Source organism: Mercenaria mercenaria, chromosome 19 (genome assembly GCF_021730395.1).
Source record: "Mercenaria mercenaria strain notata chromosome 19, MADL_Memer_1, whole genome shotgun sequence".
NCBI lineage: Eukaryota > Metazoa > Mollusca > Bivalvia > Venerida > Veneridae > Mercenaria > Mercenaria mercenaria.
The window spans coordinates 6713279-6856027 of NC_069379.1; the positions used below are offsets into that span (position 1 = coordinate 6713279).

General features: G+C 33.4%; 4 protein-coding genes across 5 annotated transcripts; all 4 read right to left on the minus strand.

Moving 5' to 3' along the window:
- Positions 1–8085: 8085 nt before the first annotated feature.
- LOC123542575 (mucin-like protein) lies at positions 8086–40751 on the minus strand. 2 transcript variants are annotated; one of them, XM_053531456.1, is made up of 20 exons: positions 40481–40748; positions 36664–36760; positions 36319–36400; positions 34406–34609; positions 33328–33502; positions 32158–32463; positions 29792–29956; positions 28823–28999; positions 27268–27471; positions 26258–26380; positions 25190–25321; positions 24890–25005; positions 24291–24361; positions 23866–23960; positions 13783–13926; positions 12695–12823; positions 10084–10218; positions 9542–9741; positions 8847–9241; positions 8086–8703 (listed from the first exon to the last, which is right to left on the minus strand). In XM_053531456.1, the coding sequence occupies exons 1-20, from the start codon at positions 40578–40580 to the stop codon at positions 8511–8513; spliced, it is 3243 nt and encodes a 1080-aa protein (XP_053387431.1). In that variant the 5' UTR covers positions 40581–40748; the 3' UTR covers positions 8086–8510. The 2 variants fall into 2 exon arrangements, with proteins under 2 accessions (XP_053387431.1, XP_053387432.1); XM_053531457.1 differs by lacking the exons at positions 8086–8703; positions 9542–9741 and having other exon boundaries at positions 9065–9241; positions 40481–40751.
- A 6899-nt stretch (positions 40752–47650) lies between these two features.
- LOC123542621 (delta-like protein D) lies at positions 47651–57943 on the minus strand. Its single transcript, XM_045328549.2, has 6 exons — positions 57647–57943; positions 55271–55405; positions 54815–54890; positions 54190–54251; positions 48806–48890; positions 47651–48040 (listed from the first exon to the last, which is right to left on the minus strand). Exons 1-6 carry the CDS (start codon positions 57810–57812, stop codon positions 47707–47709), a joined length of 858 nt encoding a protein of 285 aa, XP_045184484.2. The 5' UTR covers positions 57813–57943; the 3' UTR covers positions 47651–47706.
- A 2340-nt stretch (positions 57944–60283) lies between these two features.
- Positions 60284–70726, minus strand: LOC128551290 (uncharacterized). The gene is made up of 5 exons (XM_053532078.1): positions 70329–70726; positions 64530–64618; positions 64088–64173; positions 63224–63552; positions 60284–60435 (listed from the first exon to the last, which is right to left on the minus strand). Exons 1-5 carry the CDS (start codon positions 70444–70446, stop codon positions 60284–60286), a joined length of 774 nt encoding a protein of 257 aa, XP_053388053.1. The 5' UTR covers positions 70447–70726.
- LOC123543072 (uncharacterized) lies at positions 70553–110842 on the minus strand. Its single transcript, XM_053532079.1, has 29 exons — positions 110443–110842; positions 98093–98291; positions 96537–96706; positions 95667–95757; positions 94913–94994; positions 93031–93252; positions 89574–89760; positions 88910–89212; positions 88123–88290; positions 87407–87583; positions 86436–86657; positions 85946–86068; positions 84801–84932; positions 84452–84558; positions 83941–84020; positions 82856–83064; positions 81602–81733; positions 79950–80111; positions 78905–78993; positions 78386–78501; positions 77935–78098; positions 76315–76458; positions 75136–75273; positions 74444–74587; positions 73049–73186; positions 72217–72354; positions 71904–72032; positions 71229–71360; positions 70553–70557 (listed from the first exon to the last, which is right to left on the minus strand). Exons 1-29 carry the CDS (start codon positions 110540–110542, stop codon positions 70553–70555), a joined length of 4203 nt encoding a protein of 1400 aa, XP_053388054.1. The 5' UTR covers positions 110543–110842.
- Between the last annotated feature and the right edge of the window lie 31907 nt (positions 110843–142749).

Consider the following 142749-nt stretch of genomic DNA (forward strand, 5'->3'; position numbering starts at 1 on the left):
GATTGAAAGGTCATTTTAAGCATGGATTTAACCAAAAATTATATCAACAAACTATTAGATTTGCAACTAAATAATTATGCAACACATTTTTTGCGACATATCACAGACTTAAGCCGAATTCTTTTATGCAATGAGTTAATAAAATTATCTTTTAAAGAAATATAGCAGCGCTGTGTCTAAGTACTGGAATAAACTTTACGGCCGCCACATGACGTGCAATGACTATTGTTGAGATAAACAATAGACTGTACAAAATGGTTCGTTTATGCATACCTTGACCTTACTAGAGATCAACACATGATGTATAAAATTATATATTTTCATTACACGAATGAACATCGTTTTAGATTCTAGCGAGCACAAAGGTAAAAACTTAACTGCTAGCTAAAATGTTTTGTTATCTATCAATGAAGATCATTTGATTATATTTGTGTGTTTGTTTGTTTTGTGTTTTACGCCGTTTTTCAACAGTATTTCAGTCATGTAACGGCGGGCAGCTAACCTAACCAGTGTTCCTGGATTCTGCACCAGAACAAACCTGTTCTCCGCAAGTAACTGCCAACTTCCCCACATGAGTCAGAGGTGGAGATCTAATGATTTCAGAAACAATGTCGTTTATCAAATACACTCCAGGAGAACGTAAGTCAAGTCTCATCGATATCATGTGGCATGCCTCAACGATGAAGCTACGGTGTCGCTCATCTATTACTTCCAGAACTTTGCACATAAATTAGCTGTTCGTCACCAATCTATTCGTCACCATGTGCAGGCGTAGTGCTCATTTTGTCCGCACATAATGATTATTATTACATCGTGTAAATGTATTAGGAACCTGAGACATTGTAACTCGCAACCATACATGGCGCAATTGCCCTTCAGACGGATATTTTTGTCCAATTTGTAAACACATAACTGAAATATTTCTTGCATATCGTATAAAAATAAGCGTTTCATTCTGACAGATCATTTTTGTTGCATACCGTATTTTACAAATAATAACAGAAATTTAAAAGCAAATAGAAATACTTCATTTGCACGCTCATTCTTATGGTAGAGTATGTATCCACAGCGCGGGAAATTAACGTCCGTAAGACGAAGCGACGTCATGACGTTTCAATGAAGCACAATAACAAAGTTCCACTTTAGTTTTATCGTTTAAAGCGTAACGGTATATTCTTTCCGTAAAATAACATATTTTGGACCGACAAATATACTACATGTAAAAAGGACGAAGAGAAGCTCTCAAGAAACCTGATATTGTCTTAGTTCACACATACAATACCATATTAGATCAATGCAGCACAAATTGTCATTACCAGCACGAGAGCCATCGCATGGGGGTGCCAGTTGGGTTTTGAGGCACTGGTAAAATCGACGAAAATGGTGTGCAAACAATAGGTTTTCTTATTACATATCTAAAATTATTTCCATTGAGTTTCAATGGAATGCGATCGTGCATTTTTCCTTATTATAAACTTTACTATAAATAGTAACAAAAAGCCATAATCATAATCATAATGACCACAGGTAACAAGAACGTCAGCGCGTTCTGATGTTGACGTCATGTAGCAACATCATTATGGCGATTGAAAGGGTGCTGAATCAGATCGTTTGTCAAATATTGATGGCATTGTTGATAAAAAGCAATACAAATATTTTTAAGTGTTTGGTAAACATGTGAAATTAAAATACCAAGAAAAATATGACGTGAACGTATCTGATAAAAATGTCAATAAACGGCTGGTTGTGCCTTCTAGCCATAGTGGCACACCTACTTTCATAATGGTCCTCGAGATAAAGCCCTCGGGCAATTATAACACTACACGTTTCATTATGGCAAGAAAGCACAACGAAGTCGTATATTAACCTCATAGTAATGCTTCGTGAAATGATTTTTTCAACCCTAAATAATGCTTTATCTTAGAAAGTACAACTATCAAGGCATTTGATTTTTTACAGCATAATGTTATAGCCTCTTATACAAATAGTACAGAAACTGAAAAACTCCAGTAAATGCTAGTACTAATGAAAAATGCACTTTAAACTCATAAAGTCGCGCAATATTACCGCTGCAGAACAAATGCATATATCCACATGCAAAGTGAATAGCCTATAAATATTGACGTTCCAGTTTCATATCGGATGCGTGTCGTCAACTTTGTGAGTTTCTTGGATGCCGGCACGTTTTCAAGTTGTCTTTTTAACTAGGGCATTTTCAATTCCACTCGGGCTCATGAACAATATATTTATCATTGATATAATAGAAAACACACATGTAGTAATTATAAAAAGATTTTTAGATTTGCACCGAGAAAAAAGCATTCATTCTTCCTAAAGTCGCGCAATATTTCTATATTCAGCTGCAGAACGCGTGCATTACCCTAGGTATAAATCTGATAACCTACGATTACATGCTCACTTCAGGTTGCTTAGTTGCTTCCTGTACTTCGAAAGGATCTTTTTACAGACTTAATAATAATTAAGGTGTGCGCATGCAATAGTATAAGTCAACTCCACGCCATCTCGTATAATTGCTTTCATTTGGAGTATAATATTTTTTGGGGAAACCGTAAAAAAATCGTTTTAAAATACTAGTACACACTTGTAACAAAATCTGATTTTCAGTCACAGACTTGCTGGTATATTTTCCTCGAATATAAGTAATGTGCTAAGCAGCAAGACTTCAATGAGTTTCAGTAACGTTTGCCTGTGTCGAGTATAGAATTAGTAACATCATCGGTTAGAGTGACATGATATTTAACAAATATTGCTCGTTTATGATAAAGCAGTTGCAGAAATATATTTCTAAGATTAAAACTGGCATTGCCTTTAATCGATCATTGACTGTCTGTAAGTATTGCTGTTGAAAAAGTGTAGTATATTTGTTTTATTCTGGAAAATAGCAAAATGTTTCTATTTTCTGAATAACAGACGACTGTTTTTTTTTTTGGTTTTTTTTTAATATAAACGTTTCAATGAATTTATGCGAGTACATATAGAATCTGAAAATATGTTCATGTCAAGGCAAAAGTAAATATAATCAAAGTATCTGATATATATATGAAAATAATATCAGCCGTGCCATATTGAGCGATACCGTAACCAGAAGTCGCTTAGATATGTCATATGATATCTTTGAGACTGACATACGTTGGAACGTAGTTCTCCCGGAGTGAAATAGTCACGGGGAACATACGCCCCACCCGAGGATCGAACTCATGGCCCCGCGATCCGTAGACCAACGCTCCACTTACTGAGCTAAGCGGGCGGAATGTGTTCATATTGTTGAAATGTAATACTGTTAATAGTTTTTTTTATATATATTATTATATCTATCTAACCGTAATTTTATTTTTGAATTAGTTCTTAAACTGAAGAAAACACATTTACTATACTATATGATATAAAAGAGGAGTAATATCATCTACAAACATAAAAGGAAACTAGATTTGGATTCATGTGACCTTGACCTTTGCACACCTTATGTTATTTATAATTGTGGATATTTAAATGGCGTCGGTAGAAAATTGAAAGCCAATATAGGTATTATATAAGGATGAAGTTGACTTATGTGGGAGTCGCTAAAACAAGTAAATGTACTTGTAAGCTCTTTATAACAGAACAATATTCAGTATTGTTAAATAATTTGTTAATTTTAAATTAGCAGAATAGCAGCTTAGGGCAATGGGTTCATATAAACGTTCGGAGCTATTTAACTGTGTTCCTATATGAACACTCATCTAGGTTATCGGTAAATAAGATAACATTTACTTGTTTTGGTACAAAAGTTTTTTAAAAAGGTAATGTTTCTTGTTTAAAGAGGGTAGTAGACGAAAGTCCCAGCCTGTAATGGATGGAGCAACTTATTTCCAGCGGAGCCCACGGTAAGTGTGATATTTACCTTCCCAGGCTCCAGTCTAGGCCGATAGTGCTGGAAATAGTACCAATACTAAACGCTAGTCGAGATATCAGTCGCGGCCTTAAATCGAACCGGGATACCTGATACTTTTTTTATCTTTGTATAATAGAAATATTGTCATACCCATAATATTTTAAGTCCAAAAGGGGTCTTAATCCTTACTGTACTTGCTCTGCGAAGTCCGTTGACCCTTCTTGAGAAAAGTTGACCTTAACGCAAAATTTAAGCAAGAAATCTGTTATTTTCCAAAAAAAGTCCAAAAGGGGTCATAATTCTTGCAAAAAGCAGGACGAGTTATGTTTCTTGCTTTTGATGATTATCAGGTGTTGCAAGTTTTAAAGTAATAGCCTTGATAGCTAAGGAGTAAAACTGACCTAAACACAAAACTTGAACAAGAAATCTTGTATTTTCTATGTCCAAAAGGGGCAAAAAGCAGGATGAAACTATGTTGCTTGTTATACAGAGTCAGCTTTCTGTGGTTAACAAGTGTTACAAGATTTAAAGCAATAGCTTTGATAGTTTAGGAGAAGATTGACCTAAGCATAAAACTTAAATAAGAAATATGATACCTTTTAGCCCAAAAAGGGCCATAATTCTTGCAAAAAGTAGAATGGAGTTATGTTTCTTGTTGTACAGAGTTAGCTATTAACGGCGAACAAGTGTTGCAAGTTTAAAGTAATAGCTTTGACAGTTTAGGAGAAAAACTGACATAAACATAAAACTTAACCAGGCAACGCCGATGCAGACGCAGACGCCGATGACGATCATGAGATGACAATAATTTTCAAAAAATCTGATGATTATGTTCTATAACTGTTACAATGCTTAAGAAATATGTGTTAAATATGCAGACAAAGGGAATATACAACTATCAAAGATCATATTTTGTGCCATACATGATATTGATGATAACGCAAGTGTCAAGGAGCAGAGGTCTGATTTAACAAGTACATATTTACAACAAATCTATAGATTGTGAACATTTGCTGACATTTTTATAGATTTCTATATAATTGATCAATCCCTTAAGCAAGCAGGGTACCATAGAACTTTTACAAAAGCTTTGTAATGATCAACTGATGCCAGTAACGCAAGTACTATTTAGACTGAATAGAAAGTATTGTCTTTTAGTTTTTAAAGATATTGTTCAGACAACTAAATGCTATAAATGGTGATAATTGGAAAAATGAGCGAGATAGACCCATAATTTTATACACTTTACTTTCTTTTTATGGTCTTTATCGTTGTGTGCAATTCCAACAATAATGATTAGTTAAATTTAGAGTTATTCTTTGGAAAATAAATGTTATATGTAAGTTTAATAAAGGGAGTTAATTCAAAAAGTAAGCTAGATAAAGTTATTGCACTTGTACAAAGCATTTTTCTTTTATGTCCTTGATCTTTGTATGAAGTTTGAATAAATTCCATTCATCGCTTTTGGATAACATATTAATAGTATCTATAGATGACATTGTCTCAACGTAAATAGATTTAGTGCATGACATTTGACTCTAATTTCAGAGATTGTTTCTATTTGTCATGTTTTTTGTTTTCCATCAATTGTAAATGTCTAAAAATTGTTTCATTATATTTTAGGGTACAAGTAAATAATCATTGAAATAAACGCTCCACAAAAATTGCAAAATCTGAATTTCATAGCATGACCTTTTGATCCTTCTAATTTACAAAAAAAAACAAAAAAACAAAAAACAAACAAACAAAAACAAACATTGTTATATTTATTTGGAGACAGCTATCAAAAAACAAGTAAGGTTCAAGCTTCAACAAATATGTTGTCTTCGGGTATTAACATGTCGGCCCTCATAATATGATTTCTAGAGCACTATTATCACTGACTGACAGGAAGTCACGTCATTGAAGCAAACTGCATGATGACAAATAAAGACACGTTATTTCAATCCTCACCTTATGCCTTACATTTCGATAGGTTTACTTCTCAAAATAAAAAAGTAATGTATTTCTAAAAAAGAAACAGTACACTTTTCATAAAAAAAAATTAAGGAGCATAAGTTTGCTTTTAAAGCATACACTTAATTTATAATTAGCAACAATTCGTTTTAATTCAGATAAAGCTAATTTCGGGAAATCGTAGTCATAACAGATCTTATCGCACACCACTTAACATACCGAATGATGCTTGAGAATAGCGTTTATCTTAACGTCTATGTTATCTCACGCCTTTAATATATATGTAGATTTTAGACTCGATAAAGGATGAATTTAATATGTATGTACACTTAATATACATGACTGTACACTTAAAAAATGAAAAACATAACAAACTCCGCATATCCTTAGAAAGGCCGGAACATTTTCAAAAATTCTCGCTAGGTATACATATGTTTTTGACAACACAGAAAATGATGTCAGGCGACCTTCTACTTGTACCGGCTATAAAGAAAATGAAAGTTCATAGACTAAACTTGAAAATGAAAGAATAATTTGCACTGTTCTATAGTCAAGGCTCACGCGAAGTGGTCACCCGTCTAAATGTATGTGCGTAGATATCGGTTTTGGCTAGTGGGGAAAAGTAAAACTCCAGCACTTTCTTATGATTTCGAAATACTTTTGCTTTAGCACAACATACGTATGTTTTTTACAACACAGAAAATGACATCAGAAGAAGACCTTCAGTTTATACCAGAAGTAAAGAAAAAATGAAAGCATACAGGCTAAACTTGAAAATGAAAGCCGTATTTGCATGGTCTATTGTCAGGGATAACGCGCAAGGGCCAGCCCGTCCGAATGTATGCGCGTGAACTATTTTCGTTTTTCTTTGATAACGGGGAGGCAATTTTCAGCACATTTGTCAGTTTGAAATAAAAAAAAAATGTTCCTGAGCTCTTTAGCACGAAATGTTCGGTCAGGGTTGTTATATTTCGATCTTCTCAGATTGTTCAGCACGACTTTTATGTCGTGTTATTGGTACTGTTTAGTTTCTAAGCTCGAATATTTTGACCTGGGTGGTTTTAATACTCCCGCTTTTATAGCTTTGAATATTTTATAATCACCCTTTGGATATAGACTTGTAACATGTGGTCATGTTGAGTTTTGCTCAACCCGGGGCGCAGACGGAAGCATGCACTTCCACTACCGTCCGTGAACAGGCTCAATCAAACCGAGCCTGTTACATTTTCGTTTTTGTAATGTTGAGCGACCTGTGGAAGTTCCACTTTTTCTATTTCTTTTATCACAGCAGCATTGTTTGTGCCGTGTGGCGTCATTAAATGTCTCCCCGTACACATAATTAGTGCTGTTATATTTCGATCTTCTGGGATTGTTCAGTATGACTTCCATGTCGTGTTATTGGTACCATTTAGTTTCTCAGCTTGAACTTTTTGACTTGGGTGGTTTCAATACTCCCGCTTTCATAGCTTAGGTCATTCTATAATCACCGCATGGATATGATGCATGCTTTTTAATTTTGTCTTTTGGCAGTATCTGTGATATGCATGCTCCATAATCTCAGATCCCCTTTCTAAATTCCAGTGTGTTAAGTTCTGCTCATTGTTTCCTAGTTAAAAGGGGACCATACGCCGCGTTTCATGGAATTGCATGCATGTGTATCACTGAAGGTTCCATTGTGCCGCCGTATGAACACGTCTGCGGATGTCTCTTAAATTATGTTTGTACTTGTAACATGTGTTAATGCTAAGTTCTGGTCAACTCGGAGCTAGAGGGCACATACGGTAGCATGCCTTTTTACTACAGTCCATGAACAGGCTCAATCAAATAGAGCTCTGCAACTATTTCGTTTTTGTCGTGTTTGGCGAACTGTGAAGCTTCCACTTTTTTCTATTTTATTATCACAGCAGCACTGTTTGTGCTGTGTGACGGCCATAAAAAGTATGTTTTGATTATCAGATATTTGAAGGTTGTAGACCAAGACATTTCCGAAATATTTGCAAAATAAATATTAATTCTACGAAAGCGTGAAACTACCATCAGACGCCAATACATTTTGATACGCTACGGCTACGGAAAGGATATGGAGTAGCGTTCACTTTTAAGGGTTTTCCTAACCTTTAGATGGCAAGCAAGTGTTTACATGCACTCAGTGAATGCATGCTTCTGTCAAAAGGCAAACTACTTCAGACCATTGTTATACTTTTCTCATATTTATAGCACACTATACAAAGTAGTTAAAGACAAATGTTTAATTGTATATTTCTTGATTTTATCAATTTAGTTTCCGTAAATAATTTAAATATACACACATATTTGTTTATTTGATATTATATTACATAGACAAAGGCAAATGTTAATCTATAAAAATCATATTTTACACAAAAGAGCAAATGGGTGTTAACGTATATTTACACTCACACAAAAATAAAGATAAGAGTAGATTTTCCGGAAGCACAGAGCACCACAAACATAGTCAGAGAACCATGCACAGCTGCAAATAGAGCAGACGGGTTGATTTAAACATTCAACAAAAAATATATTTTATTCATATCATATTCAAAATACAAAAATGAATAACAGATACAACGATAGGGTGTTTGGGGAAAGCAAAATAAACAAAGCCCGAAACAATTGTCATTTATTGGTCTTCAGTTTAAAGCAGTCATCCGATCAATGAAGGCCGTTGATGGCAAGTCTGTACGCAACATGACGAGTAATCTTTAGAATCACAAAATGTTGCGTTACAGTAAATGTCTAGCCCTTCATCATTTGTAAGATACTCAAAATCTTGAAAAACAAATCTAGTCTCATGTGTTGACTGTGAAATAATGTGTGTGTTTCCGTCTACTTCACATCTGAAATGATAAACAAGAATGAAATATCTGAAAAACAATTAAAGAAAGAACAATTTAAATTTTGTCTAAACTATCTACACGTATCATTTTTCTTACGCAATAAAATTCCATGAATAAAAAAGAATAAAAAAACACTCGTTTACCCATTATTTATCAAAACAACATCCATGTCACTTGTCGAATTTGTATTCGGTCTAGTAAAACAAGTGTGAAGTCGCATTTTTGTATTCCAATCTGGTATGGTCGTAGATATCTTGACGTACACGTCCTCTCCTACATGGATAATTCCGGTCCCTCCATGTATAGGATGCTGAAAATTTTGATCACTAAAAAGTTCCACAGTGACATTATAATGTTGAACGTATGTTGCATGATGTGTTTCAATGCCATGATGTAAATGTGATGTCCCCGTTCCCCCTCTGATAACATCACACTCTACAGCAAAAGTCCATATATGTCGACGAATTAAATACGGTATAACAGGATCAAAGATGACATAAAATAATTTGTTGCTAAAGATGTGTGTAATGCCTGATGTCTGAAAAGAAAGGATATGGTATATAGCATTGTATTGTAATGTAAATTATCTAAAAGTATGGTTCTTGCCCAAGAGAAAACAAGAAAGCATTTGGCTGTCTTTATATTCAAATCCCTGTCGTCCAGGGCATTAAGTCTTAACATCATGGCTATCGCTCTCCTGGGTTAACAATTGATACATTTATACAAAGTATTAATCAATGTTTATTGGACATCCTTTCCAAATTAAATAGAAATTAGTTAGACATAACAAAAAGTATATTGCATGCATATGAATGCTAATATACTAGTACGCGCTCACCATTTTTGTTGTTTTACAGCTACTGATATTATAATTGAACATTAGAATGGACCCTTCTAGTATTCCGTGACATTGTGATTCCCCTAAATATATGTTATGTGGTCTGATGCCAGGGTAAATCGTCTTTAACATGTCAATATCCATACTTATATCCCATTGTGAGCTATTGCACTTTACATTAACAGAATCTTCCAACTTGCCTGTAATGACACAAAATAACACATGATACACACAGCTTTTTGTTTTTGTATATTTTATGTATGAAAATCAGCATATTTTCCGATGTTTATACTCTGCATAATTCTACTAATATCTTCCGTTCCATGCAGTGCTGGGGCAACTTATGTATAAAAGAAATTCGACCACTGTCTTACCCTGCTGATAGAAAGAGGCGACATATATCGTCGGAATACCTTGTTTTGATGTATTTCTTTCATTCCATAAGGTACAAAACAAATATATTACATACCTCAAATTCTTATTTCCAGCGACACTTGCTGTAGGATAATATTTGGACTTTTCATTCTAATTGATTAACATACCTGGTATTTTACAAGGTTCGTTTTTCGAAGCACGAAAATATCCTGGTGCACATATGCATTTGAATGCTCCAACAGTGTTTATGCATATCTCTCTGTTTCCACACACTGTATAGTTATAGTAGCATTCGTCAAAATCTGAAGCAAGAAAATAAATTGTTTTGTTAGACAGGGTTCGTTTTGTCTTCGTTTGAGTTGTTCGGTTAAAAGACCATCAAGTTTTAACAAGGTAGAAAAAGTGTTTGCTATGCTTGAAATAATTACAAAAACGAACAAAACAGTAGATATGTAAGGGTTAAGAAAACATGCAATCTTAATTCCAAAATATTTTATGTAAAATTCATTTGCTAACCCCTTGTATGTAGTTCTTTTCCCAAAAATTTTAACACTTTCCTCCCCGTGACCAAGTACCATTTTTGCAGCATAGGTATATGATAATTATTTACGAGGGGCATTTCAAAAGTAATGCAACTGGGGTGATATAAAGCGCGCGTTTGATAGATTTTAAATTATTTACGCGTCATACCCTCAAAGTAATCCCCCTTGTTACGTACACAAAGTTTCAAACGTTTAATCCAGTTCTTAAAGGCATCTTCATACTCATTTTCAGGTATACCCAGCATACACTGATAAACAGCGGACCCCAAGGCCTGTCGGGACCTATACCATCTACCAGTTAAATGTTTTTTCAATTTAGGGAACAAGAAATAGTCACACGGGGCTAGGTCTGGGGAATATGGTGCATGTGGAAAAACTCGAACCCTTTCCTTGTTCAAAAACGAGGTCACAATAGCAGACGTATGCGCAGGGGCGTTGTCATGCAACAAGGATAGGTGCTTAAAGCCAGTGGGCGACGTTTGAAACATTGTTTTTTAAGTTTCTTCAACACTTTTTCTTTATAAAATATACCAGTCACAGATTTTCTATTTGGTACAACCAGTTGCATAATATAGGGCCACGTATATCAAAGAAAATAACAAACATTGCTTTCTTAGCACTAATCAATCTTTTGGCAATTGAGGGGCGGCGACAGTTTTTGGTAGCCCATATTTTGTTGTTTATTTTTCTGGTAGGCTCGAAAAAGTAAAAACCCATGTCTTATCTCAAGTAATAATGTCAGAAAACAGCTTTCTTTGATATTTTGGAAACATTTTAAGCAGTTTAGAAAAAAACAAGGTCACTGGGTCAAATCAAAGAAAAACCTTGTGTATGCGATAGAGACTGTATTTTTGCACAGATCTTAATGAGTTTTTGTCAAAGTGTTAATGTTGATAAAGTCTTGGCCAAGTTTGAAAATAGGTTATCTGCAGTCAAAAACTGGGGCATTAGGTCAAATAAAAGAAGAACATTGTGCATGCGATAGAGGCTGTATTTTTCAATTGATGTTCAGAATGATTGCCCTGATAAAATAAAAGTCGAGTTCGAATATGGGTTATCTGGGCTCAAACACTAGGTCACTAGGTCAAATGAAAGAAAAAAGCTTGTATATGCAATAAATGGCTGCTTTTTCAATTGGTCGTCAGGAAATTAAGTCAGAATGATTTCCTTGGTAAGGTCTAGGTCAATTTTGAATTTGGGTCATCTGAGGTAAAAAAATAGGTCACGAGGTCTAATAAAAGGAAAAAGCATTGTGTATGTAATAGAGGCTGTATTTTTCAATTGATCTTCATGAAATTTGGTCAGAATAATTGCCTTGAATAAATCTAGGTCTAGTTAGAATATGGCATATCTAGTATTAAAAAGTAGGTCACTACGTTATATCAAAGAATTACTTGGTGGTTAAACTCTAGAGACCACATTTATGGTCCTTATGAAAAATTGGCAGGAATATTGGTTTCTATGAAATCATTAGGTCAAAAATGTTTACACTGTTCTCAGGTGAGCGACCTAAGACCATATTGGTTCTCTTGTTTTGCTAGACTGATTAAAGTATTGGTTGTCTAGTCACTTTTCAAAATTGCCCTCCATAATGACATTTTAACGTATAGAACAATTTCCACAATACACACTTTTCGTAGTAAGATTTACTTTTCAAGCATATCGCTAATTAAAATGTACAGGTTCATCTTCTTAATTGTTCACAATTCGCCAGTTAATAATCATGGTCATTACATGGCTGCATTTCTTATGTAATTATATTGAATTACATTACAGCAAAACCTATCAATTGTTAAGATTAACCACATGAAAGACTCAAATGCTATTGTTTAGCACTTAACACATTTGGTATAGTAGATTCCAGGAAAATAACTGTAACACGGGTACATAGCATTGTTATAGGTTTTCCGGCTAAATGACACTAGCCTTCAATTTCGCTTAATTAGACGTACAGAACTACTTTAAAAGCCATTAATTTTTCCCGTGACATCATGTGTAGGTCATTAAGTGGACTAGAACTATTGAATGTGCAAGCAAATATCAATTTTCATCATAATACCACCATTATGAAATTGAAGCCATTTTGGACTCAATGATGTCATCATCATTTGCTTATAAGGACATTACTATTTTTTTTATTGTAGAAGCCAAATTTAAATCCGATATTTTACTCAATCCAATTTTGTGTATAGAAATACAATGCCAATAAATGTGTACTCCAAGTAATTATTTTTACCTTCGCACGATTTATTAGTTTCGTTGAAGATAAATCCCTTATCACAGTCACACGTATAATCGCCAAGCATATTCCTACAATTCCCATGTCCAGAACAGTCAGTTTTGTTTTCGGCGCATTCATCAATGTCTGAAAAAGACAACATTGTTTTCTGTATTGCTCTTTCCGTGGTGATATGGTTACCTTCGGTTCAAATTCACATTATATAGAGGAATGTTGAGAAATGTGAAAAATTCCAGTTTAGTTCGTAAGATAAAAATAACAGCAATAAAAATCACAGAAATAATGTTTCGACTTTCATACTATATTTGATTTTTAAACGAACTGGAAGGAATCTCATTTTGTTCTTAAAATGTTTGATTAAACATCAACCTCATTATGATATCAGAGTAGATAAGGTTTAATATCTGTAAAGAAATATGACATAACAAAAAATAACGGTATGAGCATACACGTACAAGATAAAATCCAATTATTATCTACACAGTAGTGTTTAAATGTATAGGCGAAATGTAAACAAACAGAAACAGAATGCAAAATATTCACAGTTTTAAAATAAAACTCGAAATGATGATGAAATTTACCTAAAATATGATACATACATATGTACTGTTTATTTAATTCATATTGCACATTCATGCTGCATATACACGGTTAAGCGTACACGTGTAGTTAAACGACGACTGACATACATCTTCCCATCAGCCAATTAGAATAGTTCTGTAATCTAGACTGGAACTTCAGAAAGTGTTTTTGTGTAATGTATACAAAACTACAAACTACGCGTTGTTTCTCTAATAAGAGAAATATTGAACAAATGTGACCGGTACATAATGGAAGATTAATTACTGCTTGTTCAATACCCATACTACACATTTACCGAAATGCGCGTTTTTAGTATGAAATGCGCGATTAACATGATTAAAATTGGTTAGTATATTTCCACGTTCTTATAGTATACCTAGGGGTTGGGTATAAAATGTACAGAGGCATTTTCTTTCTGGTCAAGTGCCAGTGTGTTTAAGCGTAAATTCGATATTTTTGAAAATACTGCAAATAAAAAACAAGTTTACAGATTATATCTATACCGATGCAGAATTTTTCTGATGGATTCAATTTCCCATATCCGTCCTTGCATTTGCAAACCGTTGTGCCATTCTGTTGCTGACAGTCAGTTGTTGCTGGGTCACAGTTGCCATTTGATGTCAAATTACACAGTATATTTTCGGAATCTTAAAAAAAACAAAGAGAGAGTCTTATGTAGTGCTAGTTTTGAAAATATAGGGGAAAAATAAAGTATTAAACACATACAGTTACTTGAGGAACATTTGGGTAATTGATATGGTTTTTACCTAAAGTATTATTAAAAACTATTAAAATACACTTTATTTATTTATCGATGAAATTGATATCTGCAGAGACCAAATCAAATATTATTCGAGTCATTAAAGTTTAATCCCCTTATGTGTTTTAGTAAGTGATACTTTCAAATAATTATATTTTGTTTAACAATCTTTGTAAAGGGGTTTGGACGCAAATGTTGTCTTTCTGTGGTTTAGGCGGGAACAGTGTGTTCATCGGGTATATATGGCAGATAATGTTGACAAACCCGGGGTACTTACCAGGAGCCGTATAAAGTTATTGAACGTTTTATACGGCCCCAAGATAACTAGTTCAAGTCCTGCATAAGTCTACTTTTTCAAAGCCTTTTGTAAACAACAATACACGTCCGACCAAATATATGATAGCCAAGGCTGTAGATTTATCAATTTGTACTAACGACTGCAAAGCACAAGAACTATAAACTTTCATTGCCGAACGCCTCTGTTTAGGCCAATTTCAGTATCTTACGGGTAACTTTCAAACAATTTGGTCTTCACTTGGGTCAATCTGTACATCTTTATATTTAGAAGCCAGCAGTTCATAAAACAAAGGATGATTTATTTTATTGTGTTGTATTGTTTTACATAAAATGAAAACCTTCAAACGAAATCCTTAATAGCGAGTAAGATATGGAACAAAAAATTGCAAAGATGTTTCCCTTTGTGAAGAAAGCACCAAATTTTGCATGAAATTACTTTAAGGTATCGTAAATCCTACAAGAGGAGGAGACACGCTATATCTGCTCTGGGACTTCCTTTTAGATCATTTTTAAAACGGGAGGTAAAATTTTTTTTTAATATTATTTTTAACTTTAAATTGATATTTATCTATAAAGTAATGTTTCATATGATCCAAGCATGGATACCATATCACTAGCATAGACAAACAACCATTTGGTATTATTGACAAATATACAAAGTTTATCATAAAATACTCATATTTCTCAATATAGATACTGAAAAGGGAGGTATTCAGATTAAACTGTATGTTTAATTTCAAAACTGCGTGTGAAAAGATGTTTCTTATAAAGAAAGAATGAAAGTTGTATCTAAGAATAAAAAGTGTACAGGATTAGAAACGGACTATATATATGATTTGTTAGCTTGAATAGACACAAACATGAGGCCCCAAAGGGGACCTACCTTTTATTTATTTCAAAATAAATGTATCTTGAACAATTTCAAAAGTGTTCATTCTTTACCTTAACCAGTTATAACCCTTGACACAAAATTAATTCAATTCCATTTTATACACATTCAATATACATGTCTCAGTAATGAGGTCCTTAACGGGGAAATTGTTGAAAATCACATTTTAAGGGGAGATTAATTCAATTCAATCTGAAAAACTGAAACTGAAACTGTTTTATTTGATTAAACGCCTATTTTTACGCAAAACATATTCAATGGCGTTTTACAAATACATAAAAATACGACAAAAATTAAGATATTTAATGACATATAACATAAATGAGCATAAATGCCATTGTGAATAAACTATTTAGTAAGCATTAAAAAAGATCAGACATCAGATAAGATTAATAAAATATTAGAATATTAAAATACAGTAAGACAGCTGTTTGTTATTAAGTAAGAATAAGTGGGTTATTGCGACATGTCCAGAAGTTATTACTAACAACTGTATTTTGTATTTGTTATAGTATAGTTCATATTCGAATGTATTTACACAATAAAATCATCCAGTTCACGTTACTCCAATTTCTTAAAAATTACAGTCACAGTCTCTAAAAGAGTGCAAAGTAATTTTCAAAATAATGAGTTTTCAACTTCTTTTTGAAAACATCTATTGTGTCTGAGTTCCTTATTTCGAGAGGCAATTCATTCCAGAGTTTAGATCCAACAGTACCAAAACTTCTGTCGCTGAACGTTTTGCGCTTGTTGAAAGGAACAACGAAACACCCAGTAACGGAGTTTGAAGAACGCAAGTTTCTTGTCTGTGTTTGTTTTATGAGAAGTTCAGAAAGATATTCTGGAGAGTTTCCAACTGAACAATTATACATGTAGGTGAGCATTTTGAATGTGATTCTGGCTTTGATTGGTAGCCAATGAAGGTCATACAGCGCTTGCTTGGAACTGTCATATTTTCTTCGATTTAGGACAAGTTTTGCACACATGTTCTGAATTCGTTGCATGTTGTTTACTTCGCTTTGAGAAATACCATACAGAATGACATTACAATAATCTAAATGGGATATCACCAATGACAGGACAAGGGTTTCGGTAGCCTCTTTGGTAAGATATTTCCGGATACAAATTTTCATCCAGGAATGCACCTAGATATCGAATAAAGCTCACTGATTTCACTTCATCACCTACAATGCGTACTTTTTCAGTTGAACACTTAGAGAGCTGCTGCCTACTACCAAACATGATGAACTCGGTTTTGGAAGTGTTCATTTTAAGCTTATTTTCATTCATCCAGTTGTTGATTGTTTTAGCACATTGTTCAAGTTCTCGTATTGCCTGGGATTCTACTGTTGGAGATGATGGTTTAAAGCGTTTATTAGCAGTGTGGTCATCCGCAAAGCCGTAAACTGAAATCGACGGCGGAATAACATCAAACAGTGTCCCCGCATATGTCAAATATAGCCACGGTCCTAAGCAGCTCCCTTGTGGAACGCTACAATTTAATTGGCGTGGAAATGACATGGCTGAATTGACACTTACAAATATTCAATCGTTAAAATATCATGAAATTGAATTTAACATCAGTAAAAAAAGAAAGAAGTCATGACTCTTATTTATAAAATATCAAAAAGTAAAAAATATTCACGAGTTATGTCCACTAGGTAACATATATATCTGCATTTATTAGGGCAATAGGTTTATATAAAAAAGAGAGGCCCTGAAATGGATCTTTTTGTATGTTACATAACATTGAATTATGACATAATCATGTTTTCAAATAAAATGACTCATCCAAAGACCCATATAATAAAAGAATCTGATATTTACTCCCCTTTAATTGATATCTGAGGATTGTAATACATGTTAGTTTACTTTTCTAATAAATTTGTTTGACACGTTTATTTTTCTTATACATGAATGTGACGTGTAATTGCAATGGCATATAGTTGGATCTTTGAAGTGTACATAGTTATGAATGTCAAGTGTCATTACTGGTCAATCAAGGGTCACGATTAAGGTTTACAGACACTAGATAGAAAACTGGTGCGGAAAAGAATCATGGTAGACGTAAATAGGTGCATTCAAAGATTCATCCTTCTTTGCTCTGTAGAGCTATTTTTTCTTCCGTTTTTACATTTTTTTTCTTTTGGCTAAAATCAGATAACAGATCTATCCTTGACATATAGGAATAATTTTTACAATAATATGATAGCATGGCAGATTTATTATGTAAAGGTAGGTCATACAACTTGGGTTATCATTTTAATTTGATATTGGAGTTGGTTTCTTTGACTGAAGTACATGGCCCCCAATTTTCTTTTGATGTTCTTTTTAGCACTGACAATGTTCTTTAGGAAAGTGTAAAAATGTAAGCTACAGACATTAAAACGAAACGGGTCCTGCTCTGTGTTGTAGACATTTGGCATTTATCAATTTTATCTACAATAAAGAAGGCTAGCTATTTAGTATGTTCATACCGTAATGTATTTCCCAAAATATGGCTTCATATATAAATATTAGAAATGTGAACACGAGGTAATTTAGATGTTTTCTATTTCCATTAGGAATTAAAAGTTTATCTGGCACCATTTACTGACTTACAACTTGATACCTTTTTTTATAATATTACCATGTATTGTTCCAAAAGTTAGATTATGTGGTGCACAAACTGGTATGCGACATGGTACACAGTTGTTAGCTGCTGATGAAAAACAAAATCACAAAAGGATAATGTTACGAGCAACCAATTGCAAAGCCGATACACACTGGTATTTTCTAATGGAAAACGGTTTGCTAGTTGTTATCTGTAGCTTCATTTGTCCGTTCCAAACCGTTCTGGTACATGCTGACTAATGCCGTAGTAAGCCATGATTTTTGGCATAAAAACAAGGACAAAAATCCAACAGGAAAAGACACATCAAAGAACGTAGACTTTGACTTAAAGCTAACATTCTTGATAATGCATTATCTGGTTGCGATACTGTCTCAATACGTTTGCAAGGCATATAATATTTTTACTTATGGTTATGCTGTGCTAAAAAGATTCAAGATGCGCACATGACAACTGGAAGGATGGGTTGTTCTAATATACAATTAAATATGAAGCTAGAGAATATATTTTCTTAAGCACGTAGCCGTATTGAAAGCAAACGCCTGCGAGATGTTCACCTATGTAGCAAATATCATTGTATCAAGCAGGTTGTAGACAGGCATTTATACGAGCATACATTGCCATTGCTGATCATGTCAACAGGAAATGGTTAAGAGAACTTGGCTTCATAATTAGCTACTAAAAGGAAGAGGAAACTCCTCTATGTAAATCCAAAAATATATACGAAAGCAGATATAAATGTATAAAGTCCATTCTGTGAACTTAGGCATTTTAAAGACATGTGTGCTAGAAAGTAAAATGCTGACAAATCTATTACAGTTTTAGTTAAATAATGGAAGTGTTGTTACGCCTAAAATTAAAAGTTGTTTGTTTAGGGTAACCTGATCGTAACTTTCGTTAACACAAAATGCTTGGGACGTTACCCTAAACAAGCAATCATTCTAGGACTTATAATTGCGCTACTGAGAGGTATTACTAACACTGTATTGGACAAAAGAGCACGCTATGATTATAACCAGGATAGCCTGCAATAGTCGTTTTACCCGTGCTGAATGAGCTTCATCGGCTATATCGAGATGCAGAGTATACTCAACTCTGATCCACAAGTGCAATGTTCTGAATGATCATTTCTTTATCAGGTACATGATATCATTATATTGACCCATTTGGAACCTAAGACAGAAAAACACTATTAAGTTATTTGTCAAAAGGCTTAATGTGCAAAATAACTGCAGCTCAGTATATTTTAAAGAGACATCGTTTACAAACTTTTTTTTATAAAGGCATACCCTTAATGAACCTCAAAATGTAAAGAATGTATAAATAGTACGTTGATATAATTAAATAGTTTTCTAAAATTAATTTTGTTTACTTGAGTGATAATTATTATAATATTTACACTTAAAAATAAAGTAATCGAATAAATGAAATGTTCAAATAATTTTCCCCCTTTTAGGGCCTCATCTAAGTCATATGTAAGAGTTCTAATATATTGAATGTGTATAAATGTAACCAAATAAATATTAGGTCAACAATAGTTACTTAACCTTTTGGACATTGCTTTCAGAAATATATGATTAATATAAATAAAATATAGGTCCCTTTTTGGGGTCTCATTTTAAGCTTAATGAGGTTAGCGGACTGCGTGTCTCCTCATTGTTTGGATTCAGCATACTTCAAAATAGTTACATACAAGGTTTGGTGCTTTCTTCTTATAACCTACTCACTATTAAGGACTGTCAATATTAAAAAAGAAGTTGTTGAACATTTTGTGAGCGATGTTTTGGGAAATGCATACTAAATAAATGTAGAACGGCAACATATAATACATAATATGAAGTACAGATTGTTCTGCATGTTAACAAATATTTGTAAAATAAAGCAGTATTTTTGACAGAATTTATACACATGTAATTAAATTGAACGCTGCACTCATTTTCCTCTTCAAATGAACAATTGACATACTCTTCTAGTTAGTGTCATATACTCCGAACTGCACGTTTCAGGACTTTTATTTACACTTTGGAACATGGTGGGGGTAAGAGTGAGGTTAGGTGCACCATAAACCGGTTTAAACTCCCCAGTGGTGGTTTTGCCACTGACCGTTCCAAGGCGGTGCCCCACTGTGTTCCTATATTTGTTTGTTTTGTCCTTTGGTGTTTCATTTTCTGTGTTGTGTGCGGGGGTTGTTCGTGTGTGTCTTTGTGGGGGGGGGGGGCTGCGTGTTTTGAACGTGGCTTTCCCTGTTGGATATTCTTCCCTGTTTTTTTTGTATATTTCCTTCCGTTCTGCCATTCGCTACATGATTAAAGGTGTTTTTTTCACGCATATCAACCTGTGTAAAACAGTTGTGGTTCATCTCTCGTAACAGCGAAGTAAAAATTATTTCCCCATTGTCCGAATAGTTTAGGGATGGTACGCATGTAAGATCCTTGTATTAAGTAAGTTTTCGATATTTATATATAACTCTCACGTTAACTTATGTTTTCATTTTGAATATCAGATATTCTTGCTTATCACGGTCACATAACAGGTATATGCGTCTAGTGTTTTAAATTATTCCTGCTGCACTTTTAATGTACGAAAAAACTAGTGCCCTACCTGAACAATATTTCGTATTTAAGTTTTGAAACATTCACCAATACAATGTATGCAGTTTGAAGTAGCATTAACGGATCGCCGGAAGTTTGCACTGGAGTAGTACTTGCAGTTTTGCTGCTTTTAAGTTTTAATACCAGTAACAACATTCTTTATTTTATTACTGTTGCAACAACAAACATTAAATTAACAGAATCCATGTTACTACTGTATTCCCAATTTTGAGAGCGAATCATATGTAGCTACGTTTATTTTGGAAATAATATCTAGCATAAGCATATTTTAACATAAAAATATATAAACAATACGCAGATTATAAGGCCTACACCTGCGAAAGAATCCGAGTGAATTATCCACGCAGCGTATAACTGACTAGACTAATAATAATCGTCACCTCAACGCAACAAAGTCGTATCTTATTATAAATTTTATAATAAGATACGACTTTGTTGCGTTGAGGTAACGTAGTATTGTTTGGATAATTAAAACATAATTCTGCTGTTTATTATTTCGATCAATTGCAATAAAAATTATGTTTTTTTCTTATGTAAAAACGTAGATGGAAGAATGGGGAAGTACTAGTTCACGTCTCATTTAAGGCACTAAATATTGTAGGTGGACACGTCACAGTGCAACGTGTAATTGTGCTAAAACGCTTAAAAAGCGTAGGAGTGCGTAGAATGAGTTCGTTCTATCCTGCGTATCTAGTAATCCATACACTGTGCGTAAATTAGCTTTTATGTGTAACAAGCCTTTCATATATGAAACAGATTAAGAGTATATATAGCAGCACTCTTTACTCGTACCTGTTAAATGTAATTTTCATATTAGAATCAAACTTGATGTATTGCTTCACCAACGAATGTCAGTATGCCAGATACCTAATTACAAAATGTGCACATATTTAGTGCTCTGTTACTATACAGCATTAAAAACTTTCTTTTTCAGAAACGTGTTGGTTCTTGTTAAAAAATGTTACAGTTTCAAACTGTTGCGACATCAACCATTTCTGTCAATTCAGCATACAACGCCAACATCATATTTTTGGAACTGAATTGATATAATTATTGTGTCTAATACCTTTTTTACAGAATAAGACTTCTAGACATCAATATGTTTAGATTGTAGTTACAGTAATGTAACTGTTATGATATTACATTTGTTTTATAGTACGTAACTTATATCTTGTCGGGAACAATGTTGTCTTTTTCACCATAGTATCGCGTGCGCGGAACTAATGTGTCAAGGTTCCAATTTCAGTTGTTTCAGTTCCAGTGTGGTTTTCTCTTTTGCCCGGCATTAAAAGATAGTCTCGACTGGAGATCACATGGAGTTAATTTTGACTAGTGATTGATTAATAACTTGAAACGGGGTTAATGTCAAGGTGTTTGTCTTTCGATCCTGGGGTTGTAGGTTCAAGCTCTTCTAGGGTCGCGACAACACCTTAATCTTATTTTTTCCAGGAAGTGAACAAAAAAGTGTGACTCTTCATCACAGTTTAGGTAAAATAAATAGATATAAATGATATATGAATCTACTAAGCTAATGCTATTTTGTGAGAGATACGCCAGGAGATAACGATATAGCTTTCTATATTGAAAACCTGTCCTTGGAAGGGAAAACATTATGTCTTCAGTCAAAACTAGACAATGATTATCCCTAAACATTAGAAATAAGCAAGTCAAAACAGGAGAGCGTCCGACAAATACCAAAGTCCACCCTTGCTCGGAAACCAGACCTTAACCAGGATGGCCACCACCCTGGCGTATCGAGCGTCCACCCTCTCTACAACGCCCACCCGGCGGCACCCCAGTTTCTTCTATTGTTGCGGGACTGGACCTTGACACAGAAACTCGCCATTTTACGTTCTGCCAAGACTTTGAAGCACCCCACTCATTTGGTTTCTTGTCATACATTATGTTTATCATTTTTACCTCTCCTTTGTTCAATTATATTGATAAATTACTACTTAAATATAAATGCATGTAAAATGCATATACGCCTTACATATAAAGTTAGTGCCCGGGACACATGCGAAACTAATATCAAAATCTTTTCAGTTTCCACTTTACTATTTGGAATTTCCTACTTTTGTTTTAGTGAAAGATAATTATAAGGGAAGGCAATTCCGAGGAATTTTTTATGATTAATTTCCCTTTTATGGACAATAACTTACAACCGGTAATACAGGTAGCTGTAAACCGCTGCAACTGCCAACGGTTGTTGCAGTTAACTGCTGTAACTGCCAGCAGTTCTGGCAGTTAACTGCTGTAACTGCCAGCAGTTCTGGCAGTTAACTGCTGTAACTGCCAGCAGTTGTAGCAGTTAACTGCTGTAACTGCTCGCAGTTCTAACAGTTAACTGCTGTAACTGCTAGCAGTTGTAGCAGTTATCTGCTGTAACTGCTAGCTGCTAGCAGTTCTAGCAGTTAACTACTGCAACTGTTGCAACTGCTAACTGCTCACTTCACAACGATCAAGTTGGAGCCATTCTTTTTTCAATGATTTTTACAATATAATGTGCAAGGGAAGACAATGCTATGGGGCTCTAGTAAGAACTTTTCATGTACATAATCATAAAATTGTACGAATTCATTGTGGTCTTCACTTGTGCGTGTTAGAATTTATATCTTCCAAATAAAGAAAGTACACAATTTTACTGTGACAGAATAAGGGGGTATCACAACGTTTTAGATTTATATTTGTTTGCTCAAAGGTACTAACTTTGAATCATACTTTGAAAGCCCTCCGTTCTTGAACTCGGTGTCGTTCAGTTTTGCTATAATAGAATTCCGTTTAATACCCCAGTCACACATACGGCGCGGAAAGCTACGTCTAGCCACGGATAAAAACGTAGTAATCCGTATCTATCCGTATTGATACGTATCTAAAAGTAGTAGTCCGTATCAATTCGTACCAATCCGTAGGGCTCAGGTACGGATCGATACGGGTGACTACGTTTCTATCCGTAGCTAGACGTAGCTATTTGCGCCGTATGTGTGACTGTGGTATTAGCCAGAGCTTGGGGTGTGAGCGGTGTTGCACATTCCATTACCTATCAAACCGAGTCTGCTATTATATTGCTTTGTTACGTTCTACGCTTCCAAAGGATCTTCCACATATTCTGTTAACATTTCTATGTTTCATTAGAATCGCACGACTTCCTTTTAGTTTATGTATGAGACATGCATGTTGTGATTATATGGATGTACGTTAAAACTTTACGTGGGAATGTCTGTGGCCATATTTTTTTTTAAATCGTTTGAATATTACGGACACTCGAGTTACTTCTTACGGATGAACGAACCAACGAACACAGTAACGTACTATCTAATCAAAGGACAGTATATACAAATTACATTCACGCTTCGAGAGCAAAAGACTCAGAGATGTACAATACTGATCATATTGAGAATTCCTGTTGAACCTTACCTATATCTTTAATGTCAGTTACATTTCTCCAGTGAACAACGTAATCTGCACGAACATCATACCGACCAGCCTGAGGTCTTGTTTTATTTCCCTGGCTGAAAGGAGAGAAATGACTTTCTAGTTATGTGTTATGACTCCAAATGGAGGATGAATGGTGGTATAGATTTCAGTTCTAACTTTTTTAATTGAACACATTAATCGAGACTCAAACAACATATTGATTCACCAAATGCAACTCTCATCATTTAGTAAAAGATAAACGAATATGTTTTGAAGGTTTGACATGTATCATCAGATGTACATCTATTTAATCATGTCTTTCAATTATTGCTATATATTGTCATTTTATGAATTGTTTTATAAAACGCAGTTTTTTTCTTGACTTTTATTTCGTCTGTGTTTTCATATTGAACGCAGATACTCACTGGATTAACAAAGTCAATCGGAAAACTTCCACACCCAAAAACCCCTTCGTGTTATTAAATCCTGCTGCAATCTTTAAAAAAAAGATATCTATATCAATTACAAACAAAATACACATACACAGGTGGTCTATATTCATAACATAAGTGAAAATGCATTGAAAATGTTCAAAGCAGAAATGAAAGTCATGGTCGCAAGAGCTACGTTGTTACTGGTGGCCTTTAATACAGCTTTGAATATAGGAATATAAAAGATAAAACAAAATATCTGGACCGAGCCTGTACTAATCTCACCCGTGATGCTCCATATTCTTCAAAATTTGATACATTAGACACATGTTATCAGACATAATACACTGATACAAAAGCCTGATTGACAAACTGAACCACTACTACTTTAACTAGTGACAGCCTTCAATAATTTACGATATAAGTTTTCTAATATTTGGACAATAAACAGCCTAGGTGCTGAAAGTACACACGCCTACTGTGTCATAGTATCACAGTGTAGTTGATTCGAAAAACAGGAGCATACATGAAAACACTTATTTCTGTCTTTCCCAGTTTAATCGGTTATCAAAAATATGATCTTGAAATGTTACCTTGTCTTGGATGTCTTTTCTGTTTTGATAAGTATCAATAGTCTTGTTTATTACAGAAACATGTTCAGCGTTCACCAAGATGGTAAAAGACATATGTCCAACATATGTGTAACCCCCTACAATTATGACAAAAGACGCATGGGTGCAACAAAAGATAAGGTGAAGTAAAACACAAATAAAATGTAGATAAAAGGTCACCTAGTCATTATATAATAGTTGCCGACAACTTTATTGTGCCTTCAATGTGTGCCGCAGACTTTGTGTAACGATCGAAATGACTCAAGTTTGTATGTGTTTTACCTTCTTGTTCGCATGCATCACTTTTCTTGCTATATCCTGGCTTACAAATGCAACTAAAATTTCCTTCGATATTCAGACACACCTCATTCTCTCCTGTGCATTTTGATGGAGTTAACGTGCATTCGTCTATATCTTTATACGAGTGAAAAAGAAACAACAATAAATTAAAATTTATTCGTTTTGTGTGAATAATTTATGAAGAAATACTCTTTAAATGATTTTTTAGACAAAACGGGTACTTTTGTTCAATACAGACCATTTCAAGAGACCGTTGAAAAATGTATTTTGAATATTTTGAAAGGACAACCCGTCTACATATTAAGACTGAATAAAATTCAAACAGATAACACAGTTATGAAAAGAAATAAACAAGAAGTTTAAGTATTATATCAAGTAAGAATTAACTATTTAAAGATGTAATTTATTGAAACATATATTAGTTTCATGGTTTTAATTTCATTTAAATCTACCTGCCCACACATGATTTTTAAGATGTTCATTTGCATAAAGTTTGGCATAGAATTATATAGCATTGAAACAAAACAAAGTGATTTTAATAAACGTACTAAAAGTGATACAAAGCAAGGGGCTGATTTTTAAGATGTTCATTGGCATAGAATTATATGGCATTGAAACAAAACAAAGTGATTTTAATAAACATATTAAAAGTGATAGAAAGCAAAGGGCTGATTTTCTCCATTGTTTTAAAAGGGTTAGATTGTCTCCTCTGCACAAAATGTAGTTGTAGTTTATCGGGAAACTTGCATGTATCATATATTAATACGTTTCATACATTGATTATTTTAACGGCAATTCGATTTTTATTTTAGAGAGAAAAGAAACAAAATCGCCTTAAAGGCGTGAACGAGGCTCGAAAAAGGTAAACCTAAGCTGAAAGAGGGCAAACCTAGCACGAACCTAACGAAACCTATCAATAGCCTTATTACTTACAATAATGAAAAAAGTCGATTATAGCTAAACTTCTATGTTATTGTCTTTAAAATATAGGAAAGTGAGTTTAAAAAATATTGAATATCCATTACAAGCATTACAAAAAATAATACATACCATCACATTTATGACCATCTATATTTAACGTGAACCCTTCTTTACAAAAACATTTATATGAGCCATCCGTGTCATTGCAAATTTGTCCGCAAGGATTAGGACCAACTGTACACTCGTTTATATCTGCGTGTGAGATAATTTAAGATAGGAGAGAGATTTCAAGTTTATTAAATTTTCTAATTTGATATTCCGTTTCAAGTAAACGTTTATCTTTATCACCTTTTATTTATTTAGAAATTAACAAGGTAAAGTAGATTTGCTTTATATACATGGAGAATTGTTCCATATACATGTACAGAAAATGCATTGTAATAAAAATTTCAAATAGAAAATTAAGCTAGCAATAGTTTGTTTTTCATTCAGTCCAGAAAATAATCCGAAAAGGACATGTAGATTTCAACTATTAACTGACATCAATATTTTAAACAAATTCTGTAGGTAGTCGTTGATATAAGCTGAATATAGCTTTGGTGGGTGTCGTTTACGAAACGTTTTAAAGAATTGAATCGCGGTTTAGTAGTTTCATTTTAGGCATGACATAAATAAGAGTGCTTAAAGTGTATGGAGGCTGAAAAGAATCCATGCATGCTTTAAACACAACCATGCATTTATAACCTTACTGAAACTGTTAAACAGCTACTTATATCTTATATTAACAGTTTCGTTTTCTCTTTCTTTCTTTCAAATTGTTTCATTTATCAGATGACGCATACCTTGAAAGTTATAGAAACATTACAATTGTCAACAAGCAGTAACCATTTGAATGACAAACGTTCGTTTAACAAAATACATGCTTTGCTTTTCTTCGGCAATACTTGGTACAATACATGTATTTTATACGACATTTTGGGGCGTGCGAACACTAGTTGGGATTTTACCTTTAAAATGTCTCGCGTTTTGGGCTCTAAACATTCATTGGATTAGAGCAATAGCTCGAAGCAAATTATTCAAACTGATATTATTAGGCAAATACGTTCTTGCGTGGTAAATTTAAAAATATTATAACTCACTTTCACAAGTTTGTTTATAGGAAGCGATCAGGTTTGTTTTTCCTTCTGGACAATCTGCACACGGCCACGCTGGACTATTGCGATTGAAATATCCATTGCAATTATTCTCGTAACATGTGTAATCTTTACAAGGATCTAACTGTACTTCGCAGTATAAGCCTCCGGAGTATGCAGGACACTTGCAAGCTGCTTTCTGTATTGTCGCTATTGAAAGATAAATTATGTGCCTGTAAAAATGTCACTTTAAGAACTGAATGGGTAACAATGTATAATCATACTTTTCTCCCTACGTTAAACCTGGCAATATTGACTCACTACTTATCACATATAACAGATATCTGACCTTGTAACTATTTTAGGATCATTTTGACATAAAATCTACAGAAAAGTTGACAAAGTCAATCTTAAAACGTCACTGTTACAAAGAGACTTCATCCAGGTTTCGATGACATTCCTTAAATTGAGGATAGGATTTCCTACCATTCAACAGATGTGGTTAATATTCATTTCGGAGCTTTGTATTATACGTTGATTAGTACTTTGATTACTGCATTACATGACAATGACGTCATAGAACAAAAACAAAACACAATGAAGTGTACACAAACGTGGTTGAACTGCCAAAGATCTATGTCTTAGTCACACTTTTAATGATAAAGTAATGGTAAAGTACCTGGCGTGAAATATGCCAATTAGCAGGTTTATCGATATTTTAGTTTAAAGGGAAAATAACTACAACGGCGCACAAGGCAAAAAAAAAAATAAACAGACAAGAGTTGCGGTTCTCGTATATTTTACGCTGAAAGTTGGGGATGCACAGCTACGGATTGCGCAATTCAGTCGTACAATAAAGACGTAAAGACGTAAGACAATAAAGTCAATTTTTTACACCAAGTGTAAGTTGACATTATCGTATTTGGGAATTTCATTCGGAACTCTCTGTCGCATAGGTAGGAAAGAATTCGTCGCGTTAGTAACGTCAAATTGCCGTGGATTTCGTGGTTGTATCAATCCTCAAATCGGTCATTGAACAGAAAAAAATTCATATTCATTACATCTACAACATCTGAAATGCACGAATTCATTTTCCTAAGAAATATGCATTTTAGGCAAGACCACCGAATTTTATGCCCGCAAAATTACATGATTTCGCATTATTTTATCTTTCAGAAACTTAAAATAAAATTATTGTTTAAATACCTCTATCTTATGGCTCATTCTATGTCTATCTAATTCCGTTTCCGGTTTAGCCTGCCTACTATGATTTCACTCTGTCATAGGACAAGTTAAATTTATTATCATTTATACACTTTAAAAAGAAGAGCATTTTCAATTGATCACAAGACTATAAAAGCTGTCTTTCAACTGTTCACTACACTATATTGAATATCAACAAAACATACCCTCAGAAGAAAAGTTAAATTATGGCTGCATATGATGTTGGACTGTTTCGCAGAGCCGTTACACAACACACAGGCTGTTATGCAATTCGACTATAATAATTCTTAACCGGTATTGTGTATGTACAATATAATTGGTTAAAATAAACTCATACCTGAAGAATTGTTATTAAACGATCTAAAATCACACTGTGACGGGTTCTCACATCCGCAGTAATAAATTATAATTTGTCTTGCCGCTAAATATCCTAGCGTGTCATTCACAGTGAATGTCAAACTGCTGTCGCTGTATCTTAAATATGTGCCAACATTCCAGGTAAAACTGCCATTATCTGTATTATATAAGATAATTTAATGTTGGGGGCCTCCGTGGCCGAGTGGTTAAGGTCGCTGACTTCAAATCACTTGCCCCTCATCGATGTGGGTTCGAGCCTCACTCGGGGCGTTGAATTCTTCATGTGAGGAAGCCATCCAGCTGGCTTACGGAAGGTCGGTGGTTCTACCCAGGTGCCCGCTCGTGATGAAATAATGCACGGATGGGCACCTGGGGTCTTCCTCCACCATTAAAGCTGGAAAGTCGCCATATGACCTATCATGTGTCGGTGCGACGTTAAATCCAAAAAAAAAAAAAAAAAAAATTTAATGTTGGCACCATATATAAGTACATCTACATGTGCTTTAATTATTATTACAGATATAATGTAATATATTGCTATAACAAAATCGATTCAAAGTAACACGCTTGTTTTTAAACTATACAAACATTCGGACAGTAGCATTAAGTTAACTTCAATGTGTTTTAAAACATAAAATGCATAAGAGGATATCAGTAATGATTGCTAGCATGACACAAATAATTTTGATATAAGCTGAATGATGACACCTTATGAAACTACATCTTTATATGCTTTGCTACTTCGTTAGAACCGGTTTAAGATATCAAAGTCGATATAAAATAATATGCTTGTCTTCTAACCAGATTTAAGATCAGTTAGACAAGCATATTATTTTATATCGATGTCGAATGTCTTCGAACAGTATAAATACGTTCTCTTCATCGATCGTTACGAAAGTACATGCAAATAAGAATATTAGGAATGATAAAATTAAATTTGATTACTTACTAAATGTGTAATTTTTCACTTGTGTTATAACATTGTACGTCATTTCATCTGGATCATCAAAGTCGTCGGTTACGTACAGTTTCACGTCAAGTATCTTTAAATTGGTTCCCAAGGTTACATTCAGAAAAGTCGGGGTATTGTTTTTGAAATGTGGAGGTTTGTTATCTATTAAAAATTTTAAAAAAAAGTTAGCGATCATCTTATTTCATGAATATGGTTTTACAAAATTTAGCTGACCAAAAGGTTCGTTCTAGCGCATACTTAATATTCCTTTTAAGGCATCTGTTTTAGCATCAGGTTACAGATAAAACCATGATGAAAAAACATGTTTTGTTAGTTTAGATGTTGCATTCTTAACTATTTAGAAATATTTAAAGTTATTTATAATAATAAAATTTAGTATTCATATTATTTTCATAACTGTGCAATATACTCCACGCTATTTAGAAACATTAGATGCTAATGGAAGAGCCACTCTCTCTGTTTACATGGAGATTAGAAACTTTTATTATTTTTATTAAACTAGAAGTAAAAACATCAATGGCCTTATAACACAAGTGCTCAAACACCTTCTTGTTGTTATACATACGCTAGAAATAAACTTTCAGGCCCGTCGCCGGCTTCGAAAAAAGGATGGTCCGGCCATGGGACGCTAAAGGGGGAGGGCACGGTAAGGGAATCATCACCCTCCTAAAAGAATAATAAAAAAACTTTGACTTTGATTTGACATTTGACCTCCAACTGTGACAAAGACTTTTGAGATAGGAATATGGGGTTTGCGCATGACACGCCTTCTCATTGTGGTAAACATACCAAACATAAACAAGATTGGTCCATGCTTGTCTACACAAAATCGGAAGGACGGACAGACGGACGCACGCACGCATGCATTCCCGCACATACACCGAAAGTGGCGCCTACATCCAGCTCACCGCAAGCGAGCTCGATAAAAATGGTAAGGTGTAATGTATGGATGACATTGGAGTTGAAGAAATGATACTGAGAGACAATATCAAGAATCACAATAACATAAAGGCTGAAAACAATTTTAATCATGTTGCAGTCGGAAGCAGGATGACGTTATACATCGTAAAAATAACAAGTACACAAGATAATAACAGTATTTTCGGAGTGGGTACGGAGAGTTGGGGTGATGGGTGCGTTTGGGGTAATGCGGGAATGCACATGAGTTATTTGATACAGGTTCAACAAATGAACATTTATGTGAAATTCCCATTTTTCATGCCAGCAATTGTTTAGGTTTTCCCTATATTCATATAAAGAAAGCAGCTAGGTCATCAATATTTTAATTTAATCAACATGTCTTGAAGGATTTTGGTAGGGGGTCATATACTAAATAGTGCTGTCATTCGGACCATCGTATTTTTTACATTTTTCATAAAGCTATATAGAGAAAAGAAGCCCCGCCATGTTTTGTTAACGAAACAGAATGATTTCGAAGGAATTGTGTAGAGATTAATTAAAAGAAGACTGCTGTAAAATTATTTGAAATCGGAGGAAAATAGTCTCCCGTACAGGAAACACTAGTCCCGACTCCTGACAGCCATGTTTTATCGAAACAGAATGACTGCTGCTGTGAACTAGTTTAAAATCAGTTTCCGCTCAATAGTTTTCGAGACCTTTGACCCACGAACCTCAAAATAAACAAATGTCATCCACTGAGAATGAGCAATGTGTTTACAAGTTAGAGAATTATAGAATAAGTCATTTAGCGGGATTGAAATTGCTCACAGACGCTCGAACAGACGTGTTTGAATTTCTTAAAAATATCAAACAATATTGTAGCTGGACCTCTCTTACAAGAGCTTACTAGCTTTATACTACAAGATGCTTTAAATGTGCTTTTTTGATATTAAATCACACTGTTAAAAGGTCTGAAAACATATAGTGAAATTTGCGTCAGCTAATATAATGAAGTCATCACGTTTCAATGGCGCATTGTTGTCAGTAAGAAAATATTTTTTTGCTAAATCGCAAACTTTGAAATGAGGACTAAAGCACACTTTTAGGGCGATGTTATATATTTTTACGCAAAAGTAAACGGAAGAAGTAGAATTATGCTTGATGAAAATTGTGTTAGCCGTGAAACGTTATACAAGCCATTTGGTAAAACAAATATCAAATTAGGATTTGTATGTTATCACGTCATAGACATAGTGACCTCATGAGAAAAACAACTGTTTTGCGCAACGATAGCTTTTTAGTTCAGATTATTATTATAGTCTTCTGTCGAACGAGAGCACAGTTATTCGCTCAGATGTACTTAACAGCATACATAATAGGCGATAGGCAGATATCACTTGATATTTTGCTATTAGTAAAAAGATATGCTTTCTGTAACTCACGTTGTAGTAAATACTTGTAGTGTCTTTCCTCTGCAGCTTTCATTACAGCTTGCCCAAGAGTAACATCTTCTGTTGTTCCAATAACAACCAGACATTGGATGTTAGGCTGCATGTCCCAAGAATTTCTACACGTTTCATTGAAAAGTGTTATGTTAGCATCTGAAAAGCCTTCAAATAAACGAAGCAGATCGCCTTTCTCTGCAATATCCTGTAAGAATTTCGGCACATCATGGCGTCCGTTCCAAAATGTATAATTACCTCCAGTAATAGAATAGTTGAATTTACTTTCACTTTCTGAAACTGTCCCTGAAAATGTTCTCTCAAAAATATTTATCATACCTTTTATAATACTTCCTCATCCACAGTGACAGAAGAATAAAGAATACTAGGAACCTTATTAGATTTAAACTTGTTCAACATCTGTAACAGTTGTTTTTATTTTCTTTTTCTTTATTTTATCAGCTTAATGCTAGTACTTTCAACACATCATTAAAAACGCTCAAGTTCTAACATTCCATGACATATTTAAGGAAGTAGCAAATAAGTTCTTTTTTTTAAGATGGGATCTATTTTACCCGGCGTGATTTACAATTTGTTAAATTATGTAAAAAGTGCTAAAATACTCGGCAGCTGTCAGGGTCAATATTAAGAATTTACGCGTCTCGAATCTGTCGTGTTGTACAAAAACAAAACGAAGCCGAGAAGGTCCGATGCTTTTAAAAGCAGAGACAATCTTGCTATTGTCGTTTGTATTGAATGCACCAATGACGTAGTATACACTTAGAAAAGGCATTGCCGGTCAATAATAAAAAAGTATTGCCCGATCTCCAATAAACTGACATAGTTTAAAGTATTGACCGGTAAAATATTTCTTTTAACACAGGCTGCTTTTCTCGTACGTTTCCGAAGAGTTGTGTATAAAACGATTGTTTTTAAACGGGTGTGCTACCGGGGTTATTAACAATCGATAATATAGGCTGTGTCACAAATTTTAGCTTTGAGGGTACAAACAATTGCCGTGAAGTACTTTACCAAATTTTCAAATGACCATAAATGCATAGGCTAAATTTTTCCTAGCCCGCAACAATAGTATACAATATTGTTATTAAGCATTTTTTTAGAAAGGTTTTTAATATACTTCTGTATAAAATATTATGAAAATATGCATACATGTTTCACCAAATTCAAACATCTGTCGCTCGGTAGAATTACTTTTGACTTTGCTTCCATTTCCGGCAATAAAATATCCTTGAACCAAGTTCCCTGCTAGACCTTTTAAGTCAACTACATCCCTTCCATAAGTATCGACAGTAATACCCATAAAATTGTGTCCGCTAAAGGTTAACTGGAATATACAACTATTTTTGAAACAAATCTAGGCTATAATCAAGGCTTATAAAAGATTAAATACTTACTTCAAATAAATACAATATTCATCAAATGTATTTAAAATTAATAATTATAAATTAAGTATTCAACCAGAGCTGCATTGATAATTTCGATATCATATTGTAGCAGTTGAGTTAAAAAAAAAATCCAGTTTTAGTAATATTGTACATAGACTGTGTTTATACATGTATATAGTGTGTTCTATTTTGAACCTTCAGCATAGTACTGTTAATACGAACATACGTGATAGTTTTATGTGTACATAAATTATATGAAGAAATTGTTTATGTTTTAAATTGTGCCATTTGAAGCTAATATAACTTAAAATGCACAACAAAAATATGAAAGTTTAGAGTAGAGTTCCCGGAAGCACAGAGCTCACAAGGTCAGCTTTTACTGAGAAATATCAAGTATTCTCTCCCCTGATTATCGATTGTGTTAAAGCAATTCGCCCTGAATAGATTGTCTTTATTTTAAAGTGAAAGTATAGTTTGTAACTCTCACAAAAATAAATAGAAAGATCAGGTAGGAAGAATTAGTCGCTGTCTCCCAAAACAAAACCTCACAGTAGCGTGTGTATGTATGTGTAATCGATAGACATAAACACATACTAGACGACAAAAGCAAAACAAACACATTACGTAACACAGTTGGACACCTTCTGAAAACGGTCAGTAGTAAAACGCACTACTGGGTAGCCTAAACTTCTTAACTGTGTGTGCATTCTTATCGCAACCATGCTCAAAACTCACAAGACAGCGTTAATAAAGGTATTTCCGCGAGGCGAATCGTTCTTAAGCCATTCTAGTCAAACTGCAAAGATACGTAAGTTAGAGTAATGCCGTGCTTCATTGTTTACCTTTCTGATGCTTATTCTTTGTGTTGGCATTACAATAAAACCATATGGAGGAGTACAAACAAGTATAAATCCCCTGTTAGTTGATGGTTCTGGGTGTTTACTTCCATTAGAGTTAGTCCACAACGATCCATCATGTTGATACAGATACAATAGTCTATCTGTTCTGTTGTACACTATTGTAATTGTGTCATTCTTTAGGTTAACCTGTTAACGTAACATTCAACGTATATCAAATCTTTCTAAAGTTAATATATTTACAGTCTGAAAGAATCTTTATAACTAGTACAAATGTAGCACATCTCTCTCACAATATCGCCACAATGGTCTTCTATCGCATCACTTCTTCAAAAGTGTAAATGTATACTTGTATGCAATGTCTTTAAAACCATATAACAATTCACCTCTCAAACTATGTTAAATCTGCTTTATAAAATGTATTGACTGTCAAATGTTTCGATCTACATTTTTATTATATACCTATATGAATTCTGTAAAAAGGCGGCTTATATTTCACAATTAGATATGAACCGACAGACAAAAATTCCGTATTGTACCTTTTTAATTCCGTATTGTACCTTCTGTATTGTATGCTGCCGGACTATTTTCATTAATATGCATTAACTGACACATTGCTATAAATAGCGCACATAAAAACTTCAGTAAGCTCCATTTAATATCAATTAACATTGAAGATTTCGTTCAAGAACAAAACAAGAATCAAAACAGTAAAGGTATATAATAAAATGGTCATTATAACAGTAGTTAGATCTGGGAAATTGTATTCGGCTCTCGTGGATTTTGCCAGGTCGGACCACACTCCATACCATAATTAAACATCGCACCGCTGCATGTATCTTGAGAGAATGAAATAATTTTCTATTTTATAAGGATCACAGTACATCCTCAAATATGTTTTTTCCTATTATCTTTTGCCATTCGATAGCTACTAGGCGTTCAAATATGAATTCCATTTAAAAGGTGTAAGAGGAGGTGGGAGATGGGAGTAATTGGACAATATCTTGAGTATCAAAAATTAACCTTCGCTGTGTTGTTATTCAGTCTTCAAAATATACATAGTAATGATTATGATAGCAACAGTATACCAAGCTAAGACTACTTTGCAGCATTTTGGTCATGGAAAGCAAGACTCCTAAAGTAAGATACTGTGAAGGAAGAAGAATACTTTGAAGGGATGGCGTAAAAATTGTCTGACTGGTAATTTAGGCAGACCAGTCACCATCGTTACGTATTAATGCCATTGGCCACGTTTCATGAAATTAACACCATTTTGAATTATTCATAAAGTATTGTGATAAACCAATTAAAATGGCAAGCAAACAAGTATACTACAAGGATTACATTATGCTGTTTGTTAGTTTTGCGTTTAACGCCATTTTATCAGAAGTATTTCATTTATGTTATCGCGGGCAGTTAATGTAACCGGTGTGCTTGGATTCTGTACCGGTACAAACCTGTTCACCGCAAATACATATAGATACCAACATCCATGCAATGAATTAGAGGCGAAGGGCAAATGATTTCAGACACATTGTCGTTCATCAAATAACGAGGGAGAAGATACACCCACCCAAGGATCGAACTCGTGGCCCGGCAATCGGTAGGTTCGCGCTATCCCTATTTAACTGAGCGGGTAGGCTTACAACTGAGTATATTTATTTTTTTATACAATTGTATAAGGTTCATCACTACCCTCTATGTTGTATAAGAAATGTTACAATGCAAATTGGTCGTAATAGTGTTCTTCTGTTTCTCTATAAATGATCATTCATCGTTTATAAAAGAAGCCCTGGCTCCTTATTTGTACCTCCACTTTTAATTCATTTTGTCAAACCATTACAAGAAAAAATTAGCATTCTGATGATTTAAAAAGAATGCAACATGTGACAACTTACTGAAAGAACGAAGGCGACGAATATCGTTGCGTCTGTATTTCCTTCGATCATGAAATCAGTGCGGGCTTGAATCTGTAGTGATCTTAAATCGTACAGTGTTTAATAAGTTATAAAATGTGTATTGTAACACTGAACTGAGTTTGACTTTGAGAACAATATACAACATCTGTCTAAAAATGGTTTTTATTAAGATTTCTGTTGACAAGAACAATGCTAAACATATTGCTTAAACACAGTTCCAAGGAATGGCAAATTTCTGTCATGATATAAACTTCACAGTATAATATAAATCAAATGAAATATTATCGTCAAAAGAAGATTCTATTAAGAATAGAAGATACTTACTGATTGCTTGTTTCGAGAAAAGTGTATTCTCCATGACCGTTGAATGAATACGTATGTTGATCAACGGTAGTAATTTCTGCACCGCCCCATGAGTATGCTGAAACAAGGCTTTAACGATATATAATACACGTAATATACATTAAGGGATATAACTATATTCAGAACAGTTGACTTTTCCCATATGTGAGATCCGCTAGGATACAAGTTCGCATTATAAATTATTATATAGTAGAGAGAATTTATGCGAACTAAATCACCACCACAATATACCAGACCAATTACGGCAAAGCGCCTAGCAGTACAAACGAACACGCACATGCCACAGCAAGTCCACTAACCCAATAAGATTAGTTTCGGTGCTGCTTTATATACGAACCCGAATTGTACTACACATTCGTACTGGCTTAACATTTGCATATATTTACTCAAATCTCTAATACACGTAATATATATATATATATATCCCAATCAGTTTAAAGACTAAAATGTCAATATTGATTTGTGAGACATAAAAAAGAGATATATATTCGAATCTCTGTTTTCATGTCTCAAAAATCAATAATGACATTTTAGTCTTTTAAACTGATTGGGACCAGATATTCTATATTTTCTTCCTGAAAGTGAACCGGGTCTCGAGGATACACTGAATATATACAGATAGTATGCATTAAGGGATATAATTAAATTCCGAACAGTTGAATATCCCATACGTGACATCCGCTAGGATACAAGTTCGCATTATAAATTATTTATAGTAGACAGAATTTATACGAACTAAATCAACATCACAATATACACAAAATATACCAGATCAATACATAAATATCTGCCGACCTATGAATATCCAAAAAGTACTTTTATAACCGTTTTCGTGTGTTTCTGTTATTCTCAATATACGAAACTGACTGTAAATAACCCTGAAAATATGCCTTTTGCGTATATTAATCAGATTTAGTAATTATGCCAATATCTTTCAATGGAGTAAAATATAAAAAAAAGAAGTTTTAATGCATTTAATTGACATTCAACCAAATTGCTTATGGTGTAGACTGTATATCGCCTCACAATAATTATTTTTATCTCGCCTCCTACAGGTTTCTTGCATTTCTATTTGTTAATAAACGTCACCTGGAGACAGAATTGATTCCATATCCTGCAAGTACGTATCAGACATTAATTTTGATTAAAACAAAATGGCTGCCGTATCTCTGGCATAATTCAATCATATCAGATTATTTATTAGCTCCAGCTATAGATATCGTTTCCAAGAGTAAATTTGGATTTTTCTTGCCGTTTTCATCCTTCTACTTAATTTAGGCTCGTGAAGTTGGACAAAAGTTAGCCATAAAAGAGAAAATAGAAGAATAACAACTCTGTATGGGAGACGCGGCCGTTGAAATCTTGTCTTAAGTTACACCATAGAAAAACAAAGGAATTAACATATTTGTTACACAACAGTTTGTTGTCGGGTCATTTAATGTACGTGCAAGACAAAAGGATTTAACAGGAAACGGAATGAAAGCCGAAGCTTCAAGACATTTCTAATATCGTGAAATCTGATGATTTTCGAACGGATGGAACAGAAAGTTTTTTGGTACTTCTGATCTAAACCAGTCCATAAGCTGTACATATGAGCTTTTGTGTTTTGTGATTCATTTAAAATACAGGTCACTTTGCATTGTACGGCTTGTTTTAATCAACTATAAACAAAACAATGATGACCAAGCAAACGATTGCAGGATTCCAGTGTGCACTGTAAATACATTTATTAATTTTATAAAGCGTTTCGATTGTAGCATGGAAGTAAATGGTGGTCGGTGAGATAAAATCGTTACACTGCTTGTTGGCGACAGGATACGGGATATAAGCTGTATCGAAATCCATATCAGGTTCTCGCTTCGCAAGCAGTGTAACTAATAGTATTAAGGCATCAAATAGACTGAGTCTAAACATACGGAGAAGACGACGTACAAATCTGAATCTGTGTGATTATTTTTACTTATTTTTACTACCTTGGTTACGTTAAACAAATCATCTTTAATTATTATGGAAATAAGTAACACCAAGAGATATCCGCTTAGGTTTTCAAAGACTTGTATCTACTTTTTATTTTTTTCCGAAAGTGTGATAAAATAGTTAAAGAAATGTCGTTCAATCATCTTTACAAATAACGATTATTTATCTGATTGAAAAAAATGATATATGTCGATAAACGTTATGACATGTCTTACCAATCCAACATGTTTTCACAAGGCTATGTCGTGTTTGGCGATCTGCGGTTTTCGGACTCTTCTATTTTACAGCCAATAGTACCCCAAATGCGTATATTGTATAGCATTTTATGCAATACGCATAATATATAGAGTCATATAAATGTGCGAATATAGCGTGTTTATGTACACGGTAAGCACGTAAAATGCACGATAAATGTATACTTTCATAGAATTGCCGACTGATATACGCACAGAGGAATGATAGTTGCTACTAGGCGTATCAGTTTGGTTGGTTTATAATTTCATGTAATACTTAGTACGTCAGGATTTTACTCCCGTCCGATACAAGCATAAAAAACACAAAGCCTTTGCTTTTATACCCCTGTAGACGTTTATGTTGTTTTTGAGCAATTAAATAGTTCTGATTTCTTGATTTAGCCAGTCCTTTACTTCTGTAGCTATTACGTCAGTGATTAATTGGAGGCGTCCTTTACTTCCGTAGTTATTACGTCAGTGATTAATTGGAGGCGTCCTTTACTTCTGTAGCTATTACGTCAGTGATTAATCGGAGGCGTCCTTTACTTCTGTAGCTATTACGTCAGTGATTAATTGAAGGTGTCCTTTACGTCTGTAGCTATTACGTCAGTGATTAATCGGAGGCGTCCGTTACTTCTGTAGCTATTACTTTAGTGATGAATTGTAGGCCTCGGGAAGGATGTTATTTAAGCGGTTGGATTGTTTTTGTGCATTATATTAATTTCATGTTTATTCTTTAGTGTTTCAAAAGCCCCTCTTTGTTATCAGTTCGCTACATTTTATCATACATTACAGATACGGGCTTATCGATTGGTTGCTATATACTGACCTAGTTTTCAATGTATTTATGCACAATACGGAGCTAAGTTGTTCGTTCATTACATTGATTATCATCCGATTTCAGTAATTTCTTCTCTTGTTACATTTATTATCATTTTAATATCATTAATTTCTCCCGTTGTTACCTTCATGTCATTTTATATCAGATTACTTAATTCATCGATTCGTTGAATCGTGAGTTATTAATTGTACCCTTTTAAAAAGACTAGAATCAAAACTTGCCTTGTTTGCGTTGGAAAAAAACTGAAATTTTAACAAAAGTCTCAGTAAATAGGATTTAAAGTTATTACAAAAACAGAAAATTGTTTCGACACTATGAAGATTCTAACCGTAGTGCCCTAGACATGTTTGGATATTGACCAAAATTAAAATAAATGTGTGTTTTTGTTCAAACTGGGTTAAATTAGACTGAGAATCATGATTTAAGACTCACCTAAAAGCAGTGCTGAAGCTAACACCAGCACGTGAAGAATACCTCCTCTTATATTTACTTAGTCAAACTTAACTGGGTTACTTATTTACAGGCATCTGCACTCTAACATTGCTCTCCAATAAAAACCAAATAACGAAATGAATTCGCAACTATATTAATTGTAGTTGATATGTTTAAAACCAGCATAAGAGCATAAACTTTGTTTCGTTATTTTCCGTCACATATTTTCATGTGACCGACGATAAGCAATACATTTATAACTGACATATCAAAATATACAAAAGACAACTCTTACCAGAGGTGATTTCTGCTTCTGTGCCAACTAGTAACATATATACGAGCAGTAAAACCAGTTGCTTTATTTTGCCTCTTGCTTTCATAACAAGCTGTTCCATGCCTAAACTCCCTTGAATACTGCTTAATCTTAAGCCGATGTGAGTGCTACCTAATTATTGCATTCCGTGTCTTTAGTAATTTAACTTGTAAGGTAACACATGTAAGCCTGTTTAAATAAATATAGAACAGAACGTACTAAATTTCGATTATGACCGTTATCTTATGGTAATTCACAGTACGAGAAACTGAAATAAAATGGCTTTTAACAGATAGTGTTATTTAGGCCAAGGACTGTTTGCATTTGTAGTCTCAAGTGTAAATGTAAAGTATCATACGTAAAATCTATAAAAATCACCTTTATTACATTCTCGTTACACAACAAAGAAGACGCATTAAGAAACAACACAAGAAACGCATTAAATAGACGTTCTTTTGAGGACACGAAAGCGGTAAGATATTTGTATGTTAACATGTAAAAAGCTTGAAAAGAGTTTAAGGTCTGTAACTAAAATTCTACCATGCTTGTCTCCTGATTCAAACATAACGTAATATAATTCAATGCATTGTAAAATTCCTTTTATCACATGTTAGCTTGATCTACTGAAATATCGACACTTCTCCTTTCTCTCTATATTATACACACAGCCAGTTAAAAAAGAACGTTTTCCTATGCTTAAAATAATATACTACAAAAAGGCATGTTATATTATAGTATCATGTGAAAAATACAACCTACCGTTATGTGATTCACATTGATAAATGTGTTATAACTTCGATAATTTATAAAGACCTAAACATGGTAAATATCAACCAAGAAGTCTAGTAGGAACTTGAACTGATTTGATATTTACTTGAAATGACAGCAAAAGAAAAATAACTTGTGGAATATCAAAATAAGAACTTAAAGTAAAATCCCAAGATGCACAATTTAATGCAAGTGCTGCTTATATATTTGTTTGATAATCTATCTACTAGACAATTTTCAAAAGAAAGGTGGTGATTTAACATCATTCAAAAATATATATTGTATTATTAAGCTATATCGCGAATGGTGACAGATATAAGTACATGTATATTACCATTGAGAATATAGGTTTTCTATACAGAATACAATATAATTGAACTCAATTTTGGAAGTTCTTTTTATCATACACTTATGGTATTATCGTTTACCTGAATTTTAAACTGAGCTTCCATATTCGGACACTTGTTCATATTCATGTAGACAAAGATACATACCAAGGCTAGCAAAGTGTCAGTTAAAGAACGTACTGCATGGATATAACTAGGCATTTCTGAGCTAGTGCTGTATGCAAAACAGTATAATTGAGCCGCACCATGAGAAAACCCACATAGTGCATTTGCGCCCAGCATGGATCGAATTCAGTCTGCGTATCCGTTATTTCTTAGTTTTGACCTCTTTTTGGACAGGGTTCCCGTTTTTATCTGAGGTTTAGGACCAGAAATTATAATCTTCTCTTTATAATGCCAGAGATTGAACAAAGGTAATATACTTTATTTCTATTTCTTATGGAGTGAATCATATTTATGCTTCCGAGTCAAATCTAATGTAGATAACTTTCGCGAAAAATGGAAATAATTATAAATCGGCAGGGGGTGATAGTATTAAACTATGTAGTCTATATTTTTCTTAAAACTGCACATTTGTTGTTGCAACTTTGGCAAACATTTGTTATTTGATCATGTCTGACAATAAATTTGTAAAACGGCATTATATGATATGAAACATTCATGTATTGGTCAGAGGCCACAATTACAAAAATGTCCAGGGAACTTACCAGAAATGAGGTAAGTGTATACCGGAGAATAAAGCAATGTTTGTCCGTTTTGATTTGTTAGTCATGTTAAAAAAAACAAATGTGATTTCGTCGCCTGATTCTTATAGTGCTCTATCTCCATTTTTTGAAAAAATGAGATTTTTACATCATTTTGTTTGTCTCGCCGAGCTCTATCGTTCTGGAGCAAGAAAACGTAACATTTGACGTCATACAGAAAGATCCTGCGTAATACTTTGCTCCATGTCCTCTGTTTGAATGTAACAGTTAAGATTAAAGTACTCTATCTCCAGGACTTAAAGCACTGTAATGTTTAAAATTATTCTGACCAATCATACACATAAACTAATATCATGTGATCATCATTAGACTTTGTAAAGGAGTGTTCTATCTCCATTTAACTTAATCCAGAATTGCTCTAACTCCATTTTAACCAACAGAAAGCACAGTTACATGCATGTGATCACAACAAAATATGGCGGATAGGCATAGTTGTAGCATGTTTGAAATATACTTAGAATGCCTATCTACACGACATGCATTGGCTAGCCATAGGTGAGATTGCTTATACAGGTTATTTTATCATTTTATTGCTAATACAAACACATATCATTGTCAATTAAGCTGTAGGTAGACAATACATGCAAGATTTGCAACAAACCTTATTGATGTGTATTTCGGATAGAAACTATTTTCGTCATTCTGAAGCTGTATCTTAAGAAATACCACTGAATATAACAACAGTATTTGCAAACATGTTTCCGAGAAGCAAATTTGTGATAGTAAGTTATTGTATTAAGAGCAGTAGAAATAAAATTAAAAACAGAACATATGTTACGTTACAAAGTTACAGTAAGGGGCTAACTATTTTTTTTTTTTTGTTGATCACTTTTTTAACTATGCAAATTTTGCTGAATTTAGTATTCGTAAGACAACAAGAACTGGCAGTACAATACCCCTACTTCCAGACGCAAAAATCCTATCGTTCAACTTGCAACCCTTGACAACAGAGAAAATTGAAAATTAAATACTTAAAAAACAATGTCAAATATCAAACAAGGAATGCAATGCTGAAATTCAATTCACTAAATGAAAGTACGTACATGAAGAGAAACTGTAAGGAATATAAAAAAAAACGATTGCGTTTGTGAGAGAGAATAGATATATATGTTTCTTAGAATTGTAAGTAGTCAGTTATTACAAATGGTTGGTGTAAATCAAAATCAATGCCACAAAACTATTAAAGTATCACATGATGTAACTCTACCAAATATGAAACATGTGTGCTGTGACTGCAAATGTTTAGTTGCAAAATAAATGCTATGAATTCTTGTTATGATACTCCGCATTAAGTTGAAATGTATGCCACCAGATTTGAGAACAACATGCAGAAACTAAATGGAATATATACAATAAGATTAGTATGAAAGGTATGACCGGGACATATTATTTGCGATGTAATATCTTTGAGCCTTAATTTAATTGTGTGAAAAGTTAACAAGAGGCCTAAATGGGCCTAAGTCCTTCAACTGAACCTTAACCATCTGACTTTGCTTCTAACTAGGTTTGGTGAAAATCCTTTAACCTGTTCATTATTTTTTATTATCATTTTGCTGTCACGCACCAAAGCATAACCATCGAAAGAAATAATCTAAAGTTATTTCTTTTTCAACTCTAGTGGTCCCTAAAAGGGCCAAAGTGTCCCTATTTGAATAGATTTTATATAAGACATAACATGGTAAAAGACTTTATAATGATGCTCTGGACAAGGTTTTATGAAGACCCATTCAGGAGTTAGAGAGGAATTTAGTAAAAGGTATCTCTATTTTGCAACTCTAGCAGCCCTAAAAGAGGCCACACTAATTGAATAAATTAGTTAAAGGACCTAATAAAAGTTTGATGAAGATCCATCAAGCGGTTGAAAAGTAGTCATTTAAAGGCATTTGTAGCTTTAGGTCTAGTGGTCCCTTAGAGGGCCATGCGCTCCCCACCCCAACCCACAATTAAAAAAAATGGAGGGGGCAATATAATGATGCTACGGACCGAGAATGATGACAGTCAATTGAGTGGTTCATTAGAAGTAGTCATTAAAAATATTTTTGATTTTAGCCCTAGAATGAGCAAACAGTCTCCGTTTGAATACAATTGAGAGAGAGCCCTCTAATGATGCCACCGGCCATCTCTGATGAAGATCCATCCAGCGATTCATGACCAGAATATATTTATATTTGTAGCTCTAGTTGCCCCTAAGAGGGGCAAAGTGCCCTTAATCAAACAAATTTGAGAAAGGACCTTATACTGGTCTCTAGACCAAGTTTGGTGAATATCCATCAAATGGTTCATGAGTAGTCGTTTAAAGGTATTTCTGTTTTGAACTCTAACAGACCAAGTGCCCCTAACAGAACAATTTTGGCGAAGATTCTTATAATAATGCTACAAATCAAGTTTGAAGAAGATCCATTGTGTGGTTCATGAGATAACATCATTTAAGGGAATTTCCAATTTTAGCTATGGTAACCCCTAAAAAGGGCAAATCGTCCCCATCTGAACCAGTTTGGGAGAGGATGTTATAATGATGCTACAGACTATGTTTGATAAAGATCTATCAAGCGGTTCATGAGAAGTTCCTTAAATGTTTTTCCTATTTTCTTTGCTCTAGCTGGCAGTAGCTGCCCTTAAAGGGGGCCAAGATTAATCATTTGATCAAATCTTTCCAAAAATTCTACTGACCAGTAGTTTCAGAGGAGAAAAAAATTAAGTACAATGTTGACGCAGGAAGACGGACGATGGACGCCGTACAATCAACCTTATTTAATAGCTAAAAAAGAGATATGAATATAACATTGACTGTGTTGTGTAAAAGAGAACTGGTATGACTGACAAGTACAGTTACATGCAAAATTTGAACATAATATATAAACTGTCGTTTTGTGAAAGAATACAGTTATTACTGAGAATATTTAGATGCAAAGACAATGTCATTAGGTATTGTTATAATGCTTAGTATTATATCAACCTTAATGCCAACTGATAACAAAACACGGAAAATCTTACTCAGTGTAATGAAAAGCAAGTTGTAATTGGCAAATAGAATAGTTACGACTAAAAAAGATTTTAGATCTTTGTTCATTGCTGACAATAATGATTGCGGTTACTGAGTAATTAAACTTCAAAATCTTTCTGTTTAACATAATACTACGATATGGTTTACAAATACCCATCTGCAAATAAGTAGGACCAATGTGCCTAGTTTAATAGCCGATTAAGTCTATAGCGTAGCAGTTCAGTTAACCCTGAACAGTACGGACAGCATGGTAAAACCTTTGCAAATCAGTCCAAATCTTTTGACTTTGAACACCTGCCCCTCACCACTGTTTGAAATCTCGCTTTTTCATGAGGGGAGGCCATCCAGTTGACACGAAGAAGGTCATATACCCAGGTATCCGCGCGTGCCAACTAGAGTCCTCCTCCTCAAAGAAAATCTTGAAAGTTGCAATATGGCCTATGATATCGTGTCAGTTTGATAATACTAAAACCAAATCCAATCCTCCTTTAATTTTAAAATGAGTACAGTGGTGACTGTCATTACTGTTTAAGAGCTCTCGCACTATTTTCAATATACAAGTGTAATAAATATTATCTGGCTCTATGTCCAATTTTGTAAATTCACAGTGCTCTATCTCCCGATAGAGCAATACACCTTTAACATTTTTTTCTATTTTTGCCAAATTTGCTCTATCTCCAAAGTGAAAAATGTATAAATGCAGAAAAGTAAAAACGAAATGTATTTAAAAGCATTTACAGTCTGAAAGAACTAAGCGCAAGGAACAAGCAGATATATTTATCACCATTTTCGCCCAGAAATAAAGAAACTAGACAAGAGTTAAACTTTGGAAGCGATTTTCGCCACGTTTAAAAAATGGTAGATAGAGCATCGTTCCACTCACGCGACGATTTGTTTTCAAAAATCAATTTTTTTTCTCCATTTACAGTACTTTGTTATACATTTTGACTAAAAATTGCTTAATTTCATGGGTACTGAAAAACAATTTTTCTCAAACGAATTTGAACTTCTCCCATCATGCTAACGATTTAAACAGGGCGTCATCTCATGCACACAACAATAACTTAAATAAAGGATCACTATTCATATTTATTTCGTCCGATATTTTGATGGAACAAAGGTAGTTCTTAGAAAACATGTGATTAGATGTAAATGTTCCGATTTATGAAAGTCGCCATAATGTTATAACTGACGTTGTCTGTTACACTGATCTGTCTTATCGAATACAGAGTCAGTAACAACCCGATCACAAATGTACAAACTTCTGTACGAATACCATAATCAACCGCGGGAATGCTAATCTAAAAATAGCCAGGCTTTCCCAAAGAGAAATGTAGCTCAGTTTAAACCTTGGTAATGAATGCATGCAGTACATTATCTTATTAATCCTTTCCATATCCAGTGGGTGAATTTACCTTTATAACTCCATCAGTTATTTTCTCTAACACATTCAACATTTTGGGTTTAAGGACACTGAATAGTGTGTTACTTTCTTTACTTCTTTTACTTCTAGCAGCCGACAAAGAAAAGGATATAAAATAAAAGGAAGATCTGCGTGACGTTTACATCGATATATACACTCAGCCAATCAGCGATTGCTATCTTTCACTAATCTTATACCTAGCGCGTCATAGTTCTTTGGTTGTAACAGTCGTTGATGATTAAAGGAAAGACAGATGTCACACTAAATGTTTTATATATAGTAACAAAAATTAGTTGAGCCAAAAACTTGTTTATCAAGTTTTTCTTTTGCTTCACATAAATTTTTCCAGTTACAAAAATGGCTTTTAATTTTCGAAACAGCATTTTTCTGAAATGAAATAATTTTTCTTTATTAATCCTGACTCTTTACAATTTGATCTTGTTAATAACAATGGAAATAGCTTCGGATACAACACAATTTCATGTACTGGAAACATGATTAAAACATTATGATTAAAACTTTCTTACTTTACGATATCAAACACTGTTCCTTTTTTCAGATCTACCCGAATCAATAGTTTCAATAAAACAACATGTTTACAATTCAGCAACAAAGCAGAGTTTTAGAGTTTCCACTTCCTTTAATACCACAGTCACACATACGGCGCAAATAGCTACGTCTAGCTACGGATAGAAACGTAGTGACCCGTATCGATCCGTACCTGAGCCATACGGATTGGTACGAATTGATACGGATTACTACTTTAAGGTACGTCTCAGGTAAGTATCAATACGGATAGATACGGATCACTACATTTTTATCCGTGGCTAGACGTAGCTTTCCGCGCCGTATGTATGACTGGGGTATTATAAGATATTATAGTGTTAACAGTTACACTCTGTTCACATGTTGACATACGTCTGAATAGTGTCGTACACATGATCATCACGGATTGTTTCATATTGATGTTCGTCACGTGTTAAATGCGAAATGTTGTAATCAGTCGAATCTGCTCTTTGTCCATATCTGTAACTATTAGATTGTAAGCCCCTGCCCTTTTCCGCTTTTCTTTTATTTGTGTTTCCCCTTTGAGGGGCGCCTTTAGATCTACCAGCTTTTTGGCGTTGTGGCTGATTAGACGTTGGGATGTCTAAGACATTACTTGCATTATTAGGAATGGTTTGTCCTCCAGAGCTGGTTCTTGAAGATGAATTCTGTATTTGAGGCAAACGTTTTCTGAAAAAAATCATAAAAATATAACCCACACAGTCAAATAGAGATAGATGCATGACCAAATTGTGTTTGTTTATAAATGTAGCAGAGAGGGGAATATATTCGAAATCGTTGTACTCGCCATTTACTTTGACATTCATTTATGATAAGACTCTTAACCTTTACACTGCTAAATTTCTTAAATGGACTGGTCCTTCATTCAGTTTTAGAAGTAGTGCTTATCATTGAAAAAGGTGTCCACTGAAAATTTAATGACTGAATATCGAACACTGCAGACCAAAAAATTGAAAACTGATCTTGGTCAGCACTGGTCGTAGAATCAGTTGCTACTAGCAGACTAAAGGTTATGAAGTCTTGCGAAACCATTTCTGTCACAGGTCGAACTTTTCCAACAAAGGAATCGTGAAAAGCTGGGATGACGCTATATGACTTGAAACTGCATCGATTTGTGTTCAAACTAAATCATAACAACATTCGTCTGCCTTTATTGTATATATGTTTTGAACAGATGCATAGCAGATATTATACACCTGGAAAGATTGTGAATGACCTATTCGGATGATAACAGAATATTTAAGATTACTGAAGACATAGGAGGCAAACGTAAACACATTGGCATGTTACAAGCAAGAATGGGTTACATTCATTGCCTCGCCTTTATCGTGTCACGATTAAGTATGAAAGTAATAGGCCTCAATACAAGATCATAAAATCAACCTCTTTTTGTCCGGACATGCAAATAATATGAGTATATTTACATGACATTACCTGCACACCCCAATAATAATGAATATACAAATTACTGCTATTCCTCCTAATGTACCGCATATTATATACATTGTTGTTTTGAAATCTGTAAGAGAAAAAAGGTGATAACTAAGAACATTTCAATTTATGCGATAATGCCATTTTGAGCCGATATAAAATGTCAAATGACAGTGTTGTTTTTATAAAGAATATTTCTATGTTTGAATCTTTACCAAAAAAAAAACAAACGTAAAGTGATTCAGGTGTAGGTGTGTTGCTGCAAGATCAACGTTATTTTTACCTTTCAGAGAAAATCAACAAGTACCAAGTATACATGTAGTTCATTTATTGACATTGTAGGAAATATTTAAAAATTACCTGTTTGAGTATTTGCATGGTCTTGAAAAATTGTATAAACTTTTTACAATTATGGTGACTTTGAAAGAAATCCATGATTTTGAAAACATACAAGTTGGAATAAATGTTGGAATATATTGACTCAATGAAGTGTATTAATGTTTCCTTATAAAAATAAACTAGGTATTTTGACTCTTATAGATAGATTTCTAATCTTGAACCGCTCTCGAAACATTTAACTAGCTTTTACTTTTAAGTTTATGGTGACACCTTTAATATTTGAAATCAGTTGCGGTTCAAGTTTAATTATACCGTATAGCGGGTTAATTCTGCGGGCAAACAATTCTGCAGTTTTGTCCTAAAACAGGCCTAGTTTATTTCTGCATATTTTATTTCTTCGACCTTCGAGAAAAGCAGGAATTAATTTTGCGGTTTCCATAAATCGGAAGTAAATTCTGTGCATGGGAAATAGCATCCGCATTTATTACGTCATAATTCACGACTAAAATCCACATCGTTCTCATCAGGTATGTCTTGGTAGCATTATCTAGGCCGGAATCTAGGACAGTGAAGTTGGCGCAGCTGATTTAAATCTGATTTCTTTTCGTTACCGTGCATTATCAAATTATTATTAAAAATCAATACTGTGGTTTAGTACCCGTAATTCATTTTGAAAGACATTTTCATAAAATGTAGCACTGTTGGTATAAAAATTTACAATTTATTTACAAATATATGCAAATGCAAAATCTAGTACATAGTCCGTTCACAGTCCATTCAGTTACAACAGTTACAATACACATTAATTAGTTGTTAAACTTTTCATAAAATTTTGTGATATGCACTTGTAAAGATTACACGCCCGAAACGGTAACCATTTATTCGTGGACAATAGATTGATACAATAACCAAAGCAATTAACCAAAATCGGTACTGTGTGAATAACTTGACAGCAGACGAATAACCCGTGAGATAAAGATATCGGGTTATATTAAGCGAAATATCAAACTTTATCCTACCCTCATAAGATATAGCACAAAATCGGCCTGCTTAATAAACTTTGCTGTCAAGATATCATTTTTGCGGGAACTTTTGAAATCACATATTTTATCATTTTTTTGCATTGAAACCGTAACCATTGTATTGGAAATGTTTGAACTTAGAAAATGAGTCAAATAATAGGTTTTTATCCCGAAACAAAAAAGTTGTTCCTATTTTTCACTTTTACAGCACTTCAGCCAGAAATTTTAAAAACACTTTTTTCCCGAATTTTTCATTGAAACCGTTATCATTGTAATGGAAATGTTCTAATTAAGAAAATAAGTGGTAATATCAGAAGTTTTTATCCAGAAACAAAGAAGTTATTGCAATTTTTCAATTTTACCCACAAATTGAATTGCACTTGCAAAGGTCATATATGACGTCAAGTCTGCAAGCTTTTGCTCTTTCCAACTACTTTTTACCCAATTTTCTGAGCAGGTAGGATAAATAGAATATTAGATTACTGTCTGAAAAATTTTAATTTATCAGGCTCGTCTACGAAAAAATATAAGGCTCGGTAGAACCTCGCCTAATATATTTTCTTCGACTCATCTAATAAATTTAAATTTATCCGACAGTAACCTAATATTCTCTATTTATCTCTGCGTCAAAAAATTCTGCTGATAGTTTAAATGTGTGTAATTTATTTCTGCGTGACAGCCTCGACCCGCAAATTTAGCAGAAATAAAAACCCTCAGAATTAAACCCACTATACGGTAAACGATTTTGGCAAAAAGGAAATAAACCTATACTGATATACACCCTCGAGGTAATAAGACATCGTTCATCAGTTAAATTATATCATTAACTTAGTTGGTAATAATATGATATTGAATTTGAATCCGAAAGAAGGAATGAGCCTGCTTTACATCTTTTATTGTTTTATACCATGAAAGTTCTTGGAATTTCTTTGAAATTTATTAAATTACTTTAAAACGGACATTTTCAAATGCATTGTCAAAAAAATATCTAATACACAAATTGAAATACTATTTTTTATTTATTCACAGTTAAATTATATACAATACAGTGTAATCATGATGCTCCTTGTCTTGTTACTATTTTGTAGGGATGGGGACTTAAACATATCTTTTGCAGTTAAAAAACATTAATAAAAAAAAGTGAAGTCAGAAAAATTCATTCCGATGCCTAACAAATTAAACCGGTCATGCAAGTTTGAGAACAAGGATTTAACATCGTTTCACTTCCGTCCATAGCCCATAGAAAGCTATATGAATGGGTTCAACAGTGGAGATATTGCCTGTGCAATATATTTAATTTGTGGTTATGTTCGTAGTATCGCTATAACCCAAACCTCCTCAATTAGACTACCGTGACTGTAAGTATTTGTTTACACATTTTCTATGACCGAATTTCGTACTTTGTCATTTTTATTATTTCCTTCTCCTCTCCATCTTAATTTTTCGTTTTCGTCATGCTGAGAAAATATGTGTATGAAAATAATTGATAAAAGTCAAACTCTCCTTATATTGTAAAGAGCACATTTCAACACCTTAGTAGGCAGTTTCAAAGAAACACACGATACTTTCTTTCTACACTGACAGAAAGCTTATTACATTGAATAGTGTGTTGCTTGTAGTTCATACACGAAAAGCGTAACAGAGAAATACCTAAAACTTAGGCAAAATATTGAGATATCATTCAAATGTTTTATTCTAATATGAACATGAGTATTTCCTTTCTATATAGACTTGTCAAGGCGTCTAGTTTAAAAGGTTTCTTTAACTGTGGTCCAGTGACCTTGATCAGATATTTGACTTTTTGACACTCCATCTTAACTAGGATAATTCATTCTGAAAAGAAGAATGATCCCGGCTTTATACTGATTCCACCGAATTACAGTCGAAACTGTGGGAAGTCATCTTTTAAAACCTTGACATTCCTACAGAACTTTGGCCTTTGGCATTAGAAAACGAGGGTTATCCGCTACATATCACACTGTTCATTATGAAATCACTGAATTATTTTAACTTATATTATATTGGTCTTACTTCTTCCGTCCCCTTTTTCTATATTTTGCCTGAGTTCAAAATGTACATATTGGATATTTGAAGCAAACCGTCTATAATATTTTTTTCCGTTAGGCCAAACCAAATTAAAAAATTGTTCATCGGATTTGCCGCTTGTATATTTTCAGAAACACAATTTCTGTTTTGTTTGTTTTTGACTTGCGCTCGCCCCATTGAAAAAAATTCAAAGCAAAAGTTTTTCGTGCGCTACTTTTTACGGACGTGCATTGTACAAATGTTTATAATTCCAGTCCCAGATTGTTCTAAAAGGTCATATAATCACAAAATATACATTTCGTCTATGATATATCAGGGCACTTATATTCAGTTGTGTTAAAGTTATTAACCCTTATGCAGCTACGTCATTTTCTTCCAATGTTTATCAAATTGATTTCCTACTAAATTCGGACTTATTTCATTGAAAATTGGATCGAAACACACACTTGTATATTTGATAGCATCAGTCTGTTTACATTATTTTGGTAAGGGTAAATACATATTGTTGCATTTCTGTTTTCTGTTTTGTCCTGTCAAAATGATCAGTATTTTTATACGGAAGTGGGTGGGGTTTGGAACTACATTATGAATTGTGTTCAGACCAATTTAGAGCTTCAAAGGTTTTCAGTCCTCGAGAAGAATAATGTTAATTTTAACCAGATCTTAATTGAGAGTTGTTTCAGCTGTAATAGGAACGGGAAAATATGCAGTCGATATAGGACTTGGACCTGCGACCTTCTACCTGCAAGTTAGATGCTCTACCAAAATCGGACAATCGATATCATAGGCTAATTATATATGTTATATACACACAACTACATTCCTCCCTCCTTTGTTTTAAAGACAAACTCAGATGACTTACCCATCCATTGCTTCACCCTAGCTCTAGGATTCCAAGGCTAGTCACCATACTTATGGCACCAATGAAATAGGAGCGGGAAAATGTGCAGCCAGATAAAGGGACTTGAACCGGCGGCCTTTTGCTTGCAAGTCAGATGCTCTAACAACTGAGCTAATCGGACAACCGATATTATAGACCAATTATATACACACTGCTACACAACAAGTTTAATCTGTTAAGAAAGTTTTCGACTTTTCTCAGTGCTTGACTCTGAATTAGAGCTTTGCCAGTGAAAGGGTCATAATAGTCAATAGCTTGGAAAGTAACATATATATTGGACATTATATAAAACTTTAACCCAAAACAATCTCAGTTAAAAAGTGGCATAACTCTGTCAAGATTCAGTTCAGAGATGTGGGAATGGTTTTCTACTGGTGTAGACTTCTGCATTGTTGTATATATTTTCTAACAGCATTTATAAACACATACATTATTTGATTACACTTAACTGTATGTCAATGTTATCAAATTTCCATGAGTTCGCTTTGTTGTGCGTCTGTAGGTCAAAATGTACCCAAATCAAAATGTGCCCATTTTTTCTCAATCATTGGCGAATTATTTCTTATGTTAAAGGGCTATACATTCTTTTTGAAGGTTTTATTAGTTAATCTAGAGCCAAAACAAGACAAATATATTTTTGCTCTTCGCTCGCTCCTGCTTTTCTCATAAAAAAACAAATATCGAAATTATTTTTTCATTCGCCGCCTAAATTTTTTAAGAAAAAAAATCCGTTGAACAACTTTTCAATTTGGTGTTGCCTTACAGCTTCTTTTTGTTTTGGGCCTATTTTGTAAATGCATGGCTCTGGGGCAATTTGTGGTGCTCTGTGCTTCCGAGACATCTACCCTTATCTGTTATCTTTTATTGGCCGAAGACCGATTTTTATATAAAAAAATACAAAGATGACCTAAAAAGGTAAAGCAAATGAGGCTGATACCAGATACAACATAAGACTTCATTTATAATGAATCTACAATATATATACCTTATTTAATAAATTGGTAAAAAGGTGATGCAATAAGTTACAAAATGTCCAAGTTTGAAAAAATGTAATTTCAAAATGAATTTTAAATCCATACTTGATTCACGGTGGTCATAGTCAATTTCCTGACAGTACTTTCCCTTTCGCCCCTTTTGACATCTGAAAATTATACAACAATGTGAATGCAGATGCTTTACATATTGTGTTACTAACAGTCAAAACCATGAAGTGACTCATCAAGGGTACTTTACAGTAGAAAAATAAACAAGAATTATGATTATCGTTCATTTGATTTAAATTGAACTTGTTAATAAATATTTGAAGCAAATAATGTTTTATTTGCAGTTGGCTTACTTTTAGATTTTTAGATCTGTGACTCTCGCTGTGCTTGCTGTGTCTAATACTTACACCTTTCAAACCTTGTAATATCTGGTAAATAAGCGCATATTCGAATAAGAAGGGGTATCCGAAGTAAGCGCATACGACCTTATCATTATGCTATACGGAATTACAAGCGCACGTTATGCCCTTGCCGTTATATTGTCCCGAAAGGTATGGCTTAAGAACATTTGTATTAAAGTTCATATTGAAAAGAGGCGAATAAAAGTTGCACTAAAATTGAAATAAGCGTTTACGCTTTTTTTACCAGATTTTACATTATTTTACGTTTTAAAACCAATATTGTAATTTATCTTTTATATTATATAATATCTGTAAGAAACCTGCAGATGTAGCCATCTTCGTTGTCAAAATGCCTACATGTTGGTTTTATTAAGCACCTCGCGTGGATACACGGATCTGGAAAGAACACATTTAACCATTTTCGTCCAAGTTAATACACAGACATCCCAGTTGAAAAAGGTAATCGACCATTGTGTTAACATGACTTAGTGGTTTGACGGTCAATAGGTGTATACTATTTATAGTTAGAATTAAATAGTAAAATAGCAACGCTACGGTTCATTCTGGGTCATAATACCTTGTTTTCAATGGTTTGTATGTGTAAGCCTTCTTTCCTTGCAGTTCTAGGAATGGGCTGTGTATAATTCAAACAAAAACTATCTGTAATCTTCTTCCTTTTACACGGCTCTTTCATTAAGTTGTATCGAAATATCTCTTCAGGAAGAACAAAATGGTACCAGATAACACTTTTAAAAATGAGTATTGTGAAGTAATACCTTGACATTCTTTTTTACCAGGTGAAGTTTCTATCGCTTTCAGTCCTTTTGGGCACCAGCAATCCCATGAGCCTACGGTATTGCTACAGGCGGTTCCAAGTGGACACGCTTGATAATTAGCACACTCATCTTTATCTGTTGATATTTTGAATATAATACTTTATATTATATTTATTCAAACCGAATAAAGTGTGTTTTATTATTAATTCATTTTTTATCAAAGGATACATCTATGTAGTGTATAATGTTGGATTAATACATTAGCAACTACAAAAGCTGCAGCATAAGCTTTTGTAGTAGCTAATGTATTAATCCAACATTACTTATTTTGGATGATAGGGAAAATATGCTGGGACAAGTTTATAAAGTAAATGCATCAGTAAATATATAAACAGACATATCGAAAATACGTCACAGTGACGTGTTAAGCACAGTGCATCTAAAAATGTAAATACTCGCTTTCTATGCATACAACACATTATCTGCCTGTTTTCATTTTGTTGAACTGTCTTTCCTTACAGAGTAACATTTTTGGCGGTTTTATATCAAACGCACCGGTGACGTATTTTCGATATGTCTGTTTAGATATTTATTGATGCATTTACTTTATAAACTTGTCCCAGCATATTTTCCCTATCATCCAAAATAAGTGTTAAATAAACATAAGTAATTTCCAATCTTTCTAGTGAGTTCACAATTAAGTTCATGCACGTTTCATACCATAGGGTACAAGATACCACCATGTACCACCCATAGAAAAGGTTGTATTTATACAAAGTGTACGTAGCTCTGTCTCATGAAGTATTTATAAGATTGTGTGCAATGCCGATGAGTAATAATGGCGTAAACACATTCTTAATATTGATGTTGGCACAATCCTACAACGGTAGTTATCGACCATGGCTTATAAGGCAAGGCACTTGCATCAGATAAGTAAATTAAGCAATGCGTTCATTATGACGTAAATTTGTTTATAATTACCACGGTAACCATGGGATATGCGTTAATGCGCTTGTTACACCACAGCTCTATATTTGCAGATGGCTTTCGCAATCCGACTGATGTCAAACTGACATATATTTTACGCGAATATTCATAAACTCTTTAGGAGAATGTTAACATAAAACCATAAGATGCAAATACTTTATACGTCATTTAATTGAAATAAAGATGACTGGGAGAAACAATATGTTAGCAAACAGTATTCAGGGATTAACTGAACTTGAAACATCTAGTAATTGTTTACTTGTGAAAAACTATGTGCTTTAGATTTTCATGAATGCAAAACATGTTTTTTGGCGTAAATGATTGATAATTGATAATCTCATCAATATGTCCCACACATTTATTATATATCAATTCATCTGATTGTTGAGTAATTGAAATTATTATCTCGAAATAAAATTTTGTAATACCGATTAGAATAATTTGTATGTAGAAAGCCGACAAGCAGAGCAGGATGTAGGTAATCTACCGATTGGTCACGCCTATATGCTTCGTCCAACGGGTCCTCTTGTTTTATGACGGTCTATCATTATTTCGAGGGTGATTCACGAGCAATGATATGATATCAAACGATATCAAACTGTTATTCAACTATAAATACTTAGATTGTTTTGAAAATGAAGATCGTTTCATTTCTGACTTTACATATTTTTGTTACTTTTAAATTAGTACTTATTGTATAGTATTTGAAGTTACGAAAACTAATTTTCGAACAAATAAAATGTTTACGACCGTAGCACGTTTGACTTAAATACAAATTGAAAAAAAAATCTTAATATTGTGTCCGAATCCATTAGTTTTTATAGGGGTATCTGGTTTTATTTACTTTATCATAGGTATCAGTTATTTACATGTTCAAGTTTTATTTTTTAATTATAACACGTTACAAGTGATACATGTGATATCCGTCAAATTTTGAAATTGACAGAGTGCTTGGTCTTTATCTACCTCATTATAAAATACGTTATAATTTACATTCCAACAAGAATTCAGATGCGCGTCGGACAGCAATCAGTTATTCAGTCAATGCAAAACCAGCAGTACAAACCGAGAAAATTTGTAATGAAATGTGTTGTTGCCATCATATTGAATAAAGGAAGTTTTATTTTTTACAAAGGATTGTGTAGAGTTTGAAAGCAATTTTCTCCAAAAGTTGTCCTGTTACACATTTATGACTTTCGACACAGCTGTGACCATCAAATGTTAAACCAACAAAAGGGTGACAACAATATCTGTACTATGTTAAAAGTGTCTTTAACGGCTTAGATCTTATAAAACTACCTTTATAATTAAGATACAAGACATAATATTCTAGATTTATGCAACGCGTAAGATCTCTCTGTTCATTTCCTTTAATACAAAATGACCTACCGAAGCACTGTAAAGAATTTGTGTTCTTCTTCACGTAGCCTTTATTACAACGGCATTCTAGCTTCCCTTCGTCACTGGAGCACGTAGATGTTTTTTCATCGCAATGGTTCCTTGTGATATTGCATATTGCAGAGTCATTTAACACAAGTACCGAATTAAAGACCATACTGACTCCACCTATGTCTTCAACCTGGCAGTTATTTGTTTCTTTGCTACATTTTTGCTTTTTGTATAATTCCGCAATTGCATGTAGTTCTGTCTCATTCTTTTTTTCTGTAGTATGAATTATATATTCTGCAGAAATATCACGGTAGAGGCACGTTTTCGTCTGGAAAAAAAAGGACAAGATTAACGAATATTATGTTTGCATCTTTAACCCTAATATAAACTATGAAAATTACGGTATATTTAAGGAATTTGCCTATGTAAAAGTATGTTAATTCAAATTGTCAGAGATATTATCCAGTCTAAATTGGCGCGGCGGACCAGTCTTATTATACTAAAAACTGAAACTAAAAAGAGAAATTAGTTTTATTTATAAGAATTTTACAATATAAGGCCTCTATGAACTGAAATTGGCTCGATATTTCTTTAAGGTAATTTGACAGTAACTTAGGCCATGCCTGTTTGTTGATTTCATTTGTGTCATCCGTTTGGTTTGTTTGTTGCAACATCAAGTTCTTTCTAACTTGCATAATATTCATTTTATAAACATACTTTAGGATTGAAAATAATCAGCCTGACTAAGAACTATTATGTGTCGGCGGCGTTCTTATGAAGTTTACCTCAGTGCGAGATGAAAATCGTACAAAAAATATATGTAAATAAAATGGGATGTTTCGAACTTTAATTAGATATTTACCTTTCATGACTTCGAAGATCGTGTAGCTTGATTATTTCTATCCAGATAGAGTCATCATTCATTGTCTGTATGTAAATTTCTTGTATCTCAAAGAATATTACAATACGAGTTAAACATCTTTTAATGTCTGTTCTTAAAATATGTTTTTATAACATATATACTAAGCGGTAAAATATAATTCTTAGATTCGAGTGGGCCTTGTACTTTATCCGGAAGAAGAAGCAAGTGCGTCGAAGCTCCAGAGAGGACCGTGTACTTTATCCGGAAGAAGAAGAAGATTCAAATTAAAATATTTCTTTTTTTTTTTTTATATGTTTATGCCATATGACCTATACCTGTGTCGGTGCGATATTAAACCCAAAAGAAACAAAAACAAAATTATTGTATATGTATCTGGCTTAGATTCATTTTAATTGTTAAAATGTGATTCAAAAGGTCTATACCTTTTGGCGTAGAGCAAATTGAAAACTAGCGCCATCTACTGTTTCTCCGACCACTTTAAAATTCATTGTTGACACATACTGAAACTCACCTGTTAAAATATTACAGAAAAATATAACTAATTACTTAAATCTAAGTTGAGTTCTCTTTAGTTAGCCATTCAGATAATCGAGTGTATGAGGAATGCAATTAATTGTACACAATTCTCACATTTACATAGAGTATGTATGTATATAACCCATTATGTTTGATTCAACTAACTGTTGTTGCACCTTCATGATCAAATCAATTTACAGTTTTGTTTGTAAGTATTACAAATCACGTGACTGAACACACTGAGAACATGGTTTTTATCGGTTCGTAAAAATTTCAAAAATAAGTGTTTTAAAGAAGATTTATCCAATAATAAATAGGACTATGTGTTGGTAAATTATCTTTTCTAATGTCGGAAAACAAAAATAATGGAAAGAAAGAAGAAATATTGGATAAAAAAGCAAAAAATAAACGAGAAGCGTCGTCACCTTTGTTAGAGAACAATGACTTAGTGCGCACGGACATTTCGCATGGTGGATTACACACTCAAACACATAAGGATAATAGTAGGACAAAGAAAAGTCGATATAATAGTGGAGTGAATAGTGATACTCTATATACACAAACTGTAAGTAATCCTTTTTTTGACTGGCGTTCAGTTACAATGGCATACCAACAGCCTACATTTGGAATATTACAGCAACCCTACATACCTAACTCACCTCCACCTAATCTAACGACGGTAGGACTGCCGCCGGCGCCGGCACCACCGCCATGGGTCTCTGAGTTGATAGAAGATGTTAAATCCATAAAAGAAAAGCTGCACTCAGTAGAGAAAATTGAAAAACCTGTTAATTCCATTAGTTTAAAAATGTCTAACATGGAAACAAAAATGAAAAGTATCCAGTCTAGGATTTCTGAAACGGAGAAGTTTTGTGAATTCGTAGCCAAAGACAGTGACTCTATTAAAACCGAAATCAAGGATACAAAAAATGAAATTAAAAACGTCAAAGCAAGCTTAAAAGCTTTCAAAATAAGTCATCAGATTTGTATGAACAGCAATCTAGACTAGAAGAACAGATGACCAATCTAGAGTTACAGTCACTTAAAAACAATTTATCATTCTACGGAATTCCGGGAGGGAGCGCACCGGAGAATTGCGAAGCATTAGTCAAAGACATGTGCAAGGAGTATTTGAAAATTGAGGATGCAGACTCCTTTACTTTCGAAAAAGTTTAGCGGCTGGGGAAACGGACTGGCTCAAAAAATCGCCCCATTCTCGCGAGATTTCAGTTTAGTCATCAGCGAGAACGCGTTAGGACTGTTTCGTTCGACTTGGCAGACGACTTGAAGGCGGCAAGACGCGGAGTAGGAGCACATCTCCCGAGGACCATACGTGATGCACGAAAACCACTGTACCCAGCAATGGATGAGGCAATTAAAAATGGGAAATCTGTAAAATTCATTTGCAAAAAAACTATTCATTAACAATGAGGAGTACAAACCAGAACCTGGAAAATAGGAAGATCGTGAAGAGCAAACGTTAAAGGTTTTATTCTGGAACGTTAATGGCCTGAAAAGGAATATCGTTGACAGTGACTTTCTTTCATTTTTATCCGAGTATGACCTTGTTTTCTTGAACGAAACATGGATTTCAAAAACTGACCAGTTTATTTATGATATAGACGGTTTTTCTTGTACTCAGATTCCTGAAATAAATCTAATAATGCCAGGAAAGGAAGATATAGTGGTGGAATATCTTTTTATTATAAAAACAGTTTAAGAAAATATGTTCATGTATGTGAAAAAATCAGTACGGTTCTATTTGGATAAGATTAAGCCGCGAACTATTTTTGTTTGAGGAAGATGTTTATATATGCCATATTTATGTTGATATTGAGAAACTGCATACAAAATTTATTCGGTACATTCTGGGTGTAAAGAGGTCAACAAACATAACTGCACTTTACGGGGAGACGGGCCGAGTCCCATTATCAGTTATTCGAAAGGTCAACATGCTCAAATATTGGTTAAAATGTTATCACAAAATGATGACTCTCTTGTTAAACAGACATTTAAAATGTTAAAGCAAGATGCTGAAAATAATAGGTTATACAATGGAAATAATTGGGCGTACCAAATAAAATGTATTCTTGATGACAATGGATTTAGTTATGTTTGGGGTTATTAGTTTCATATTGATATACCATTTGACGCTATTAAAAAAAGAATTTATGATACTTATATGCAAACGTGGTATAGTGATATAAATAACTCAAGACGTCTTCAGTCCTATGCAAATTTTAAGTATGATTTCGAATTAAAAAATATTTAAAAGTGATCTCGGAACCAAAATACAGAATAGCTTTAGCCAGATTTAGAACGTCTTCGCATAATCTGTTCATAGAAACTGGTAGATATGAAAATATAAATAGGGAGGCAAGGGTCTGCAGATTTTGTAACATGAACCAAATTGAAAACGAGTATCACTTTCTGTTAGTTTGCCCTTATTACCGGGATTTAAGAATAAAAATGTTTAAACCCTATTTTTGTCATTGGCCAACTATAAAAATGTTTGAAAGTATCATATCTACTACATCAAATAAAACAATATATAATGTTGCGAAATTTATCTACTTTGCAAACCTTAAGCGCGGAAGATAATAATAAAAGTTGTAAAATCTCCAGTACTCACGAAAAAAAAAATTACCTATGTTCTCATGTAACGTTCTGTGTCACGTCTTAGCAAATCTTTTATATATATGTGTATGTATATGTGTATATATATGTATGTGTGTGTGTGTATATGCAATGCGTTCATTATGACGTAAATTTGTTTATAATTACCACGGTAACCATGGGATATGCGTTAATGCGCTTGTTACACCACAGCTCTATATTTGCAGATGGCTTTCGCAATCCGACTGATGTCAAACTGACATATATTTTACGCGAATATTCATAAACTCTTTAGGAGAATGTTAACATAAAACCATAAGATGCAAATACTTTATACGTCATTTAATTGAAATAAAGATGACTGGGAGAAACAATATGTTAGCAAACAGTATTCAGGGATTAACTGAACTTGAAACATCTAGTAATTGTTTACTTGTGAAAAACTATGTGCTTTAGATTTTCATGAATGCAAAACATGTTTTTTGGCGTAAATGATTGATAATTGATAATCTCATCAATATGTCCCACACATTTATTATATATCAATTCATCTGATTGTTGAGTAATTGAAATTATTATCTCGAAATAAAATTTTGTAATACCGATTAGAATAATTTGTATGTAGAAAGCCGACAAGCAGAGCAGGATGTAGGTAATCTACCGATTGGTCACGCCTATATGCTTCGTCCAACGGGTCCTCTTGTTTTATGACGGTCTATCAATTTTCGAGGGTGATTCACGAGCAATGATATGATATCAAACGATATCAAACTGTTATTCAACTATAAATACTTAGATTGTTTTGAAAATGAAGATCGTTTCATTTCTGACTTTACATATTTTTGTTACTTTTAAATTAGTACTTATTGTATAGTATTTGAAGTTACGAAAACTAATTTTCGAACAAATAAAATGTTTACGACCGTAGCACGTTTGACTTAAATACAAATTGAAAAAAAAATCTTAATATTGTGTCCGAATCCATTAGTTTTTATAGGGGTATCTGGTTTTATTTACTTTATCATAGGTATCAGTTATTTACATGTTCAAGTTTTATTTTTTAATTATAACACGTTACAAGTGATACATGTGATATCCGTCAAATTTTGAAATTGACAGAGTGCTTGGTCTTTATCTACCTCATTATAAAATACGTTATAATTTACATTCCAACAAGAATTCAGATGCGCGTCGGACAGCAATCAGTTATTCAGTCAATGCAAAACCAGCAGTACAAACCGAGAAAATTTGTAATGAAATGTGTTGTTGCCATCATATTGAATAAAGGAAGTTTTATTTTTTACAAAGGATTGTGTAGAGTTTGAAAGCAATTTTCTCCAAAAGTTGTCCTGTTACACATTTATGACTTTCGACACAGCTGTGACCATCAAATGTTAAACCAACAAAAGGGTGACAACAATATCTGTACTATGTTAAAAGTGTCTTTAACGGCTTAGATCTTATAAAACTACCTTTATAATTAAGATACAAGACATAATATTCTAGATTTATGCAACGCGTAAGATCTCTCTGTTCATTTCCTTTAATACAAAATGACCTACCGAAGCACTGTAAAGAATTTGTGTTCTTCTTCACGTAGCCTTTATTACAACGGCATTCTAGCTTCCCTTCGTCACTGGAGCACGTAGATGTTTTTTCATCGCAATGGTTCCTTGTGATATTGCATATTGCAGAGTCATTTAACACAAGTACCGAATTAAAGACCATACTGACTCCACCTATGTCTTCAACCTGGCAGTTATTTGTTTCTTTGCTACATTTTTGCTTTTTGTATAATTCCGCAATTGCATGTAGTTCTGTCTCATTCTTTTTTTCTGTAGTATGAATTATATATTCTGCAGAAATATCACGGGTAGAGGCACGTTTTCGTCTGGAAAAAAAAGGACAAGATTAACGAATATTATGTTTGCATCTTTAACCCTAATATAAACTATGAAAATTACGGTATATTTTAAGGAATCTGCCTATGTAAAAGTATGTTAATTCAAATTGTCAGAGATATTATCCAGTCTAAATTGGCGCGGCGGACCAGTCTTATTATACTAAAAACTGAAACTAAAAAGAGAAATTAGTTTTATTTATAAGAATTTTACAATATAAGGCCTCTATGAACTGAAATTGGCTCGATATTTCTTTAAGGTAATTTGACAGTAACTTAGGCCATGCCTGTTTGTTGATTTCATTTGTGTCATCCGTTTGGTTTGTTTGTTGCAACATCAAGTTCTTTCTAACTTGCATAATATTCATTTTATAAACATACTTTAGGATTGAAAATAATCAGCCTGACTAAGAACTATTATGTGTCGGCGGCGTTCTTATGAAGTTTACCTCAGTGCGAGATGAAAATCGTACAAAAAATATATGTAAATAAAATGGGATGTTTCGAACTTTAATTAGATATTTACCTTTCATGACTTCGAAGATCGTGTGGCTTGATTATTTCTATCCAGATAGAGTCATCATTCATTGTCTGTATGTAAATTTCTTGTATCTCAAAGAATATTACAATACGAGTTAAACATCTTTTAATGTCTGTTCTTAAAATATGTTTTTATAACATATATACTAAGCGGTAAAATATAATTCTTAGATTCGAGTGGGCCTTGTACTTTATCCGGAAGAAGAAGCAAGTGCGTCGAAGCTCCAGAGAGGACCGTGTACTTTATCCGGAAGAAGAAGAAGATTCAAATTAAAATATTTCTTTTTTTTTTATATATGTTTATGCCATATGACCTATACCTGTGTCGGTGCGATATTAAACCCAAAAGAAACAAAAACAAAATTATTGTATATGTATCTGGCTTAGATTCATTTTAATTGTTAAAATGTGATTCAAAAGGTCTATACCTTTTGGCGTAGAGCAAATTGAAAACTAGCGCCATCTACTGTTTCTCCGACCACTTTAAAATTCATTGTTGACACATACTGAAACTCACCTGTTAAAATATTACAGAAAAATATAACTAATTACTTAAATCTAAGTTGAGTTCTCTTTAGTTAGCCATTCAGATAATCGAGTGTATGAGGAATGCAATTAATTGTACACAATTCTCACATTTACATAGAGTATGTATGTATATAACCCATTATGTTTGATTCAACTAACTGTTGTTGCACCTTCATGATCAAATCAATTTACAGTTTTGTTTGTAAGTATTACAAATCACGTGACTGAACACACTGAGAACATGGTTTTTATCGGTTCGTAAAAATTTCAAAAATAAGTGTTTTAAAGAAGATTTATCCAATAATAAATAGGACTATGTGTTGGTAAATTATCTTTTCTAATGTCGGAAAACAAAAATAATGGAAAGAAAGAAGAAATATTGGATAAAAAAGCAAAAAATAAACGAGAAGCGTCGTCACCTTTGTTAGAGAACAATGACTTAGTGCGCACGGACATTTCGCATGGTGGATTACACACTCAAACACATAAGGATAATAGTAGGACAAAGAAAAGTCGATATAATAGTGGAGTGAATAGTGATACTCTATATACACAAACTGTAAGTAATCCTTTTTTTGACTGGCGTTCAGTTACAATGGCATACCAACAGCCTACATTTGGAATATTACAGCAACCCTACATACCTAACTCACCTCCACCTAATCTAACGACGGTAGGACTGCCGCCGGCGCCGGCACCACCGCCATGGGTCTCTGAGTTGATAGAAGATGTTAAATCCATAAAAGAAAAGCTGCACTCAGTAGAGAAAATTGAAAAACCTGTTAATTCCATTAGTTTAAAAATGTCTAACATGGAAACAAAAATGAAAAGTATCCAGTCTAGGATTTCTGAAACGGAGAAGTTTTGTGAATTCGTAGCCAAAGACAGTGACTCTATTAAAACCGAAATCAAGGATACAAAAAATGAAATTAAAAACGTCAAAGCAAGCTTAAAAGCTTTCAAAATAAGTCATCAGATTTGTATGAACAGCAATCTAGACTAGAAGAACAGATGACCAATCTAGAGTTACAGTCACTTAAAAACAATTTATCATTCTACGGAATTCCGGGAGGGAGCGCACCGGAGAATTGCGAAGCATTAGTCAAAGACATGTGCAAGGAGTATTTGAAAATTGAGGATGCAGACTCCTTTACTTTCGAAAAAGTTTAGCGGCTGGGGAAACGGACTGGCTCAAAAAATCGCCCCATTCTCGCGAGATTTCAGTTTAGTCATCAGCGAGAACGCGTTAGGACTGTTTCGTTCGACTTGGCAGACGACTTGAAGGCGGCAAGACGCGGAGTAGGAGCACATCTCCCGAGGACCATACGTGATGCACGAAAACCACTGTACCCAGCAATGGATGAGGCAATTAAAAATGGGAAATCTGTAAAATTCATTTGCAAAAAAACTATTCATTAACAATGAGGAGTACAAACCAGAACCTGGAAAATAGGAAGATCGTGAAGAGCAAACGTTAAAGGTTTTATTCTGGAACGTTAATGGCCTGAAAAGGAATATCGTTGACAGTGACTTTCTTTCATTTTTATCCGAGTATGACCTTGTTTTCTTGAACGAAACATGGATTTCAAAAACTGACCAGTTTATTTATGATATAGACGGTTTTTCTTGTACTCAGATTCCTGGAAATAAATCTAATAATGCCAGGAAAGGAAGATATAGTGGTGGAATATCTTTTTATTATAAAAACAGTTTAAGAAAATATGTTCATGTATGTGAAAAAATCAGTACGGTTCTATTTGGATAAGATTAAGCCGCGAACTATTTTTGTTTGAGGAAGATGTTTATATATGCCATATTTATGTTGATATTGAGAAACTGCATACAAAATTTATTCGGTACATTCTGGGTGTAAAGAGGTCAACAAACATAACTGCACTTTACGGGGAGACGGGCCGAGTCCCATTATCAGTTATTCGAAAGGTCAACATGCTCAAATATTGGTTAAAATGTTATCACAAAATGATGACTCTCTTGTTAAACAGACATTTAAAATGTTAAAGCAAGATGCTGAAAATAATAGGTTATACAGTGGAAATAATTGGGCGTACCAAATAAAATGTATTCTTGATGACAATGGATTTAGTTATGTTTGGGGTTATTAGTTTCATATTGATATACCATTTGACGCTATTAAAAAAAGAATTTATGATACTTATATGCAAACGTGGTATAGTGATATAAATAACTCAAGACGTCTTCAGTCCTATGCAAATTTTAAGTATGATTTCGAATTAAAAAATATTTAAAAGTGATCTCGGAACCAAAATACAGAATAGCTTTAGCCAGATTTAGAACGTCTTCGCATAATCTGTTCATAGAAACTGGTAGATATGAAAATATAAATAGGGAGGCAAGGGTCTGCAGATTTTGTAACATGAACCAAATTGAAAACGAGTATCACTTTCTGTTAGTTTGCCCTTATTACCGGGATTTAAGAATAAAAATGTTTAAACCCTATTTTTGTCATTGGCCAACTATAAAAATGTTTGAAAGTATCATATCTACTACATCAAATAAAACAATATATAATGTTGCGAAATTTATCTACTTTGCAAACCTTAAGCGCGGAAGATAATAATAAAAGTTGTAAAATCTCCAGTACTCACGAAAAAAAAAATTACCTATGTTCTCATGTAACGTTCTGTGTCACGTCTTAGCAAATCTTTTATATATATGTGTATGTATATGTGTATATATATGTATGTGTGTGTGTGTATATATATATATATATATATATATATATATATATATATATATATATATATATATATATATATATGTATGTAAATGTGTATATGTATGTATATGTATATGTGTGTGTGTGTGTGTGTGTGTATATATATATATATATAAAGCTAAAACTCATTTTTATAGATGTCATTTATCAGGTATTTTTTTGAAATAACTGAGTATGATTATCAATGAATATATGTAAGATATACTTTGTTTTGGAAATTCCATGTTCTCTTTGTGTTCTCTTCGACTTTGAAGCTAGAAACAGTGTAACATTGTTTAAAGCTAAATAAAATTATTGTATTGTAAAAAACATTTATACAGAAGGTAAGATCACTTTCAATTGCTAAACACTGTATGAACACATTTGAGTATGTATTTAATTTGTATTTTAATATCTGTAACAAGATTGAGGTCTGCTTAGCCCGTGTCTGGAGGGTGCTGTAGCGTTCATTTCCATTACCGAACCTACATCAATTATCGTTGTCTTATTGGCCTACGTGAGGTGTTTCAGCTGTTTTCTTTATTTAATTTAGAAAACAATATATACATAATAAATGAATTAATAAAACTGCATCTTTTTTTTTGTCTCTACAGTCTCTTTAGTTTTACAGTCGTCAAGATATCTGGTCTGAACTATTAGATAACATATATCAGTTTTGCGAATGAATACGTGCATTGATCAATACTACGGGCGCATAGACGGGTTATCATATAAATATCAAATATTCACTTCCGACAAACAGGCCATAACACACAGAAACGGGAAAAAAACTTTTAATCTACATAGGCTTAAATTTTGTGAGTTGTTTGTTGTCGACTAAAAACACGAAAGGTATCTTAGAAAAGAAATATTGAGATAATCTGAGTAGAGATAGTATCTACTTTTTTACATAATGGAAACAATTTAGAAATAATCATTATGCCTGTTGCAGATATGTAACATTTAAGACTGAATGTAATACTTAAGTCTTTATTTGATTATAATGAAGTAATTATTTAAGATGTTCTGAAACTACATAATTTTAATATAGCTGCTCTTGCAGATAGTCCTACTTATCAAGTCAAAAATAAATATCTAATCCCCAGTTATACCTGTTTTTTTTCGGGAAGAATTTATCTCATTGCAAAAATATTGTCAATACACGATTATTATGAGTTGACCAAAAAAGTTTTAAGACTAATGAAAATAAATTAGATGCACTATTTAAGCTGAAATTTAGAAATGATGCTACTTGTAACATATCGCATATCATATACGAAAACAAGAAAATTCTCTTTAACATTGACGATGAAAAATTGACTTTACAATCAAATGACTTATCATTATGATTTTACGTTTATAACTATACAGCTACTGCGTTTTACCTATTAACCTTTTTTTGTTTTAATATTCTCATTTTTGCGCTACATTGTATAATGTAAGAAGGTTGGTCAAGAACAGGTTACGAAATGACAAAACGTCTAGAGCATTTAATTATCTAACGTCGCATACGGCAAAAATGTTCGCAAGCATTTAGTGTTTAATTAATATGTACGATATACCGACTAGAGGCTAGGGTTAGTACCACCATGGTTAAAAAATATGAACATTTAAAGTACTTTTAGTTCAAATTGCTCTAACTTTGCATTGAGTCACAGCCGTTTCTAATCCCGTACCGTACATCCGTATTCGTAAAGTATTGGTTTTGTTCGGAGAAAGGCGGAAATTTACATCGTTATATGACATCAAAATACTTCAGAGACACGTTAAAATCCGCTTATTAAAAATCTGCCGTTTTATAATTCGTTATCTCTGAGTCATTTTCTCAAACACTGAAAGATTTTCGTGGCATTTGTCGATAAGCCTTAAACCTGTACTCTTCAAACTTAATGGGATGATTGGCTAAATGAAGTGGATAACACCTTTTGCTTTTAAGACCAATAAGATAAAGGTAAATGGTGCGGCAGTTGAAACGATGAAATGATTTCTTCCTATAGAAATCCAGAAAAAAGTTTCTACAATCACACTTTCAGCGAGTTTATTCCAAATATTCTTAAGTTGAGCGACCTTGGGCTATTTGATCCTCTTGTTAAATATCTCTGCAGTAAGTTGCGTCAAGGGTTTGGCTGAATATATGCCCTTGTTTGAAATAAAAATTGATTACGTATTTCGTACCAACTTGCGTTGTATAAATGTCCGCCACACACCACCTCGGTGTAATTTGATTTAAGCGAAATCTAATATCATGGTGATCTATCAATTTTCTTTTTGTTTTAGATTAGGTAGGCGTAACCAAAGATATGTACAGAGTTTGATTTAATTCTATTATGTGAAACTCGATGAAATAGCAGAAGTACCAACCTAAAATTTACAAAAATATGCAAAAATAGCCCTTGGGTCTGCTGAACAAGTATTCCTTTCTTTACAAAAAAAAATCATTTTCTTTTGATTGCTCTGAGCATGCTTCAAATAGATATATTGTTTTCCGTTAAAAAATGCTTAGATATCAAATTAATGCTGTGGGATTTTTTGTACTTTACTGAAATATATGTTAGGAGTATAGAAGTTTTGAAAAATGTTAAATATAGCATCATATCTAGGGGCAAATAAAATTGAAACAAAGTTGATGACCTAGTATTCTTTTTTTTTCATTTTTCAATACACCATGACATGATCTTTAAATACAGAACATTTCATCAAAATCTATTTTGGGGGGAAAAAGGAAACTGTAGCGAGCGTCTTTAAATGAAACTGCAGAAGGTAACCCATTTCCGAGATTGTTATGGTTATGAATATAGTTGTATTTGTTTAGTATAATAATTTTTGTCTTTGAATACTTGAAGGAACGTTGTCATCAATTGAATCAGTATATAGTGCATGTCATATTTGCTTCTTTACACTGTACGATGACTTATTGTTAAATAATATTGCAATTCTAAATCATAAGATAAAACTACATTACCAGTTATATCCCGTATTACATCTGTTTTTACGCAGGTGAGTACAAGAAATACAATCATAAAATAAAGTTCACTATTCCAGTATATCAAGTTCTTCTTTTCATTTGTTCCTCGAAGCATGACTGCCTTTTAAAAATAATAGTAATCTTGTCATGTAAGTTAATTAGAATATTGATAAGCACTTAAAATTATCCAGTCATTTTGTATCATTTGTATTTATTTTTCTCTATCCTGTTAGAACATCGAAGTTGATTATGTCTTGATATCGTTTTCCGATGTAGGTTTTTACACAAACAAACTTCAGAGCAAATAAAACAGAGAATGAAAAATGCTCTTGACATATTTGTCAATAAAGATACAAAGTTATCAGTAGCTGATAAGTGAGGAATTTAATATCAATTTTATTTTAAGTCGTACATAAGACCGCCTTTATTTAATAACATTTTTGTCAAACTACCACTTGTTATCCTCCCGAACGTTATTACTATAATATAATATAAAACATTCAAATAAACGACTATTTAAAGAGTGGATGCAGTTGCTAAATATTAACCTGTGTCATGTGTTCAAGGCCCCGTTCTTCAAACTAGATTTTTTTGTTATAGGTCATACGGCGACTTTTCAGCTTTGATGGTGGAAGAAGACCCCAGTTGCCCCTCCGTGCATTATCTCCTTATACATTTTTATCATGTCGTCATACGACTGATTCCAACTATCATTATAAACTTATAACGCACTATGTTGGTTTTCTTATGGTGCGGCTCATATATGTTGTCATATGATACTTGTAGGCTATATTTTAGATTTACAGCGAAGTTGCTTCAATATTATCCAATATTACCCATAAATTTATTTTAGTTTAAAGATTTATTTGATCATATGATTCCCCACAGTGATTATACCTGTACAAGCTATTGTAGAATCATTAATCTTTTTGGGTTCCTTGCCATCTTGACATAAACATGTCCAGGAACCATCCAGATTTTTACACGCAGAGTCAATACATGCATCTTTCCGATCACATTCATTGATATCTATAAGAAAATACACATTGTTTAAAGCCATTAAGAATGTATATCATCGTTTGCCCATTTCTATTACTGAACAGACACTTTCTTACACCAGGCTGTTTAGAGGTAACAAGGTCATGGACAGGCCAACGCATAGATATCGAATACCATTTTGTGGTTAGCTTGGTTCTGAGTTGGGTGGTGTACCACCAGTTTTCAATAATATTTCAAAACGGCAGGCAGTTAACCTATTAATTAGTTTTCCTGGAATCTGTACCAGTGCTTACGTGCTCTCCGCAAGTAACTGTCAATTTCCCTATATGAAACAGAGGTGGAGCAGGAAAGCTTTGAGATACAATGTCTTTTATTAATCGTCACGGAGAACGTATGCCGTGACCAGGGATCGACCTCAAGACCCCGCGATCCGTAGATCTGCGCTGTCCTTTTTGAGCTGTGGATGATCCGATGAATTGTTTTAATATAATTTTGTCAGTACGACGTAACAATACAATTATATAAACAAAAATGAAGAAGCATTGACTTGAAACAGAAAGCAGTCTTTCGAACCTTCGCAAGTAATTTGGTCGTTGTTTGTGTATTTTGTGAAACCAGCCGTACAATCACATGTCCAACTTCCAAAGCTGTTAGTACACTCACCACCGCAGAAAAAATGTTCGTTCTTACATTCATCGATATCTGAAATATCAACTTGCATGACTCACTTTCTGTAACATCTGGTTAATAAATGAAAATGTAAATAAAGCTTACATCTACAAAATGCCTTGCAACACTACTCTTATTTCCTGACCTAAATTACATATAACATTAATTAAGTTACATAATATCAAATTTCATCAACATGTTAACGAGAAGAAATTACCTTCACAAACTATGGCATTTGGAGTCACTTGTTTTCTAACAAAACCTGTTTCATTGCATGAGCATGTCCAGTTACCGACAGTATTACCACAGAACCCATTGACACAGCTGTAGTCTGGTGATTGACATTCGTCGATATCTTTAAGGTAAATGGTTAATTTTGTAGATACCGTAGAGTATATCTGTGCATCAATTTAAAGCTATAAATGATATAGAACTTTGAACAGTTTGCTCTACGGTGTCGTCATTATGTCTTAACGTAACATATATTATACGTAGATAACGTGAATCCAACCAACCCCCCCCCCCCCCCCCCCCCCCTCTCCACTTCCAAATTATACTCGGTCAAACTTGCTCGAGGGACAAAATCTATTAAGCGACCATTTACATAAACAGTCAATAATTTCAGTTCTGTTATGTGTTCTTCAAGACCAAATTATATTATTTTAATAGACTGATTTTACTCCTTCCATTAGGTTGTCTCTGAATGCAAGTTGTGCAGCAAAATACTTAAAACAAAACAACTTTTGGCTTTAGTTTAAGAATTGAAAATATTTATGCAAATATCACCTAGCTGGAAAAATAGATACCCGAGATATAGATCCAAAAGAAACTGTAATGAAATAATAATGTAAAAATATTATTAATAGTTTTATTGCCATAATTTTACATCTAGAATTGAAGTAAGTGGTCTGTATTTGAAATGTGTTTTTGCCCTGTTTTATTTCTTGTTGATTAAGTAATGTTTCCTTCTCTAACCGACCGAAAACTTCCATGTTAGATTTCAATATACAATGCCTTAATGTGAGCTTACATACACAGTGACAACTTACCAATGCAAGTTACATTAAATGGATCGCTATCATTCCGTCCATAACCTTCATCGCAGTCACATGTAAAACCATTCGCGTGGTTTTTGCATTTCCCATGACTAGAACATGTGTTGTTTCTAATAACGCATTCGTCCTCATCTTAGAAAAAAGAAGATATAAGTTCGTGGGTGCAATTGAGGAAAACAGTAGTCGCCGGTACACATCCAATTAACAGATTTTAAACTCATCTTTTATCGTACGGACAGTCTTATTCATCTAGTGTTGCATAAAATGTCTTGTGCATTGCATTATAAAAGTTAGGTCCATGTTCGGAGAGAAAAAGTGCGAACATTACCAAATCATAGAAAGAAAGAGTTGCTTTACGTGAAAATTAAACAGCATATAAAACATTTATATTATTCTACAGCACCATTGTCAATTTACTCATATATGTATTGAATTCTGGAAAGGGACTGCATGAAGGGGTCATAGTTAATGGACAGTTCGTATTGATGCATTTGCAACACTGTCCCAGTGCTTAAACTTTACATAACTAGGTTGGGCATCGTTTTAAACAAATGTTTACTGTTATTTCTTTACAAATGGCATTCTTTTTTAAAGGGGGAGAATTCTATTAAAATACATGTAGTAAAAGTATCCAATTCTAGGGGACAGAACAGTAAACATGTACTGGAAAGATAGGGTTGTTTGCGTTTACTTAACAATTCAGTGGTTTTGTGATATACTGCTAAACATTGGAGTTTAGGAGTATATCATCAAAACACAGAAATATTTGATAAACAAGCAAACAAACGAACAACCTGCCTGACCATGCAATGTTCGTACGATGGATGCTTAAAATATTCAGGATTAATTGTCTCCCTTTAAAATGAACGACCATTTGTAAGGAAATAAAAATAAACAATTACTGAAAACTATGTTCCCTCCAGATATGTGAAATTTCAGCAATTGGACACTATTGCAAATGCATCAAAACGAAGATATCAACATTTTTTTTTGGAAAATGGTGAGTTTTTGAAGGCGTTGAAGTGTACGAAAAGGTGTGACCCCTTTATGAAGTCATTTTCCGGAATTCAATGGATATACTAGTATACTGACAATTGTTTTGTAGAGTTATATACATTTTTCATATGCTTTCAGTTGTCATATGCATCAACCCTTTCTTTCTACGAGTTGGTGTTGTTTCGTTTGTTTTTCTAAAAATGTAAGGCTAGGCACTAAGACACTATTTCACGGAATAACTGAGATTGCAGATATTAATGAAGGTACAATGTAAGGATGATTCTCATTGAGATTCTAAAAAGATGAGTAGTGCGTGAGTATTAATCAGACTCCAAAGACAAAAAATCTTATTATTTTGACATATTTGCAAAATGATTTTTAGATATAACACACCTTCACATATGTAGAGTACATCAGTCTCTGCTACTGCCAGAGCTCCTTTCCTGCAGTTACATGTCCACCTATCGTTGATACAAGATCTATTTCCATTTCGACATTCGAAGTTTGGATATGAATTACATGCGTTAAAATGTACTTCTGTAAAAATAAAGTAACAAATGCACACAGCCTAAATATAAACTCGTGTGATCCCAGCATTTATTTTTGACAACAGTCTCAAAATTAAAAGTTTAAACAGTGCTGCTTTTAATGTACAACCCATACTAAGATATATCATATTTCATAAAGAAATAAAACAACAATGATTTAACAAGCAACACTACATCGTTGATAGGAGTATATATTGCCTCGGTAGACTAGTGGTCGAGCGCCCGTTTCAAGTGCTGGAGGTCGTGGGTTCACTCCCAGGCCGTGTTATACCAAAACATGATAAATGGTATTAGTAGCGTCTTCGTTTGGCGCTCAGCATTAAGACGATAGTTCCAGGACTGGCCATCCCGGTGTCAGTGTAATGTTACTGGATCAGGTATCCTGTCACGTGTCTACGGCGTGATATTCAATTGAGGCAACACTATAAAGGTGAACATTGTTTTCACTGCTACAAGTAGACGCCGTCGTTTATATAAATGAAAACGCAAACCCGATCACACACACACACACTGAAATAAACGAGCATATATGATTACCTGTGCAATTTAGAGTATAATCATCTACTCGAACTGGCACAAAGCTTTTTTCATTACATGTACATGACCAGTTTCCGGGATAATTATCACACCTGCCACCAAGACAATTGTATGTCGTGTTTGTACATTCATTTATATCTGAAAAAAAAAAAAACAAAACAAAGAAGATTAACATGTTATTTTACAATTCGTAGTTAGTTTTCAGAAAGGTTAATTGGAGCTCTTATCTGTCAACGTTCTTGTATTTTGACAGCCTTGAACTGAATTCAGACTTTGAATCTCTATGTTTGTTATAAGATTTCCCAAATGCTTAGTGGAAATAAAAGGTCAATTTCTTTGTTTTACATTGAATGCAAATGTGTACTTTTATTTTTGATGGAGAATTATTTCTTTAATAAGAAAGCAGTAGGGACATATGGCTATATTTTTGTGATATAAATATAAAATTGTAACATTGCATGTTTATTTTCGTGAGGTATAAATATATCAAAAGGAAATTGTAATCCAAACAAATATAATACAACTACATGTTCTTGATGGCAGTGTTTTTGTATTAGTCTCTTCTTATCTATCCATTTGTGTATAATTCATATGACAATTCTGCCACAACATGTTTTTTTGTTTTTCGTCTTCATTTTATTTCATTCTTTTTGTCTAAGTGTAATTTCCAGTGTTTACAGAAATACTAGTAGACTAAAGACAAAAAAAAAAAAAAAACAACAAGAAATTATATATTTCTTGTTTTTTTTTTGTCTTTAGTCTACTAGTATTTCTGTTATTATATGAATTTAATTTCATGCAGACACAATTACAATAGTGTTTCTTTTTAAATGTAGTCCAACACTTTCTTGAACTTTCCGCATGTTAGGGTTTGTTGCGCAGGTTACAAATAACATTTATTCTTTATCCACTTGTACATACTTTTAGTTCTGATGATGCCTAGAAATTAAACTCCTTTCATTCTACTACATACTGTTTATGCCACTAAGGATAACTTTGTTTAAAATACGTTACTTTAATTCATGTACTATGTTAATACAATGGACATAATTTTTAGATTACTATCATATAATGTTAGAAGACCAAATGTTAGACTGGCTATAATTATTATGTGAATACATAAGTGTTGTTTTCAAAACACAAAACTAAACTGTCTAGTAAAGGGCATTCAATACATACCTCGGCAGAATTTGTCTGCTTCGCTGCGTTTTTCGAATCCAGACTTACATACACAGTGCGTTGTCCCATTACGCTGTTGGCAATATGTTGTCGCTTCGTCACAATCGCCGTATGAAGTCAGATTGCAAAGAATATTTTCTGAATCTGTCAAGATTTTTAAACATTAATAACTGTTCAGATACCACGACTTCAATTTATGACAATACAACATAATATTTTATTCATTTTGACGAAATTAAAATACATCTTACAAAACATCAAATTTATGATAAATCTAACTGCCTTCATTACACATAATGAAAATATCGGCGGGTCATTCATTCAACTATGACTATTTAAGCCATATTTGTTGTTTGAGGGTCACGTGTGGTTTAAATTAACTTGTTTTAGCTGTTTACTTCAAGCTTATTAGATCTATTCACGAGTCCGCTTACTGGTAGACCCAGTACTAGTGTCATATGAGGTATGGTCATAATACCAGTGGATTTTAATCCACGACCTTCGCGTAAAAGGACCAAAAACAGTCAGAACACAAAATCAAAGCCGAATCGACAACTTATATAATTGAATGTTGCTGAATGTTAGAATTAAATCAGATTAAAACTAATTGCTTTTTTTATGAAAAAAAAAATAAACGTATGTCTCCTACCAAGGGTCATGACCCCGCTGAAAAACATTTAATCAGAATGTTACAATGATATGAGCAACTATGATTCACACTTATCACTCATGAGGCTTGGTGAAAGTCAGCCTAATTGCAAAAGGCAAGTATTGTACACGCTGTAAAATATGAAAAATCAAGAGTTATCACTCCGCTGAAGATCACAAAGAACATGCCGATAAAATGCACATTGGCACTGACCACTCCTGTAAGATTTGGTGGGAATCCACCCTATTATTCAAGAGAAGTGTCTAAAACATTATAAAATTTGATGAAAAACAAGGGCCATAACTTTGTTGAAAAACAAAAACACCGAACTGGAACATGTCGGCGATATGCACAACTAGGTTTAGCAATGATCACTTTCGTGAAGTTTGGTGTAATTACTCCCGGAGGTATCGGAGCAGTTGCTCTGACAAGGTAAATTACGACAAATCAAGGGCCATAACTCCGCGACATAATAACGACCAAGAAATAAAAGACCGAGCATTTCCAGTTTACTGTAGATTAACAGAGCGAAACTAAAAATAGCTTGCATACATTTGAAGAAGTGATTTTTGAAGTTACTTCCCTTTCATATTCTCTTAAAGTAAGTAGGTCCTTTCACTTGGATTTCTCTGTTGTTATCGCTATGTTATTTGTAACAATATGATGTAAATGAAGCTAAGATATTGATCATCATGACTATTAATTTAATAATGTCTTCATCTACATATTCGATAAACACACAAGTGTCTTAATTTTGACATTTCAGACATTAAATTATACAAATATCCAAGATATCTCACACCTTAGAACTGAGATATCTCATAGACAAAACAGCGATGAAGTCAGAGGATTCCAAATGATGGGACCAACTTACAATTTTATTATCTTGGACATAATTCAACAAGGGAGACTATTTGAAACTCACTAAAGTCCCCCATTTTATTCACAATTATTTACATAAAGAAGCTTACCATTGAATATACGAAAGTCTTTGACATAAACGTCAGACCGGTTATTTATGTGAAGGTTTCGTCTTCCGGAAAGAATTTTCATTACACTTATCAGTCTATCTGTGTCAACAATTTCGCCCAGTCTCAGAGTGAACATGATATCGTAACTTCCATGCGTATAATTGCTGAGAAAAAAAAACACGATCAAAAAGTAATTCCCAGTGAGCACGACATTGTTTTCTGTTGTTTTAAGATTTGATAGTAGCGGAAAAGGTATACGTTGTAATTGCAATATAATTTTACAAAATACAGAAACACATGGATTTTAATGGAATTCAGTTAACTTGTGTCTGTTCATTGGAGGTAATGAAGTGAGCAACACCTGCCACATCCTCCCTTAACACTCTCTTACAGTAACATCGAATTTACTCCTTGATTGGAGTGACGCTAAAAGTCAATCAAATTTATTTACGATGCGCTTTTGTCCTCTTCTATCGTCAGTACAGTTGCATGGACAAAAATGCTGCTGATATGAATGTCGTAGTTTGCTTCCTCATGGAGAGATTTATTGCCAAATGTCACACTCAGCTAAATGAAAAAACGAACATACCAGATATAAGTTGCTGATAAAAACCTATTACATGTATTATATTAAGTTAGGATGAAAGACTTGCTGGAATGATATCAAAATCATTTAACAATTATAATCACTGTCGTACATATGATCTTGTAAACCAATGATTTTTCAGAGCACTAACTTAATGTAGATTTAAACACAATAACTCTGCAGCCGTATGCGCGTATTCATTAGTTTCCACATAGTTTAGTACACATTTATTGGCCATTTTACTAACCGGGTTTTTCTCCGGCGTTTGGCCTGTTATAAGCGCACTTTTGGTGTTATAGGATTTACACCGTGGTATAGTTGCTCGGGTAACGTATTCTATCATTATTGAGAGAGCAACTCGAAAGTTATTTTTTTTTTACAAACCTGATCTTTAACAAAGGCGACTATTTCTTCTTCACTCGAAGTAGCAAACATCAAATGGAATCTGATGGTACCTATATAACTGTAATTTCCTGAAAAGTTAAATTCCTAAAACGTCAACAGTAAAATGAATTCAAACCGCTAAAGATAATGAATCATACTCTTACTGAAAGCCTGTTTAAAACGGTTCCTTTCAGTTTGATTGCCATGGATATTTGTATACTCATTAGAACAAAAAGAAAGATATAAACTTAAGGAAGACAATTCATAACTGGGTTATGGTTATTTTTCACTTCAAACACTGCATTTATCATTGTATCAGTTTCAAATTTCCTTCAGTCGAGTTAAAAAAGTTTTTTTCTAATTGTGAAAAGTAAGTACGTAGAGGGAGATAGATTATATTGAAAATAATTCTTATGCTCTAAGCTTTTTACCGTTTTATGATTCAGGATAATGTATCGTTCAAATGCTCGTAGAAGAAATACCCGGAAACATTAGAGAAATCTATTTATGTGTTACTGCTGATTTATTGTTAAAGAGACAAAGTCAAAATGAAACCTATGTATCGGTCTAGTTGTTTCTATTCCGTACGACATCGGTGTATAGCCAGTTTGTCAAACGTTTTGCCTATGTTGAATTTATACAGGCATGACGATGAAAAGATGGAAAAAGTGTTTCCAATATAGACCACACCCAGCCACTCCACTTCCATCTCAAACAAAGTTTGGTGGTGGTGGGATAGGTGTGGGTGGGGGTGGGGTAAAGATACAACTTGTATCAAGTAGGGTAAATTTGAAACATATATCAAGTGGGGGTAAAGTAAAGTTACATAACATTCTGAACAAAAATGTTATCTTTTCCACTCCAATAACAATTTACAGTTTAACGCATTGACAGAATGGTTTTAATGCAAACGGACGAAAGACAGCTGAAAGCTGAAGAAGAGTTGTCTATATTCAAACTTTAAGAAATATCTAAAGATAATATTACAACATAGCAAAAGGATATAGTATGTAGAAATAACATTGAAGATTGATAAAATTTATACCTTGACACCTGTAAACTGATACTGAATCATTACCAACACTCTGCCACAGCCTGTCTTTAGGGCATGTGCAATTCCAAGACCCAGGAACATTTACACAGGAGCCGTGCACGCAACGGTCTTCAGTTGAATTAGCTTTCACAAACAAGTCACACTCATTTATTTCTGAAACATCAATTATTACATTTTCGGTATGATTTGGGGCAATCACCATCGATAACATTAAAACACGATGAAGGATTAAGTGTTGTTAAGAGTTATAGTAACGTACCTGTATGATGTATTCAGACTGTTTGAAAAACTCGCACATTACAAGTCTAAATTCACTCAATACTTTGTTTACTGTAAGTTCTTCAGGTATTAGGCCCATAACAGAGTACCTCCCTTTTGAAGAGTATTCAATTCCTACCATAAACCTACTTTGACTGCAATTTTCAGGGGGGGGGGGGGGGGGGGGGGGGCATAGGTTCAAACCCCACTGGGACCATTTTTTTTTCCCTTTATTTTTCTTTTTTTCTAGTGAATTTTTTCTTCTTCTAATACTTGTTATTGACTCATTGTACAAAAGTGGAAAAAATTCATTTGATAAGCGATTTCTTGCTGTCAAGTGAATTTACCCCTGAAACAGAAGGGGTAGAGTTAAACATCTTTAAAAAATATTGAGTTACATGCGGTAAAAGTTCTCTATTTTGCCTTCATTCTTTAGATTACATATTGCGAATAATGTAGGTAGGTTTTACTTCTGCCCAATGGTATTTTTGAATGAAGTGAGCAAACTTCAAAAACCTTTGGATTCGACCTTAATTTTTCAATGTTGGAGTTAGAATTCTGTCTCATTAAATCCCTTTACTTGAGGTACCCCAGAAAAAAATGATATTGACTGTTTTATTTTAAGTTTTATAATGTTTACAATAGTTTGATGTTTCTTTCATAAAAAATAATGTTAAATGAATTTCTGCAAAACATTTTGGATAAAGGCCGCCACTTTGAAATCTGTCTCTACTTGAGCTTGAGGAAATACCATAAATTACACAAAATTTATAAAAAACGGCACGGTAAAAGTTTTTGAAAATTTGCAACTATGTGCGTAGCACTGACAACTGTAAGAATATACCAAGCAAATGCCATTTTTTAAACATCACTATTAGGGGCCTAATACCTTAAAAGAAGATTTTTTTGTAGTGTATCATGTTCTCTTCTTCGTAATGTTTTATACAACGTGTCAACATTAATTATAGGGCAGTATTTAATGCACATTACAAAAGTTCTCTATCAATATCTAACAATATTGAGGAGAATAGAGTGTTTTATATAATGTCAAAAAAGCTTAAGCATGTTCATTCTTTACTTTATCATGAGTTTTTATTTTATTTGAGCGGCGTTTTACAGATGGAATCAAACAAAAAATATAACAGGAAATGTAACGGACAATACAGTCTTGATACTGCTTTTGATATTATTTTCTAAGTGTCAAGAATAATTTCTAAAACCACATTTAGGTGAAATATAAGACACATTTGTAAGAAAAGCACGTTTTCACCAACAAATTCTTCGAAAATAATTACGAAACGAAATAAAACAGACAAGGAAGACATTTTATAAATACATCTATCGTTAAAAACATTGGCTCACTTACGACGAATTGTAATAGATACCTGTACAATATTTTTTGCTGTACTCCGCGTATACGTAACCCGCTAAACACTTGCATTTGTAGCCACCTTCCAGGTTTACACACTCCGTACTTAAATGGTCACAATCATGTTGTCCAGGAATGGAACAGATATCTGTAATTATAACAAACTGTGGTCAATGTCAGTATCTTACAAGATCGCGAAACAACACGCTGTAGTCAATGTCATTATATTACAATATCGCAATAAAACACATTGTAGTCAATGTCATTATATTTCAAGATCGCGATACAACACGCTGTAGTCAATGTCAATTTATTACAAGATCGTGATACAACATGCTGTAGTCGATGTCATTATATTACAAGTCCACGATACAACATGCTGTAGTCAATGTCATTATATTACAAGATCGCGATACAAAAATATATGTATCACAAAAAAATTCTCATATTACATTGATCCCAACAGAGTCATTTAATTCTATCACAGCATGTCATAATAGAACAAGGAGAACAGCTAGATATGATCTTAAGACTTCATCCGTTTGCATGATATATATATATATAGTATTTGCAGTTAACTAAACTTCACCAAAACACCCAAGATTATAAGGATGTGCTGTTATACCGTAAATATTTTCAAAAAAGTAACATTACATTTACAAATATTTTAGTCAATCAAATTGATAAAATCATTTATATGATTATTATCGTATGAAGTTAAAACAAAAAATAGTGCAACTGTTATAGTGATAATGATGTAACAATATTATGAAAAGAAACAAGAAGGAAGTTTGATACAGATTTTAATGTAGGTGATACTAAATAATTGTCAAATCATCTAGAGAACAATGAATTCGAGTATAAAAAAAATACAAGAATGTTTCCAAGCTTGAATAGTCCACTTTGTCTTATTACTTATATATTGATTTAAAGATTATTGAACGTAATATATATTTTCTATTAAAATTCTTATCAAGTGCAAAGGAACTTGCTTTTAAAACTATCGCGACTTTAGTGTCGTTTTATTTTCTAGTCCTTTGGGATCATGGAGCCCATTCCATATCTGTGTAACACAATTCCGCTTAAGGTGTAGCTATAAGGCGTTTGGCTTGATACACCTCTCACGAACAGACTCAATCAAACCAAATCAGCTATTTCTTTTGCTTGGATGCGTTGAAACGCTTCAGTTATTATAAAACCAGTTTAAAGAAACAACGTAATTCTTGAGATTTAAAATTATCGCGGCTTTAAGATCTGTAATATGTTTTACCTGTATTCACAGAGAGGTTGGCTACACTTGTCAAAAATAAGCCAGTGATTACCCCATCTGCCTCTAGAAGGCTGTCTGTGCTATCCATCGAATCTGTGTTTTCGAGAGCTTTCTGTATGGTCGTTGTGTTTGTTAGATTTTTCCAGTAAAGAATGTATTGTGCATCCAAAGTACCTTCCTCGTTTGCGCGTTTCCTTCTTGCGCTGTTTCTACATAAATACAAGTGTATTTAAAATGTTTACAAGCTTTTGAAGATTAATCTATCACGTTCAGAACGTTGTAGAATAAGTCTAAATGTTTGTATCTTTGTTCTTCTATAGACTATAAACAATATAATAAATACTAAAAGAAAAAAAAACTAAACAAAAAAACAAAAAACGTTTTAATAACAAAAATGTAATGATGAAATGTTTATTTACATGTACTTACAAATCATAAATTTTTCGATATCTATAAGCAACAAGGAAATAAAGATTAATTTTTCCACCCTAAGATGTTTGCTTGGGGACAGTGCTACTCATTTATCGACTTTCACTATATTCTTAGTTGGGAAAATTGGATTTTAATCAATGAAATCATGGAAAAAGCATGGAAGTGTATCATAATTATAATAAAACTAGGGCTGGGACGATTTCAAAATTTTGAAACCGGTTAATCATTTGTATGAAATCGGATCAAACCGGTTAATCGGTCGCCATATTTGAAATGCTGTTTTCTCTCCTGATGACCGTATAAAGATACTTCCAGCAGCTTACTTACATTAGAAAATTACGAATTTTATCGTTTGGAAGCAGTGTGATAATTAATAAGTCATATTTTGGTGTATTTTATTTTAGATATATCACGACAGGCAAATCTGAGACTACTGATTATGTTCAAGTTGATGTTTTTTAGCGGAAATATACTGCGGGTCTATGTGCAGGTCGGTCAAAGAAATGTATAAAGTACGATTCGTGATGTTTATTGTTTGAAAGCGGTTAGCGGTTTTGCAAAATTGAAACCGGTTTCACCTAGTAATCGAATCGGATCCGATTAACCGAGTAATCGTCCCAGTCCTAAATAAAACATTGTTTACATTCACTTACCCAGAAATCAATATTGTTATTGAGAGCTTGACCACCTGTACTCCTATAAAGCCTGTTGAATTTTCATATCTTTCTTGAAGCTATATACATGAAATGAAAGATATACATATATAATTGTGTTCATGACAACGGGACATAATTGTAAACGTGAAACAATTCATTCATACTAGTAATAAATTCAATATACAACCATTTCGTTCAAACACAAGCAAATATACAAGATTTACTTTCACCTCTCTTTTATGATGCACTCTGACGCAAACCATGTTGTGTAAAACAAACATTGAACAAAAATAGTTTGACAGAGTTTTTACACAATGTAGAATCTTTCTAGAAATTTTCGAAATGCGTTCTTTTCTCTCAATAACGTCTGTAGACATATATGAATTGTGTAAGTAAAATATGGATTTTACAGCGGAATAAATTGTTACTCATTTGGGACTTTATTGGAAACATTTAAACTATAAGATAAAATGTTTTGATACAAGTTCATAGGAAAAATTGTGTGTACCTTCTTCTGTATATTATTTCTATTCTCCTCAGTATCTATCATTTCTTTGTCAAATCCTTGTGTTATAACGACGGAAAATGAAATTGTGGAAACGTAAGTTTTAGCCACTGCAAAATGAGAAAACATCTGTAAAATTATGCACAGTGCTAACTATTTTAAACATTTTTATAACGATTAAAAACACAGCGGCTTCTTCACAAACAAATTGGGAAATTTATACTTTTTAAATATTACAGTTACCTAAGCTTATAGTTAAGAAAGATTAAACAAAAATTACTTTTAAATTTAAAAAGTCACGATTATACTTGTGAAAAAAGGCAAATGACTATTGTCGCGTATAAACACAAACCTATAGGTACGCATGTACTCGTTTCTTCATGACGCATAGAACCTGGTGCACAATTGCATGTATAACTTCCAATAGTGTTTACACATACTTCTGTTTGGCTACATAGGCCATTGTCGATACATTCATTTATGTCTACAAACATAGATGCACAAGTGAATTTTAGTCTAATCTTGTAACATTCAGGTGTTCAAGAAGCTATTTTTAACAATGTATAACAGAACGTTAGTCTAGTCTTGTGACATGCAGGTGTTGTTCAAGAAGCTATTTTGAATAATGTATAACAGAATGTTAGTCTAGTCTTGTAACATTCAGGTATGCAAGAAGTTTTTTAAATAATGTTATAACAAAACGTAAGTCTAGTCTTGAAAAAATCAGGTGTTCAAGTGTTCAACACGCTATTTTTGAGTGAGTGAGTGAGTTTGGTTTTACGGCGAATCGACACAAAATGGTCATATATCGCCGAGGAACAATGAAAAACAGAACGTTAGTCTAGTCTTGTAACATCCTAGTGTTCAAGAAGCTATTTTGAATAATGTATAACAGAACGTTAATCTAAACTTGTAACATTTAGGTGTTCAAGAAGTTATTTTAAATAACGTATAACAGATCGTTACTCTAGTCTTGTAACATTCAGGTGTTCAAGAAGCTATTTTGAATAATGTATAACTGAACAATAGTTTAGTTTTAAAACATTCAGGTGTTCAAGAAGCTATTTTGAATAATGTGTAACAGGTGTAACAGAAACGTTAGTATAGTCTTGTACCATTCTGGTGTTCAAGAAGCTATTTTGAATGATGTATAACAGAGCGTTTTTCTAGTCTTGAAACATTCAGGTGTTTAACGCGCTATTTTTGAACAATGAATAACAGAGCGTTAGCATAGTCTTGTGACAATCATGTATTCAAGAAGCCATTTTGAATAATGTATAACATAATGTCACTCTATTCATGTGACATTTAGGTGTTCACGAAGTAATGTTAAAATATCAGACACTGCATTGTATAAAATGTAAAGATGAATGGTTTATTAAACAAAAAAAGGACATTTAGTTAAAATTCATAAACCATAGCGATTCCAGCTAATAAAAGTAAGACGTAAAATGCTAATGTAATTTGTTTTTGAAGTAGTTAAATAATGATAGATACCACTGCAATGGGAGCCATCACTGTCAAGATCATATCCTTTCTCACACGTACACCTGTAGGAGCCGTTAGTGTTGTCACACCCCTGATGACATATGTGTTCTGTAGTGGCACATTCGTCAATATCTATACAAATGTTAACAAAATATTTCGCACCAATCAATTCAAAGTGCAGCATTTGATATTTCATTTCAAAAAAGGTCTAAATTTGATTTTTTTTTCACCAACTGCTATTCATTTGCATCATTTAAGAACTGTCAGTATATAGGTTTGTTAACCTAAATTGATACGTAATGCCGCAAAGATCTTAAACGTTTCATTTACACATAAAAATCAGAGACAAAATGATACATTTTATATTATACTTGCCAAGTTTTATCATGGTATTATTGATATTTGCGGCTATAAAGAGCAGTTTCAGTTCAGTATCCAACGACGTCCTGTGAGATCAATAAAAATCTGTATAAAAGTATAGGCAAGTGTTACAAGATACCTTCACAGTTTTGTTTGTCACCGATAAAATTTTCATGTCGCCCCTTTGGGCATGGAGAACAAGGCCATGTCTTATCCGATGGGTCCGCTTTGGGCACAGTGGCATTACAGAGCCCACTGTAACATTCAAGGGAGCTGTTCTCACAAGGGTTCGTAAACTTTTCACAGAAATCCCCTTCATAATACTTCAGGCATTCGCAGGTGGCTTTCTGTATAAGTTTTCCTGTAATGTAGGTGTGTGTAACATTGTAACGGTAGTAACAGGTTGCTATGTAGATTTAAAATGTTGTAAGTCATGTTTTCATAAGTTCGTATTGGTATTATCACATTTCAGCATTGATGTTACTACAAGTCTAAAGTGACATTTTCTTTGTACAATAGTGTTCCTATGGCAATATATCAAGGCTCATATTCATCTAGTAACAAACTTATGGAAGTACATCGTTAGGGAGGAATCAAGAACAAGTCTTTTATTTGGAAATATGTAATAAAATTTATAACAAAGACCTTTGGAAGCATGGAACGCTACCAAGCAAAATGCATAATAATTATATTTGGTAAAGTCTGTTTATAAGAGATGTAATGAAATTTGCAATACCCAAACGCCCCTCCCCCCACTCAACTGTTCCTAAAATACCCAGACATTTCATGAATACCAGCCTAGTGCTATTTATTCTGTTTGTGCTCAACAAACAAAGGATTTTAAAGATACTAAACCAATTCTATTCTTGGGGTGAAGGGTGTAGCAAATTTTAAGTGTTATATTAATGATTTCAGTCATTCGATAAACTTAGGGTAAAGGTACCTGTACAAAGTTTGTTTGCTTTGTTTCAGTTTAGTTTTAGGACACAAACAAATTACAATAAGGCGACTGGAACCTTTCTTTAAATTTTATGACTTTTTGTGTAATTTTTAAAACAACGGCTATCACAGTTACAGTAGGAAAAAGAAAGAGTTAATAAATTCATGTACCTGTAGCAATCGAATGACTGACATCAAATTTGCATTCAACAGGCTCATTGCATCCGCAGTATTGTATAGAGACCTCGCGGCTTGCTGTGGTGTTGAAACGATCCGTGGCAAGGAAAATAAAATGCGTGTCTATGTGTCGTAATCCTGTTCCGATAGTCCAGTTAAACACACCATTGTCTGAATGAATGTAACAAAAATCATCAGATATCGATTTATTTTAATATAGAAAACACCAGCCAGAATAAAGAAATATGGTTATATTGTGAGTCTTTTTTGTGTCTAAGTTATTTAAAATAACTGAGGAATACAAAATTTCTTAGAGTATTTATTTGCAAGTCTGACAAGCCAACTTACAAGACCTTAACAAACTGTTTCCGAATACATGTCTCAAAACAAAATGTGAGTAGCTGGACAATCTTTATCATTTCTCTACACTATACATAGAAACCTACATTTAAATCATTTTGTTTTTGCGGAACTTGACTACTTGTAATCAACACATTTTTGATATTTACAAACAACTCTCATTCTTTATTAAAATACAGCCTCTATGCAAATGGAAGCTGGAGTTATAGAACAAATAAGTCAGATATGGTAATACGCTGTTTGCATAAGATAGGACCATTTTGATACTGAAAACAAATAATATATTTTACGCATAAAATTGTTGCCATCCAGTACATTATCCAACTAACAAACAAAATGATGTATTTTACCGAGTGAATATTCTTCTTTTGGAAGGCCTGTTTGAATGCTGTATGTTAATGCGGTGTCTGCATCGTCACTTGCATATTCTTTCAGGTCTAACGCCCAATACAAATCTTTTTTGAAAATTACTGTAATATTTTTCGGCATTCCATCCAGGAATTTAGGAGCTTCATTGTCTGAAAAAAAGAAAAAGAAATAATTTCATGGAGTAAAATTTAAGTTTTTTAGTATTCTTAATTGTTAGATTTGTAACGAGATGTAGGATAAATTATATACCGGAAATATTGAACGACATCAGGAGCGCAATATTATTCCGCGAATGAATAAATTCGTATTTATTTCTTGGTGCGAATCTAATAATGATTTTATTACAGATACATCTACAATTATAACTGTGATATAATCATATATGTTTGCATATAACCTTGGTAAAATAAAAAATGTTGCCGTTAATGAACTTTTATGCGATGATATACATAAAGCTGATGTCACAAATTACGTCACATATCCGATAAACATTGAGCACTGATATAGAAAGTAGGGCCTATTGATGTTTGATATTCCACTGAAACCTAACGGAGTATAAAAAACGAAAGCGTAATAATAAATAGTATTTCTTGTCATACATGGAAAAACACAATCTACATTCAGTAGAACTAGAAGTATGCAATGCAAATGAAAGCAACATAATTTCTGTTACAACTGACAAACCATTAAGTGAACGTATGTAAAAGTTTTGTCAGTAAGTTATCATGTTAGTTCAGATGATACACTAAGAATTTAAAATAAACATACTCAGTATCTCCCATTTTCTTCGTGTTTCATTAACCTCGGTCATAACATCTAATCCAATACTAAAATCCTTCGTTCTTGCAATTGTAAGCAAACATTGCTTATTGGGTTCACTGTTCCAGTAATTTCTACACGTCTTATTGAACAGTGTTATATTTTCAGGCGAAAAGGTTTTAAATAGCTCCGTCAGGTTTCCTACAAGTGTCTCCAGAAATCGTGGTACAGTATGTTGTCCATTGTATACTGTATAGTTACCACCAGTTATGTTATAGAAGAAAAGACTCTCATTTTCGTTTTGAAGTGCCCCTGAAAAAAAAACTGATTGGAGTAAAAATATCCAAGCACATAATATATATCATATTAAAGAGATAAAAGACTTTATCATGCAAACTACATTCGTCTTGAAAATTCTTTGAAATTGGGTGAGCACCTTAAAAGAGATACATGTTCAAAATTGCCAAGGGGTAACAATTGTACCAACTGTAAAAATATTGTTGAAATTAAGTTATCTGTATTATAGAAATAAAAATATTTCGAAACTTTTAAACTTGGGATGTCACTTTAGGGCCCTATTACCATAACATGGTTATTTATTATGTTTATTCTTGTCAAAGAAAATAATGAAACGTGAAACTGGATAAATCAGAAAAAAACAACATGTACATACATGTTTCACTTAAATTGTATATCGCATAAGCGGTGGCATTAATGTCCACCTGTGAACCGTGTCTTCCTAAGAGGTTGCCATTTTGAAGTTTTCCGGCCAGGCCAGATATATTCATAGGTTCTATATCCGTCGTTTGAGATTTTGTAATTGTCAGTTTCATAAATTGTCCAGCAGTACTTATTTGTATCTGGAAGTAAAGATATTTCGAAAAGAAGTATTTACGCAAATATCACAGCATAAGTGTCAAATAACAGTACATTATCTATTGAGAATGCATACATTTATCGACAGTGCATTTTAGCATTTTACTTTCTATAGCAGGAACTAAAATTGCATTTTCTTATACTAGCCCCGACATTTTCTGAAACAGATGTTAGCAAAGTCCTTCCCCTTTTTTCAGATGCATATTTTATACACTGTTAAAGTCTTTCACTTTGAAACGAATGACATGTCTTTTATACAATGCCATTTTATTATGTAGCCCGTTGAAATTCGTCAAGTACAGTTATGTTGAACAACATATTATCTGAAAAGTGGTGTCATTTCAGATAGAATTATGATGCTTCATACTTGACGGTTTTGTCATCGGCGATCGAAACATTTGATAGTTTAGAATGATATATGATACATATACGTATAAATACTAAAGTCTTGTTTAATATAAAAACAAACAAGAAATATCTTTAAAAATGATGGTCGACGAATTGTAATAAGGAAAGAAGTTTATGAATTTTTCATCTAACATTCATCTTTCATCTAACATTTTTCAAATTGCAAAACTAAACACCGCACTTTAACAATTTAAATGGTTCTCTTTTAATTTTTCGCAAAGGTTTCGTAGGGTTGCAATTTTGTTTCGTTTATCCTTAGACGAATAATTACAGCAGTAGTTTGATGAAGATTCATGAAGCGGTTCATGAGAAGAGGTCATTAAACGTGTTTATATTTTTAGCTAAATTGGCCCCTATCCCCATTTGTAACAAAATAGTAGGAGACCTTACGATATTGTTACACATCGAGTTTGATAAAAATCCATTACATTTTAGTGGTTAATGCGAAGAAAGGCATATCTACTTTTAGCTATAGTGGTCCCTAATAGGGCCCAAGTTCCTATATAAATAAATTTGGAAGAGGACCTTATAATGATGCTCCAGACCAAGTATGACAAATATCCACCAAGCTGTTCATGAGACGCTGTATAAAGGCATTTCTAGTTTTAGCTCTAGCAGCCCCTAAAAGGGGTCAAATGTCCCAGCTGAACAAAGTTGGCTGCGGGCCTAATAAAGATGCTACAAATCAAGTTTGATTAGAATACATGAGAAAAAATCAATTAAAGGATTTTTTTTTATTTATTATTTTTATTTATTTCTAAAATAGGCCAACTGATCCCGCTTTAACAAATGCATATTCGCTATTCATGAATCTTTGGACAATGACATCACACCTATAAAAAAATTGTGAAGGTCAAGCAAAACATACAATTGTAATTATTTCAATATTTCTGTTTCATAAGCAAAGTGTGACCGTAGTCATATCACATAGATAAACTGTATGCAGCGTACCTTCATTTCAGTGTAATGAGATTCAGTCATTATATAGCATATATATAATAAAACAGATTTCAATTGAGTTCAATATTTGCATACCATACTAAAGAAAAATATTCACATATAATAAATCAGTTAAATAATTTATAACAAATATATCAAAGCAAACCATTTCTCATTTTAATATGCAATCTGAATAAGTCACAAAAGCAAGAAACCTTTTCATATACAGACGACAATTGTAACAAGGAAAATCTTTTAAAAAGCACTTCTCTACATAAAAGACTCTTATCACACCCTTATTCATGTGATGCGCAGACCGTATTCAGCTCTTTCTTTAATTTGATATATGTTGGTATTTGAACAGGTTTTTATCATATTTATTAAACTTACTTATCATTTTGAGATATATCAATATTCTTGCTAAATATACTGAGCCAAAGTTAGCTTTAAAACTGTGAACAGCGTCGTTTAGGACAAACGCTTTGTCTACATTTCACTCAGCGTAGCACAATCAACAGAGTGAAAGAAATTGACACTCTCGTCCAATCAGACAGGGTGTTGCATAAATCTTCCATTTTGATAAATTATCTATAATGCTTTATCAAGTAGTTTGATTTGCAAACTGAAGTCACGTGGCATAGGTAACGAAAACGAATTTAGACGGCGTTCGCCGAAAAATAAGGTACATATGGCAAAGGTGAGACTCAGCATGGCTAAATACTGTGAAACCATTTAAATTCGCTGGCATGAAATTTCGCCCAAACGTGAAAAAGGACTGTTTCGCGCGGGCTTTAATTCGCGCATTTTCAATTTTAGAAATGAAAAAAAAAAAAAAAAATAAACGCTCGGTCTTAAATTCGCGCCTCTGTCATAGCGCGAAATACGCGAAAATTCGTCCTACGCGAATAAAAATGATTTCACAGTATACAAAGTTAATGCGTCAGGTTAAAGGTCATTCATAAAATTCTCCTTGGTTTGATCTAAAGCGACCACTTCAACCTCTATTTACATATTTCTACAGAACATTACTTTTTTACATCTGCGTTTATCATAAATAGACAAAAATAGAAAAAAATGAGGGGCTGAAAAATTCCAGTCAGTGGCGGTCTGCTAACCAAAACTCTTGTCCTACTTCGGTATGCAAAACTTGCCATCGTTGGAGTATATACATGACATGGTTTCATTTCATGCAAAATGCATTTTAGCTTCGAAAATGTATGATTCAAGCACAAGATCAGATCTAAACGGCAGCGCGGAAGCGTATTTTTTGACAGAATTACTGATCCTTATTTCTTTTTAGGCCTCTCGAAAGCGCGTTGTTTTCTGGTAGTACATAACTGCAAAACGGTTTTTTGTTATCTTTTTACTTTATTTTGTTTGGCTGATATATCTCCTATATTTAGATATCAAAAAGTAATCGTGCAAAACTTTGGGTATAGAAACAAGGACTAAACTTCGTACATGCCATTTACAAACTGGATGTCAAACAAGCTACATAGCTTTTTTTAATTCATACAAATCACATTCTGTTTAATCATTTACATGGTTAATAATTCCAACTGAACGACCGTCTTCCCTAGTGTGCAAAGTTAAAACGGCACATTTTCATTCGCAATCCTAAAAGAAATATGTAAACTGTTAGTTTGATATTTATGTAGAATTTACCTGCAATAAGAACTTCATCTTTTTCAATATATAAGAGTCGATCATACCGCACCAGATATTTTTCAGTTCATGAGACATGATGCAGTCAAAGACATCCCTTAAATCATGAAATCCTACCCAGGACAAAAAATGAATGGGAAATACAAAAAAACAAATCATAACCTAGATAATTCTATTTTTCTATTTTCGTCTATAGATTTTAAACGTTGATGAATTACTTCTATAACAATTTTCAGACTTACGTTACTTGCAAAGACTCCAACACCACATCTTTGAACCAATACTATCCCTGCCCCAGCAAGTATAAAACACTTGTAATTAGGATTAGGAGGGTTACGACAAGGTTGTGGTCTGTTTATGCCGTCTCTCTTTGCATTACAATATTTCGTTCCATTCCGGTAAATAATAATATCTTCTGCAGTTTTATTATGATGGAATTCAATTTGCTCGCCCGACGGCTTATCCTGTAAAACATATACACAAAAAGTTGAACTTGCCTCAGCCGTCACCTTTATTAAGCAGCCTATTGCCTTGAGTAACCAGTAAACTTACTCTGACTTCAAAAAATGACATTTTGTTATAATCTTAGCTTGTTTGAAGAAGTCACCTGCCACAATATCTTGTTTAGCTGCTTAATACTGTTTTGGCTGTCTGTACAAAACATACAGTTGCATCTGATTGGTTGTTGACTGTTGTTAATTGCTCTAACGAAGTGTTATAAATCCTTAAATGTTCACGCACATGTATTAGAAAATTATATAGCCCCCTTTCGAGTTGTCTATAAATACAATTATATTCTTATCATTAGTATTCAGGAACGACGAGTTCAAAGTTTAAGGTGCAAGAACTAACAAAAGAAATTCAAACGAATTATTTATCAAATATTTCAATGAAAAAAAATATATCACACTTCCACATTTCGGTAAAATTAAAAAAAAATCTTCATTCATCTGTCATTTAACAAATGAGCGTCCGCAATATTAACATTTAGAATTATGCGCATTTCTGCACAGAAAATAAAACACACGACACCCTATCCTCATTTTATTGCTTCATAAAACAAAACAAAATGCGTAAAGACGGCATGGACGCATGTTTGTCTTGTACAAATGTAGTTATGCTATATAAAATGCAACCTATGATTGAGAAGAGAAATTGCTTTGAGATATATAGAAATATTAGAATAAATATCTTCATTTTGTTGGCACTATATATACGATTATTGTTCTGTTTTATCTTATTTAACATCACACTGAGAGAATCATAAGTCATAATTATGGCACATTCCAGATACTGTCTGTGGAGGAAGACTCCAGGTACCTGTCAACAAATTGTTTCAGGCACGAGCTGGCAAACAGGCAGAACCAGCGGTGAGATGACTTCCTTTAATGAAATACTTCTAAATCCCATGCTAACTCTCGAAACAACACCGTTGAACTGTAACTTATTTAATGCCAGCGACCTTTATCGCTCCGGTCTTTTTTGACACAAATATATTAATAACATTTTTAACCACTTTCTTTTTCCCGGATGCAATTTTAATGGATATTATCTAAACACAACAGGAAGGTACAAAGAACCTGAAACCAAATGTACTTCCACATTTTCGCGCCATTCACATTTTAACACAATAAACAACCGAAAAACACTCTAGAGATACTGCTATATACTGCCAACAAAAGGATTAATGAAATAGCAATTGAGCTGCACCATGAGAAAACCAACATAGTGCGTTTGCAACCAGAATGGATTCAGACCAGCCTGCGCATCCACGCAGTCTGGTCAGGATCCATGCTGTTCGCTAACCGTTTCTCTAATTGCCATAGACTTTGAAAGCGAACAGTATGGATCCTGACCAGGTTGCGCGGATGCGCAGGCTGGTCTGGATCCATGCTGGTTGCAAACGCACTATGTTAGTTTTCTAATGGCGCGGTTCAAATAATGTTTTTGTAGAAGCTTTCAAGGTAATGGAACCGTAATGACATTCAGAAAATTCTGTTAGTTTAAGTATTTTCCATTTATTTCGACATTTAATAGGTTATAATGAAAAAAGAAAATCTTTAATGTCCGAAGGATGCCGTAATGGCATCCAGTACTTCAAGAAAATTTTCAAACATGACTCACAAAAAGGGCAAACGCCGAGAATACAGTTGCGTCTTTGTTAGTGGAAGTAACGTAATCAGTCCTGGCCTGAATCTCCAAACGACTGAAATAAGCAATTTAAAGTTTGCAACATGAAAATAAACCTAAATTACTTATACATTTTTTTCTTCATTGAATAATTATAATGCATGTATATAGATCTACATTATACAGATGGTTACTATTAATTTTCATATGATTATTGTGAAAAACCCAATCACAGTTATATTACAGTTATCAGTTTCTTGCGTTTGGATGATTGAAAATCACTCTTGTAATACTTGTCTGAATCCCAGAAGCACATCTGCCATTATATACTCAGCTGTACATTTGTCAATAAACACTCACGATTACAGAACAAAAATATAATCATAAAAGATAAAGGCGTGAAAGCCCCACCTGATATTGCAGATGTAAAAAGGAAAAATATACATGTGTAAAAGTCGAATAATGTTATACAGCATTCATTTCAAGAACCACAAATCCTTTTGTAGGCATGTTCAGATCAACAAATACTGAAAACTGTCGTTATCCTTTGCAGAACCGATATAGGTTTAACACCCCAATCAGTTACGCGCTTTCTTGAATATTTCTGTGCATTTTATGTTGTATAAAAGTGCTGATTGCAGTACACTATAAAATCAGCCAATTTCGCTTATCTTTTAAATATTATCACTTCATAGCAAACTTATATGTTATACTACAAAAGGACACAGAATTCGAGTACCATTGCTACCTTGTTTTAAGAAACACGTATTCACCATGACCATTGAAATCATACTCTGCACCATCAACAGTCTGTATTGTTGGATCACCCCACGATGTTACTGTAATTATTGACGTGAAGATGATCAAACATGCTACTTACTGATGTTAGAAAGGTTGCAATTTCAATACATGTACGTGTTCGTGTACGCGTAGATAATCCAAGTATTTAAGGAATTGGATAACTTATAATCATAATATTATGCTAACAATTTTATGAAACATTTATGCGCCCGCTACAGAATAAACCATCATTTAAAACGCCAGAATGCGATTGTACTAGTATATTATACATATATATACATGCGAGTACAAGTTTTAGACAGCAATCTCTATTCATGCTTACTGTTCCTCGGAAGCTACTTAATCACAATACGGTAGACAGCGTAAATAAATTACTCTCTCTTTTACTGGGTTCCGTTTATGATAAGTGTAAAATTAAACTTTTAATCGAAAAGTTTAAATTGCATTATACAGCTAAACTTGCTCGATAGACCACATTTATCTAGAAACTACTTGCTTTAAGAGACTACTTTTGGAGTTCCTTTTCGGGTTGTGAAGAACAAATTATGCTGTATCGAGAGACCAGTTGTGTTCAGAGAAAGCTTTTTGGCCTTATCTTCGGTGCTTAGCATGCAAATTGTACTGTATTTAATAGTAGGGATTTGAAAGGTATCTTTTTATCTAAATAATGTTATATCAAAAGGCTATCTACATGTTAATTTTAACATTTCTTTTAAGAGCAAATCGACTGAAACTATTAGATCTTGCTGGTAAATCTTTTAAATTTGATTTTGAACAAAATTCACGGGGCCGCTAGGTGCGGGGAACTAGTATATACCTGTTTGAAGAGGACTATATGAACTGCAGTTGTGTGATTGGTTAATTTCATAGAACACGTGACATGTTTCTGTATTACTACAGCAGCTTCCTTTAATATACGACATATTTATTTCTTCTAACAAGAGATATCCTCCGCCTGGAACACCTAATTGTAATTCGCCAATTTCACTGAAATTGAAAAAAAAGAAATACATGCAAATCCATTGTGTCACAACTTACATCAAAGATAAATTGACTAAAGTGAGATTTTATTACAATAAACGTTAATAATTATGCTAATATATGTTGTGTAAGCTATTAATATCTAAAGGTCGTTATGACAGTCTATATGTATATAGGTAAACAATTGTCTTTAAACTTTGTGTACTGACTGAGAATCAAGTTTATAACGGAAATATGTATGAAGAATCATTAGTACCCAGGCTTGATCTTGAGTTATCTGCCCTTGAAATAAGAAAATACTAAAAACAGATCCAATTTTCAAGGGCATACAATTCAAGATCATGGCAAGAGAACTGTGTATTTTAATTTTTGTTCTGTTTCAGACTTAATTTGGAGTCAGTATACAAAATTTAAAGAAATTCGGTCAATGACAAAGACTAGGACTTTGCGGTATCATTTTGTCATGTTCATAGTTAAGGACATTTGCAGCACTCTCTATATTGACTTGGGGCAAACATTTTCATACAGAAGGAATTTCTTCTTTAAACTTATTTTTTGCTGACAGAGAAGAAAATCAAAAACAGAAATATGAAATAAAACAAACCACAGGAAGCCAGCCTTGGTCATGAATTATCTGCCCTTGAAAGTCGGATAATACTAAATATCTCCTTCCAAGGGCAGATAATTCAAGATCAAGTCTCGGTACCTATGATTTTTGATAAATATTTCTGTTGTAAACTTGTTTCCCAACTGCTCGTAGAAAATTGTTTGCACTATTTACATATAGGCAACTGTGGCATTTTCCCTTAATGTATTCCTGTATTGGTAATACAGTTATGGCAAATCATCAAAATAAAACAAAAATAGGATTGAAAATATGCACTGTTACTACAAAAAATGTAGATTATGTTCTGTAAATCATGTTCCAGAATTTCTTTTAAAGTTTGCATTTATAGAATATTAACATTTTATTTAACAATGGAGGGAACCATTATTCAAAACATAATTCATAATAACATTCTAATATATTGAGGACATGGGTTCGCTTGCAGACCGGTCATACCAAAGACGTGGAAAATAAAACTAGTAGTTTCCTTGCATTGCGCTCTGTATTAGGAGGAAAGTGCTAGGACTGGTCAGCCCGGTCACGGTAAAATGTGACTAGGTAGGGTACCGGCTCACGTGTCTATGACGTGATATTCCAGTGAGAGCACACTATAACATTGAACTTTATTGCTCACTGCTTCAAGTAGACACCGTCTTTTATATAAATGAACAACTGTTTAAAAAAGGTGCGAACACACACTAATATTATAATATTGAATTTGAATCAGCCATAATAGCTTATACACAATGCTTTCTTGGCATATTCGCTATAGATAACACACTCACTTGTAGCAGCATTTTTGTTTGACGCCATATTCAAAGAACCATTGTACATAACATCTATCTATTTTCTGGAAAGAACTGTCCAACGTCATTTGTTGTTCGGCGCATGCGCACGGAGGAGCATGTCTCTGTCTGGTTTCTATACGTTTCTTGATTTCCTTGTTCCTTGTGAACGCTTTACACACAGACAGATTGTTATCGTCTGGGGAAAAAGCAAAATAAATTATAGAGCTTAATCTACGAATAGGGTGATTGATCATGTTGTATTTATTAAAGAACATGTGAGCCGCGCCATGAGAAAACCAACACAGTGGCTTTGCGACCAGCATGGATGCAGACCAGCCTGCGCATCCACGCTTTCAAAGACTATTGCAATTAGATAAACCGTTAGCGAACAGCATGGATCCTGACCAGATTGCGTGGATATGCAGGCCGGTCTGGATCTATGCTGGTCGCAAAGCCACTATATTGGTTTTCTCGTGGCGCGGCTCGTATTATGATGGCTGATTTAGGACATTTCGTTATGTCGCGTTGGCGTGTAGAAATATTTCGTTGTTTCGACCCTGGAGGTTGCCAACGCGACAAAATCGAAGCTAACACGGTGACATAACGATACACAACGTGGCAGAACGAATCATTTATATTTCGCGTTAATGTGCGTAATATTAAAAACGATTTCGTATTGGAGTGTATTCCCGAGCGCCAAGAGGAATAAAATGTTGCGTTACCTCGCGTTAGCGCACGAGCCATACAGGATGACACAAAGAAATGTGCTATATTGCTGCGAGTACGCCAACGCAACATAACGAAACATTATATTCCGTCTTGGCGCGCGCACCAACTCACCTAAACGAAAATTTTCTTAATGGTTCGTTTCGTTATGTGTCGTTTTATGTTTTCTTTTTGCGTTGGCGCGCGCTCCAAAATGACACACAAATGTTTCAAAACTTCGTTACGTCGTGTTGGCGCGCTAGGACGGCACATCGAAATGTCCTACAAAAACCGCGCGCACTCTAACATAACAAAAAGATATGGCCTAAATCAGCCATCATACAGAAAAAAAAGAAATAACATAAATAAACAAAGTCGGTTTGAGGTAAATACATTACCTATAGTACGGAAACACATTGGTGCTGATTTAGGATGTGAACTGACTCTGCCACGTTGCACCAATTTTGTTTGTTATACACCGAAATTGATGGCTTTACTGAACTTGAAATGCTAGTTTGTGGTGTTTTTAAGAATATTATAATTGCCTACATATTTTCATTTCAATTAGGTCTCTAAGAAATCCGTTAAATAAAATCTCGACAGCAACTGATATTTGTGCAAAGCGATTTCAGGCTTATTCATTGACTTATCATAAAATAAATAGATGAAATACCGACTACAATGCATTGTATCACGACTTTATGGTGACAGCTATATGGTTAACGTTGCATAAGGTTACTCATAATTTTCACAAAAGTACAAGGATGTGACAACTTTGGTATGGAAGAATAAAACAATCATACATGAGTAATAGTGGTATTTGGAAACTGCGATTTTCTGCCACTATCAGAAGGAAATTATTACCTCGCATGGCAGTTGTCGAATTTTGTCCCTTGAACAACTCTTCCTGCTTAAGTCTTGAGGCATGCTTGGGCAGTTTTCTATTTTTTTTTTTGCACAAGACTGAAATTATTTTTTTTCCTTGTTGCATGAACTGTTTTAATACCATCGCTCGGTATATATTTTAAAATATTAAACAGCATATATACTGACAAGTTCACAAAACGATTTGCCCATAGACTTTCATGTTTTTCTCATATTTTTGTACTCACTACATGTATTGCATTTCAATGTTTCACCAGCATTCATATAAATGATGTTTTATGCGGCTTTTAACTTTTATTAGGATGAAATGGAGTTGTAGCAAAGTGCTAAAAATTGAATTTATTTGGTATAAACTTTCAAGTTGATTTTTTTTTTGGTGATAATTTTCAATGTCAGTTAATATTGATATATATTTTAGCAATCGTTACCTTACAGAAGATATTCATATTTCAGCTCAACTTTTATCAGGTACCATTAATTATGAGACAACGTATCCGCTTAAGGCATGTCGACTTTCGTCGGACTCACGCAGACGACTTTCCGAAAAAACTTGAGAATGCCGAGATCACATGGGGAGAATACACTATTTTCACATGGTAATTACGGTTCTGCCAACTTGATGGGATTATCATTATCTTCTACCCAATTTATTGATGATTTTTAAAGATAAAATACAGCTGGCGCTGTGTCTAATATTGCCTTTTAAAGACACACCCAGTGGGGTCGATATACACAAGAAATACAATATCTGTACCCACTTAATATCTTGTAGTAATTTATCACAACAGATTTAGAGTGTGCATAAGAAGCACATCAAAGGCAAATAATTTATATACAAATGTCATGGGATACAGAAATTGTAAATAAGGATCTGCAATTGATATGCTGATGTATAAGGTTGGTCACAAAATAAAGATTAGGTAATAAATAAATGACATTTTAAGTTAAGAAGAGATAAAAGCTAATTTCCGTCGTTAAGTTATCTTTGAAGAGTCGCACTTAACATTAAGTAGAGACCGTACCATAGCTCTTCGCATACTTCGATTTGTCAAAATAAAGTGGTTTTTAAAAGTGCACCGGTTACGATTAAAAAATGTAAACAACCAACTCTGTCTATGAATCTTTGGAATGAATGAATGAATGGCAGTCGATCTTAGTCATAATACTGATTGACATAGAATGCATATGATTCCGTGTGTTGCAGAGAGGTATTTAATTTGTAACTGTAATTTCCTATCAATTGAAATCCTTTCAAAACTTGTAAAATAATTGCTTATAGTTGGACAAAGCTCAACGTCTTTTCCGTTCCCCAGCTGCTACAAGGGCAAATATAAATGATTCAGTGTAAGTTATATTTCACTGGTACTACCAGTTAGTATGTTCATACTCTGAACAACACGTCAGAGAAATTTGGACAGTTTTGACCGGTTTAAACGTTTGCAGCATTAGATTATATTTTTTCTTTACAAAAATATGCCGTTAGGTAACAAAGCGAATCCGCCGATAATCCGGAGTTCACCGATTATGATGTTATTGTCACAAAATTGTTTCAGTTCGCGTAATGTAATAGGTGTACTTAAAGGTCCAATACTAAGGAAAGTGAACATTTTAATTTCTTTCAAAAAGCACTGAAACTATTTCATTTTATTGGAAAATGAAAGTTGGTATGTAGAAATTCGAAATAAATCGCAGTATATGTACAATTATTTTTCTATGAAGTATGAAGAAAGTTAAAAAGACCTGGGGGGCCATTCTGTCGATTCATTGAAATTTCAACATAATACACATACATTTCTTTGAGTTCTAAAGACCTTCTGTAAATTTTGACCTGCCAATCTTCATTATTTAGTGTCTTGCAGAAGTCTATGCACTGGCTATGAAAAAAATTGCCAACTCGCTTTCCCTTAGTAACTGCACAGCTATTAGCTACTGCTGTTATAGGGAAGTGGTAGAGTATCTGACTTAGGTGTGAGAGGTGTGAGAGGTCCTGGGTTCGAGTCCCGGTTACAGCTTAAATAGTTGCATTCTGCTACAGCATATTTTTGCTGTTTACAGACTGTTCCAGATGTTCTAAATTTTTAGCACACAGTATCATGGATCATTATTTAGAAATCCAGATCACAACTGAATGTTAACTCAAATGCACCCTTTTAGAAAATATTCACTTTATTATGTCCCTTTGATGTTTTTGCTCTCCATGTTAAAGAAGAGTTACATTTCCTTGATCACAAAATTTTCTTTTACATGAAAATATTAAATGCTCATAACTCTACGCTTCTGGTTCAAATATTGTCTATATATCTATTTTTGAGAAATATATGGACACTTGCTTCATTTCAAAGCTTTTTAACTTCAAACCTATAATTTAAAACACTAGGTACTATCTCTACATTAAGCATTTGTAGAGTGTCATACAATGATTCAATGGATCCGGATGCAATATCTCGCCTAAACGTTCCCAGGCATTTAAACTAAATTAAAGTGCATTAAATATACATTGTAACATGCGTCTTTTCCTTTGCCGATTAAATATAAATTATTCAATATAGAATTCTAATATGGCTCGATTTGACCGCCAGTTAAACAAAGAGGAACGTCAAATTATGTATATTCTGTGATAAACAACGATTTACGCCAGACAGGTAAGGCAACATACTGACGTCTATTATGACGTCAAACAACATGATGACGCCTAGTTCAGTATTAGTCGGATAAATAAAATCCAGTATATTTAATCGAAACATTTCAATTTATATGTTATAATGAAAACAACCAAGGCCTTTTGTGGTTTATCGTTTAATTTGCCACAGTTTATCGTTCAGATGCTTGAATATTTAACCACTTGAGCTAACATCCTAATGATCCAATTTCTGCGCATCTGAACTCAGAACCGTAATAAATCCGGCGACAAACCACTCGTATAAAAGAAATATATGTTTTGAATTTGGAGTTGGAGACTTAATAGTATACATATCGCAGTATCTATTTCATTGCAAAATGACTTATTTTTGTAGTTTAAATGTTTGTAAATGCATTATCTCACTGGTTAAAATATAAACTTCAGTTTCGAAATTTTCTTTGTCTTAAATTACCTTACAACAACTCTGTATATTGTTACGCTTAACTTTGATAACAGAATCAACATTTGATGCATTATATGCCCACAATACTTCCACTATTTGTGAGGCGAAACTAAAAATGAGAATATAAAAACATTGATAAGAGTAAATCCTTTGACAAAAGGAAATTAATATTCAGAATAAATGAGATTTTCTTTTTGCTGATTTGAATTAAAGTACGTTGACGTCATTTTGTTCAAGGATAAATGCTGCCCGCGCCTTGTGTCTATCACGTTCTTACCTTGCTGATCAGTCTTATTGTAACAACTGTACACAATTTCTACAATTCAAAAAAGTCACATAAAAATAAAAAAAAATAAAAGAAAATGTTTTAAAGTTTTTGTTAGCGGCGCAAAACAAACTAACCTTGTCAAAACGTAACGAAATCTGCGAAAAGATCTTTGGAAGCAAAAAGCAACATAATAGCAGGCTCGGATTGATCGAGTCTGTTCATGAGAAGTAACGAAATGTGCATCACCCCATAGCATGCTACAATTCACTGGCCTTCATGATTTCAACGGACCAGAAAATATAACGCAAGATTCTCTGTTTATACCATAAGACATTTGTTTTTGCTCGGGAAGACTTGCTTCACAATACACTACAACTGGAAACAAAGTTGATAAATAAACATTTCTGTAACGTTTATTTGCATCTGTCTTGCTTACCCATCTCCTTTACTTTAATATTGACCATTAAAGCAACATGCCTCCAGATTTGGCTAAAAAATAATCTTTCTTTCAAATTGTATTTTGGTCATATTATGAACATTAGAATATGAATTTTTGTTTCTAAAATGTTTTAAAGTTCGAAAATCAAGAAACAAATGATGACCGCGTCGAGAATGGAACCCCGTACCGCCCCGGCAATAAAAGACATTTTCTCGTCGTCGTAACAAATAGCGCTATAGCTGAAGTAGTGAATAATAACTTCGAAATATAGATATTTATAATTGAGACAGTTTACCTGGAGTAAAAGTGTGACAAACGCTTTTCGATTTTCTTCGTAAAAAGCAGTAAAAACAGCAAATTCTAATGTGTGTCCGTAACATAAAGTTTGTAAGCAATTAAGTCTTAAAGCCTTCTTAAGAAATATAGCATTTATTTTAAGATATCTAAAAATATTTTTTTTTTGTTATTGGAGGCTTTAAGACATTTATTTGTATTGCCTTAACACAACTGAGTTCAAACATATAGCTGCAACATTTCACTAAGTGAAAGAAAAAACATCATCAACAACACAACATCTTGTTAGATAATATGATCATATCATCTGACGAAATCTGAAATCGCGAAAATATGTGACGATTCGCCAAGTAATAATTCTGATTATTAAATTACAAACATCGCATTTGTCGATGTTAAGACGAGTGATAAGTAGTGATGGGCCGACAATCGGCGACAATCGAATAATCGTCGGTGTTGCATTCATGAACGCGATCGCCGACTTCACTTTTCCCTGACCGATTAATTACTTGGCACCCCAAAACGGATACTTTAGTTGTTTCTGACCTTTGTCTTTCTGGTACTTACTGTTCTTTGGTGCAATTACGCCAAGGGTAACTACTCTACGTAAAAATGGCTTCCTCCAAAGTCTCGAAAGAAATTGAGTTCATCTTTGATCACCGAGATTTTGGAAGATATATGGCTTTTACACAAAATTAAGCTGGGAAAAGCATCAATCTAAACTCTTGACAATTGTATGGCAGTATGCATAGCATGATGTTAGACTTACGCAAGCATATTATAGTCTAGTCCGATTTTGCAGATATAAGCTTATTTAAGAAGTTACAAGCATTTTGTTAGTATTTGGTCCAACATACTTTTTTAACATAATTTGGGTATGCTGAATCCAAAAATATATGTTGGCCATCTGGGAAATGCCTCTGAAAGGGTTAAAAATGGGGGCAAAAATGACCACTGTTTTTAACAAAAACTTTTCCATCAATATTACTTTATGATACAAACCTTTATCTTTAGATATGTTTCAACAAATTATTTCATGTTATTAGTATAACTGAGTAAATATTTATCAATAAAATATACCACAAGTTAAAAATGTGAACTTTACGGGGTTCAAAAAGGGGAATTTGAAGACAATTAAAAAAAAATATATCCAACATCATTTATAGAATAGAAAAATGAAAATAAGTATATGATTGAAAACTTCCGCCGGAATTTTATGTCAAAAAAGAAAATATTTTGATGAAATGGTTTTGCAGTTCTAAAATAGTCATTTAAGAAAAAATAAACAATGGGGAAGTTAAAACTTAATTAACATGACATTGTTTGTAATGAACCGAATACCGTGTAGAACGTATTTTATCCTGGTAAGATCATTCTATTTAATAATCAACTTTTTAATACCTTAGAATCATAATAATTGATGAAAATTAAGTGTGACAGTGATTAAGATTAAGGCTAATGTGAACTTAATTAGTATTAACAATCCAGGTCTCTATCACAATAACAATTTGAGTCAAATCATGTTTTTAAAGTCTTTATCTAAACTCTTTGGAGTTATTTAATGTACATTAACTCTGACAAGCACACACTCTCATGATCATTAAGGTTTTAGAGATGTCATGAATACTTCATGGAATCAGGACTTTTAGAAGTTGTTTTTACAGGTAGGCCAACTCTACATGTATATTTTATTTCTAAACTTTTTTAGAGATGCTTCGCTTTATATACTTTGTTATATTTTAAGATTTTGTGAAATTGTATTTATTTTAATTTTCAGTCTCTGTGATAAGTTCATTTATAAGAATCTGTTAAAGCTAGCTTTATATATACTATAATTGCTTGCTTGTGGATAAGAAGTAATAAATATTATTTTGTTTAATAGGTTTAATAATATTCCAAAGTAAGAATGGACAAGACTTTGCATCTCAAGAGACCATTTCAAGATAGCACAGAAAAGTGCATCATTTGTCAGGAGGCAAAATCTGACAAAGCTTTAAACTAAACAACCTCAAGGCATAACATCTCTAAAAGAGTGTGCTGAATCAAGACTTGTTTAGAGATTTTTTTCTAAATATGAAGCCATTAGCACTGGCCATTAGTAGAATTGAAAAAATAGATGAAAATGACAAAAAATGTTGAAAGTGTTATTTTGATTTTGTCCACAAAGAACTAATACATACTTTTCAGTCAAAGCTAAGTTTAATATAGAACAAACATCAGATTAAGCTGCATCCTCATCAAACTTATCATATACTCCTACTAAATTAAGAAATGTGTATGTTCTGTCAAGAAAAAAAAGAAACATGAAAAACTCTTTAACATAACTAGTCAGTGATAGTATTTTAAAGGATGCTAAACATGACGACACAATGCGATTATGACTCTCTGATGTCAACGGAGGGCAAATATCATAAAAAAACCTTTAATTCTTTTAGATACAGAGTTCGCAAAACCAAGTCAGACAACTCAAATATGGGTCTTGCCATGATCTTTCTTTTACATGAACGTGGGTATGCTGCAATGAAATCGCAAATACTGCAGCTTTCAGACAGTTGCAACAGATACCGCATACGTACTGAAGAGACTTCTTCAACAATTCTTTGTCATTCATTTAATTCTAAGAAGCCCTACAACGTAAACGGAGAAACCAGTTTTAGTTTGTAACTCCACTATTTATATATTCCGATGAAAGGAATACACTTCTTGTTCCATATGAATGTTTTGCGTCAGTGCTTAAAGATGCCCATTATAATACTACTGGTAATAGTGATGAACGGCTGACAGTACAGAAATATAATTCCAGAGACGACTTCTTGACAACTGGATACGTAGCCCTAAAATTAAGGGCTGATATGTTCTCTCTGGAAGGACATTCTGGACTGGGTGTGACTGAAAATTCTGTTCTGGAGTGTTTGTTTATGTTTCTGAATTCAACGTATGGTGGCAAAGAGCTTCTAGATGAAGAATTTGACCATAAAGATCTGAATCTGATCTGCAAACAAAATTATTAAGTGTAGCACAAGATATTGTTTATGGAGTGAGTGTTGGTAAAAAAAAATGGACCCCTAAACAGGACTTGCAAGTACATAGCACTAGATGACTAGGTTAAAACATTTAGTTAACCTATTTCATAGTGCAGGACACAGGTTGAGCTACAGTGACATACTAGTAGACACATCTTTAGCTGAAAAACAAAACCTGAAATCAATGGATTCTGAAACTGGTCATGTTTTTCCGCTGAATCTTACTTAGAATGAGATATCGAGACATTTAACACTATTGTTCAGAAGTGTATGCATATATCAGGAAGACTGGGACAGTCACATTCAGTTATAACTGTTGATCAGGCTCTTTACTTTAAGCTTGTGGATTTGAAATGGGCAGTGCCACAGAATGGGTGGATTGTAAATATCAATGAATTATTTGAAATCTGGTGTAACGTTTTGGCACTTCCAGCAAATAAAATTGACGTAGTACATTTTTATCAGAAGCCGATCATGCAATCACCTCCAGAAAAGACATTGGTTGTTGGCGTCGGCTTTTAGGATGAAGGAACTGTTGAAAACACTGTCATTAAACTTAATTTGGATGAATTAAAGGCTAAACACGAGGAAGCTGACACAAGAACCATTCTCCATGCTGTTCACATCAGTAAACGATCAAATTGTGTCACTGTTGTTGTTTCTGCCAGAGATATTGATGTATTTGCTCTTACTATGCAACTTGCAGGAAATAGATGCAACAGTATGGATGATGGCTGGAACAGTGAAAAAATGAAAATACATTCAAGTCAACACAGTGTTAAATAAATCCTCAATAAGAGTTGCGTAGAAATCTACTTGCCTTTCATGCACTCACTGGCTGTGACACAACATCAAATTTCTGTGGAATCTCTAAAGATCTGTATTTAAAGTGTTTACAGCCAGTGCAAAACTTATAGAAGGTCTTGGATATGGACAACTGTCTGATGAAGTAAAGAAAAACTATGAATATTTTATCTGCAAAGTGTATGGCCAAGATGCTGTAGTATTGACAGTGCTCAAAATGTTTGGCAGGTCCACAAGTCCTGAACACATACCCCAACCAGTGATGCTTGCTTATTTCACATTAGAAGAGCTTATTATCAAGCCTTGGTATGGAACAAATCAACTGTTCTCAATTCAGAATTGCCCGCACCTTCCGACATAGGATGAAAAGTGGCAGATGACACACTAAAGACAGTTCTTATTACCCGTGATCCAATTCCTCAAGCTTGTATTGAGTTCATTGCTTGCAAGTGTACATCTGGATGTAGGACCCTCAGATATGAATGTAAAAAGACTGGGCTCTTATGCACAGATATAGATAATGTATATGCGATAAAAGCATTACCAGCTGTATGAACTCAAGGCAGTAAATTAACATGAAATAAAGCAAATATTTCAATATATATTATTTTGAAACTATTATATGATAAACAGTTTATGGATTTAGCTTCTGTCCTTTAAAGTGATTCCAAATATGAAATTAGTGTACTGTATTCAGCAATAGTTTTGCAATTATAACCAACGTGAATTATTTGATAATCATCTTTTGGGCGAAATATGCAAGTTTGAGTGGGTTTTTAATTGCTTTTTTCTCCTAACAGAGCACACATTTGAATTAAAAGTTATTTATCTTTGAAAAAGGTGTTCTTAATTTAATCTGTTACTATGTTACACATAACTTTGATAAAAAAACCCACATATTTTTGGATAATTGTAATACTATTACATATTTATATTAGAAATATCTTAATTTGGCGGCCATTTTGTTTTCCGCCATTTTGACCTACAAAAAATCATTTGTCAGATGGCCAACATATATTTTTGAATTCAGCATACCCAAATTATACTAAAAAAGTATATGGGACCAAATACTAACAAAATGCCTGTACCTCTCACATTTATTGAAATCTGGACTAGACTATTAAGGAAAGTGTTTTAAATTTTTGATTTTGTGGGAAGAAAATCATTCACGTCGTTATTAAAAATTAATAAATCGTTAATACTTTTTTCTGCTCCATATGATTTTAATTTAAAATCACAATATATCACTGGATAAGAGTCTCTGGTGAAATTGAGACCAGTACCTGATATGAAGTTTACTATCTTCACAAATATTTTACTTTTATGCTGTTAACTTACTTCTGTTTATGAAGGGATACAATAGAAATAGGATATTTGATGTCTGTGTGATTCATTTCTTAAGTAGTGACATAAAACATACACTGTGAAGTGAACTTATAGATATGCAACTAGAGTAACCGATTATCCGATTATATCCGATTAATCGGTTGGCAAATCTAACCGATTTGCCCATCACTAGTGATAAGCAAAACTTGAAAACAAAAATGGTATATATTTGGTAACAATGTTTAGATAAATTTGTTATATCTTCACAGACTGAATATGTTAGGAAACATAAAGTAAAATAAATATTCAAACAGGTCCTTTAGGGAAGCACTTTGTAAGCTCATTTAATGACATCTTTATTGAATAAATCATTTTATATATGTTTTATTAACTTTTCGGCCAAAATCTTTCTATAAAGCTATAAACGTCAAAATGTCTTTCGTCATAACATGTAATAAAGGACGCAGCTTCTGAATAAATAGGTACATCCTATATTTTATTGTCTCATATAATAGTCCATGTAATTATATGAACAATGAAAACCTAACGAACCAACACTATCAAGGGCCCGGCGAAAAGTCTATAAGAATATGTTAACCTCAATTATTTTGGCTGTTTTAGTTTAGTTGCCACATGCAGTATGTTGAATTTAATATACAGTTATCTAAGCCGCAAAATACTTAAATCAAAATAAGTACCTCACTTTTAAGCTAGTAAAATATACTTTACCCGCAACATTTGAGGTGAAAATATTTCAACATGTTCATTTTCATAAAGTTAAGTAATTGTTTAGGATACCTTGCAAAAATTTGTGCCAATGGTCGCCTTCAAGAGTTTTGAGAGAAAGAAAAAATATTTCGACTAAAACTTCTGAGAGAATCGAATTATTAATCAACAAGAAATTAAGTATTATTGTGACTGGCAAGGCACGTTATGTACATGCGACAGTTCTGCTTTATCAAGGACATATTCAACGGCAAATTCAACAGCATTGGGTAGGTTACTCGTAATTGATCACATTGGAATAAATAAAGGAAAAACGATTTCATTAAATTTTTTTGTAAGTATATCCACACTAGGCTGGCAGTCCCCCATTTAAGACTCGACATTTCATAGCATAAAAATAAGAAAATAAAATAAATGATAAATATTGCCGTCTATTTCAAATGAGAGGCATGTTTGAAGGTAGTAGAGCATTAATGACAATCGGTAGTTTCCGTTCGTTTACGTATTCTCCGTATACGACTTCGGCATTCTCCGATTATTATGAAAACATTTTTCTGTTATGGCCGGAGGTTGCCGAAATCACATACGGAGGATACGTAATCGCACGGAAATAGACGATTGTCCTTACGTGCCTATTGCTTGAATTTCCGGTCTCTCGGGTTACAATTATTTCACATTTTTAATTCATCATCGCCTTTTATCTTCCATTGTAAATGTCATCAGATCAAAGATGTTTTAGGTTATTGTTGCAATGCATTCTCGTACACAAGTAAAACAAGAGAATATAAACTTACCAGGCCTTGAAGCTGTTGGTTGAATTAGTAAAATGTACACAACAGTTAACACAATAAACGCTTGCTGAAATATTTTCAGAGTTTTTGTGATGTTTCCCATTTTCAATGTTTTCTTGACTTTCGATACAAATCTGTTATGCTTATTATAAAATCTCCGTGCACAATTATTCGTTATTATCGTTAATTATGATAATTCACAGATATAAATGCGATTATTTAATGGAAACATATGTTCTCTTTAAGTGTCAATGATCCACGATGTTAAAACCAAGTAAAATGGTGTGAGTTATAATGTATTGTTATCAATAGTTTGTTTTGATATTTGAGCGCGACCGAAAACCGCTTGCAAGATAAAATGAGTGACACTATTTCCTCAATATCTCGCGGAAGTGCGCAGAGCGTTGACGATTTCAGTGTATCGCCTGCATATCGTCTGCTTATCAGGCAGCCGACAAGGTCGCACATCATCAATATTGTAGAATATGTTTATTTGAAAAATGTCGTCTGCCTCGTTCAACTAAAATTTTGGGAATGCGTTAAGCAAACGAAACCAAAGCCATAGATGCATGCATCGGAAAGTAGGCCGGCAACAAAAAGAAGCTGTAACGGAAAAACATGGCAGACGTCTTGCTCCAAATGTCTTACAGTCCTAAAATTGATTTAATAGAAAAAATAACCATTAGTTTTTTTTTGGTAATGGATTATGTACAAGATAAACTTGTTGAATGTCTTGCTGATAAAAGACGAAAACGATCCAGTATGTAAATTGCGGGACTGTACGAAGCGCGTCAGTGCTGAGGACCGTTCAGTATTTTACATACCGGATCGTTTGAGACTTATATCTTACATAAAACATTGTTTCAGGGAAGTACGTACATGTATAAACCATTGACATAAAACATTTATTTATTTTACCGCATATAATAACAAGTGGCGTATGATTATGACATACTCTGCAGATCCTCATGACCATTTTACGCACGTTTTTCTCATAACACACGATTGCGCTTTTCTAGCGTTTCTCGCCTTCGTAATTTTGGACATTCTTTAGCGCGATATTCTTGTGTTGTTTTATCATGTACAGAATAAGCAATGTTATTTCATTGAGTAAGCTTCGAAAAACAGTATTCACGTGTGGCGGAGCGAGGAAAGACATGTCGGAAATAAAAACTGGATTTATTTTTATTTAATGACAAGGGTAAAGTGTTTTTATTCCTTTTTATATAGCGTGTACAAGAAAACACTTTTTTTGTTTCAATTAGCAAGGACATGTCCGATACGGACAATGTTTCATTGAATCGGACTGAATAATGTCATGGGTTATTTGTTAACGTGCCTGGCAATAGACTGTTTTATGATTAATTAGCGCAGTGATAGTTTTTGCTGGGCTGTACATTAATATGCCCGAAAATCTTCAAATGTAGTGCATGAAGACTTACAGAACAGATCCTTTCACTATTTTTTGGATACACCTACTGGAACGTCCAAACCATAAATGACACTATTTTTGTTTCTGTTTCAACACGGCGCATAGCAAGGCGGAAGATAGGCACTAAGGAAACATTTGATTTGAACACCCGAAACTACTCGTATTAAAGTTATTATCAAAATGGGTGACAGTGTATGAGGCACCCCTAGGGGAAATATATCAAAGTAGTACAAACTGGAGTACTGTAAAATATATTTGATATTTTTTACTTATATCTCAGTATTTCACCCGAAAACATAAAATTTTAGAATACACACGTACGAAATTCCAAAACATTGTGACAAAACTAAGATTAATGCAAGTCCATGTGAATAAAAAACTGGGGCTTCTTATTTGCAGATGTACTTTTTTCTTTTCAAATATGAAGTCTGAAAGAATGGGGACAAATACTTCCGACGCAAGAAACGAAACCAGTTTGTTACACTTGGGGTGCTATATTTTGAAAGGAACAGGGAAGTTTTCATTTTACGGAATGTCATGAGTTTCATAAACGCATAATTTAGTAGGTTGCTGTTTCATGCGTTAAAGGCTAAGTGAAATATATTTATTAGGACATGCGGGTCCAATATCAATTTAATGCGCTTACACTGAAAGAAGAGCGTGCTTTTTTAATACAGATATTCAATACAGATGTCGCCAAGGTTTTCGACGGAAATTTAGGGTATTACAAATTGTGTGGATGAAATGTGTCAAGAGGACCTAGAACAGTGACGTTGTTGCAATAGGAATGTGTCGTTCAGGGTGTAAGACTAGGTCGACGCATGAAGAACAAGAGATGTCTCCATAGGATGACACATGCCCCGGATGGCACTTTGAATGAATAGTTATGGCCGATGTTAGAGTTTAGGACCTTTGACCTACGGACCTGGGTCATGCGCGCGACACGTCGTCTTACTGTGCCACACATTCATGTTTAGTTATTTTAAAATCCATGCATGAATGACAAAGATATGGACCGGACATGCCCATCATTGCACTATCATGAAATATGACCTTTAACGTCTAAGTGTGACCTTGACTTTTGAGCTACGGACCTGGGTCTTGCGCGCGACACGTCGTCTTACTGTGGTACACATTCATGCCCAATAATTTTAAAATCCATGCATGAATGACAAAGATATGGAATGGACATGTCCATCAACGCACTATCATGAAATATGACATTAAACGTCTAAGTGTGGTCGTGACCTTTGAGCTACAGACCTGGGTCTTGCGCGCGACACGTCGTCTTACTGTACACACATTCATGCCTAGTTACTTGAAAATCCATCCATGGATGACAAAGATATGGACCGGACACGCCCATCAATGCACTATCATGAAAAATGACATTTAACGTCTAAGTGTGACCTTGACCTTTGAGCTACGGACCTAGGTCTTGCGCGCGACACGTCGTCTTACTGTGGTACACATTCATGCCAAGTTATTTGAAAATATATCCATGGATGACAAAGATATGGACCGGACACGAAAATTGCGGACAGACCGACAGACGGACAGACGGTTCAAAAACTATATGCCTCACTTCGGGGGCATAAAAAGCACAATGGTATTTAGACCAGCTGATGATTATTTCTATTTTGATTATACAACTTGGTTTTGATATTAATTTCTTTTTAATTTTCAGTACTGTGTGATAATATTAGTCTGCTTCCTGTGGGTAACAGTAACGTATTTGTGTAGAATCCAACTATTGCTATATATTCGACTACACGAGTAAATTGAACGTGTATATTAATCGTCCAGTATCAATTAAACTGTCCAACATTAAACAAATATTGGCCTCCGCGTGGAAAATACAGTACTGCGTCCCATTGAAAGCAGTCCAATAATATGAAATAAGGCACTGCCTCAACTGGGAATCAATCCGACTTCAAATCGCCCCATAACATTTGAAAAGGACTGTCTAATAACAGCACGGAAGGACACATATTTTAATTCAATAGTAAATATCTCATTCGGTAGATCACAACACTCGGGTAGAATCGATTCCCTATTAAAATGACAGTACTGCGAGTACACAGGAGCCATGAAAGCGTATTAACAAAAACTATTGTACGAGGTCCAAGGTGTTTTATTACTTGAAATCTGACTATATTTTGATATGTTTTCTTCGTTTTGTCTTTAGCATAGCTGAATTCAGTGTTTATAAATATGTACAACTTAATAACACAACCTATGATATCCGATTGATATATTAAGTAGTAATGTAATACTGTCATTACATCGTATTGTTATTTACTGCATTATCATATCTTTAAGTAATATTTTAGAATGCATGAAAACATGCCACTTCTTTAAAGGGGCATACCCTTTAATGAGAGGAGTACATACAGAGAACATACATTATTAATTAAATTAACCTAAAATAACAAATAAATGAAATTTTACCTCAACTTTATAATACCGGTATATCGCTATCCACCCTTTTATTGTACAGCAACAGGAAGAAATATATCTAAATTTAACATTTACATTAGTAAGACCGATAATCGTTGAAAATTTTCATTTTGTAAATGCGTTGCAATATCTATCCAACGGTACCGTTGTTAGCTTGCTATATGTTCTCTTTTGACTGCTGCGCCCGGATAAGCGTAATGTATGTGTTGCGATGGGGCAAACCAAAGTGAGAGAGAGAAAAAAAAAACGAGAATTGTTGGCGAACGGTAAGATACAGCAATATGGGATCTGTGTCATTCCATGTAAAATTATATTCTCTGTAAGTAAATCAACTTTGGACGGTTTTCGGGTGCACAAAGTTATAGGGTATGTCTCTTTAAAATATATACCTGTATGTCACGTTATATGACTGGATTATTTACAAGGAGGCCGTCTTGCTTCTAAGCACTATAAAGACACCGTCGTTTATATGACTGTAAAAATGTTGATAAAAACGTTAAACCCAAGAACACGCACAAACTTTTGCCTCTATTTGAGTCCAGGTTTGTTACCTACTTTGACTCCTCTGACATTGTTGCAGCATAAATGCTAGGTTTCCGTATTGTAGCTTATTGGCAAAGGACATGTAAAACATACAAAAACAAAAATTAAAAGGGTATACAGGACAAACCAAAACAGCCATAGGGCCATGCTAAATACGAGGGGGGCCCCGTGGCCGAGTTGTTAACGCCACTGACTCGCCCCTCACCGATGTTGGTTCAAGCTTCACTTGGGGCTTTGAATTATACATGCGAAGCTATCAAGCTGGCTTACGGTATCGGTGGATTAACCCAGAGGCCCGCTCGTGATGAAATAATGCACGGAAAGGGCACCTGGGGTCTTCCTCCACTATAAAAGCTGGAAAATTGCCATATGACCTTTTTATGTCTGTGCGACGTTAAACTCAACAGAAACAAAAAAAAAAATACAAACATGAAGAAATGGTTGCTTCCTGTGTTTTTACCAAGGCTCAAGTCGAATTTACGTAGCTGTAATACAATGTATATTTAAAAAAAAAAAACATTTTGTAGGATTTCTACATTTTATTTGCTAAATGAAATATAATTTCTAACACATCTATTTAAAATATTGTACATGTAAAACTATGTCTAGCGTTATTCTATTTGCAAGTTAGAACAAACAAAGAGAGTTATGTTGACCCTGTATCACTCGTCTGTTAGATATGATGCATGCAATATATGTAAGGTATGTGCCATGTGGTTCCAGATGATTTTATCTTTACTTCTACGTATGTCTATGTGACCCGAGGGGTCATGATTTGAATAAACTTGGTAGACTACGAGATCTGACTAGTGGCCTAGATTTCGACCCCACATGGCCCAGTTTCACACATGGCCTAGGAATCATCAATATAAACATTCGTAAGAGGTTTCATGAAGACAGGGTCATAAATATGACCTCTACAGTGGTAACAATCTTTTCCGTTGATTTGAGCAGGTGACCTAGTTTTTAACTCCACATGACCCAAAATTGAAGGTGTCCTAGAAATCTTCAAGATAAACATTCTGACCAGGTTTTATGAAGATAGAATCATAAATGTGGCCGTAAGAGTGTTAACAAACTATTCTTGTAATTTGACCGGTTGACCTAGATTTTAATCCCATTTACCCAATTTCAATACTGGCCTAGAGGTTATCCAGGTAAAAATTCTGTTACAGTTAGAATCAAATCAAAGCAAAAATGAAACCTCTATTTTGCTGAAAGGGCCAAAATAGAAAGAAATGTCCCTCCCTCTCAGTAATTCTAGAACCCATGATAGCTGGCTTTCGAAAGAAATCGAGATCGGCTGTAATTTATTCTTTCCAGTAATTCCTTGACATAAAGCCCATTTTTGACATTTTTACACATGTACATCCCATTTCATTTACAACAATCAAAGTACGCAAAAATCTCTTGTATGCGTTAACAATTACAGTGGAAATGCGTGTATATAAATCAAAGAGCAATAATGTATTTTGCAAATGTTTACTTAAAATTGATAGTTTACCTTTTTCCTGAAAGATTCTCTATTTTCAGCCGTGTTAATTGTTTTGTTATTTTCTTTAACTTCTGTTTGAAGAATCGTAAAAGTAATTAAACCAGGAAACGAAGGATCAGCTGAAGCGAAAAAAACACAAAAAAAACAACATGATTATAAGTTGGAAAATTCCAGTGTATGATAAATGAAATAACATTCTAATATGCTTGTCTCTGTTAAAACACGCTTACGCTAGAAAGACGTCACGTTAACGTGCGATGACGTCAAAGTGTTTGTTGCGATCAAGAAAGAGCGCTACTATAGTTTATCAATTGTTTTAGATTAAAGGCATAATAGAATCGAAATAATTTATAGCAAAAGAGTGTTTTAATACTATTTATACACTCGGGCGGTAATACGTCGTTAAAATAATTTCACTAGGACTGCGCCTTCGTGAAATCATTACGCCCGACTTATAGCCGCTCATCGTGCATTACTAGTATTAAAACTCTTTTGCTACAATTTATTTCTTAATTAATGAGTTTTCATGTGAGTGTTATATTTAGCATAATGTAATAATGCACATGTATTAAGAAGAGCAGTGTCCTTGACCTTTCATACTGCTTTAGGTTATAAATTACATGTGAATTAAACAAAATGCGAAATAAAATGTAACAGGTCTAATATTGATTAAAATGCTCTGTTCATGGTTTTAGTCATTGTCCGACCTGATCTGTCTAGTGTTATTACATAATAGGATGATATAGATCATTCTTGTCGTATTTAGGATAATAACTCATTTGAGCTTTTAACACTATCCCCCCCCCACTAAAATTTAACTATATTTATGGATGAATGTACCAGCTTGAAGTAGGTTTATAACACACTACGCATGCACTGTTTATACAAAATGGTCCGTCTTTGGTTAAATATTTCGTTTTCTTTATTAAAACGGCTAGGATATTTTGGTATCTTAAATCATTTAAATAATATAACCTTGAATTCAGTAATCCTTTTCTGCTGATGGTTAAAATGTCCCATCATTTATATCTAATCCAATATTTTAGGACATAGCTAAAAACCATAATTTGGAAAAAGCTTTTCAAAATAGAAACATTATCATTTTCTTGTAATACACTATTATAGATATTTACGCAGTACAGTCGTTGTCGCTGTATTCGAAAAGATGCTCAAATTCATTTATTATTTTTACCTGTTTTCTTGCAAGGACCATTTATACTGTCCCTACTATACCCAGGGGCACAAGCACATTCGAAACCTCCGGCGGTATTGAAGCATTCTTCGGTATCCTTGTCGTGACATGCATTCGGATTTAAGCATTCGTTTATATCTGAAATGAATAGTAATCCGTAAAATAATCCGCGATTAATTGCAAAATCAAGTGCAAATTTGATAAAATGTAAAGTAATGTATCAGTTTGATGATCCATTTTTACGCATCCTGTCTGAACGCTTGGATAAGCGTCAACAAAAAAAAAACTCTTTTTTTTTCTTAGCCAGATTATATACAGTGAAAAACACGAGAATGTTGATTCGTGACAAATGATGCACAAGAACCGAAAGACATTTCTACGTAATGCACATCTCGGTCGCGAAATCATCGTTTCGGTAAAAGTGATGTTACATCTATATTAATCTCAGTATCAAGAACAGACCACAGGCATAGCCAATAGGGAGGTTATCTCATACTTGAGACCACAATAAGGTAGTAACTTCGAACCTTACATGCGGTGTACTTTTTACCGTTTTTTTCTTAACCTTTTCCTCCTTTAGTTCTTCCATACGAGGGTCCTGCAAAAAGTTTTGTCACTGAGTTTGGATTTCTTAAGTGTTACGTTTTATCAAAATTATTTTATAACAAACCTTCAAAGTATTCCCCCGTTACCGAAACACATTTTTGTAACCTTTTTACACAATCGCGAAATGCCAAGTGTTCTTTTGGTATCTTTTTAAGACACTGATAAATGGCGCTGCCAAGAGACCTTCTGGACTGATATTTTCAGGACAACACTTTCTGAAGCCTTGGAAATAGAAAAGTCACTGGAACTCAGGTCGGGTGATTACAATTTCCACATTTTCAGAAGCCAAATAGACTTAACAACCTAGCACTTGTGAGAGAAGGCGTAGGCGTGTATAAAATGGACTCATGACCATCCTTTGCGTATTGTAAAACTTTTTCACTCTCTACAGTACAGAGTTCTTCGTCCTGTGACTGTACGACCAGATAGACAAGGCACTTGAACGACTTGCCCACTAGAATTGAAGAAAATTGCGTACAGCGTACAGCATTTTTTACGAACTAATGGTTCCCTTGGCAAAAAGGTGGCGTTTTAGATCATTTTGCTTCCATTGCTTATTCTCAGTGGCTCCAACATGTTCACTCAGGTTCCGTCACCCATTAGCAAGTCAGCAAGTTAGAAATAACCTGACTATCAAAGCCTTTGTATGTTTCAAAAGGACCTGGGCACATTTAAGGCGTTGTTTCTTTCACTCCTCAGTTAGCGGTACCAACCTAGCACAAACCTTTTTCAGGTCCGAACGCTTTTTCAGTTTGCATATTGGTGTCTTCATCTTCACCTGATTAGCAAGGCCGTTCTATAAATCTTTACTATAGCCAAAAATACCTATAATATGTTATCAAACAATCTTGACTTGCCTTTATGGGTGTATGCATGCGGTGTGTGTGTGGAATTTGTCGGGTTGGGGGTGGAGGGGAGGGGTACAGCTGTTCTTGTCAGCGACAGTTTACACTCGGCCACGGAGACCCCGATTTGCCACTTTAGCCACGTGTCATAAGTCAGTGTAGGTCATGGAAACGAGTTAATTAATACGGCTGTGATAAAAAAGTGATATGTTATCAGTTACATTAATGAGTCACCTATACATTGCGTTTGTGAATGTTTTTCAAGTTTTGTTTTTAAAATAATTGTAATCAACAACTGTAATACTTGCATATGCAAAGTGGTTTGAAAGGATAATAAGTGTCGCTTTAGTTTGATTAGAGTTGGTCAAAATACGTAGAATATATTCGATTAAATTTAGACCAAAAAGAGTCGTTTTTTTTTAGAATACGTAACATACACGTTTTCAAAGAATAAAAAGAATAGAAAGAAAATAAAGATGAAACAAAGAAGAGTTGCAAAGAAGTGTTGCACATTTCATTACCTCTGATGAACAGACTCAATCAAACCGAGTCTGCTATTATTCTTCTTGGTTGCATTCTTTGCTTCCAAAGGATTATTTTACAGATTTTATCATATAGAACCTATAAAACACATAGTTAGCATACATAGAAGTCTGCTTATGAATTGATAAACAGCCCTGGTAGTAACCCTAAAAATATGAATCGTGGGGTTTGCTAGTTTTATCCCCGAGCGCGGAGTATATGACATTTGATCAGTGAAATGGTTTAATCTGAGAATAGTATACTTAGATATCCAATGTACTTGAGCTATGACTAGAAACTAGTAAATGACTATTAAACATACATTTTCACACCGATTAATGTTTTCAAAAAAAATGTTTACTGATCATTTAACAGTATATGAGGATATAGACTAGCCACTTGACTGATAACAACTATATTTCTATATTTTTCCCTTTTTTGACAAATTCAATTTCATAGAGACAAAAGCCAGTCTATTTTAGAGATTTTCACACAGGACTGATGTTGACATTATCATATGATATTGGACATAGGATATAGACTGGCTCAGTTCACTACATTCAATCATAAAAATGTAAAAAGATATATCATAGTATAGGAGCTAGTCTAATGAGGATATATCTAGGAAGGAAATAACAATGGTATTTTTTTGTCTCACTTCCCGAACTCGTACATCGTTTCAAAGACCGCGTTAATTATATATAAAAATAGTATGAAAGACGCACGTTTAAGTAAGTGATATATTTGTGTTATACGGCTATAAATGCAAAGAACAGAAATTCTGTAACGGAAATAAATCATGAATTAATAGGAAAATGGGCTTTCGCTTTAAGATCAAACTTACGATCCGTATTGTTCCGTTGCTGAAAGTAGTTACACTAATTATTATATAAATTCATTATATTATGCTATGTTGTAAAATCACTTCGAGTTAGTAAATGTTTAACACGTTCCCTTCTGCAAATAATTACGGTATAATAAATCATTGATGAATGAAGTTTGCAGAGTATATTGCTACACATTGATAAATAATCTAGAAGCAAGCCACATAAAATTAGATATGAAATAACTAAAAGCAAAATAAACTTGAAGAAATTTTGACTGCTACGATACGTTGTTTTTCTCTGATACCAGGATTTATTTGCATATTAATCATTTTTTAGAAACTGTAAGATAAACATATCCATATCAATATAATATATATCTCACCGTCACATGAAGAGTTATTTGCATTTAAAATGTATCCATTCATACAGGCACATGAAAACGACCCATCTGCATTTGAACAATTTTGCTGACATTTATCTTCGCCGGTGTAGTGGTCAGCACACTCGTCAATATCTGAAGAGAAAACATTATTTTTACCTAAGGTATTTCTACATATTTTGTTGGATCACAAGGACTCTTTTTATTCATATGTCAGCATCAATTATTTATTGCGGAGAAATTGCGCAAGTGTTCAGATTTGTAGAACAAAGACAATTCATTTCAATCTATAACGAACTTAAAACAGAAAAGATATGAAAAAAGAAATGACCTCTATAACATTAAGATGTTGTTCAAAATGAAAGCACATTTCTCATTTATTTGTACAAATAAGTGCAAAAATCATGACTGTCTAAGTCAAAACTGTTCTCTCAAGATTGACACTAAATATTGTTTTTATCTTACCTTTATGAGTAATAAAGAGCAAAATCTAGGGGTATAATAAATTTTGTTTTATTAGGTCAGTGACTAAATCAACTTTTGCTGGACTTATTTATTATTTACTTCATTTTTCAGAACGATGCCATCTTGTACTTTTATCAACCACTAAAGACATATTTGTGCAACGGTTAAGCTTCAGCAAATTTCATTAACAGTTTTATTAGGTATATGAGACATTTATAATTACCATAAGAAGTTTTTAAAACTGAATCGCTCAAAGAATCAGAAGCTGAGTCATCCGGAGCTTTTGCGAAGGGTATTTCGATTCCTGCACTTAATTCAATGAGTATTGCTTTTGGAAAGGAATGTTATTGAATCATATCGTTGAGGAAACGGGTACGTATTTTTTCGTTCAAATGTCGGTAAATTTAAACCAGGTCTGATGGTTTCTTGCTAAGAATAGATATCCAACTAGCAACTGATGCTCGGGTAATACTTCACTTGGTAGCAAATTCAAGTTATTTCATCATGTTTAGTAGTACATAGAAGTCGGGTACAAAACGTAAGTCATTTAGTGATTTTTAAAGGCCTTCTTCTAATCAAATGACCAAAGAAGCTTTGTAAACTGGCCACACATATCAGTGGCATACAAATTTTAAACTGTTGTTGAATCGGACCTGCCAAGTTCATGGGCTATTTTGAGTAACATGCATTTAATCAGATGGTAAGATAAATAGAACAATATGTTACTGTTTATTTTTCTACATTGACAGTCATTAAACTTCACTTCTTTTAAAAAAAGAAAATGTCGGTCTGTTTCGCAGACTTTTTCCCCCATTTTTACCTGAAATGATCTCTTTACAGTTTTGCCTACACCAACTTGAATTTCTTCAATAAGCTGATTTAGGTGCATTAAAGAGCATATTAAATTCGTTCATCATTTTGAAACTTCTCGTACTTACTATCAGTTAATCATTTTGTATCTTAGTATGCTGTATTTGTTCATACTGTGTTATTTAAGTCTCACTATAACCGATTTTAATTTTAAATTGTCATTTGTCGTAATTTTCATTTGTCTGAACACGTTCATTTTATCAATAGTAAAACGTGGTATTGACTAGAGGGCGAGGTCAAAACATACATTCAGCGAGACGTCATAATAATGACGTACACAATTTATGACTTAAAAGCAGACATAATTGCAACCGCTTTAATTGCTGGATTTGCTATTTCCTTTTATATGTACTTGATATTTTCTTTTAGGCGTATCTTTTATATCTCCTTTTAGGCGTAACTTTCGAGTTGTTGCATTCAATGTATTAAACAAGTATTGTCCTTTGTCGGTCGATATTAGTTTAAACAACTCGAAAAAGCCTTATGTTGTCCCTAATTGATATCAATAATTATTTTGATATAATTGTACTTCTTTATTTGATAAAAATATAATTGCTATCGTTTTTGTTTTGGACACTGTCAGTCTCCCGATAAGAGGAAATAATGAATTGGTATTCAGTAATATGAAAACAGCCAAAGGTACACTGCTTGTGTAATTATTCATTCTATTTTACCCTGAAACGTGAATAACATGTATATACCTTCACAAGTTTGTTTCTTTGAAGTAATTACTTGATGCCTTCCTTTTGGACATGGAGCACATGGCCAGCTATCTAAGGATCGGTAGGCCGTCGCATTGCATCTATTTTGGTAGCATGATATACTTGGACATGTGTCTTTTATTGTCTCGCAGTACAATCCGCTAGCATATTCTGGACATTTACAGGATGCCTTGTTTACTTTATCTGAAAAAAGATATTTCAAAACCTTTTAACAGCCCTGACATAGCAAAGACATCAATATTGATACCAATAGCATATTTGCCTGACTTTAAGCATAAAAAGAAAAAAAAAGGAAAATTGGCATCTCTTCTCTCATACCCTCGAGGCAAAGAATTCTAGGAATGAGATGTCGAGGTTGATCAATATAAATTGTAGAACAGTATAAACTAAATTTTTTAGAAAATAAAAATTAATTGATAAGGAACAGAAAATGACAACGCATTACCTGTAGAATTCGAATTAGGCGCTGCAAAAGAGCATTGTTCCGGTTCCTCACATCCACAGTAATTGATACTTATTTTAATTTGTGCTGTAGCATTAATACTGTCCTTAACGGTGAATGCGATATCTGTGTCCATATACCTTAAACTGGTGCCAACTGTCCAGGTAAATATACCATTCTCTGTAATTGAAAACCAACTATTGACGAAGCATATGTACAGTGTACTACCAACTGTGAACCCGCATAAGGGAGAGAAAGTTAAAAAATCGTATGTAGTCAAAAACGACAAAAATGATTATGTTTCAGGCTCGGTTTGATTGAGACTGCAGTGTAAATACATACGAGCGCCTACGCCTTTCTGCCACGGTCTTAGCAGAATTCTGTATTTACATCTGCACATACTATAAAAACAGCATGAAAATTTAATGATATCCACACATATCTTCTTACAGCGGTTGTCATAGAAACGTCATTGATGCACTAGAGAGCAATACGATTAAAAGCGTCATATGGTCCCTACAAAAAATTGACGGACCCTTAACAAAGAAAAAGTAGGCAGAACTAAACAAACAACAATTTAGAGTGGGATGCAAGGTTATTTGGCTTGCCTATCATAGAAACTGTAGACAAAATCGTTATCCAAAGGATCATCAAACAATAAACGAAATGTTCAGGCTGAAAAACTAAACAGTACCACCAACAATACATTGGTATTGTGCTGAACAATTTGAAGAGAAGAAATCAAACATAATAGCTCTGATTGGATGTACAGAGAAACATTATACGGCCTACACATGGCACAAACAACGTTGATATAGAATGTGGAATCAAATAAAGTTTAATTATCATACATTATTATGTCATTGGGCTATAAACGGCATGCAAAAATTTAAAGAAGTTCAAACACTTGTTATAATTTAATAAACTATATCATAATAATTATGATTTCATCCAATTGCAAAATTCAATAAATATATTTCATTGCATGCATAGATATATGCATATATTAAAGTTATATAAATCACTGACCATATCAAATATGGTAGTGTTTACATGTTATACCCTATCCTATATTTAGTACAAACCATGGTCATTGATGGGATGAGTATAAGCCCTTATATTATTAGTCGAACATTTCTTAGTTCAAACGACGAAATCAGCCAATACGTACATATTGAAATACTGATTGTTTATTCTATATTGGAAAAATATATTTCTATTTATAATTTACTTATTGCAGAGAAATTCTACGACATTTATGTGTTTCTGAGACGGCAGATAACTCCCTGCAAACTTTCTGTAACCGTTTCTGACCTTAATGTCTGAGTATAGACTTGTAGGCATGTTTTAAATTACAAGTAGGCTATTGGAAAAGGCTTGTAATTCGCCCTTCATGACATGACTATGGTTTGCAGTATGCACAAACGTATGGTCGGGGTATGACATGTTCAAAACTTCATACACATTTCTCGTCTGGCGCCAGTGATACAAACATGCAATCAAATGATACACATGGGTTGGGGAAATTTGTTTCTGAACAATGTTTACAGATGTATTACAGAGCTATACATGTAAAGATAATGTTATTATTACTATTATTCATTCATTAGTTAACTAAATTACATTCAGATATAACTAGCAATGCTTAATCATCACATTATGTTGACGTCACGTCGACGTGATATTTAGTCCCAAGAAATAGGGCGTTTTAATTTGAATAAATATTTAACTTAATAGCATGTTTAAAATGAAATGTCACATTAAACAACTGCCTTGATTAATCTACACACTAAGTTGGTTTTTCGTTTTGTAGAAAATTCGTCATCATATTCGCCTTAAATGAGCTCTTCCGCAAAACTAAATATCATTTTTGGTCCTGGCGTGTGTAAGCAAAATAACGTGACGACCTATCATTTAGCGCCATGCATGCACAAAAAACCCGCTTTATCATACTGATCTAATGTTTATAACAAAGGACAAATGAGAATCGAAATAATTTACAGCAAAACCGTATTTTGGTTATACGTTGATCGAAATAATTTCAGTGGGGATGCGCCCTCATGAAATTATCACGCCCAATGTATACCCCCATCTGCATAAATAGTGTTAAAACACAGCTATAAAACATTTCTTAAACATTAGTTACAAAGAAATAGATTTCTTCATTACCAATTGTGTACTCTGACTTTGGCAGTTTCGTCTGAACTTCAACATCAAGGTCTTGCTGGTTAGTATGATCATCAGTGACAAAGTCTTTTACATCAATCGACCAGTTGAAACCTTCTTTATACTGTACAGTTACATTATGTGGGAATCCGTCTGAAATTTGTGGAGCTTTGTTGTCTGAAATAGTTAAACGAACCCATGTTTGGTAAATCCAGTTTATATCATTCATTTACATATAACATTTAACTGAAAACTTCAAATGACTAGGTAGTCTGATTTGAACACGTTAGTGATGCTGTACAGGTAATTCACTTGGAAGTTGTAATTGTTAAATCTTTGTATTTTGTGGATGCAGCACAACATTAATTATCAAACTTCTTACTATTATCTAAAGTCCTTTATCTTAATCTGGTGTCTGGAGCCATAAACAAGACATAATAATCCTGATATTGTATTGTCACCCCTTTTGCATTAAGCAATTTACCAGTTCAAAAATTCAGTGTTTGTATTTTAAGATTTTATTAGTTACGCAGTATCTCCCAGTTGTGACGTGTTGCATTTTCGTTTAACATTACTGCTACTCCAAGACTGTAATTCCCTGTTCTTCCTATCGTGAGCAAACACAGTTCGTTAGGTTCATTGTTCCAGTAATTCCTGCATGTGTTGTTGAATTTCGAGATGTTTGCCTGAGTAAAGTTTTCGAACAGAGCTGTCAGATTTCCCAACAAATCTTCAAGGAATTTTGGACGAGTATGGTGTTTGTTATATGCTGTAAAATTTCCGCCTGTGTAATTATATTTGAACAGACTTTCTGATTCATTTTGTAGAGACCCTGAAACGACACAAATCTTAGAGCTGACATGCTGTCAGTTTGTTAAACATAATAGCCTTACGTTGGAACGTTTTGGTTCTATCGCGTGAATCAACACATCCCGTATGGACTCTTTCTGAGGCAAACAAATCCTCAAATGGAAAGCCGCCACTAATATCTTACAGGTACAAAATATTTCATATACATTCTGTCAACGTCGGTCTTTGGAAAGATTTGATAAACAGATGAACATGAAACTGATCTAAAAAATTCTTGTAATTTTAAACCATGAATGAATTTTTAGTACATACATGGCGTTACCATCGAAATAAATGGTATTTTCTAAGACATATTATTTTGTATGACTTTATTATATGCGCAAGAGTGTTTATATTAAGGATTAGAAGAGAAAATCGTTTGCATCCAAATAACTCAAACGTATACTAGCTTCACAAATGACAGGTCTCGTACAAGTACACAAACACTTACAAGATTCTGCAAAATGAAACAACACAGAAGCTGATGCATTTACAGCTACTCGTGACTTATTTCGCATTATGTAGAAACCGTCTTCTTGGTGTCCCGCAAGCCCAATTAAATTTTTCGTACTGACGTTTTTTGGAGACTGGGTAATCTGTATACTCATAAAATTATCAGTTCCGAAAATTATCTGAAATGATGAAACAGAATGATAAGTCTTAATTGCAATCTAGAGATAATTCAAGTTTGAAATTTAAAGAAAATATTATGGAACCTATCCTAATAAGACGATGCAGCCTATTTTATATTTACTTTGTACAAGACATTTACTCAATGATAGGGTTTTAACTGCTTTGAAACTTGCACCTACTCTTCGATCAACATTTCCTCCACGACTTCTCTTCAAAAAGGCAATGCTGTTCACATGGCTGTAAAACCCTTATGACAGTAATATGATCTTTTTAAATTCTCAGAATATCTTTATTTGTTTCGAATTTATCGTAAAATGATTGTAGCACTCATTTGTTTTGTAAACTAATTTTCTGCAGTTTTGGACCGCAGCAAGATTCAATATTTCAGTTTTGATATATTAGCCGAGTAATTGTTATTATCAATTACATTTTATAAACAAAATGTTTAAAAACTCGAGAAAAGAAAGAATTTCTTTCATGGATCAGAATTTTACATCGGGAAAACGCATATTTACTAAATATTATATAGCTATAAAATTGATATTAAGCTGTCTGAAACGTTAAAAAACCCGATGCTACCAGTTCTTGATACCTTTACTTATATAACAGTCTTGCAACACAAAGCATATATTCACGAAATACTCTGTATGGATTCGCTTGAACAAACAATAATGCGCTATTTTCCGCTAATTTGATAAAAACATATTGCGAAACAACACTGTGTCATTCACCTAATCCATTAGTTCGTAATTGTATCATTCCTTATGAAATGCGTGTAAGAGTAGCATAGTTACTGAGTATATTGTTCCACATAGTACATTTTTGATGTTATCTATTGCATTTAGTTCAGCTTATACTAATTCGAATGCTGTTGAAAAACGGCACTGAATCAAAAGCAAACAAAATCACCTCCCAGATTGTAAAATAACTTCTTACTGTGACGCACACATTTAACTTGTAAATACAGATTACGGTTGAGTAAAATCAAATCCAAAGAAAAGTTTTTTTTTGTCATATGTTTTTCTTGCAATAACATTTGCGCTCATTACATTCGTCCAAAAATGCTTTACTTCATCATTTACTCACCTGTTTTGCATAGTCACCAAAACCACATTGAGAGACAATAATCTGTCCACCGCCCGCTAGAACTTGACAGCTATATCGTATAGGCATTTCACAGGGATATAGTCTCCCATTTCCTTTTGGAGATGATGCGTTACAAGTTGCATTATATGTGCCGTTTCGGTAAAAGCGTATATCATTCGCACCTCTATCATAGTGTAGTTCTATCTGTTCGCCATTTTGTTTATCCTGTTGAAAATGAGGTTCAGCATTTAACATTACTAAACACTAATAATTATCTTATCATGAACACTTACAGTGTAAGACAATTATACAATGATGGATGTAATTTTATTTCTACTGTTACCATTCTGGGTGCAATAACCTTGCAAAGAAATCTAGAAAAGTCCCCGAAGTCAAGGAGATTCTGGTTTACTAAACGGAACCAGCTGTATATCAAACTCCAGAGTAAAAATCTGTTGAAAAATCAAGACAACCTTTAAAGGGTATTAAACTATTTTTTTATCTATGGATTAAAGTGTTCATGTTTAAAAATAATTAAGCATCAATGCGCTTATGTTCTTGTAATGTTTTTGTTTTTGTTTTCAAATTTAAGACGGTCTGTTTCTTTCAGGCGGTTGTTTCTCTTTACTTGTAAAATAATCATTTTAATTTGAAAAATAAAAATTGATTTATATACCTGTCAAGTACACGTGCTTAAAAGGTAGAATAAATGATATGTCTGGGGTAACACAGCATTAGATCATATTCCGTTATTCAAATAAATATGGGCGATAATCGTAGATTTTATATAGGTTATTTGTGGGTCTATTGATTTGTCAGGATTGTTTAGCAACAACTCAATATTCTATCACACTCAATTTCGTATGCATTAAAATGAAAGTACTTATTAATTTTTCATTCATTTCCATATTTACTCATTTGTGCATTAAAGTTCTGCCATTACCACCAACGATGCCATTGCAAAATACTATGTTGTTTATTAGTATTCCGCATGCGTTTTCAGATCTTAATAGTTCCATGCAAGACTTATAAAATTTCTATATTTTTTTGAAATATCATTCATAAGTACTTGTCCGTTTTAGTCAGTTGTTAATTTCAAAATCGTATTTAGCAACATTGTAAATGTAATGCTGTTTTTTATTTTTTCTGTTTTAAAAATTTGTTTTAATTCTTATTTTCTATTTCATTTTACCGAATATTTTTTTTCAAATATTTACACGATTTCCCCATTTCACGTCCAATCAATTAGTGATATCGCAATATTCTTATTCTACCTTCTATTTGTTAACTTTGCTATTACAGTTATGTCTTGACATAATAGCAATAATGTGGTTTTTCAAAAGTAATACCAGACTTTCTCGCAGTCATTACCTTAGAGTTGATGTGGTTTCTCCTCTGTGAATTTCAGTTTTATCCCCCATAAATGCATTAAAGATGGCTGACAGTACTCTATTTTTCCCTCCAAAAAAGCTACAGCTGTAATTTTGTGACATGACCATTTTACAGCTGTAAATTTCAACTAAATTTTTTACAGCTGTATTTTTGAGAACTACAATTGTTTAAAATTTCAACTGTATTTCTGGTAATTCTCCACTTACAGGTCTTTTACAGTTGTTATTTCAAAATACAGGTCTTTTACAGACGTTTTACAGCTGTAAAACAGGTCCTATTTTTTCATTATTAAGATATATTAAAGCCTCGTTCTGATATATATCATTTCCTAATTTGATAGACAATGGTGTACTGGTAAACTATGAAAGAAGACAAAAAAAGTATAAATAATAAAATCTAAAAGAATATCTTTAACAACATAGAACGCAAGTAAAAAGAATAATAGCAGACATAAGATGTGATTTAATGTTGAACATCACTCACCACTCCCAAGACGGCTTAAGTGGATTTCAATCATTCAACAATTAAATATTTGTTTCCAGAAATCAAAAGTGAGAATGTGAAGTTGTCTTAATCCAAGCTTAACCATTTAACTAGCAGTGGCCAAGTGGCACTTGACCTTACTCAAGAAGCATTAGGGTAATCACTATTTCTCGCCATAGAAAAAACAAAAATGGACATGAGGTAAAGTTAGATGTTTGCCAGTCGCTTCAGGTCTTCTTAATGTTTAAAACATTAAAATGTGCGGTTTATAAATTTTATGTTTATTATACTCATTATCCTTTTCCTATTTCTTATATATAAGAATTTTCGCTTTACAAAAGTACACCTAATGCAAAGAATTTTGATAAGTTGGTTTGCAATAATGAGTAAAGTAACATTTAATAACGGAAAAAAGACAATGCTGCTTTGCTGTAAGTTACTCAATAGAAAACCCGAATTTCTTTTGTTTTTTTTCGGACCTTAATACGATCATGGCGGTATTAATAGTACATGGCTGACATAAATGCAAAACTATGTAAAAATGTGTAATGAACTGTTTTATATCCTAAAGGATATTCTATAAACATGTATGATATAACTTCTCTTATTATGAAATTATACGAGCATGAATCATTGTTAATATACACTTGTTCCACCATATATATAAATTGCCTTTGTTCTTTTGTTTAAACACTTCAAAGCGTCTCTGAGAGTTTGACGTTAAAACTAAATGTTTATAAAATAATAGAACATCGTTTTAACAAAAAGTACTGAAGAAGAGAAGTGAACAAGAAGACTCACTTACAGATAATGAGAAAGCTGTAAACATAGTTGAATCATTGTTTCCTTCCACGATATACTCAGTTCTAGCTTGTATCTCAAAATTACTGAAATAATAACATAATGTTTTTTATTCTTTCCACAAATCTGCTAAGGTTTTTACGCCTTATGGCAAATACTTTTCAAATACATAATTTTTACTTTTAAAAATAAGCATATTTACCAAAAACTAATCATTTGCTAGTAACATGAAAGAAGAAAAACGGTTCATATATGGCGAAACAAAACGAAAAGACAGATTGGTGCTTTATAGCAAACGTACTTTCAATTTGCATGTAATTACAATAGGACCACAAGTTTACCATATTGACGACTACCATTAAAACTGGAATTACGCCATATGACCTATCATATGTCGGCGCGACGTTAAATCCAAAAAAAAAAAAAAAAAAAAAAAAGACTTCATATCTAGTGCGTAACGTCATTTTATTTCATATCATTGCATGAAAAAGTTAATGAACGTTGTTACTTACGATTTGGCTTACCAGAACAAATTTGTATCATTATAAAAAAAAGTAGTAACAAGAATTGATTTTCTCGTTCGTTCGCAGATTGATATTGCGAAATACTCAGTCTGCATCAAAACACGTGTATATCTATATCGATGACCAGCTAATAATCTATAAATAATCAGTGTGACATTTGTGGTGTGGCTCAATAAAATATCAAAGCAAAACTAGTTGACTCTAGAATACTAAATACTCCAGTGCAGATGCTGTTATTGTTAATACTACCCTGGTTTCACGCTTCAACACCAACTTAGAATAGTTCATTTGCCAATACGTATATTCATCATATCTGCCATTAAATGCGATATTTGATATTTGCTTTAGATTTCTCTACATACAACTATACAAAAGAAAAAGAATTAGATATGGAATGAACATGGTATTCTGATGTCACAATGCATTCACTTACGTGTTATCAGTGAGAAACACATATTCTCCGTGTCCATTGAAATCATAGCTATTTCCATGTATTGTTTCAATCCTAGGATCACCCGAAGATGTAACTGAAAATAATTTAATGGGAGACAGTTGGTACACCATGGATTCAATTACTATATTATTATTCTGCTGGTGTCATATTGCTTCACGTACTTGTTGTCAATGAGAAATACGTATTCTCCGAGTCCATTGAAATCATAGCTGTTTCCATCTATTGTTTCAATCCTAGGATCACCCGAAGATGTAACTGAAAACGATTTAATGTGAGGCAGTTTGAACAACATGGATTGAATCGATGAAAATGTAGCACGATTTTACATTAATTAAAAATATTACAAATTCATTTGATCATTTACTTCAAACAATTCATTCGTTGTTTTTTTTTGTTTGTTTGTTGTTGTTTTTTTTTTTTTGTTATTTTTAGCGTCGTTTGACAACATATCTTTTGCTCTTCAGGTAGTTCTGCACGCTTGAAACAAATATTGTTCTACCATGTTGATTTTGATAAAACATTTTTATTCCTCCTTGTATCCGAAGGAAATTTAGCTGGATTAAAAACATTTTTTTTTTGTAATTATATCGATTTGAAAATAATGGTCCCAAGCCGATGTAATATAGGCTTTCAATGGATATTCACATTTTGATGAAATTTCATGGAAAGGAAAAAGTTCTACAATGTAGATTTTAATGAAGCTTACCATACTTGTAGATCTACATTTTTTTAAAATCATGTGGTCAAATAATGTAAAGATCTGTTGGCTGTTTTGTTCTCACAATTCGCCAACTATTAATTAAAGTCCTAACGGTGATACTTATGTTATTATTATAAGAAATTTGCTTAGCGTCCGTCGTATACACTGGATGTATTACTTCCCTATAGCAGAGTTGTAAGTTTCATATTTTACTCTGACTTTATAGCCACAGATATCGAAGAACCACAGGAAGAAGGATAAGTGAAAAACTGAATATGTAATTTTAATTCCCACCGGACACTGGTATATACCTAGAAATAGATATTAAGTACTCACAAACTAATTAGCATTAATTCTTACAGCCGAACGCATTCTTTTGTGATAAAAAAATAAATTAAAATGACTTGCTTCCAGATTATTCGACAACAATTTTTTTAGATATCTGGAAATAAATTTGTTAAGAAGGCTTTAAAACTTATTTAGCGACCAACAAAATCCTGCAGAAACACAAGAGAGAATTTGTTGTTTTTACTACATTTTACGATAAAAATCGAACAACGTTTTTAACGCTTTACTCTGGGTAAGCTCTCTCGATTATATATATCTATATTTTAAGTCATAATTTACCAATTCCGCTATAGCGCTATTGGTTACGACGACGGGAAAAAGTCTTTTGTTCGATTTCTGACACGGCCATATATTTTTCTTGGTATGAAAGTTTTAAGATATTTAAGAAGCAAAAGTTCATATTCTAATGTTCATAATATGACCAAACTTCAGTTTGAAAGAAAGATCATTTTGCCGAATCTTGAGGTCAGTGCCTTAAAAAATATAAAACTCTAACCTGTTGACGGTGGAAGATATGCACTGCAATTGTCAGGCGGATTGATTTCATAGAATGATTGACATGACTGTTTATATATAGTTGAATCGTTTCCACAACAGTCTCGATGAGCTTTTTCAATGATTTCATCCATTCTCTCAAGTAGAAGATACCCAGCAGCTGAACCTTCAATTATCAGGTTACCATTATCACTAAAATTAAAGGAAGATTTGATTTACTGACAGTTCAGACAATATGAAATGCAGACCTATCAAATTATTTGTTGTGACTGTATAAGTATGTTGATACTCAATGATCTATTTTGTACTTCTTTAATATCCTGGATTGAACCTTTAATTACCGCTCATTAACATAATAAAACAAGTTATATTATTTTGCTTGGTAGTATACCGTGCTTCGAAAGGATCTTTAGTGTTTTATTTTCTAACTATTTTAGGTTTGTGCAGGTATATAGCTATATACTATCGATGGGATATAAAAATGTTTGTTATTAAGGAGCTTCATCTTTATAAACACAGTGTCCTTATTTCACACCTTATGTTTCAACCAAAACATTACCAATTTGCTGAAAATATTTTCAAATTAATAGAAATTATCGTAGCAGACATGCAAAATCTTTTATTCAGAAAACTGTACATCTATCCTGCAAATACTTTTATATACACAAATTGTTGAAATAAGTGATTTAATATGAATAAAATTTATAGATATATTTTCATATTTTCAGGGATAATTGTATGTTCTGTTTCATTTACGGATATTGATAATAAAGATAACTACTTAGTTCGTCTAAATGACATAAAAGATAACGTAAATACATGTATCCTCATATGTATGCAAGTATATGTCAATACATTATTTAAAAAATATACATATCTTTTATATAAAAATATAAGTCAATTATGTTACCTGTAGCAACACATTTGCTTTGCACCTTCTTGGAAGAACCACTGTCTGTAACAATTTTCTGTTTTCTCAAACGTATTATCCAGCATAATTTTCTGTTCAGTACAAGGGCATGGTTCTGCTACTCTGCGACCAGATGATATGAGATTCTGAATTTCCTTATCAGTTGTAAATGTTCGGCAAGAATTATGTCTTTCATCGTCTGGTAATTATAAAATACACTTTAAATTTTCAATGTTTACATTTGCGAAGTGGCAGTTAACAACAAAAAGGAATATGAATTTCTCTCTCTCTATATATATTGCTAACTGTGTCCTACTTGTCGCAAACCTGTGTTTGTATTTTCATTGTTTTAAAAGAGACGTTGTGTTCAGCCGCTCTCGAGATACTCGGTCAGACATTAGTATTCAATTTGATAAAATAATACGCTAAAAATGACATTATACGTAAAGATCATCCCTGTTTTTCCATTGGTAGACAGTAGATATCTCCGTACGCTTCAATTTAATTAAATCAACAACTTCAATAATGATATTTTCCAAGATGCACAATCCATGATAACGGAAGTGGTTTTAGTTGACGTATTGTGGATTTCAAACATTTGGATTTTGAATGTGTACCGCGCAGCGTCCTGCTGGATAGAAAATGTGCAAGGAATTAGATTATCTAGCGGATGTAGTTATGCTGAAGACTCCAAAGAACGCAATTAATATGTAACTATGACTTTATTCGTTTGAATGTATCCGATGTTTAGTTTTGCATATCATGCATCTTGTTATAAATAAATGTGCTATATTAATATCTGCTAGTACTTAAATGTTTTACTTATTCAAAATCGATTCTCATTGACCATCTCTAAAACTGCTACTTATTACCATTGATGAAGAGAGCGTAAAATGTCATGCATTAATATGTTTTACAATGTCTGTACAATGTCATGACTTCGTTAATTGTGTTTTTATGCTTCTAAGATGTGATATCTACATAACTAAAATGTTAATTGAGGCAGGCAATCAAGTTTATATAAGCAAAACTGAAGGAAAACATATATTTAAATAGGCCTTCAATAAAAAATGTTATAGTCAGTCAATTGGCGGCTTTAAAAGTTTTCAATTGATTAAGAAAGATAACAAGAGCAGTGTGCTCTAAAACAAACGATATGACATGTTTTGTTCACCCGCCATTAAAACAAAATATGACAATTGATACCAAAATGTTTAAGTAAAGTACACGTACTATACAAACATATTTATACATCGATTTGGTGACATTAATTCCTGTATCATAGTAACACGAAATGCTCATGCCAACATCAATTCAATAAAACTGTAGTGATAATCTATCTAATTATAATAAGCTAATTTTTAAGACAACTGGTTTATTGCAATGTTCATATTTATTGATAAATAATTTGAATCACAATCCATATTTATAGGGGCATGTCTCCAAATATCAGATATTCCCTAGCAATTTTTCTCTACAGTCGGTGCAAGTGACTTCCACTTGTACCATGTGACCGTGCAAAAGAATTATGATTATTATTATTTGAATTTAAATGCGCATTGGTGTGCATAGGTGGCAAAAACGTTTTTAGAAATAAGTAAACCTACATACATGTAAGATCATCATTATATTACAAAAAGAAGATTTTGATCACACAATTAGTTGTTCGAAATGCCTTGATTAAAAACAGATATGTTATTAAGCATATCGTACCAGAGAAGCCGCCTGTTTCTTAGGTATTTTCTTCAGAAAAGAACAAGCATTCCCAAGTCTAGATCAAATCACAAAACAAATATATAATATGTTTCTTACATTTGAAAATATCATATTTTCTTTCATTTAATCTATCAAAGGAATTTTTTTTTATATTTCAAATTTAAACAGCTGTTGTATATATATTGTTTTTTTCAAATTTGACTGATATCTTATATATAAATTGTTCAGAGACGCTGAAGTTGCTGTTTTAAGTAATATACGGGAAATCATGGCGTATCTATTATGCGACTAAAATGATAAACTATACAGGTCACCTTGGCACTCAAGATCAAATATAACATTGGAGTTTTTTTTTTACTTCGAGGATGTCACCTGATTAGACCAAATTATAAAGTTACTAAAGCATGTAAGATACCTTTTATGTGACTTACTTTATTGCCATTCGGTTGTCAACGTCATAAATAGTTCGCACTCGGGTTAATATACCTCGTTGAAGAGTTGTTTCGTAAATAAAATAAAAAAAAATCTGAAGCTTTAGATAAAATCTAGAATAGAATATCTTTGTAACTTTGATGGACATTTCCATTTAAAACAATGTTCATAAAGATATAGAATTTTATATTCGTAAGGTCTGGAGCAAATCAAAGATTTAAATTACAATTGGAATTAATTCACTTAAATACATTTAAGGAAAATACCTAATATATCTCTAATGTTAGTATACAGGATCTTTTTTATAGTTTGGTAATACAGTACAACCTCTCCAGAGCGGCCCGCTCTTAAGCAAAGACCTCTCCATAACAACATTATCAAACTTTCCCTAAATAGAAATATACTTCCAAATTTACCCCTCCAGAACAACAACAACCTCTACATAACAGTCAATATCTGAATCTCCAAAAGGGTATTGCTCTGCAGAGGTTGCACTGTACTTATTTCTGCCATTTATTTGCATGCTATTTATCTTATGTGTTTTATATATAACAGCCGACAGGATATGTTTGCAAAGCCAGGATTTTTGCAAACGCCGCTACCCGTTCTAAGTAACTTAGGAACTTCTGTTTTGGTTTAGGTGGTAGTTTATGGACAATGGAGCAATAAATGACCGGTTTTGTAATATTTCAATACTATTTATGTACAAAAAATTCATCATTTGGAATAAATCTGTAACCCGTCCAAAATCTTTAGTTTTTGAATTTGTATTGTCCATACTTCAACTTCGCCCAACCAAAGAAGTATAAACTACACAGAATGGCAACAGGAGATAATCTCGCGTAAGCTCGTGTCAGCGCGTTATCTTACCGAAGCGTTTGCTGACTTGGTCACAAGTGATAAAGCTGACTTGGGCACAAGTGATAAAATCAACAGACGCTTATTAAAGTATTACACTGGAGATACGGCAGCCACGTAATACATCAAGTCCAATTTTCAAACAACATCTGTTGACATCTCAGACTTCCAATCATAAATTATTATTTTTCAACTTGAAAATACTAATAACATTAAAAGCACAAATATCATTATAAACAAACGATTTGACAGAAAGTTTTTCACGACACAATTTTTTATCCTTCTGCTGTTTGTTTTATAAACCGGTATAAAGAGAATCTCATTCAGTTTCACGTGATGTTGGCAAGATTTGCTCTATATGCCTTTCAAGTTGCCGATCTATTAATTTTTATATTTCTTTGTCTTAATTAAACTTTTATTTTTTAAACTCGACTGTTAATGGTATTATCATGCAAGAAAATTGCAACATGATGTAAGTTCTTGTTTAGAAATATCAAGACAAACAATCTTTTAAAATTGATAGAAAATATCAATTTCTCATTTTCCTTTAACCTATTTTTGCCGAGATGAAGATCAATATTGCTATAAAATAGTATATTGCGTATTCATTATGAATCCCTTATCATCTGTTATAATATCACGTGCATTAGTTGCTCATTTTGAGCAAGGCAGTAGTGGATGTGCAAAGATTTACATATATTTCCCTTTGTCATACAGTGGTAATTTATTATAATACAGACTGAGGTTGATCAAATATTTGCCTTACGTAGAGTGCGCATGCGTGAAATTTTACTTTCGTTGCTGGTGTAAATCCCCCTGTTGTAAATCAGTTGGTACAAATTAACCTATAAGATATTGTAATGAAGATAACAGGGCATTTTACAAATTTCAAAATTAATGATCTGGTGTATATCCATGACAAAATAATGCACAAATATAATAAAGACCATACAGTTGTCCTAAAAAAACAACAACAAAAAAACAAAAACAAACAAAAAAAAAAACAACAACAACAACAAAAAAAATACAAGAATAAAAACCCAGCAAAGTAATGCATATGAATTAAAAAAATGATGCAGCGAAAACAATATGATGGTTAATGTAGAAAAATTTTCAGTCATGAGTTTAGGTATTGTACAAAAATTCACAATAACACCATAAGTTGATTTTGCACTCATACAAACAGGAATTTATATTGATGACAACTTAACTTGGAATAAACAGAGATCAACTGTGCATCAATGTTTCACGTAAGATAACATCGCTCAAATATGTAAATATTCTCAAAATATGTTTCAAAAGAATATTTAACTGTATATTATAAATCTTACATTGTTCCTCGGACAAATTAACAATGTCATTTCTAAATGTAATCCAACGCTTTTCCGTGCTTTTCTCAGAGCTTTTGGAGCGCGGATAGCAAATAACAAATCTGGATTAATAATAGAATGATAATAATAACTGTCCGTGTTACATACTAAGACAGTGCTCACTTCCCAATTAGCAAAACATTAAAATGGAAATACATAAAGTCAAAAGCGGCATTATGTTCATGCATTTAATCTGTATATTTTACTTTCTATGGTAATCGAGATGTCACAAATAACCATTTCCACGTGATTAAACAGCTAACAGCTTTGCAAACGTGTCAGTCAATTGAGATAAATATTAACATCCAGGATTTATACCTGCAGTTATGAATACCAAAATAAAGTGCTTAAGCGCAGAAGACAAAATTTTACGCAAATACTTCTACTTCAATTTGTATCATGAATTCCAATCAGCGGGGGTGATAACGATAATACGCAATACTCAGGAATACTTCAGTTATCATCAGGAATGTTCATACCCGCGTCGATGCAATAAAATTATAGTGATTATCTATGTCCTATGTTGACCTAAATTGTTGGACATCTGGTTTATTGTATTGTTTTGATTCATTGATATACAATTTGAATCCCTATCAATATTCTAAATCGGTACGCATTCAGATTAATGTTTTTATTTTAATTCTTATGTTGCTTCCACTCATCGATTCGAATTTATAAAACATGTCTCTTCTAATAATATAACTATAAATATGGATTGGATTTCACAAGTAAATATGAAATTACAGAAAACGAATTCCGTATTGTTCTATGAATAATGTCAAGGTGAGCTTTAAGGTTAAATGTCTTTCATTGTGTTAAATTTATTTCTTCTGGTTGGACTGATCAATATAGTAATCCTACAAATTTTGTATTTACCTTGATATACAGCTATATAAAGCGTAGAAACAGAATACCCCCTCGTAAAAAAGCATTGTCTTTGGTTGTTATCGTGATAGGTCTTGTGGCTTTATAATGTTATTTCTGTTATATAGATCACAAAATTAGGAAAAATATAGCGTAATTCGTGTTTATATGTAAAATGGCTGATACGAAGATATCGCTATTTTGTCCGAACGCTTCTGACCATAAAACATTAATTTTGTGTCACTTTACATGACTAAGTCTATACCAACTGTATAAAAATATGAGCATTTTCAAGAAATTACTTAACGAAGCATATAATTAAAAACACGCAAGCACATACTAGCTTTACAAACAAAGAAAGTGTTTTATGTAAATTCTGCCATGTACTTTTCACTTTTTTCATATATACAAATATTGTAGGACGAAAATATTTTCAAACATTTGAAAAAAAATCCCGAAAACTGCAGAGGAGTAAAATCAATACCATGCAGTTTTGATTTATCCGCCTTTTGCAAGATATAACAAGGCTTCGATCTGTGGGGTCGGGTAAGAGGCTACGAATTCCGTATTGTACTATGAACGAGGCGGTTATGCTGCTTCTACGCTTTATATAATTAGTTATTTAAATTTATCTAATATATCTGTCTAACTTGATCAACTTTTCAAAATATATTGAAACATGACAAACAAATGTAAACTTATTTCAAGTATAAGAGCTTTGTAATTCTTAGTTATTTCATTCGGCACGAGATGAATGTCACGAACAGAAACTTAATTGGAAACCGGAAAAAAATATTATTTCATGTCCTCGTCTCAAGAGTAAAATCCTTTAGATAAATCTTATCAGCATTTTCATAAAAATAAAAATAAATGCAACATGATAAATGTGTCACAGGAAATGGATCTGGCAGCGCTTCTATTTTCAAGATTTAGCTTTTTTGGCAACGTTATAAAATAGAAGAATGAACGAAATAAATAAATAACGTTTATAATTAGATCTAACACGATCCGATTCATTTTCCTAGTAAAAAAGAAGGCTGAAACCAAGGCCTTTAAAGTTCATCCTTGGCGGCATTCGTTAAAGGCATTCATTTAATACTTGCCCGTTTTCAATCGGTTTCTTTCACAACGCGCCGCTATGCCGTTTGACGCTATGACGTAGTAACTGTGACGTCAGAACAGTGAATTGTTGTTAATAATTCACTGTCTGACGTGACAATTACTACATCAGTATGTAGTAAAGATCAACTTATTATATGTTTCCTTTTATTTTTTTTAATTCATAATGTATGTCTTATTTACTAGTTTCTGGCATCGCAACTTCAATATCACGTATACAATGTAGTTATCTAGATAAAGTTAGATAATTAGTTATTTGAATCTGGATAAAGTTATATAATTAGTTTTTTGAATAATTTATAATTTGAAAACTTTGGAATTAAAAATTGGCATACAAAATTATCAAATTTAAAATCGCGTGAGTTACAAAACATTACTTAAAATTGGAAAACAGTACCATTCATAAATATCTTGAATATTCTGAAAATACGTCTGCATGTAAAATTGATAAATAAATAATTCACAAGGAGAAAGAGTTTTACGGTGACATCTGCGTAAACTTTTCACTGCACAATCTTGACAATCGTGCAAGGGACGGATACTTTCAAAACTTACGAAATTATTGGTCAGCATGCATGATATATACCGGTATAAAAACTCGAATAGTTCGATTTTTGATCGTTAAACTTTTATATAAATGTTTAAAAGATCTAAAATAGTTTGTCCAAAACGGAAAGTGGTAACTGAAGCTCATTTCCAACTCAAACAATGTTAATATGAATGCAAAGATTATGAACTATTCTCACCATTGTCTCTTCCTTCCACTTTACCAAGCAACAATACAAATATTAGCAATAACGCCATTCGAATAATTCTCTTTCTGATATGTCGAAACTCATTTGTGATAATCATCAGAGTATTTCTGAACTCTAACAACAGCGCTTCAATCAGATCTACAAAGTTATATTCCAAAGTTGTACATCCTATTAAAACGTCAAACGTCAAATTTGTATTATTTTAAAAATTTGATCGGTATTGCAAATATGAATTACAGCATGCGACCGTTATCACAGAATAGCATAAAATGCGGCCACTCAAAAGTTATTTCAGTAGATAACGTTATCATAGCAAGGATGGTCGATACCTACAACAGGGATGTTATCATTTTGTGCATATTTAAACAATATGAATCTGTAAGAACGCTAAAGTAGTATAATTAGGAATGAAATGTCTGCACTGTCATTTTAATCTGTTGTTTACACAAAAAACGTGTTAGATGATACATTTGGGTGTTTACTTTACCAGTTTTAAAACTAATGTACACAACTGAGTGGTTAACAAGGCACCTTTATGTAGTAGATCTGAAATGGCGACATTATGAATACGTGTTCTCCATTATTTCCGTGTGATTATGTTATTATTCGTATCCTCGATAATTTCCCGTGTGATTACTTATTCTCGCTAACTTCCGTATAATAACGTATTCTCTGTATTTTCCGTGTGATTACTTATTCTCGGTAAGTTCCGTGTGATAACTTATTCTCGGCAATTTCCATGTGATTACTTATTTTCGGAAATTTACTTGTAATTACTTATTCTCGGTAATTTCCCGTGTGATTACCTATTCTCGGTAATTTCCGTGTGATTACTTGTTCTCGGTATTTTCCGTGTAATTATTTATTTTCTATAATTTCCTCTGTGATTACTTATTCTCGGTATTTTTCGTGTAATTACGCATTCTCGATAATTTCCCGTGTGATTACTTATTCTCGCTAACTTCCGTATAATCACGTATTCTCGGTAATTTCTGTGTGATTACCTCTCCTCGGTTATTTCCGTGTGATTACTCATTATCGATAATTTCCCGTGTGATTACTTATTCTCGTTAATTTCAGTGTACTCATTTATTCTCGGTCATTCCTATGCGATTACGTACTTTCGGTTATTATTCGTGTGATTACTTATTCTCCGTAACTTCTATGTAATTGAATATTCTCGGTAATTTCCGTGTGATTACGTAGTCTTGTTCGGCGTTTCGACCTTACTACCGTTAATGAATGCTACTAAGTGGTTCACTTTCATAGACTTACTCGAGTTTTAAAGATTTTAAAGTTCGCAGTCCGTTTTGTATTCACCAGTACTTTGTATTCCAATTTAACTGTCTTTTTTCAAATCATTAAAACTAAAACTACCTCGATTCTAATCTAGAGAAAAAACAAAAACGATACAGTATGAAAAAGATATGCATAATTTCCTTTCTTAACTTAAAGTTGCTGGCCTGTAAATGACCTTGTTCATCGTAATATATCACAGCGACGTTTGTAAATACATCTTAATAAGCCAGTTGTATTTCCTTTCCCAAGTTGATTT

Coding starts and splice junctions, on each gene's coding strand:
- LOC123542575 (XM_053531456.1), bottom strand. CDS start 40,580: ATGGAACAGCTTGTTATGAAAGCAAGAGGCAAAATAAAGCAACTGGTT. Junction 33,503..34,405: donor AAAGAATAAGCATCAGAAAG/GTAAACAATGAA, acceptor TGTATATTCCAG/TTAACCTTTAGCGGACACAA. Junction 13,927..23,865: donor AACTGACATTAAAGATATAG/GTAAGGTTCAAC, acceptor GTTTTTTTTAAG/ATTCCGAAAATATACTGTGT.
- LOC123542621 (XM_045328549.2), bottom strand. CDS start 57,812: ATGGTCTTTAATTCGGTACTTGTGTTAAATGACTCTGCAATATGCAAT. Junction 54,252..54,814: donor GAAGATGGCTACATCTGCAG/GTTTCTTACAGA, acceptor TATAATTTTCAG/ATGTCAAAAGGGGCGAAAGG. Junction 48,041..48,805: donor ATTATTATTGGGGTGTGCAG/GTAATGTCATGT, acceptor GATTTTTTTCAG/AAAACGTTTGCCTCAAATAC.
- LOC128551290 (XM_053532078.1), bottom strand. CDS start 70,446: ATGCTTCGAGGAACAAATGAAAAGAAGAACTTGATATACTGGAATAGT. Junction 64,174..64,529: donor AATTTGCTCTACGCCAAAAG/GTATAGACCTTT, acceptor ATATTCTTTGAG/ATACAAGAAATTTACATACA. Junction 60,436..63,223: donor AAATTCTTTACAGTGCTTCG/GTAGGTCATTTT, acceptor TGAATTTTACAG/ATTTCCCATTTTTAATTGCC.
- LOC123543072 (XM_053532079.1), bottom strand. CDS start 110,542: ATGGGAAACATCACAAAAACTCTGAAAATATTTCAGCAAGCGTTTATT. Junction 98,292..110,442: donor ACCAACAGCTTCAAGGCCTG/GTAAGTTTATAT, acceptor CTTTTTCCCCAG/ACGATAACAATCTGTCTGTG. Junction 86,069..86,435: donor TGACAAACAAAACTGTGAAG/GTATCTTGTAAC, acceptor ACATTTGTATAG/ATATTGACGAATGTGCCACT.